This window comes from Dermochelys coriacea, chromosome 1, assembly GCF_009764565.3.
Source record: "Dermochelys coriacea isolate rDerCor1 chromosome 1, rDerCor1.pri.v4, whole genome shotgun sequence".
In the NCBI taxonomy this organism is placed as follows: domain Eukaryota; kingdom Metazoa; phylum Chordata; order Testudines; family Dermochelyidae; genus Dermochelys; species Dermochelys coriacea.
In genome coordinates, this window is record NC_050068.2 from 108,791,199 (window position 1) to 108,935,377 (window position 144,179).

The 144,179-nt window shown below is 43.2% G+C and overlaps 1 protein-coding gene and 1 long non-coding RNA gene across 4 annotated transcripts; both read right to left on the reverse strand.

Moving 5' to 3' along the window:
- Window positions 1-42,734: 42,734 nt before the first annotated feature.
- Window positions 42,735-96,313, reverse strand: ANKRD10 (ankyrin repeat domain 10). 3 transcript variants are annotated; one of them, XM_038372406.2, is made up of 6 exons: window positions 95,988-96,313; window positions 89,173-89,325; window positions 81,942-82,033; window positions 64,324-64,544; window positions 48,818-48,913; window positions 42,735-45,933 (listed from the first exon to the last, which is right to left on the reverse strand). In XM_038372406.2, exons 1-6 carry the CDS (start codon window positions 96,186-96,188, stop codon window positions 45,467-45,469), a joined length of 1,230 nt encoding a protein of 409 aa, XP_038228334.1. In that variant the 5' UTR covers window positions 96,189-96,313; the 3' UTR covers window positions 42,735-45,466. The 3 variants fall into 3 exon arrangements, 2 of the variants coding, with proteins under 2 accessions (XP_038228334.1, XP_038228432.1); XM_038372504.2 differs by lacking the exon at window positions 95,988-96,313 and adding an exon at window positions 92,062-92,116; XR_006274863.1 differs by having other exon boundaries at window positions 45,856-45,933; window positions 47,890-48,913; window positions 95,988-96,285.
- A 43,616-nt stretch (window positions 96,314-139,929) lies between these two features.
- Window positions 139,930-141,016, reverse strand: LOC122457670. The gene is made up of 2 exons (XR_006277328.1): window positions 140,571-141,016; window positions 139,930-140,189 (listed from the first exon to the last, which is right to left on the reverse strand). It is a non-coding gene; the product is annotated as an uncharacterized LOC122457670 (long non-coding RNA).
- Between the last annotated feature and the right edge of the window lie 3,163 nt (window positions 141,017-144,179).

Below are 144,179 nucleotides of genomic sequence, written 5' to 3' on the forward strand. Positions count from 1 at the left end.
CATTGGACTGAATGGGCATGGAGGCTGAGTTAGCTACTCACCCCTAGAAGGTGGTTCCTCCAGGGCAGGTTGGCAGCATATAGGGAGAGACTGTAGGGAAACTTGCACTGCTGCTGCCTCTACTCTTTTCTTCTGTGGATAAGGAGAGGATTTCAAACTCTGGAGCTGCCATTTGGGCACCTTTCACAAGTGCTTAATTATATTTTCAAAATCTTAAATCTGGAAAAAAAATAAACTAGTTAATTACAATATAGGATTCACCTAAGCCAGCCGCACATTCATCAGGGGTTTAGAATGAGGGCAAGATTATAACAGGGGGCTTGGAGGGCTGGCCAGCCTAGTGGTTGGCACACCTGGTCTCCAGCCCCTAGTTTCCCTTGATGAGGTGCCTCCATCTTTTAGGCTGTGGAGGTAGGGGAGACCCAGGCTTTCCCACTCCATCAGGTCCCAGCCCCAGGGCTCTGTGTGAGTCAACCCTCCCCCACACCCTCCGGGCTACTTCCGACCACTGTCCCTTCAGTTTGGGGCATGGCCCCTATAATCCAATTCACTGGGGTGGCTTACCTTCCTTAGTGCCCTTCCATGGATCCTGGGCAGCCCCTTGCTGCAGTCACAGGCTCCTTCAGTAGGGTTGCCAATGTCTGGTTTTCGAAGGCAAGCTCCCTGCCTGCCGTTGCTCCATGCAGTTCTCAGAAGCAACGGCATGTCCCTCCTCCAGCTCCTACATGTAGGGGCAGCCAGAGGTTCTCCGCACGCTCCCCCGCCCCAAGTGCTGGCCCGGCAGCTCCCATTGGCCAGGAACTGTGGCTACCAGAAGCGGCGCCTGCGGACAGGGCAGCATGCAGGGCTGCCTGGCCACAGCTCCGTGTAGGAGCCAGAGGGGGGACATGCTACTACTTCTGGGAGCTGCCCAGAGCCTGCAACGCTGCTTTCCCACCCCCATGCTGCTCCAACCCCCTTCCCCAGCCCTGATCCCCCTCCTGCCTTCCGAACCCCTCAGTCCCAGCCTGCAGCATCCTCCTGCACCTCAAACCCCTCATCCCCCCCAGAGCCTGCATCCTCAGCCAGAGCCCTCACCCCCGCTGTGCCCCAACCCTCTGCCCCAGTGCTGATCCCCCCCACCCTCCGAAACCTTCAGTCCTAGCCCAGAGCACCCTCCTGTACTCCAAACCCCTCATCCCCAGCTCCACCCCAGAGCCCATACCCCCAGCCAGAGCCCTCAGCCCCCCAAACCCCACCCCCCTGCCCCAGCCCAGAGCCCCTTCCCACACCCTGAACCCCTCATTTCTGGCCCCACCCCAGAACCCACACCACCAGCCCAGAGCCCAGATGCCCTCCCACACCTCAACCCCCTGCCTCAGCCCAGAGCCACCTCCCATACACCAAACCCCTTGGCTCCACCTCCCCCCAGCCAGTAGCCCCTTCCTGTATCCCAAACCCCTCATCCCTGGCCCCACCACAGAGCCCACACCCCCAGCCGGAGCCCTCCCACACCCCAACCCCCTGAGCCAGCCCAGTGAAAATGAGTGAGTGAGGGTGGGGAGAGCGAGCGACAGAGGGAGGGGAGATGGAGTGAGTGGGGGGCAGGGCCTCTGATAAGGGGGGGGAAGAGGCAGAGCCTCCGAGGAGGAGTGGTGCAGGGCAAGGGTGTTCACTTTTGTGTGAGTAGAAAGTTGGCAACCCTCTTCTTCAGGCAGGGCAGTCCTAAATTTGGCAAGACCAAACCTCACAATGACAGGTTTCAGAGTAGCAGCCGTGTTAGTCTGTATTTGCAAAAAGAAAAGGAGTACTTGTGGCACCTTAGAGACTAACAAATTTATTAGAGCATAAGCTTTCGTGAGCTACAGCTCACAAATGCATCCGATGAAGTGAGCTGTAGCTCACGAAAGCTTATGCTCTAATAAATTTGTTAGTCTCTAAGGTGCCACAAGTACTCCTTTTCTTTTTGCAAACCTCACAATGTCTCCCTTGGCTGAGGAGACCATACTTACTCCCTAGTGGCTGTCTCAGCTGGCAGGTTAGCAACCCCCCTCCTCTCAGGTAGGGAGGCAGCTAGCTTCTACCTCTTTGCCAAACTCTCCTTTTCTTCCCCCTTCAGGCCTAGCATTGGCTGTAGATATAACAGGGCCCAAAGGCTCTCTTTAACCCCTACAGTGCTGGTGGGCAATTTCCCTGCTTCATCACATCACAACGATAAATAAATATGTTCCTGGGACTTGCGCATTTGCTTAGGTAGCTTGCTGAACTGGGGCCTAACTCCAGGCTTCATTGTAGCACTTTCCAGATGTTCCTGGTATTTTGATCCAGCCACACTACAGAGGAGAGAATAGCAATAAACACGTTTATTTGGATTCTAAATCAATTTTCTTTTTAGTATCTGACGAAGGTAGGTGTGATCCAGTGTGGATACACTCTGTGTTGGGGGCTTATCCCTTATGTCCATTTGCCATTACTGCCCAGTCCCAAGCCAGTGGCAGGTTACTGAGCAGTATGATGCCATCTCTGCCAACTCTCTCCTTTCTCACTGAGATAGATGTAGTTTTTCCTTAGTTCTTTTTGTTGAGACATCTTTTCTGCTTCCTGATGCCTTTAGGAAATACTCCCTCTAATTTTGGACATTAGAACAGAAAGCAACCCTCTGTTTCCATCACTCCTCTGTTATGTTAATTGCATAATCATGCCTCTCAGGGTTTTGACTGTAAGTTGTGCCTCCCAATTTCCACCTTGAGTTTGTAGTCTCTGATTCTACATTTGATGAGAAACTGCCTACTTGACTACATTTTACTATAATGAGGTAGTTTTCTAATGTGATAGCTTGGTGCAGGGATCTAACATATCTTATTTAGTTCATCTCCCTGCCAATACAAACTTATTTCCTTTTTTTACAGGAAGTTGTTACCCTCAAATCCAGATTGTGCGTATAGGGCCATATGTTCCAATAGACTGTGTGCTGGAAAGCATAGCAAATTACTATGAAAACTGCTTCACAATCATCATCATAAGCCAAAACTACCTCCTTGGCAAGATGCCATTCCAACTTACAACACCTAACAGTCTCAAGGAGAAGTTTCCCAAGACAGCATACTGTGGGGGAGGGAAATGTAAGAGGAATCAGAGAACAGTCAAAATACCGTATAATATTTGAAAAAATATCATTGTAATTTCTCACACTAGAGACATAAGGAACAGCAATAAAGAAAAGTTAACTTCGTATAGTAAGTGGAGTTCTTCAAGACATGTGGTCCCTATTAGTATTCCACTCTGGGTGCCCATGCGCTCCATGCTCCTCAGACCAGAAGATTTTTTGCTAGCAGTCTCTGTTAGTCTTTGCTTGTGTCCCTCATCTGCTCGTGCTATGAACCATGGGCATAAGGGGCAATGGAAACTGACTGCTTCTCCAGTTCTTTTCTACCATGAATGACTGAAGGATAAGGCTCCTTGCAGAGGAGAAGGAGAGGAAGGTTAAAAGAAGAAGGCCACCTAATGCTGCAGACACTGAAGGTGTTCTGTCTGGACCACGGGCACTATAAAGGAACTGGAGAGGCAGGCAGTTCACCCCACCCCTTATGCTCTCAGTTCAGAGGTCAAGGAGGTGCAGGGCTCAAGGATGGAAAAATCAACTCTGCTAGCAAAAATCTTCTGGTCTCAGACATCTGGAGCACATTCACACTCAGAGTGGAACCCACGTAAGGAACCATCATTCAAAGAAAAACTGACTGTCAGATGACATCCTCATCTTGATGTGGAATGTTTTAAACACTTCAATGGATTGCTAAATCTGCTGGAGTCTGCCTGCAAACAGTTGAGAATGCAGAGATCTTGCTTTCCCAGAGGTGGGTATTGAACCTTTATTGATAACCTTTCCCACTCCTATTATTCTGCCTTTGTTTGGCCTTATTTTTCTTGTGTCAAACCTCTTTCCCCATTTGTTGTTCTTATCTAGTTTCAGGAGGGTGACATTATGATATTTTCTGTTTTCATTGTACTTCAGCACAATGCCATGAGCACCTTTGATGTGGAGATTATGGGCCAGATTGTTGCTAGCTTCTGAGAGCAAAAGTAAGGCTCTTCCCCACGTCTCCTCTGTGCTCCCTGGGCAGACAATGACCACAATTGCAGTCCTTGTGTTCTCCAGAGCAGAGGGGACTGCTCCTTGCTAGCACCCCAAGGCTGGGAAGAACTGGGACAAAGAAAGCTATGTCTCCCACATAGGGTTGCCAGGCATCCGGTTTTTGACCAGAACGCCAGGTTGAAAAGGGACCCTGGCTGCTCTGGTCAGCATCGCCAACCGGGCCGCTAAAAGTCTGATTGGCTTCAGCTCCCATTGGCCAAGAACCATGGACAATTGGAGCTGCGGGGGCAGCGCCTGCGGGCAGGGGCAGTGCACAGAGCCTTCTGGACACCCCTCCACCTAGGAGCCAAAGGGACATGCTGCTGCTGTTTTCCAGGAGCCGTGCAGACTTCCTCTGTCCCCAGGAAATGCCGGGGCCACCTGAGATCAGTGCCCGCCTGAAGCCTGCACCTCGAACCCACTCCCACACCCCAATACTCCATCCCAGCTTGGAACCCTCTTCCACACCTAAACTCCCTCCCAGAGCCCGCACCCACTCCCACAACCCAACCCTCTGCCCCAGCCCGGAGCCTCCTCCCACACTCAACTCCTTGGCCCCACCTCCCAGCTCAAAGCCCCCTACTGCACTCCAAGCCCCTCATCCCAACCCCACCCCAGAGCTCACACCCCAAGCCAGAGCCCTCACCACCCAGCACACCAACCCCCTGTCCCAGCCTGGTGAAAATGAGTGAGGGTGAGAGAGAGTGAGTGACAGAAGGAGGGGGGATGGAGTGGGGGCTGTGCCTTGGGGCAGGGCAAGAGTGTTTGGTTTTCTGCAATTAGAAATTTGACAACCCTACTCCCACAAACAATAGGTAGCAGATCTGGCTGAGTGTGAAAGAGAAAGCATGCTGCATCTCTTTTGGGGGAGTAGCAGGAGGTCTGCTCCCCTGGGCAACTAGAAGTCCCAGGAAGCATTGTGCCTTACTGAAGCAGAATGTTTCCAGCACTCCCACTGGGCTGGGACAACTTCTCCTCACCCACTATACAGAGCTGTGACTAAAAGTCACAACAGAGCCCCGCCCTCCCTCTTTATAAATAAACTTAATATCCTCACCCTAACTCTCCCGTGCAGTATAATTGCATGGATTATGCCAGTGACATGTATTCTGCAGACAAGGAAGCCACCTCTTGTGGTAGAATCTTGCTCCAGAATTTCAGTTTTTGTGTAAAAAATGATTTCCTGTCCTTGTGAAGAAAAGCTTGTGATTTCTATTCTGTGGTTGCAGAATTTGGCATTTTTTCAAAGTGCCAGAGACTTCAGCACTTTGCCATTTTGCTGCACTCCGTACCCAACTTTTCTTTTTGTGTTGCCCTGTCTGCTGGGTGATATCTGCAGCTGTCTGTTCCTCAACAGATTCCTTCACAGCGTGGAAGTCAACTGGTTTACAGGGCCGCTCCCTGCACTGCTCCATTGGGCCAAGCAGTGGGAAATCAGGGAGCCTCTCACATGTGGGGTTTTGTGCTTCCGCACCGAGTTCACAGAGCCCTCTTCAAAGCCATGTCTGTTGGGGGATGCTTGAGCACCCGCTCATGGTGTTGAATGTTCAGTGCCCAAGGCTTTATAAGAGAATGCATCTGCTGGGCCACCAGCCACCTCAGTTTGTTCTCCTGAACCACAGGCTCCTGTTTACATAGAGAACTCAGGGTAGAGGGGAAGATAGGCAGGAAGTGTGAATTTTAGTGCAGGATTAAGGAGTTTGTTGTTGATTTAGATCAGTGTTTCCCAAACTTACAACAGTTGCGTACCCCTTTTGAGACATTCGTCTTACCGGCATACCCCTTCTCCGGTGAAGATAATTTTGGCAGGCGGTGGTGGTGGTAACCACATTTTTATAACACACTCCTAATTTGTTTCATTCTGGATTAAATGTTTATTAGAAATAAATACAAAATTATATTACATATAGTTGAAACAAAAATTTTAATAGAAATAATAATTACATATAGAAATAGTACTATAAATAATTAAAATAATAGAAGCGAATAACAGTCTGGCAGAACAGCGTGTATATATATATATATATATATAGTGAATTCGTATCTTTCTGAAATTAAAATATGCTGGTTTGGTTAGGTTAATGAAGAAAGCACTAATTTTAATACTTACTCTTTCGGTATTAAAAAATTTTCAGTACAAACCAAACTATTCAATGCGAGGGATGGAACTGCTTTTGATCAGACACTATCGCGGGGATATCTGGCTCGATATTTGTGATCTTAAAATGAAGATAGGGCTCCACATCAATAAGACAATTTCAGTTTTTTTGTTTTGATGCCCACCGGCGCAGAGAATCTGATCTCGCACAAATACAAGGTGGGAAAAGGGAGAAGATACTTGACAACTTTGTCCGATAGATCTGGATATTCAGAGCTAACCCCCAACCAAAACTACATTAGTGTATTTTGCTCAAATTTTTTTTTCAGGAAGCTATCTGAAGCCAGCTCCAAGAGCTCTTCTTCTTCTGAAGCAGAGAGGTTATTTGGCAATGTTTGAACATTGATGATAAAAGGGTTCCTTATCCATTCAAAGGTGCCGTCCGGTTCAGGGAAATACTTCCAGAGATCTTTCTGCACGCTTTCCAAATGCTGCTTCATAGTTTGCAAAACATCACTATCAAGTTCGTTAGTCAAGTTTATTACTAAGTCATGAAGAGATGGAAAGGAATCCAGTTCACAACGACTAAGATGTTTATGCCACAGTTTCAATTTTGCGCCCATGTTCACTTTGTCTTGAACATGGAATATGGATATAAGTTTCCCTTACAAAGATAGATTGAGGTTGTTTAAATGAGCAAAGATATCTGCAATATATGCTAGTTTGCATAGCCATTTCCAGTCATGTATATGGTCTCACAGGTTAAAGATTTCATCTAAAAAACTTGCAGTTCTTCTCGCAGCTCAAACAGGCAATTCAAAACTTTTCCACGCGAAAGCCAATGCACTTCAGTGTGAAATAGGAGGTGTGTGTAATCACTGCCCATCTCATCACAAAGCTGAGAAAACAGCCGGGTGTTCAGAAAGCGGCCTTTCGTAAAATTGATTATTTTCACAGCTTCATCCAGTACTTGCTTTATATCTGCCTGCATGTTCTGGGTGGTGAATGCTTCCCTGTGAATGCAACAATGAGTCGATTTTGCTTCTGGCGCAACAGCTTGAGTACGTGCAACAATTCCTTTCTTCAAATCAGTCATGGCTCTGGTGCCATCCGTGCTTATTCCAACACAATGACTCCAATCCAAGTCATTAGTTTTGATAAAGTCATCAATAACTTTAAAAATAACTTCTCCGGTTGCAGGTGTTGGCATAGGTTGGCAGAACAAAATATCATTGTGGACTTCATTATTCAGCTCGTATCTGACAAACAATAAAAGATTAGCTAAATTCACAATATCAGTGAATTCATCTGCTTGCAGTGCATAGTAGCGACTCTTTTGTACTCTTGACAATAATTGCTGCTTTATGTTTTAGGCCATATCTGTGATTCTACGATGAACAGTGTTATTTGAGAGGAGGACACAATCTATAGCTTTGCTAGCCTTGTCTCCAGTCATCACTTGCACCATTACTTACGTCTCGCCAATCACTTCAGCAGCTCCGGACTTTGCAATTAAGTACTCTACACTATATGAAGCTGCCAAAGCTTTCATATTTTCACCTCCCATCACATTACAAATTGTTTTCTGGGACTTTTGGAGATCTTTGTGCCTATTTTCGAAGAATTCTACAGGTTTTCCCTCATATTCTTTGTTTGCTATCAAAATGGTTGGATGGTTTCATACTTTCATTTGTGAGAGGCTCGTAACAAATCACACATAGTGGAACAGGCTCCACCTCATCACCAGTCCACGAAAATCCCAGTTTAAGATATTCTTCAACATTTTTGTGGGCTTTTTTCATATTCTTTGCTGCTGATACGTTCAATAAACTTACAGATGGTTCACATGGTTCACTACTTTTGTTATCACAATTGTCTGATGTAGCCAGATCTTTAGATTACTACCAGTAGTTATTCACTTTTATCTTTTATCCATCAGTATGACTTCTGTGCATGCCACAAAGGCAAGTGTATTGCCCGAGCCGAGGTAATGCGCACACGTGTTTTGCGTCGGCTCTGCTGTGCTATTAGATGTTATCGAACATGTTATCATATTAGTTACAATGTAAACCTGTGTGTATTTCTACTGTACAAGTGTACACCATTCTTATATATTAAATTTGAGTGAATTGTTTTCTGCTGCTAAAAAAAACTTTGATAAAGTAAAATAAAAAATTCTGCCGCGTACCCCTTGAAACCCTTTCATGTACCAGCAGGGGTACGCGTACCACACTTTGGGAAACACTGATCTAGATGGACAATCTCTTCTGAGGTTACCACTTTAGAAAGGACTTCAACAGCATAGTCTGAATGCACTGAGGAAATGAACAGATTACTGGCTACTGGTAAGTAACCTCTCTTTTAAAATCAATTATATGCTGAATGTCTCCTTTCCCCCTTGCACTTTGCGGTACTGAGTGTATAATTCTAAAATAAATGTAGAGGAGAAAGAGTGACATATGGAAATGGATAAGAAAAATTGACCTGTAACGAAGTGCTCAGAGCCAATTTACTGCAGCTTGAAAATCTAACTCAAAACAGATTAGGCTGCCTGCCCTGAGCAGGCCCCAAGGCAATGTATGTTAAAAGCTGGGACCTGAACAGGTTTGAAAACTGCTTGGATTAAAGAAAAGGAGTACTTGTGGCACCTTAGAGACTAACAAATTTATTAGAGCATAAGCTTTCGTGTATTCATGAGCTGTAGCTCATGAAAGCTTATGCTCTAATAAATTTGTTAGTCTCTAAGGTGCCACAAGTACTCCTTTTCTTTTTGCGAATACAGACTAACACGGCTGCTACTCTGAAACCTGCTTGGATTAAGTTAATCTGCCTTTTCTTTTCCACTAGATGAAGCTATAGAGCAAGGAGTGGCTTACTTTTCATGTCTCAATTCAGTGAGCTAATACTAAAATTACCTTTCGGATGTATTTAATTCTTATTTTCCTAACTCAACTTTTGTTTTCCATCAGTTCACAGCATTTAAGATTGGATCGTCAGGATTGATTATTCTGGGTTTGGCCCTGCAAAGTGCTCTTAGCACCTCCTTGGTAGGATGTTTAGTGTAAGTTTCATGTTAGTGATTTTGGCTTTATTTGGTTGCCTTTGTTTCTTTCTCACTGTGTGGTCAGTTTATTAATCCATTGTGATGTCAAAAGTGAGAATTATAGTTTCTCCTAACACTAAAACTGTATTACATTTTTAAAAATAAACTAGAATTCTGAGTTTGTTATTATCATTGTTTTATTGTAGTGCCTGGAGGCCCCAACTCAGATCAGGGCCCCATTGTGCTAGGCACTGTCCAAACATGTAACGAGTGACAGTCCGTGGCCCGAAAAACTTACCATTTAAACAGACAAGACAAAGGGTGGGAGCAAGCGGAGCTTCCCTGATTGCCCCTGCTTCCGGGAGCTGCGCAGAGCCGACTGGACTTTTAACGGCCCGGCAACCCTAGCTTCCTCCTGCAGTGGGATAAGCCAGTGTTTGTGGCTCCAGCCCCATGGGGGGCGGGGAGAGGGGGGGCACTGAAGCTCAGGGCTTCTGGCCCATGGTGCAGAGACTTGCTGTGGGCTGGATGAAATTAAGCAGCGGGCCGGATGCGGCCCATGAGCCATAGGTTCCCCATCCCTGCACTAAAGGCATTTGGAAACTGCTAGCAATGGCTTTTAAAGAATGCTTTCTAGTGGTTTCTGGTCACTATCTACTTGAATAATTTCCTGGTCTTGAGCATATTGGTTGAACTTTTCACATCCAAACACTATTGCAAGACATTCCTTTTCAACTGGGGCGTATCTCTAGTCCATTGTCCCTTTTTATAGGAGTGATAGCTCAAGCCCTGTCTCACTGGCATGACGTTGCATGGTTGCATTTCATCAGCTATGACACTGATCCTAGCAAGCCCTGATGGTACATCTTGCTGATGGTGTTGATAGTCTTTTGCCATAGGTTTGATCCCAGATGGTACTCAACCATCTGTACCTACCTGCGGTGTCTAAAATGTGGTGTGATAGCTGCTTTCTGTATCTAGTAGCACTTGCCAATATCATTCTCTGCGATCAAGTACTAAGAATATTGTTACTCTTGCCAAGTCAGGTAATATTTCTTCAGTCATAGACATTTGGAAGTGAGCTCTTTTAGCGCTTTGTTTATGCTAATGTACAGCTTGCCTGCTTCTCAATGGCTACCATGTTATTAAGCCAGCTTGTGGGCTCTTTCTTCATTTGCTTCATTGCTCCTGTTTTTTACTCCTAATGCAATGGTTGCTCTGTGAGGCAGGTGCTGTTCTGGCTCAGAATTGTTTTATCTATTTCCAGGTGTAACATGCCTGGAAAACTTCCTAGTCTTTCAAAATCATTGTGAAAAGAAAAGGAGTACTTGTGGCACCTTAGAGACTAACAAATTTATTAGAGCATAAGCTTTCGTGAGCTACAGCTCACTTCATCGGATGCATTTGGTGGAAAAAACAGAGGAGAGATTTATATACACACACACAGAGAACATGAAACAATGGGTTTATCATACACACTGTAAGGAGAGTGATCACTTAAGATAAGCCATCACCAACAGCAGGGGGGGGGGAAAGGAGGAAAACCTTTCATGGTGACAAGCAGGTAGGCTAATTCCAGCAGTTAACAAGAATATCAGAGGAACAGTGGGGGGTGGGGTGGGAGGGAGAAATACCATGGGGAAATAGTTTTACTTTGTGTAATGACTCATCCATTCCCAGTCTCTATTCAAGCCTAAGTTAATTGTATCCAGTTTGCAAATTAATTCCAATTCAGCAGTCTCTCCTTGGAGTCTGTTTTTGAAGCTTTTTTGTTGAAGTATAGCCACTCTTAGGTCTGTGATCGAGTGACCAGAGAGATTGAAGTGTTCTCCAACTGGTTTTTGAATGTTATAATTCTTGACGTCTGATTTGTGTCCATTCATTCTTTTACGTAGAGACTGTCCAGTTTGGCCAATGTACATGGCAGAGGGGCATTGCTGGCACATGATGGCATATATCACATTGGTAGATGCGCAGGTGAACGAGCCTCTGATAGTGTGGCTGATGTGATTAGGCCCTATGTTGGTATCCCCTGAATAGATATGTGGACAGAGTTGGCAACGGGCTTTGTTGCAAGGATAGGTTCCTGGGTTAGTGGTTCTGTTGTGTGGTGTGTGGTTGCTGGTGAGTATTTGCTTCAGATTGGGGGGCTGTCTGTAAGCAAGGACTGGTCTGTCTCCCAAGATCTGAGAGAGCGATGGCTCGTCCTTCAGGATAGGTTGTAGATCCTTGATGATGCGTTGGAGAGGTTTTAGTTGGGGGCTGAAGGTGATGGCTAGTGGCGTTCTGTTGTTTTCTTTGTTGGGCCTGTCCTGTAGTAGGTGACTTCTGGGTACTCTTCTGGCTCTGTCAATCACTAACCCAGGAACCTATCCTTGCAACAAAGCCCGTTGCCAACTCTGTCCACATATCTATTCAGGGGATACCATCATAGGGCCTAATCACATCAGCCACACTATCAGAGGCTCGTTCACCTGCGCATCTACCAATGTGATATATGCCATCATGTGCCAGCAATGCCCCTCTGCCATGTACATTGGCCAAACTGGACAGTCTCTACGTAAAAGAATGAATGGACACAAATCAGACGTCAAGAATTATAACATTCAAAAACCAGTTGGAGAACACTTCAATCTCTCTGGTCACTCGATCACAGACCTAAGAGTGGCTATACTTCAACAAAAAAGCTTCAAAAACAGACTCCAAGGAGAGACTGCTGAATTGGAATTAATTTGCAAACTGGATACAATTAACTTAGGCTTGAATAGAGACTGGGAATGGATGAGTCATTACACAAAGTAAAACTATTTCCCCATGTTTCAGAGTAGCAGCCGTGTTAGTCTGTATTCTCAAAAAGAAAAGGAGTACTTGTGGCACCTTAGAGACTAACAAATTTATTAGAGCATAAGCTTTCGTGAGCTACAGCTCACTTCATCGGATGCATCCGATGAAGTGAGCTGTAGCTCACGAAAGCTTATGCTCTAATAAATTTATTTCCCCATGGTATTTCTCCCTCCCACCCCACCCCCCACTGTTCCTCTGATATTCTTGTTAACTGCTGGAATTAGCCTACCTGCTTGTCACCATGAAAGGTTTTCCACCTTTCCCCCCCCTGCTGTTGGTGATGGCTTATCTTAAGTGATCACTCTCCTTACAGTGTGTATGATAAACCCATTGTTTCATGTTCTCTGTGTGTGTGTATATAAATCTCTCCTCTGTTTTTTCCACCAAATGCATCCGATGAAGTGAGCTGTAGCTCACGAAAGCTTATGCTCTAATAAATTTGTTAGTCTCTAAGGTGCCACAAGTACTCCTTTTCTTTTTGCGAATACAGACTAACACGGCTGCTACTCTGAAACCAAAATCATTGTGGTAATCATTTAGCAGCTTTGCTGTAGGGATGCCACAGCACACTGTCTGCTCTGGCTGTTTTTTGTTTTGCTTGTGCATCATTTTCCCCAGGTATAGAGCATTAGGTTCATGCATTTACTTGTTTTAGCTGAAAGCAGTGGCTTCTGTGTTGTCTGTACTACCTGAAATTTCAGCCTGTATATTTTTTCCTTGGCAGTCTGCTTGTAATTTACATTTGCCTCATGGTATTATGGTTGTGCCATTGTATAATTTTAATTTGGCTTTGCTTGGTTGTAATTTTGCTTCTATTTTTTTCTTTTGCGCATGATGCTGAAACTCTTTGTACATTTTCTTATGCCCCACAATGTGCCCCAGCACATTTTCTGATGCCCTTTTGTCTATTTGACATTCAATTTCCTCTTTCTTTGTATACTGCTCCCTGGCCTTTGCATTTGGTGCTAGTCTGAGCTTTGTAAACCGTATATTTTTGCTATTTTACACTGCATTAATGTAATGTGCATGCAATATCTCATTCTTTGAATCTCTGCATGCATCCTTGATATTTTTCTCTTTGTTTTTCTTGTCTGTAAGCTTTGGCATAATGAATTTCTCTTGCCACAGTTATTGCATATGACCCTACATATGGGGTATTTTCCATTTTCATGGTTTTCTCCACAGTATCCACACATCTTGCTTTGCATTTTGTCTCCGTGCATTTGTTTTTGCATAAATTTGTGTGTATATGTATTTTCATTCTTTTCCTATAGTTTTCCTATACTCCTTGGTGAATTATCTCTGTCTTCCCCACTTATTCTCTTCATTTGGCTGTGAGCTTGTCCAATAACTTTGCACACATCTATAGATTTTGGACATTTAGTGTTGTCTCTTTGAACATTCTAATTCGAGCATCTGCCTTTTTTATCCCTGTTACTAGTCTATCAAGAATTAGTTCATTGTTAAAGATTTGATAATTGCCGGCATAGCCTCATAGTGTAGACACAGCCTACATCAACAGAAGGGACTTTTTTGTCAGTGTAGGAAACCGCCTCCTTGAATGACGTTCCCTATATCAACAGAAGCACTCTTCCATTGACATATCTGCGGATTGGTCTACACTGGAAACTTACATTGGCACCCCTAAGAGATGTAGCTATCCCGACCTAACCCCTAGAGTAGAATGGAAGAATTCTTCTGTCGACCTAGCTACTGCCTCTTGGGGAGGTGGATTAACTTCAGCGATAGGAGAACCCTTTCTGTCAGTGTGCTGCTGTATTGTTTTAAGTGTAGATGTACCCTGTGTCTATACTGCGGGTTGTGTTGGCATAGCTACATCAGTCAGGATGCATTTTTTTCACACACCAACAGACCTAGTCAGTTGTACAAATGTAGCATTTTACCAGGGTCATCCCAGTCTGCTGCTGACATACCGAGGTGCTGATGGACTATGTGGCAGCCTTTGCCTTTTCGAAAAGGCTCTTTCACATGAACAGCTTGTAACAGGCAAGACTGTAAAGCACTGAATAGATTTGTAAAAGGCCTGGAACATGGAAGACGATCCGATTCCTTTAGCCAATCAAGCCACTTTCTGGTGGTGTTCGTAATGCTACCTTTAGGAACAGATCTGTCATAACCCCGAAGCAATCCGACTTCAGCTTCCAACTCATCCAAGGACACTTTAAATTTGTTGGCAATGATTCTCATATCATCCCTGCCAATGTCTAAGCTCAGCAGTTTTCCCATTGCAGTCACAATTTTATCAGTCCCCTGTTCAAATCGCTGGTCAATGCCTGTAATCACTGAGTCTAGGAGTGGGTAAAATGAAGTTATTCTCTCCTGCTCCTCTTTTGTATCAAAGTGATGCTGGGACTCAAACACGTCATCAATACAAGTGGACGTTTTTCTCTTCTTAACCGGAGGAATCGATATATCATTCTGTACACACATTTTCACACTGTCATTGAAAATAGATTGAAAATATTCTGGGCTACTTCTCATTGCAGCCAAAGAGTTACACAAGCTTTTCACCTGTGATTGCAGAAAGTAAGTTGAGATCTGGAGCTTGAAGAGCCTTACTCACTTTTACCACCATCTGGAAAATAGGGTGCATCATGTGAAGAGCAAAGATGAACTTGAATGAATTTAGTTCATGGATAAGGCACCTGGCTTTTATTTTAGCGTCAACAAGGAGAGTTGTTTCGATAATCTCTTGTAAAGCTTGTAAAATGATGGAGTAGTTTTGTTTTACAGCAGCCACTGTTTCTGCTCTGCATGCCCATCTTGTGTTTGACAGGGACTTCAAAGTCTTCAACTGGGATCCTACTTCTTGTGAAATCTTCTCCATTACTGCATGTCGCACAGGACTCCCCTCCATGAAGGCATAAAGAGTCTGAATAACACGAAAAAAATCAAAGACAGTTCTGTTTTGTTTACTTGCAGTGCATGCATCTTCTAGGACGAGGTTCAGACAATGCGCATAGCAGTATACATAGAGTATTTCACTGTTTCTTTCTTTACATTTTATTTGAACTCCCACAGTACATCCAGACATAGTAGATGCGCCATCAAAACAGACAGACATCACTTATGACCAGTCAATTTTAAGAATGCCAAGGACGTCTTTTAACTGGTCAAAAATAGACTGAGCTTCAACTGTTAATAGTCTCTGAACAGACATAAAATGTTCAACTGGACTATGTTTTTCATTGTCAAAATACCGCACCACAATGGACATCTGATCATGGTGTCCACAGTCAGTAGTGTCATCAGCAATTATTGAGACCATTTTTCCATTTAGCGAAGACACAATCTTTTGTTGCACAACATTTGCAAGGCTACAATTAAATCATTTTGGATGCGATTACTCAGATAGGTAGAGTTTCAAGGAGATTGTTGCACATGCTTTGCCATTACGGGATCATATTTTTGGAGCATATTGACAAGATTTAGAAATAAACCTTTCTCAAAACTGTGAGCTTTTTCATTGTGACCCCTGAATGGTCTCCCACCTTTCACCAAACACAGAACAATGTCAATCAGTCGCTCCATTACACTTCGGTTATGGCACCGTTCTTCTTCTTATTTAGACAGATAAGCCTGCTTGCCCTCATCCAACAATACATCAATAGGTTTCCCTTCATTAAAACTTGACCATGAAGAACAGCTCAACACATGAGGTTTTGACAGTTGGTGGTTTTTAAAACATTCGTTAGCCCTATGCCAGTTTCTGAATCCCTTATCAATAAATACTGGATCAGTGGGACCTTTGTTTGCTGCATCATTAGAGGAGACGAAACGGCAGTAAAAGCAAAATGCTGCGTTCTTTGTTGGGCTATATTCTAACCACTTATACTTTTCATACCAATCGGACTGAAAACGTTGTTGTTTATTCCCTATTTTACTTCTAGGAAACATACTCAATCTAGGCTGATAAGGACCTCTAGATAATTGAGACTGGCATTCTAATCTATTTTTTGGAATATCACAGACCAGGTCATCAGATAGAATGTTTGATGGCTTTGAATAGGAACTATGCTGACCTGAACTAAGAGACAAAGTTTGTTTCTGTTGGTCATTACTCAGTTTATTGTACACACTGGAACTGGTGGCAGCATTATCTTCATCTAAGTTCTTAACCGAGGAGTACGAGGTATTTGCACTACTATCAGCACATTCATTATAATTCAGTTTGTCTGCTTCTTTTCTTATATTAACAATGAACCAATCCGTATTTTAAAATTAAAAGGGGTATCATACGATTGAATTAAAACATAAAGCCAAGGGCTTATTATGCTGTTTCAGTAGAGTACACGCAACAAAGATTACAGACACTGTAGACGCTGAGCTGGGCATGCCTGATGCAGCCGCTTATATAGGTCAAAGAATTTTCTGGAATAGTAGTCGGAGGGGGAGGGGAGGACCAGTGGTAATGCAGCGCTGCAGTAGTGGGGAGGCATGCTGCGAGCGAACGCGGGCTTTCTGTACATTTCAACAACATCTATATTATGCAATTCGGCGCTTATTGCATAATACAACATAATACAACTGCAAAACTAAGCATTTCTGATGGTATCTTCTAGAATGAGCACTGAGTCCCTTGGGTAGAGAGAAAGATTAACCTAAATAATCTATACAGAAGCCCCTGGAACCCCATAAGATTGGGTCCCTAATCCAGGAACTATTAGAACTCATTTACAAAACTTTTCTTAAACATTACATTAATATATTGTCTCATACTATAGAATTAGAATTTATAATCCCTATTCCATGATGAGATATAATGCATCTTAATTAAAACTATCTTTAGATATGTTTTTCCTCAAAAATCCAATTTAAATAAAAAAATCCGATATTTTTGATTTTTTTTTTAAAGTCATTGATTTTTATCCACCCTAATAGCTGGGCATGGTGGGAACGGGAGGAGGATTGGTCCCCATCTGGAGCGAGGCAGGGGCCAAGGGCAAGATGAGCACAGTGGGGCATGGCAGGAGGATTAGTCCCTGCTGACTGGAGCAAGGCAGGGACCAGGGGCAAAAGCACAGCGGGGTGGGAGCTAGGGTTGGTCCCTGGAGCAAGGGAGGAGCTGGGGGTAAACTGCAAGTGCAGCAGGGCTGGGGAGGGGGTAAACAGGATCCCCCCCACTCCTGCCCACATAAAGCGGGTACCTATTTTCTCCCTAGTTCTAGCCCATTCTCTTTGTCTCTCTCTGCACCGAGCTGAGGGTGGGGGTGCACTGCGCACAGGGCTGGTGATGCAGGGTCTGGGAGGGAGTTAGGGTGCAGGAGCAGGCTGGGGGTTGGGGTGCAGGGTCTGGCCAGGAGCTAGAATGAGGGAAGGGGCTCAGGATTGGGGCAGGTGGTTGGGGTGTGGAGCGCTTACCTGGGGCAGCTCCCATTTGGTGCGAGGGGTGCAGGTGGATATGTGGGCAGGAGGGCACAGGAACTCCCTGTTTGGAGCTCATGGTGGGGGTGGGGGTGTGGGGGGATACAGGAGTCAGGGCATGGGGTGTGGGGGGAGGCTGGGTATGTGTGGGGGGTGCAGGAGTCAGGACATGAGGTATGTGGGGCTGAGTATGTGTGGAGGTGCAGGAGTCAGAGCAGGCTGTGGGAGGGGGTTGCAGGAGTCAGGGCAGGGGGCTGGGAGTGTGTGAGGGGAGTGCAGGGGTCAGGGCTAGGGAGGTGTGCTGGGGTTGTGGGGGGGCTCCCAGCCACCTGCCCTGAGCGGTTCACAGCAGGGGGCTGGAGGGAGTTTACCCCAATTCCACCCCCTTTCCCAAGGCCCTGCCCCCGCCTCTTCTCCACTTCCTCCTCTCTCTCCCCAGCACACAGGTGACCGGGGGAAGGGAGAGAGAGTGAGAGGAGAAGGGGTGAGTACGCAGCATGCTGGGGGAAGAGGTGGGGTCCAAAAAACTCAGTTCGACTTCAGTTCGTTATTTAGTTTACTTTATGAGGCATGTTACAGCTCTTTGCCCACACTGGCCAGGCCCAGATGGAGCGGGTGTAGGTACAGGGTGATACCACGATTCCAATTAATGTCACACACCACACCACTTATATAGATCTTTCCTAGCTACTAACATCTATACTTCTTGCATGTATAGTATAATCGCTTTGCATACCGTGAATGGACTAATTACTTTGTAGATTACGTATGGACCAATTGCTTTGCAGATTGCATAAGGCAAGTTTATGAGTTCAGGGTCTTTCTGCCTACTTTGTTTACTACAGACATACCCATAGTATTTAGTTTAGTTAGTTTCTGCCTCCCTTATTTACTATAAATATATTCACTATAGTTAATTGTTTCAGCAATTACATATTTGGGCTTGTTCAGCAGTTACTTGTTCAGACATGTCTTGTCTTAACTTGGGCCAGCTTATGTCAGCTAAACCAGTGGCTCTCAACCTTTCCAGATTACTGGACCCCTTTCAGGAGCCTGATATGACTTATGTACCCCCAAGTTTCACCTCACTTAAAAACTACTTGCTTACAAATCAGACATACAAATACGAAAGTGTCACAGCCACACTGTTACTGACCAATTACTTACGTTCTCATTTTTACCATATAATTATAAAATAAATCAGTTGGAATATAAATATTATGCTTACATTTCAGTGTATAGTATACAAAGCAGTATAAATAAGTCACTGTCTGTATGAAATTTTAGTTTGTACTGAGTTCACTAGTGCTTTTTATGTAGCCTATTGTAAAACGAGGCAAATCTCTAGATGAGTTGATGTACCCCCTGGAAGACTTCTGCATACCCCAAGGGATACACGTGCCTCTGGTTGAGCATCAGTGAGCTAAGCCAGCTTTACACCTGTTACTCCCCAGCCTGCACCATGAGGGAGACATGCTTGTGCTTAGCTGGATGTCAGCTCCCTGACACCCCCAGCATGTTAGCTACCCAAGCATGTTCTCCTGGGCAATGCCAGCCCTTACATTGCCTTGCAGTTTAACAACAGGTGTACCCCAGTCCCCGAGCCCCTTTGAAGCATTCCCCTGTAGTGTCCAGCCCCTTCTCCACCGAACACTCACAAGAAATACCATGTCTGCTGTCCCCAAGGGAACAGTGTGCATGCCAGCTTGTATGGTTCAACTCAGGATCAGCATTTTGCTTAATACCACAGCACTGAGACATATGTATAGTGAAAACAACAATACGGTTATCATCAACGATTCAAGAGATAGTGAGTAAGGATAATGGAAACAAAAGGGTTACATATAATACAAAACCATCATATGTCTTCTAGAGACTATACTTAACTTAAGCTAACCTCCTCTCCCCAATCAAGGTTGCTGAAGATCCTGTTTTCACAAAGGTAAATGCACTGCCTATTTACTTCTCAGGCGCAGCATAAAAAGATGTGTGCCTTGCCTTTTCCTTATATCCACAACGTTAATGTCTATTCTCAGAGACAGTATAACCCTCCCCCCACCCCATGGGCTGTTTTTCTGATATGCTGCTGCTCACATCCCTCTGGTAACATCCTATGTAGATGTGTAGCCATTGTGTTGGCTTACAGTGCTTAATTTACATGCTGACAGACAGGTGAATAAACATCTTTGACAGAAAACCTGTTTGTCAACTCTGCATATTTTCAATATACATACATAACTCCTTACCTAGTATCTGTACAGACGTTTTACAACAATATTAATGACCAGTGTGACCCTGGCTTTCATTTGAGATCTCATGTAACATTCTTTGGTGAACTGGAATGGACATAGCAAAATTAGGGCATTCCTATACTCCTTTGCCAGTTGGCATAGAGGGGTTCATGGGTCACACTTTCCCTCCCAGGGTCACCCTTGAATTCCCCTTTTTCTCAATTCCAGCTCCTCCTCTGCCTTTCCTTATTCCATCCACTGAGGGAAGGATGGTTCACTCTACTAAATGGAGGTGAATGAATGTCCCCTCCTTTCTTTGTCTCCTCATGGTAGCAACTGTGATGTTGCACTCCATATGATTTTATGAAAATATGCTAATAAGTGTGAATATAATGTAACTGGAATACGCTTCATGCAAAAGGTCTCTTGTAAGGTCTCATTACAAAGTTTATAATCTACTTGTATAAATGTATCATTCTTGTATCTGAAACTAGAAATACGAAATATAACTCTGAGGTCCTATTGTAATAATGCAAAGTGTGGGCCATTAACGGTGGTTTGGAATCTTGATGGCTCCCATCAACTAGGACAATTGGTTGTAAATGGCTCTGTTTACTTGCAAGCCTTCCTGTGGGTCAGGCCAGGAAGAGTGAAGGCTTGAGGTCTCACAGGACATGTGGCCATGTCACCTAGTACTGGAATCCATTTTAACCAGGGTTTTCCATTTAGAAGGAGGGGTGGGGACCTGGAGAGACAAAAGATTCCCGCCTTGTGCCAAAGCTATATAAGGGGATGGAACAGAACAAAGGAGGATGGAACAAAGGAGGTTCCAGCAAATAGAATTTTGGGACCATCCTTGGAAAAACCAGGGCAAGGTTGGTGCCATTGTGTGGACAACAAAAGAGCAGGGCCCCATATATTCTGCAGTCTCATGGCTGTACCATTTACTAAAGTATCTATCACCTCATAATTTTGTAACAGATTCTAAACTTTTCTTTTTAAGAAAATGTTTGGTCTTTATGGTTGCAAAGAAAATTTTTCCTGTTTTCTTCCAGGTCTGAGGGCAGCCTGAAACAATAGCTGTGAACTGTCCCACTTATTTCAATGGTGTGTTAAATCTGAAATTTAATGATCACAATTTCAGTGTCAACATTGATAATTATTTCACTGCTAACTCTTTAGTGAAAAATCTGCCCAACAAGCTTACCCTTTGTTGCTAGCTAGGGAAAATTCTGTTTTATCTGTGAATTTTCAGTTAAGGATGCTCCATCTCTGACAGGTGTCACAGTGGGGTGTTTTTCATTTCCATGGCAACTGAAAGCAGACCAGACCTTTCCTGTGATCCTGGGCTGAGAACCACTGCTCAGAAAGATGGCTCCAGAACAATAGCTTTCAAAGCAGAAACATACTAAGTGTATAAAAGTGCTCTTTAACTCAAACCATTTGCAGCAGAGCCTTGACAAAAAATTTAGAGATTTCCTGGAGAAACACTCTCTTCCTTTTCAAAAAGAAAAGGAGTACTTGTGGCACCTTAGAGACTAACAAATGTATTTGAGCTACAGCTAGCTCACGAAAGCTTATGCTCAAATACATTTGTTAGTCTCTAAGGTGCCACAAGTACTCCTTTTTCTTTTTGCGAATACAGACTAACACGGCTGCTACTCTGAAATCTTCCTTTTCAAACTTCTTAACAAATGAGGAGTAGCCAGGAAAAAAACCTGGACATAATACAATCCTCTGAAGGAGGTTCAGAATGTCTGGTGTGGAGAGTCCTAGAAAGAAAAGCAGTATTGCCAACTTTTGCAATTTTTTCCCTCCCAAGAGACAGGATTTTGGAGGGTTTTGCAGCCCGTCTCACAATGACGTGAGAAGCTCCAGAGTCCCGTGAGAAGTTCAGCCCTGCCAGAAGCCAGCTGAGTCTCCCCCCATCCACTCTGTTTTCAAAGGAGGAGACTGAGGAGGAGGGAGCAAAAAGCCCAGCACCCTATCCCCTCAACCTCACCCCTGTGAGAAACATAGACACTGACAGAATAGTACCTCTGCACCTCCCCTCTGCAGCACCCAGTCTGGGAAGGAGAAGAGGGGGGGTGAAGAGCCCCTGCAGCTGTCCCTCAGCCTGGGAAGGGAGAGATGGGACTGTACTGTAGCGCCTCCTCCACCCCCCCAGCTGTGGGAGAGGAGGGTGAAGAAAACTAGGAGGAGCAGAGATAAGATTGGAGTGAGCTGAACTTTGGGTTGGGAGTTGATGCGGGGGGGACTGAACTGAGTGGGCTGCGGGGGCCAATAGGGTGGGTTGAACTGAGGCAGGACGGAACTGATGGAAGGACTGGATGGGAGTAGGAAATGGGCAGATCTGGAGGTGAGAGTTCCTGCAGCATGGTCCAAAGTCATCTCATTCAGTACATTTTGCAGGACAGGCAGCACAAACTGACACACACAGGGGATGGGCAGAGGGAGCTCAAAAATCAAAAGAAAGACTGAAAAAATGCAATATAATCTTTCTTCAGATCTTGTGATTTTTTTGGCCGATCTCACAATTTTGGAGAGTCCAACTCATCATTTTGGATCTCTTGAAGTTGGCAATTCTGGAAAAGTCACCTGTAAGACAGAATGTTCCCTTTCTCAGTCCTCTCTTGGTCAAACAATCTTCGTGGTCAGATGTGGAGCACAATAAATCATCCAGAGGGCAGGAGAAAGAAGACTTCAATCTACCCACTGTGACGGGGTCCCTCGGGTGCAACCTGGACTGTGGGACTGCTGAGCCCTCCAAACACACCAGCCTAGTCTGAGAGACCTTATTCTCCTGTCTGTGACTATGGCAGAAATACTCCCTCAGCTAATATTATTTTCCCCTTCACTAATGAGGCCATAGCAGGCTTAACTTTATGCAGAGTAATGAAGACTTTAATCCTTAGGCACAAGAAGGACTTGCTAAGTAATTTCCACTCCACCTTAATTATGCCCTCATGAACCAGGTAAGGAAGAATTATACAGCTCTTCAGCTTTGCAAGGTTTTTGGTTTGTTTTTGGTTTGTTTGGGGTGTTTCATTTTTTAAAACCATAAGCACCTATGAAGTTAGGTCCCCATTTGTGCTTAATTCTGGGAAGTTTAGTTTAGAGATGGCAATGCCTTGCTCAAAGTACCCCAGCTTCAGAGAGTTCTCCTTTTCTATAGAGGATCTAGAGGGGAGACTCCCTCCTGAGATGTGTTGAGATTTTATGCTGCTCTTTTAAGAGCTGATTGAGAGCAATATCCTTCACCATCCCCTGGGCCAAACCCCTGAAAGGAAGCAGAGGGGCTGGTGAGAGGCAGAGTGAGTTACCAGGGAGATTGAAAGGACAGGGCAAGCATATGTCCTATATGTCTCCCTGGGGACAATACTAGCCACGTGATGGCCTCCTGTGGGACTCCAGGAGGCTGGAAGTGAAGAGGAGTTAGGCTCATCTCCCAGGGAAGAGGATCTGAATCACTTTACACTGTGCTCCCTGCTGCTGGGGCAGGGCTGAGTGGGGCCTGACTGCACAGAATGAGCGTGAGCTGGAGCCGCTGGACACAAAGGACTCACTGGTATCAGAGAGGTCATAGGAGATGGCACCTTCAAGGTAGCTGAAGCCTTGCAGGTAAAACAGCCTCTGGTGTAGCTACAATGCTGCAGTTGCCCCGGGGCCCATGAGATTATAAGGGCCCATCCAGCAGAGCAGCAGGAAGTGGCCCTGCTGTGTGGCTGGGGAAGCTCTTCATCCCTTCTCCAGCCACTCCTCATCCCCGGCTCAGGCACTGAGCAACTTGCGGCTGCTCCTAGCAGCATCTCCAGCGCTGGTGAGGCTTCAGCCCCCACAGGGCGAGGTAGCCCCTTGTCCTTTCCCTGGCCGGTGCCATTGCCACAAACTCATACTGTGGCTGCTACTTCAACAAGGAGAAGTTCATTCGAAAAGGCAGTAGGGGTGGACTGGGGGGTGCGGAAGTTACAGGGGCCAGGTAGGGGGTGCCCAGGTCCCATTGTGGTTGAACTGAGCAGCTCCAGGAGAAGGGTTGGGGGGACAGGGGTCTCTGGCCCCAGGGGTGAAGGATGAGGAGGCCAGGGGAGGGGGGACCTAACCTATTCTTGCACCAGGGCCTCACTACGCCACTGAAAAGAAGCTTGTGAGAAGGGGATGCTTTGTGATCTTCTCAACCATCTCAGCATGGCCCATGCCTGCAGGCTGGCTGGGAGCTGGTTTCTGCAGCCTGCTGTCTGCCTTTTCTGGGAGGAAAGGAGCTGTCCTTCAAACCCACTTCAGGATGGCAAAAGACTTTTTTATTTTTGAGGAGAAAATCATCAAAGCCAATGAAGAAACTGAGTGACATTTGGTTAAAAGTCTTTTCGAAACGCCCTGGAGTCTGCTGCATGTGGCAGAGTTCTGGAGAGCTCTTCCGGGGGACAGTCCTACCTCCAGGCTCAGAGCAAAGATCTCTAGTTGCCAGTTGGACAAACCCCGCTGTAAAGACTGCCTGACATGGGGAGGACTGAGAAACAATGGGCCATATTAGTACGGGGCAAGTGGGGTAGCTGTCTCAAGCATTCACCAGGTGCTCCTCTGACAGTACTTAAAAGGGAAGAAGTTGGAACATGAAAATGTGTCCCCTTCTTATCCAGTGACAGAAGGCTTAAGAATGTGGGTTCCAGATTCTTGACCTGTTCCTATGACTTTCTGGATATCAGAATCCCCAACCTGCTTCTATCCAATTGCCCAAATCTCTAGTTTATCCATTCCCTCCCCCAACCCTGCCCTGCTCCACTACAAAATGGCAATTGGTACAATACAATTGTGCATTTTCAATACAAAATATTGTGGCACACTGGAAATTGAAAAGCTGTGTTGGGATAGTGTCATATAAGTTTAATTTAATATCAAAATAAATAACAAAGAATACTGATTATTCATTTTCAAAGTAATTTAATAATAATAAAAATGCTAACTCGTGGAAGCATTTCCAGTTTGCTGCAGAAAGCAGCATTAGAATTTAGGTTCAGACCATATGGGGGCTTCTGGGAGACTCACATCAAGCGCTAACCAGACACAGCAGCACTTCAGGTAACACCGGGAAATTATGACTTGCCACATCATTTGATATTAAGCACATGCTGGAAGTCTACAACTTGTAAAAAAAAAAAATCTTTAGGGACCATTATTAAATTCTATCAGAAAATTTCTTCAATATTTTAAAACATAATTTTAAATTTAAAAAAGATGTTTTTCTGACTTTAGCTACTCTGGGAGTTGAAAATACTATGGGACACATGAAATTCACTGGGCTGCTCAGACTTGCAATGCTGTTGCCAAAATACATGGCAGAGGATTCAAGACACTAACTTTCAAAGGGTATCTGCTCAGACAAACTCTATTTTGGAAAGCCTTTACAAATATAATGTGTTGGAATATCATAAAAAAATACAAAATATTTTTCTCATTGCAGTTCTTACAATAGTGTCCATACTTACCATCTCAAAAATGGATAGAGAACTGAATCTACAATCTATTATATCTCCTATACAGTCATAGCACATCTGGGTACTATAAATGGAGTATATAAAAAACAACAATTTACTTCACCATGCAGCATCAAAGAAAATACCAATCCACCTACTGGCTTTGTATAGGTTCAGCTTCTTTAGTTTTGCTATGTGATATCCAGAAGTAGAAAATAGAGTTCACTGTATTAATGAAAGGCAAAAGCTTACTTTTAAATAAAACACATATTATAGTTATTCATGTATAGTTAAGCACTGGAGCAAATTACCTAGGCAGGTTGTGGAATCTGTCACTGGAAATTTTTAAGAGCAGGTTAGACAAACACCTGTCAGGGATGGTCTAGAAGATAATACCTAGTCCTGCCTCAGTGCTAGGAATAGATAACCTTTTGAGGTTTGACAAAGTGGGAATTTTTTGTAATATTTTTTAATGAAACCTGTGTGTGCCGGAGTTTCCCCTGTAAGCTGCATTATCTTGGAGTTGGAAAGGAGCTGTTTGCTCTCAAGGCAGGTGAAGACACAAAGATATATGAGTCACCACGCTGTCTGGCTCTTGGTTCCCCATTGATGAAACCTCTGAGAAGAAAATGGCAAATCCAGTTGCCTGAACAGTGAGACCTAGCACACAGCGACCCAGAGAACTATGGACTTGCTTGCCTCTCAGTAGCTCAATATCAATGGACTGTAGAGGTATGCGGTGGGGGGTAAGTGTTGGCTGCTAGAGGCAGTCAGGGCTCTAACTTGAGGTTCTTCTGACCATGGAAGTCTGACAGATGGAGAGACAGAGCTTGAACAGTGAAGATCACGAAGCTTAGCTTGTCTTGGTACTGAGCTACCCAGAATGGACTATGCTTTAACCTTTAGTTCTCTGTGCTAACCTATGCACTTCCTATGCTGTGTTCCAGATGACTAATAAACCCTACCACTCTGACAATGCTATGTGAGTGTCACTGAAAATGCGTGGTGAGGTGCATTCATCCCTGAAGAGTGTACAAAAGACAGTTACCTTTTCCATAACTGGTTTTCTTTGAGATATGTTGCTCATGTCTATTCCACAATAGGTGTGTGTACTCACCACATGCACTGGTGCCAGAAGTTTTCCCCCTAGCAGTACCCGCAGGGGGGGAGCGCCCCAGCAACCCCTAGAGTGGTGCCTCTATGGTACGGTATAAGGGGAGCTGCACTTTCCCCCCACCCTCAGTTCCTTCTTGCCAGACAACTCCAACAGAGGGGAAGGAGGGCGGGGTGTGGAATAGACAGGAGCAATGCAGCTCAAAGAACACCAGTTACGGAAAAGGTAACTGTCTTTTCTTCTTCGAGGGATTGCTCATGTGTATTCTATAATAGGTGATTCAAAGCTATATCTGTTGGAGGTGGCTAGGAGTTCACAAATTCTCGGTACGGAATACAGCCCTGCCGAACCCGACGTCATCCGTGGTTTGGGAGACGATCCCATAGTGTAAGGTGAACGTGTGAACCGAAGAGCACGTGGCAGCCGTACAAATGTCCTGGATGGAGACGTGGGCCAAGAAGGCAGCCAACGAGGCTTGCACTCGAGTCGAGTGCACCTTCACAATCGGTGGGGGGGGATACCCGCCAGATCATAACAGGTACAGATGCACAACATGATCCAGTTGGAGAGCCGCTGCGTGGAGATTGACCGACCTCTCATGCACTCAGCCGAGGTGATGAACAGTTGCAAGGACTTTCTGAACGGCTTGGTCTGCTGGAGGTAGAAAGCCAGAGCCCGTTGCACATCGAGCATGTGGAGACTGTGCATTGGACACATGGGGTTTGGGGCAGAGGACCGGTAGAAAAATGTCCTGACCCATGTGATAGGCGGAGACCACCTTCAGGAGGAACGCAGAGTGTGGGCTGAGCTGGACCTTATCTTTATGGAAAACCATGTATGGAGGCTCTGAGGTCAGGGCCCTGAGCTCCAAGACCCACCTGGCCAACGTGATTGAGACCAGGAAGGCCACCTTCCACGAGAGGTGGGACCAGGAGCACGTGGCTAATGGCTCAAACGGGGGCCCCGTGAAACGGGCCAACACCAGGTTTAGGTCCCACTGTGGGACCGGGGGCCTAGCATATGGGAAGAGACGGTCCAAACTCTTGAGGAACCGGCCACTCATAGCATGGGAGAGTACTGTGTGACCCTGCACCGGCAGATGGAAGGCCGATATGGCCGCCTGGTGCAGCTTGACTGACGAGGGTGCCAGGCCCTGGGCTCTAAGGTGGAGAAGGTAGTCCAGGACAAGCTGGATCGGGGCGGCCACCGGTGAAACGCCCCACTCATTCACCCATCTGAAGAACCAGGATCACTTTGCCAAGTAGGCATGGCATGTGGAGGGCCGCCTGCTTTCTAGGAGGACACGTTGAACCCCTTCTGAGCACATCCTTTCCTCCCTATCTAACCCTTGAGCAGCCGCACTGTGACATGGAGAGCCGTTAGGTTGGGGTGGAGGAGGCGGCCCTTGTCCTGGGAGAGCAGGTCCGGCCGGAACGGCAATGGCCATGGAGGAGCAACTGCCAGGTCCGTTAGGGTCCCGTACCAATGTTGCCTGGGCCATGCCGGGGCAATCAGAAGGACCTGGGCCTTGTCCGTCTTTATTTTTTCCAGGACCTTGCTGATCAGTGGGAACAGGGGAAAGGCATAGAGAAACTGGCCTGACCAGCACAGGAGGAAGGCATCGGAGATAGCGCCCCTTCCCAGTCCCGCCCTGGAGCAGAACTGGGGACCATGCTGGTTCTGTCACGTCATGAACAGGTCCACCTGGGGAGTCCCCCATACTCGGAAAAGCCTGTGAGCCACCTCCGGGTGGAGAGACCACTTGTGCTGAGAGGAGAAGTCCCTGCTCAAGTGATCTGCCCATGCATTTTGGGCACCCAGTAGATGGAAGGCCTTTTGGCAGATGTTGTGAGCTAAACAGAAATCCCACAGCTTGAGGGCTTCGCAGCAGAGGGCAGAGGATCCGGCCCCCTTGCCGCTGATATAGAACATAGAGGCTGCATTGTCTGTGAGGACTCTGACCACCCTGCCCCCCACCCTGTGAGCAGAAGGCCACGCACACCAGCCATACTGCCCTGAGCTCCTTGACATTTATGTGTAGGGTCAGATCCTGAGCCGACCACAGACCTTGGGTCTGAATATTCCCCACGTGGGCCCCCTCAACCCAGGTCTGATGCATTGGACACCAGTTCCAGCGATGGGGCCCTGTCCCCGAACTGGACCCCTTGGAGCATGTTGCTTGGGGCGGACCATCACCATAGGGAGGCAATCACCGAGTCGGGTACGGTGAGAACTTTGTCCATCCTGTCCCTGGCCTGGGAGAACTCTGAGGCCGACCAGAGCTGAAGGGGCCTCATCCTAAGTCTGGTGTGATGGACCATGTATGTGCATGCTGACATGTGACCCAAGAGCTGGAGGCACACTCTGGCTGTTGTCACCAGGAACCTTGTGACTGTGTCGATGAGCCCCTTCAGGGTCTCAAACCTGTGCGGTGGGAGGGAGGCTCTAGCCAATGAGGCATCCAGGAGCGCCCCAATAAACTCTATCCGTTGAACCAGGACTAACATGCACTTGCTGTTGTTTACCAACAGGCCCAAAGTGGTGCACATGGATAGGAGGAGCATCACATGATCCCTCACCTGCGACTGGGAGCTAGGCTTGACCAGCCAATCATCCAGATAGAGAAAAATCTGGACCCCCCCCACACCAGTGCCTGAGGTAGGCTGCTACCACCGACATACATTTTGTAAATATCCTGGGGGCAGTGGACAGGCCAAATGGGAGGACCATAAATTGGTAGTGATTCTGCCCCACCACAAAATGGAGGAAGCATCTGTGCCCCTCGAATATACGAATGTGGAAGTACGCATTCTGCGGATCGAGGGCAGCATACCAGTCCCCGGGATCCAGGGAGGGGATGATGGAGGCCAGGGAGACCATATGGAACTTGAGCTTCACCATGTACTGATTCAGACCTTGCAGGTCCAGGATGGGCCTGAGTCCCCCACTGGCATTCAGGATAAGGAAATAGCAGGAGTAGTACCCCTTGCCTTTGAACTCCATGGGCACCACTCCAACTGCTCCTACTCCCAGGAGCCGCCCCACCTCCTGCTCGAGCAGAGCTTCATGCAAGGGGTCCCCCAGGAAGGACGGGGGCAGGGGATGGTTGGCGGAGAGGAAGTAAACTGGAGGGTGTAGCCCCAGGAGATGGTGTTGAGGACCCATCGGTCCGAGGTCATCCGCAACCACTTTTGGAGAAAAGCCCACAACCAATTGGAAAAGGGAAGCTTTATTGAGGGTGGATCCCTGATGAGAACTGGCAGGGCTCCCCCGAGTGTCACGTCAAAAACACCTTTTCCCCGCCTGCTTGCCCTTGGAGGACCCAGGTTGGGGAGCAGGCAGAGACTGCCTCTGAGGGCGCCTCTTGTAGTCCCACGACTTCTTATAGGTGGCCTCGTATTTCAGGTGAGTGGCCTGAGCGGGAATCTGCTGCGGCTTGAATTTAGATTTATCCGGAGCTGGAACATAGAGACCAAGAGTCTGGAGAGTCATGCGGGAGTCTTTCATGCCATGCAGCCTTGTATCCATTTGTTCCACAAACAGAGCTTTGCCATCAAATGGGAGATCCTGCATGAATGTATTCGCCTCACTGGACAGCCCAGAGAGCAGGAGCCACGATGCCCTTCTTGTGGACACCGTGGAGGCCATGGACCGTGCAGCTGTGTCCGCCACATCCGAAGCTGCCTTCAGGGATGCAGTGGCAGCCACTGTACTCTCCTCCACCAGTGCTTTGAACTCCTTCCTATCATGCTCCTGGAGGAAGTCCTTGAACTTGGGCAGGGAGCCCCACAGATTGAACTCATACCAGCCCAGGAGAGCCTGGTGGTTAGTCACTAGTAACTGAAAGCTCGAGGATGAATAAATCTTTCTTCCAAAAGAGTCCAGGCCCCGTGAATCTTTATTTTTCGGGGTAGGGGCTGGCTGGCCCTGCCGTTCCCTGTAGTTGACTGACTTGACCACCAGGGAGTTGAGTGCCAGGTGGGCATATAAGTGTCCCTTGGTGTGCACAAAATACTTGTGTTCCGCCCTCTTGGAGATGGGGGCCAACGAGGCCGGTGTTTGCCACAGGGCATTTGAAATTTTTGCCACCCCTTCACGGCTACCCTGCCGGTGCCTAAGAGGACAGCACATTAAACAGGGAGTCCGAGGGCTCCTCCATCTCCTCTGTTTGGAGGTGGAGGCTTGATGCCACCCTTTTTAAGAGTTCTTGGTGGGCCCTAAAATCCTCCAGTGGGATGGAGGGAGGCAGGGCTGTAACTGCCTCATCCAGGGAGGGCAAGGAGGCCAGTGCAGTACTCTGGTTGTCCGCCGGCAGTCCATCACCTGGTCGGTCTCCAGGCATGGTGCCGAGGATGTACATCCCATCGACTCCTTCCTTGGAAGTCTGGAGAGGGAGGCCGATCATAGAATCATAGAATATCAGGCTTGGAAGGGACCTCAGGAGGTCATCTAGTCCATCCCCCTGCTCAAAGCAGGACCAATCCCCAATTTTTGCCCCAGATCCCTAAATGGCCCCCTCAAAGATTGAACTCACAACCCTGGGTTTAGCAGGCCAATGCTCAAACCACTAACTGTCTCTCCCCCAAAATTTTTGACACTCCTTTAGCTGATGGTGCTTCTGAGGCTTTGGCCACTGAGCGAGCCCTCACTGGGGGCTGTGTCAGGCGCCACAGTGCCCACTGGTACCATTGGGCTGGCCATGGGGTCCGGTGCCACTGCACCTGCTATGGCACTGGCGGAGCTGGTTGTTCGGCCTGGCTGGCCTGGCCCATCAATGGATGACTATGAATGGAGGCTGGCTGATGTACAACCTGCCACTGTACCTGGACCATGTGGCACGGCAGTGCCAGGAGTGATGCCAACCACGGGATCACGATCCCGACATGGAGGACCAGTACTATCGGTAACAGTTGCTCTCGATCGGCTCCGACAGGTGGACCTGCGACAACGAGACGCCAGCGATCGATGCCCTGGGCTGTGGAGGCGATGCCTTGGTGGGGTCTTGGAGCAGGATTCCAAGCAGGAACGGCGTCGACGTCTGTGCCATGACAGGCTGCCATAATCCCTCGAGACGAGGTCCTTTGGTGACGTCTGCCTCAGTCCCATCGGTATTCGCTCCTCGAGGTGGAGCGGTACCAATAGTCTCAGTTGGACAGAACCCAACCAGGTAGCCTGGTGGGAGTCGGGGGCAATCCACATGAACTTTGCCTTGAACGATCACTGGGCGGCAAACGGCATTGGGAATGTTCCCTCGACCAAGACCGGTACTGATCCAGGGGTGACTGCGAAGATCCCAGTGATGGCTTGCCTCTGGAGCATGGAGCTGACATTGGTGGTGCTTCTGATACGGGCACGGGCATAACATTCTGGGCTGCTTCAGGGCCTCTGGCATGGAGGGCATCTGGACATCCAGGGAGGCCTGCTCTGAATGGGCCGGGCTACTCCACTCCACTTGAGTCCGAGGCCTAGAGGCTGGTGGGGATCGACGACTGCCCGACATGTGTCTAGCCTCTGTCCCAGGTTTACTTCAGTGCTGCTGCAAAGAAGGCATCTTTCTAGCCTTCTTGGTAAGCACCATGGATGGGGAGCGGTGCCAACTGGTCGATGGCTCCAGAGGGTCACCACGCATCGACACTGTGATGTCCAGTGCCAACTCATAACAATGCGCTGGAGTCGGGGTCAGCAGAATAGCCCGGAACCTAATGTCCCTTTCTGTCTTGGTCCGAGGCTTAAACAATTTGCAAATTTTGCAACGATCGCTGATATGGCCTTCTCCCAAATAGCGGAGACAGTCCACGTGCGGGTCGCTCCTTGGCATAGATCGCCTACAAGTGTTGCACGACTTAAAACCCGGGGCATGCCCCGGCCCGGGTGCTCTAACTGACTGAACTAACTAAACAGCTAACTAACTACAGGTACTAACACTGAACGAACAAGCAGTTCTGGGGATGAGCTACAGCAAAGCTGGAGCAGAGCAGTTCCGACGCACCTTCACTAGCGGCAAGAAGGAACTGAGGGTGGGGAGAGCGTGCAGCTCCCCTTATACTGCGCCATGGAGGCGCTACTCCAGGGGTTGCTGAGGCGCTCCCCCCCTTTGGGTACTGCTAGGGGAAAAACTTCCGGCACCGGTGCACATGGTGAGCACACACACCTATTGTGGAATATACATGAGCAATCACTCGAAGAAGAAGTCTCCATCAAGGGTCTGTTTCTGTTGGACTTGCTGAACGGAGCTCATGGTGTGAAGTGGGGCTGCTGCAGGCCCAGAGGGCCAGGCTAAGGAAGTGGAGAAGCCACATGGCTTACCCTGGAGGAAGAGCAACAATCCTGGGGTGGGGACTAGCACACTGAAGAGTTTCCTCCTAGAAACTGTTCCAAAGCTGGAGCTATAGCATTGAGACTGTGGATCCGTGACAAAAGGTCCTTTACAGCCCTTCATTTCTATGATTCTCTACTTTGGTACTAGCAGTGGCCAATGAGAAATACAGTCAGCATGACAGGCAGTCGTCTCAGCACACTAGCAGTGTAGCCATTGTCAAGGTCTCCAGCCTCCTCCCACAACCCAAATTCTGCCTCTTGTGGCTCCAAAATGAGATGTCACTCACTGTAAATTGGGACCTTCATAGTATTATGATTAATTGGCTGATACATCTGCAGAGATCAACATGATGAATCTGCTGAGATGAATTTGCTACCGCTCTTCTCTTCCTAGGGGGTGGCTGGTGTGTGTGTGTATGTGAGAGAGCTTTCAGGGTAGTGGGTCACAGGGGCCGTGTTTCTGGAGGCCTGGACAGATATGGTGTTGAAGACAGTTGGAACCCATCAGGCCTGCAGGCCTAAGTCACGTTTGAAAATGGGATTTAGCAATCTAAGTCACTTAGGCCCTGCACCGTATAGCAGAGCAACTCTAAATATCTTATAAAATCTTGGCCGTAGAGCCTGTCATAAATATAAAGGGAAGGGTAACCACCTTTCTGTATACAGTGCTATGAAATCCCTGCTGGCCAGAGGCAACATCCTGTTACCTATAAAGGGTTAAGAAGTTCAGCTAACCTGGCTGGCACCTGACCCAAAGGACCAATAAGGAAACAAGATACTTTCAAATCTTGGGGGGTAAGGCTTTTGTTTGTGCTCTTTGTTTACGTGGTTGTTTTCTCCTGGGACTGAAAGAGGACAGACAGAAATCCATCTTCTCCAATCCATTCTAATCCAAGTCTCCAATATTACAACCAGTATAGGTAAGCCAGGCAAGGCGGATTAGTTTATCTTTTGTTTTATATGAATTTTCCCTGTGTTAAGAGGGAGGTTTATTCCTGTTTTCTGTAACTTTAAGGTTTTGCCCAGAGGGGGATCCTCTGTGTTTTGAATCTGAATACCCTGTAAAGTATTTTCCAACCTGATTTTACAGGGATGATTTTTACCTTTATTTTTTTTAATAAAATCCTTCTTTTAAGAACCTGACTAATTTTTCCATTGTTCCAAGATCCAGGGGTTTGGGTCTTTGATGATTTAGTAACCAATTGGTTAAGATATTATTCTCAGGCCTTCCCAGGAACGGCGGTGTGTAGGGCTTGGGGGAATATTTTGGGGGAAGACGGCTCCAAGTGGGCTCTTTCCCTGTTCTTTGTTTAAAACACTTGGTGGTGGCAGCATACCGTTCAAGGCCAAGGCAAAGTTTGTACCTTGGGGAAGTTTTTAACCTAAGCTGGTAAGAATAAGTTTAGGGGGCCTTTCATGTATGTCCCCACATCTGTACCCTAGAGTTCAGAGTGTGGAAGGAACTCTGACAGAGCCTTAGCAGTTGAAGTGCCTACAGCTGTGATACACCCAGCAAGATACCAGGGGCCCTGTCAAGGCAAGGCCTGTTGAACACAGCACTGTGTTGCCCTCCATGGAGTCTCTAATTATATAACCATTGTCTTTCTTCTTGCATGTTATAATCAGCAATGAAATAGTTTAAAATGTTGACATTAACTTTAAATTAGGTTTCCGAGTTAACCCAGTTACTGTTCACACCTCTTTTAGCACTACTGTTTCAGGCTATCTGCAGATGCAGGCAGACATCCCTCCATCAGTTTAATTCAGTTCACATTCCAAAGGTTGTTTTCATAGCCGTATTTGTTAGAGGTTTTGTTTGTTTGTTTGTTTGAAAGTTGAGTTTTTTGAGCATAAGATGCAGCCAAGAGGAAAAAGTCTCAGTTTTCACAAGCTGATGTCAGCCATTCTGTTCAATCCCTTTCATTAGCTGTCTCCAGAATTCTGAGGCAGGCCCAGTGCATTATTAGTGCAAACATGGCAGATTGGAGATAGTTACATTTGGGACAGGGTAAAACATTGTTTTGCAGGCCCATCCAAAAGCACTAAGGCAAGTGTGACTGTAAGAGCCCCTCAGAGGGCCCGTTGTTTTGTAAACCCCTACCAGGTCTGACGCACTCCCTACTCCTAAGACATTGCCATCATAGTATTTATCTGTAAAGAGCATTGTGTGTAGTAGCAAATGAAAACTGGTGACACACAGGTCATTAATAGCACTGTGTGATGTATGGCTGGACGACATGTAAAAGGTCGTGTGTGTGTGTATATGCTGGAAATATGTACCTAAAATACGTTTTCGGGGCAGACTTGATAAACAAGTTTGTCTTAGACAAAGCCTGTTGCATCGCCTCTTTGCCTGTGTCTATAATTAAATTGAGCAGGGGGATGCCAGAGTTAATGGGCAGTTCATTTGCATCTGAAGTAAACACCAGTTGTCAGGAGGAAGAGGAAGCAGCATGGTGTCGGCCCCCTGGAGCACAGACAGCAACGGAGAATAACTTTATCTGCAAAAAGAAAAGGAGTACTTGTGGCACCTTAGAGACTAACAAATTTATTTGAGCATAAGCTTTCGTGAGCTACAGCTCACTTCATTGGATGCATTTGGTGGAAAATACAGTGGGGAGACTTATATACACACAGAGAGAACATGAAACAATGGGTTTTATCATATACACTGTAAGGAGAAAGAAAAGGAGTACTTGTGGCACCTTAGAGACTAACAAATTTATTAGAGCATAAGCTTTCGTGAGCTACAGTTCACTTCATCGGATGCATCCGATGAAGTGAGCTGTAGCTCACGGAAGCTTATGCTCTAATAAATTTGTTAGTCTCTAAGGTGCCACAAGTACTCCTTTTCTTTTTGCGAATACAGACTAACACAGCTGCTACTCTGAAAACTGTAAGGAGAGTGATCACTTAAGATGAGCCATCACCAGCAGCGGGGGAGGGAAGGAGGAAAACCTTTCATGGTGACAGGCAAGGTAGGCCATTTCCAGCAGTTAACAAGAACATCTGATGAACAGTGGGGGGTGGGGTGGGGAATAACATGGGGAAATAGTTTTACTTTGTATAATGACTCATCCATTCCCAGTCTCTATTCAAGCCTAAGTTAATTTTGCAAATTAATTCCAATTCAGCAGTCTCTCGTTGGAGTCTGTTTTTGAAGTTTATTTGTTGAAGGATAGCCACTCTCAAGTCTGTAATTGAGTGACCGGAGAGATTGAAGTGTTCTCCGACTGGTTTTGAACATTAAAATTCTTGACGTCTGATTTGTGTCCATTTATTCTTTTACGTAGAGACTGTCCAGTTTGACCAATGTACATGGCACAGGGGCATTGCTGGCACATGATGGTATATATCACATTGGTAGATGCGCAGGTGAACGAGCCTCTGATAGTGTGGCTGATGTGATTAGGCCCTATGATGGTGTCCCCTGAATAGATATGTGGACAGAGTTGGCAACGGGCTTTGTTGCAAGGATAGGTTCCTGGGTTAGTGGTTCTGTTGTGTGGTGTGTGGCTGCTGGTGAGTATTTGCTTCAGGTTGGGGGGCTGTCTGTAAGCAAGGACTGGCCTGTCTCCCAAGATCTGTGAGAGTGATGGGTCATCCTTCAGGAAAGGTTATAGATCCTTGATGATGTGTTGGAGAGGTTTTAGTTGGGGGCTGAAGGTGATGGCTAGTGGCGTTCTGTTATTTTCTTTGTTGGGCCTGTCCCGTAGTAGGTGACTTCTGGGTACTCTTCTGGCTCTGTCAATCAGTTTCTTCACTTCAGCAGGTGCGTATTGTAGTTGTAAGAATGCATGATAGAGATCTTGTAGGTGTTTGTCTCTGTCTGAGGGGTTGGAGCAAATGCGGTTATATCGTAGAGCTTGGCTGTAGACAATGGATCGTGTGGTATGATCTGGATGAAAGCTAGGAGGCATGTAGGTAGGAATAGCGGTCAGTAGGTTTCCGATATAGGGTGGTGTTTATGTGACTATCACTTATTAGCACTGTAGTGTCCAGGAAGTGGATCTCTTGTGTGGACTGGTCCAGGCTGAGGTTGATGGTGGAATGGAAATTGTTGAAATCATGGTGGAATTCCTCAAGGGCTTCTTTTCCATGGGTCCAGATGATGAAGATGTCATCAATGTAGCGCAAGTAGAGTAGGGGCATTAGGGGACGAGAGCTGAGGAAGCGTTGTTCTAAGTCAGCCATAAAAATGTTGGCATACTGTGGGGCCATGCGGGTACCCATCGCAGTGCCGCTGATTTGAAGGTATACATTGTCCCCAAATGTGAAATAGTTATGGGTATGGACAAAGTCACGAAGTTCAGCCACCAGCTTAGCCGTTACATTATCGGGGATACTGTTCCTGATGGCTTGTAGTCCATCTTTGTGTGGAATGTTGGTGTAGAGGGCTTCTACATCCATAGTGGCTAGGATGGTGTTTTTAGGAAGATCACCAATGGATTGTAGTTTCCTCAGGAAGTCAGTGGTGTCTCGAAGATAGCTGGGAGTGCTGGTAATGTAGGGCCTGAGGATGGAGTCTACATAGGAATATTTCCAACACACCTCTGACCAACATATTAACCCACAGAGACCTTCCTACCAACACTACAATAAGAAGGATTCTGGGTGGACTCCTCCTGAAGGTCGAAACAGCAGACTGGACTTCTACATAGAGTGCTTCCACCGACATGCACGGGCTGAAATTGTGGAAAAGCAACATCACTTGCTCCATAACCTCAGCCATGCAGAACACAATGCCATCCACAGCCTCAGAAACAACTCTGACATCATAATCAAAAAGGCTGACAAAGGAGGTGCTGTCGTCATCATGAATAGGTCGAAATATGAACAAGAGGCTACTAGGCAGTTCGCCAAAACCACTTTCTACAAGCCATTACCCTCTGATCCCACTGAGAGTTACCAAAAGAAACTACAGCATTTGCTCAAGAAACTCCCTGAAAAAGCACAAGAACAAATCTGCACAGACACACCCCTAGAACCCCAACCTGGGGTATTCTATCTGCTACCCAAGATCCATAAACCTGGAAATCCTGAACACCCCATCATCTCGGGCATTGGCACCCTGACAGCAGGATTGTCTGGCTATGTAGACACAAAGATGGACTACAAGCCGTCAGGAACAGTATCCCTGATAATGTCACGGCTAACCTGGTGGCTGAACTTTGTGACTTTGTCCTCATCCATAACTATTTCACATTTGGGAACAATGTATGCCTTCAAATCAGCGGCACTGCGATGGGTACCCGCATGGCCCTACAGTATGCCAAGCTCCTTAAGTCTCCTTTCATAAGACAAATCAGTAGTTTAGATGTCTGTACACTAATGTGAGCAGTATGGGGAATAAGCAGGAAGAACTCGAAATGCTAATAAATAAACACAACTGTGACACAGTTGGCATCACAGAGACTTGGTGGGATAATACACATGACTGTAATATTGGTATAGATGGTACAGCTTGCTCAGGAAGGACTGGCAGGGAAAAAAGGGAGGAGGTATTGCCTTATATATTAAAAACGTATACAGTACACTTGGACTGAGGTTGAGATGGAAATAGGAGACAGACTTGTTGAAAATCTCTGGGTAAGGATAGAAGAGGTAAAAAACAAGGGTGATGTCATGGTAGGGGTCTACTACAGACCACCTAACCAGGAAGAAGAAGTGGATAAGGCTTTTTTTAAACAACTAAAAAAATCATCCAAAGCACAGCACTTGGTGGTGATGGGGGACTTCAACTACTCAGACATCTGTTGGGAAAATAACACAGTAGGGCACAGATTATCCAACAGGTTCTTGGAATGTATTGGAGACAATTTTTTATTTCAGAAGGTGGAGCAAGCTACTAGGGGAGATACTGTTCTAGATTTGATTTTGACAAATAGGGAGGAACTGGTTGAGAATTTGAAAATAGAAAGCAGCTTGGGTGAAAGTGATCATAAAATGATAGAGTTCATGATTCTAAGGAATGGTAGGAGGGAGAATAGCAAAATAAAGACAATGGATTTCAAGAAGGCAGACTTTAGTAAGTTGGTAGGTAAGATCCCATGGAAAGCAAGTCTAAGGGGAAAAACAACTGAAGACAGTTGGCAGTTTTTCAGAGACATTATTAAGGGCACAAGAGCAAACTATCCCACTGCGTAGGAAAGATAGGAAATATGGCAAGAGACCACCCTGGCTAAACCAGGAGATCTTCAATGATCTAAAAATCCAAAAAGAGTCCTACAAAAAGTGGAAACTAAGTCAAATTATAAAGGATGAATATAAACAATAACACAAGTATGTAGGGGCAAAATTAGAAAGGCCAAGGCACAAAACGAGATCAAACTTGCTAGGGACATAAAGGGTAACAAGAAAACATTCTACAAATACATTAAAAGCAAAAGGAAGTCCAAGGACAGGGTAGGCCCATTACTCAATTGGGGCAGGAGGGGGGAAGTAACAACAGAAAATGTGGAAATGGCAGAGGTGCTTAATGACTTGTTTCAATTTTCACCAAGAAGGTTTGGAGGTGTCTGGACGTCTAACATAGTGAATGTCAGTGAAAATGAGGTGGGATCAGAACTAAAATAGGAAAAGAACAAGTTAAAAATTATTTAGACAAGTTAGATGTCTTCAAGTCACCAAGGCCTGATGAAATGCATCCTAGAATACTCAAGGAACTGACTGAGGAGATATCTGAGCCACTAGGAACTATCTTTGAAAAGTCATGGAAGATGGGAAGAGATTCCAGAAGACTGGAAAAGAGAAAATATAATGCCAATCTATAAAAAGGGAAATAAGGACAACCCGGGGACTTACAGACCTGTCGGCTTAACTTCTGTATCCAGAAAGATAATGGAGCAAATAATTAAGCAATCAATTTGCAAACATCTAGAAGAAAATAAGGTGATAAGTAACAGTCAGCATGGATTTGTCAAGAACAAATCATGTCAAACTAATCTTATAGCTTTCTTCGACATGGTAACAAGCCTTGTGGATGGGGGAAAACAGTAGACATGGTATATCTTGACTTTAGTAAAGCTTTTGATACTGTCTCATATGACCTTCTCATAAACAAACTAGGAAAATGCAACCTAGGTGGAGCTACTATAAAGTGGATGCAAATCTGGTTGGAAAACCATTCCCAGAGAGTGGTTATCAGTGGATCACAGTCATGCTGGAAGGGCATAGTGAGTGGAGTCCTGCAGGGATAAGTTCTGGGTCCAGTTCTATTCAATATCTTCATCAATGATATAGATAATGGTATTGAGCAGTGGTGGGCAACCTGCAGCCCGCATGCAGCCCATCAGGGTAATCAGATTGTGAGTCGTGAGACATTTTGCTGACGTTGACCATCCGCAGGCACAGCCCCTGACAGCTCCCAGTGGCCACGGTTCACCATTCCTGGCCAATGGGAGCTGCGGGAACCGGTGGCCAGCACATCCCTGCGTCCCAATGCTTCCCGTAGCTCCGACTGGCCTGGGAGCTGAGCATGCGCGCAGAGCCCATGGCCACCCCGATCCTTGAAGCCAGAGGGACCTGCCGGGTGCGGGATCCGGGCGGCGCTTACCTGGTGCAGCTCCTGGGAAGCAGCCGGCAGGTCCTTTTGGCTCCTAGGGTCAGGGGTAGCCAGGGAGTTCTGTGCACTGCTTGTGCCTGCAGGCCCCGCCCCTGCAGCTCCCATTGGCCGCAGTTCCCAGCAATGGGAGCTGTGGAGCCAGCACTCCTGGTGGGCACAGCTCACAGAGACCCCCCTGGCTGCCCCTCTGCCTGGGGGCTTCAGGGTCCTGCCAGCCACTTCCCAGGAGCTGCGCAGAACCAGGTAGGGAGCCTGACAGCTACGGTGACCAGTCCAGCCCTGTGCCAAATATTGGGACAAATGGCATCCTGACTGTACATTGGTCAGGATGCAGGACATACAGCTAAATATTGGGATGTCTGGTCACCCTATTAGTTTCCCTCGTTGACCATAAGGAGTTTGTAGTGGAGGTCCCCTCAGTGCACCAGAGGTTGGTGACACCAGTCAGGACCAAAGTCAGAGACATCCTGGACTATTGTCAGCAAGAGTAGGTGGACCCCAACACCCTCATTCAGCAAATGGGGTTGCCCACCCCACATGTGCCACAGGAGGTAAAGGCAGCCCTGCTCCCAGCCTTTAGTGTTCCCTGCCCACCCATTTCCTCTGGCCTTTCTAAGCTTCACGTTACTGCTTTGAATTTCTCATATAAACCAACTCAGTAAGACCTGGCTGGTCTGATTCCAAGCCACGTCACAGGAACATCTATACAAGCTCATGCTCCATGCTATACATTTCTTCACCCTCATAATACATAATGGTGGGACATGTTGCCATCTAAGGAAGGTGAGAAGTCTTGGTGGGATAGCCTGTATTCCACCTTGGTGCCACAGCCTGTCAGGAATATAATTAGGCAGCTCCTTCACAGAGCCATGAACAGAGGCCTATTGTTGATGTTTTTTGGATTCCCATTACAGTTGTTTTTCTTGTGCTGAGAGGAAGACCCTGGCACATGCATATTGACAGTGTGCTGCTCCTTTTCTGCCTCTTCCAGAATGTCTTGCTAAGGTTCTATCTTCAGTTTTTCCCCACACCTTTTTATTTATGCACATCCTATCCACGCACCCACAAAGTTGCAGAACTTCCGTCAACCTCCTGGCTTTCAGCTAATGGGCCATATATCCAATCAAGAAGGAAGGAATTGGATGGAGGGCTCACCTGTGACCAAGACCGTGGGGGTTGATTTTGTGCACTTGTCTGTTCAAGTCTCTGGGAAGAGTTTCTCTGGGTGGTATCCACTAGCTCCCTGAACTTTTGAGGAGCAGTGGACATTGTCCAGGCATCTCGGCTTGGTGTCCCGCTCGGAAACACCGATTGTAAACCTATGACCCTCACTTCCATTTATGTTTTTTCATTTGTTGTCCCCCAGAATCGGTTGATAGATGTATTTCTTCTGCTCCTTTCCCTATAAAAAAGGGGGGGGAGGTCTTTTTTGGTTCACTAGATAAATTGCCTTCAGGGATCCATGAAGTATATAGGGACCATATAGGCCTAATGCTGGGCCTGAGACCCTACTTGCTCCAGACCTAAGCCTAGACTTTGGGTCCCTGCCTGTCCCAACCCTAAGCCTAGACTTTGGGTCCCTGCCTGCCCCAACCCTAACCCTGAGAGCACTATCTACCCCAGCCATAACCTGAGAAACTTTTTCAGCCTTAATGCTAAACCTAGGGAAGGAAGCCCTACCTGTTCCAACTCTAACCCTAGGGGACCGTATCTGCCCAAACCATAACTTGTGAAGGTTTATCTACTCCCAACACCTAACCCTAGAACATAGTGCCCTTCCTGCCCAAACCCTAGGCTGGGGGCCCCTACCTGACTTTCAATGTAACCCAAGCCTGAAGCACTTTTCCAGCCCAATTCTAACCCAAGCCCTCATTCTCATTGAGACACTTTGTGGTCTCACCCCAATCCTATACTGGGGTACCTCCATCCCTAACCCTGGACCAGGGGGACCCTACCTGCCTCATCCTAGCCCAGGCCAGAAGGGTGGAAAACTACTTCTAACCCTAACTTTAGGATGAGGTGCCCTATCTGCCCTACACCTAACTGTGGGCTGGGGAGACCCTACCTGCCCCAGCCCCAACTTTAGGACGGGGAGACCATACCTGGCACTACCTCAGCACCAACCTGAGACAACCTACATAATTTTGCAATAAAATGATGCATACTAGTTCCATCTTTAGGGTACGCATCCTCCCCTTTCCTTAGGCTGATTGGGTAGGAGCAAACCCCAATCACCTCATAACAAAATTACAGCTCTGTAATGTAAAAACTAATTTCCATCGTCTCAGCTCACAACCAGACCTCTACCAACTAGTCTCACCTATTGCATATACCATTCAATACAGCTACATTCCTGTGCATGTAGCTAATTCCTAGTGGGTATTGCCAGCGCCATGGGGGCAGAAGCGAGATTGGGTGCATGTTGACTGTAACAGTGTATTTCTTGGTTTTCAGTTTAAGCTAAACTCAACATTCTGGAAGGACATCAGCTGTCACTAGGAAACTGTGTAAATGTTTTTTGCCATTTGATTGTATACAGTTCAAATCCATCTACATTTTTTCTGCCAGAAGCAGCTTTTATTCCACTTGCTTTTCATTATACCATTAAAGTCAATGGAGTTACAAACATATACGATAGCAAAACTCATCCTCCTATTCAAAAACAGCAAATTTGAGACTAATAATTAAAAACAGTCAAATAGCTTTTAACTATTCATATCAGTATTCAATCTGAGACCAGGAGTATGCTCCACGTTTCTCCAATTCTCTGCCTCTGTACAGTAGTGAAAACAGGGCTATGGTAACAGCCTATATTTCTCACTTTCAATTCCAGTATATAAACTCAAAAGTTTCCTCATCTATCTCCTTCTGAACTCACATGCTGCACTCTTGCAACTTTGTTTTGCTTTGAAGACTTCAGTGGACCTTCCATAAACTAAAAATGTTCAGAAGACATCTTGAGAATTTACAACAGGCAGCAATCAAGAACCTCTAGTTTCAGTTTTGGAAATTTAGTCTTGAAAGCAATAAGCATTTGAATGAGAAGTGGGGTTTGAAGAAAATTTTTCACAGATAGAATAGAGATACTCAAGTTATTCAGTCAAATATTTTTGAAGAAAAATGTGTCTGAAATCTGTTTAAATAGTGAATGAAAGCCAAATATAGTATATATTTCCTTAAAAGCTTGTCTGGCAGGCAATTTAAGTCTTGAGTTATACTTCACTTGGGTACATAAAACCTCATTGAAAACTATAAAATGTAGCCAAGCAACATGTGCAAGATTAGTTGTAACCCGAGGAGGAAAATCCAGACAGCACACTGCTATAAATACTAAGGGCTTTGATTTGTCCAAATGAGTATAAACAAAAGCATATGTAAAACTCTAAAATAGCACTTGGAAAAAAATGTCTTAATCAAGCTTTAAGTTAATAAGTCTGAAGTGTTAGTTTGACTAAAATTATAGCATGCTAGAGGTGCCATGCTTCAGGTGAAATTTAGGTCCCACTGCACATCTCATCTGTCCCCAGAAATTAAGTGCTTGCATTATTCTGGCCAACTGCTCCATTTGCCTATACTGACATTGTAACTCAACTAGTGTCTAACTACCTACACTTTAATTTGCTTTGTGGTATTTTAGATCAGAATGGTGATATATGAAACAATATTGTAAGTTCTATTAGAAAGTATTGAGTTTTCAGACTTTTTCCTAATGAAATGTTTAAGGGAAAACTAAGTACTACACAATTTCAGGGTGAAACACAACACTAACATCTTTCTTTGGAGCTCAGGACTGATATAGTCTTTACACATAATGTAGAAAACATGCACTAGTATCTTTGAAAGAGCAAAGAAACTCAGTCAGTCAAAGATGACTTGCCAGCCTATTTACCTTCTTTTTTATAATTCCACATAATGAAAACAAAGATTCCACAGAGGGATTAAGAAAGATTAAATAGGTAAGTGAGATTTGACTTTAAATCTATTAAACACTTGTTCATATAATCAATGAATGTGTCACTTCTAAATAAAATAAATCCAGATACAATATGGAGTTATTTTTTTAAAATCCAATTTGTAACATCCCTTTTAAACAAAACAAAAAAATTGATACAGTTCAAAGGCCTTACTGGGTTTCTCTCTTGTTTAATATATTCTCCCACCATTCTTTTATCAAATCACAAAAGTAGTATCTTACATTATTAATGTGTGTAGAGAACACTTGTATGAATTTTTACTTGTGTAATAAGCTTTAAATACAATGTATTTTCAGTGAACATAGCCCTAAAAGTATCTTAACTGGCTAGATATACACGGCATTAGATTTTCAAAACAGCTGTAAAAAACACAAAGCAAACAAAATATATGTACAGTATATCAAAATCAGTCAACTATTTTGACCTGACTATTTCTGTAACAAGTAGCAGTAATTTTAAATTGCATAAAAAGTAAAAACAGTGCCAACATGCATCCAGGCTGTGAGCTATGGTAAAATATCAAACACAAGTAAAGTAGAGAAGCAAAATAAAAAAAGCCATAAATCAGAACCAATGCTGAAGCACGCCCTCACTAAAACTGAACATGGGTAATCTGCTTTTCCACTTCTATAATGCAAAGGGCCCTAACAATGAAGAAAAGAATTCCTATGCTACACTAAATAGAAACATTTTTCAAACTTTTGTCTTTGCATTTTTAACATTTCATTTGTCATAGAACGTAAAGATGAACTTCCAATTCTATTAAAGAAACGTATAACTTCGTAAATCAGAGAAGCTCCTTTAAGAACATCACTTTTCAAACCTTGCATAGTGACAGCTGGCATTGATATTGCTACCATAGCTTCAGCAGAAAATACAAAAAAGGAAAATATTTACTTCAAGATTGATACACAAACACAACTTGTTTTCTGCACAAAATTCAATACAGTTTGATCATATTAATAAGAAGGAAAACACTTAAGAAGTGGAAAGATAGTGTTCACTAGCTTGGAAATAAAATTAAAAAAAAAACAAAAAAACAAGTACAAAACCACAACATTCTATAGTAAAATGCAAAGAATAAACATTTCATTGTACCACCACCTACTTCCATCACTAGATAAGCCTCATACATGCAACAAATTAGAACTATAGTACAAGACTGTCAAATGAAAGGTTTACTTTTTATATAAACAAAGTGTAAAAATAGTAATAGTTGCATTTTTCAGATTTAATGCTAGATGAGGATTTTTTTGTCCCTCCCAAACATTTGCTAGCAATTTCAATATGAATTTGACAAACAAGATGTTGATTTAGGAACCATGATAAAGATGCATTGTGCCTAAGACAGTATTATCATATTTCTGTTCAACTTTAACAGAATTGGAATGCTCAACAACACTGTTAAGTTCAGGGATGCTTTCAGCAGTATCCCCAAAACCATGATAATGCCCATAGTGCAAAGTATCTCCAAGATCTTCAGCCCATGAGGGCCTGTTAGACACAAAGCTACTTGGGCTTCCATTCAGATGCAGTGAACCACACATATCGGCAGAAGTATTCATGGCTTTTTCTGGTTCTTCAGTGCCATTACTGGTGTGAATTCTGTGACTATTGGCAGAAGCTACTCCAGGAGTTATTCCATTAGGTATTAATGTTAAACATTCTTCATGCCTGGAATCCATTCCATTGAACTGTGTTATGGTAGTGAAGTCCAAATGTCCATTGATGGTACATCCATTTGTCAATGCATTCAAAACGGAGCTACTGCTATTCATATCTGCATTAAGAAATACATCTGTCACCAAAAATTGAGAATCAATGGAAATACATCAAAATGTCTCCACTGCACTCCACTTTGTTTTTCAAAACCTATGCATGGAAACTTGGGGGTGGGGGGGAGGGGGGAGACACTTGAGTGCAAACCTAATTTTTATATTCCATGTCAATATAGGTGGTTTAAAAGTAATGTAATCTGACTTTGACCAGTAAATTTGAAAGCTAATTTCAATTTCAAAAACATAACTGCTAACTAAATTAGAAATGTAAATATATATAGCTATGCTAATCTTTCTAAGACATTGTGAATTTTAGAAAAAAAATAAATTAAGTGACAAGCATAGAGTAACAAAGCAGACAACATTCCAAACAGTATTTTGGGAAACAGGACAAATTTAAACTCCACCCGGAACTAAAGAATCTGTGTGCAAGAACTGAAGTTTGAGAGGACTATAGTTTTTAGCAGTGGTGATTAAGTTTCTTGCCTCCTCTTTAGTGACAGATCTCAGGTAACAGTACACATTGAAGCAGGCAATATGAACAAGCTTGTGTCAATGGGAAAGCTAATATAAAATGTTTCCTAAGGTTGTATATTGAACAATTAATTTCAGTATAACTAGTTGTTTACTTGAGAATATATTAGGTGGGAAAAATGTGCGTTTTTTCTTAATGACAGATTTGTAACATCTGTACAATCCACATGGAAAATGCCAAACAGCAAAATGCACAGAAGACCATAAGATTACTAACAGAAAACAAAATATACTAAAAATATGCATGCAAAAAACAGACTGGTTTAAGCAATTTCTCATTTGAATTTTAGTAATTAGTACACTAATTACCTCTTCTGTAAAACTAAATTTCAGTCAAGTTTCAAATGTATGTTTTTGCAGTGCTACTGAAAGTACTAGCACAAAAATAGATTACTGGGTGTGCCCTAAAATTACCTATTGTGTGTGCATGTCTGTCTAACGATAGGCAGGGCAAACCTAGAAATTAGCTCTGTATTTTGATATTTGAGCATTTTACATTTTGTTTTCTAGGTCTCTCTGAACACATGCACATACATTTATGTACATATTAATGCATAAATCTTTGTGCATGAAAGTATCATTTGTTTTATTTCTAGCTCAGGGCAGTTAAGTATTCTCTTACTAAATTGCCAAATTTTAAAACATGGGGTCTTTGATTGAAGGAAAAGTAATGAGTATCACTGTTTTACACTGAAGAAGTGGAAAGTTGTGGTTCTCCACATAAATATAAACTAATATGACATTGGTATTTCACATATAATAAACACACAATGCCAAGGATGTGAATGAACTGAGAGTTATCTGTGACACTAAGTGGAGCAACTGACGTTTCCTGCTTTATCCCTACACTGCTTAAAATAATCACATTAATTAAACTTGTTAGCCACAGAATCCTGATGGAGGTCAAGTTAAAAAAAAAAGTCAACACATTATGTCTACTAATATTGTGACGAAGACACATTAAAAATTTGATAAAATATTTATTAACTGGAAAAAGTGCAGAGTCCTGTTTTAAAATTGGTAATTTAGGCTAGCTTTGTTAAAGTTAACAATGGCATTTCTGCTAGTGAATATTTAAAAGCATATCGTGAATAGTTCTAGTGATAATTACAGCATTTTTATATTTGTTGAAAATAAGCACCTAAAACAATACACAATATTTATGAAAGAGAAAGTCAACTACTTTTCAATAAATATAAACATTTGGCAACTATCACTGGAGCTTTTCATCTACTTTCAAACTAATGAAAAGGTGGTGGTTGTTTTTTAAAATCCCTACATATTTTAATGTCCATTTAATATAATTTAGTGAATCTGACTTATGGTATCAAGCAGAAACATTTTATTGTAGTATGACTTACAACATGAATATTCATTTAAAAATTTAATAATACACTAAAATAGTAACTCCTCCCTTTACCTACCAAGTGGATGGACAAGCTGACCCGAGACAATTTTTCTTAAGACAGTGTAACTCTATATACACTCTTGGGTTATTAAAAAGTATCTTGATCAAGCGGCCCCTGAAAAAATTAAAGTACTAATATGCACTACTACTAACAATATGGCTGATTTCATGAAGACTGATACAAAATCCAAAGAGTGGTTTCCAAGATTGTTCCAAATGGCAACTCAATGAAAGTCCCATGGCATCAATAGTCTCTTATCCACATAAAACAAAAGCAATAGCTGTTCACAATATGATTTCTACAGTCATATTGCTGTGTTTGAACAAATGTTGAACACAGTCATTAGGTTTAGACTATTATTTGCATATGTTGAGCAAGTCTGAAACTAGCTAAGAGGTACCACACTGTTTCAAGCACTATATAAACCATTAGGATATACTTTTCCTTGTACAATATTGGCAAATTAAGTCTATTTGGTACCAATGAAACCAATCATTTAAAATACCTCCAAATTTTCCTTTAAGCTGCAAACATAGTAACTAAAAACAAGGCACATGAAATGTAAGCCTTTAATAAAAGTGAAATAGCCATAGTGAACTTCTATTTAGATTAGATCTATCAATAAGGTTTCCCTTATACCCTTGCAGTGTGTTCTATGAAACAGCTAACCTTCGATATCTACTTAAAAACCCAAATATAATAGCTGTTACAGTAATACAATAGTTTTCAAGATTCTGGACAACAGTGTGCAAAAAATAAAAGGATGTTTTATATTTAAATTAGAAATAAAATGCATATTGATTCTTGCAACGACAGGGAGTTTGCATTGCAGAAACTGTGTAAATTTCAATCTCTTTTGGTCCAACAGAACCACTCTCCTGTTGTTTGGTGTCTTCGACCATTTGAATGTTGTTGTAGTTAACAGGAAACTGTCCACTCCCACCTGATACAACAGCAACCTCTTTATCAATGTGCATATTGTCAGCATCATCCTCATTTCCTCCATTCATCATTGGTATTAAGCCATCAAAGCTATGAGCTGGTAAAAAAAGGTTAGATTTAGTTTCCAGAGCACATTTGAAAACTTGTAGCCAAGCCAATACACTTAAGTATAAATATTTTCATTATTAAAATGAGAAAAAACCTGCTATATGGAAAGATTAATTGTATGGTCATAAAATAAGAATTCTGAGGGGTGTATGCATGGGACTCTAGATTAGAAGTGACCAACTATGGGAGAATTAACGATTTGGCAGGGGACAGGGCTTAGCAGCCCTGGGGATCCTTTCCAGTTTATATCTTGTGTTTTTAAAGCTCATACCTTTAGGGCTTCAGCTGGTCACCCACAGGGGTCAAGAAAGGATTCTCGCCCCCAGTGTATCATGGGGTGGGGTTTTTTTTGGTCACCCTCCTCTGAAGCATCAGAGATGGCCACAGATGGAGATCAGATCCATACGTGGGTTTGGCAAGAAATTTCCCCCCAGGTCAGATTGGCAGTGACCTTCGGGTTTTGGGTTTTTTGCCTTCTGAGCACAGGTCACTTGCCAGGATTATCTCACTTCATCAATTCCCTGCCATTGTAGGGACCTCAGGCATTGATGTAAACTCAGTTCCTCCTATTTTCTGTCAGTGACAACATAGTAGTTTTAGTCTCCTGTGTGCTGTAATACTCTAAAACCAACAACCAAAGTGTGTTGATGCTGTTTGTTGCCCATCATATACAGAAGATCAGTCTAGATGATCTGGTCATTCCTTCTAGCCTTGAACTCTGACTACGACCTCAACACAAACTAGATGCCCCATCACATTCAAGTACCTTAGATTGATTTTTCTGGTGAAGTGAAGAGAAGAGAAATAGTTGACATTTCAATTACCCATCATTAGGCTTCAGTTAGCACAATGATATCAAAGAGAGCAATTCATACTTCTCAGAGAACATTTGTAGCTTGGGATCAGACATCATTATATTGGATACAGATTATGAATGCTATCTTTGGAACCATGAAGACAACAGACAATTTTGCTTTTAAGTAAAAGTTTACATTCTGGAGCATAATTATGACTAATGCGTATGCATGCACCTGCTGCATCCTTGTACAGGCAGGGAACGTGCATGTCAAACTAATGTAGCTTAGCCATTTGAGTACAAGGGGAAAGATTAGCTTAATTTACCTTAAGTATCTTATTCTCAACAGTATTGCTTCCACAGAGCCACAATATAGGAGTCAGAGCCTTTCAGAAGGGGATTTTCATACTATCAGAGAACCTTTGGAAGTCAGTAGTGACAGTTGTAGTCTAGGACATCAAGCCTACCTGTTCCAGAGAGTATAGGTGGCCTTCCCTCACTAATGCTCTCCCTGTTTCCTTCTGCCTCCAGAAAACCTAAATGTAACTGGGCTCCAAAAACAGTAGAGGGAGAAAGAGAGGGTGACCCAGTGTGGCGCTCTATAGAGGCTATACAGTCACAGAACAGGAGTTATGTAAGACAAGCAATGCCCTTTTTTCCTTCCTGGCTTTGCCTCCATAGAGCCTTGCTAATTGGTCAGTGGAAGAAACACTGTGCTCCCCAAACTGCCTCTGTTCTTGCTATATTGCAGAGAGAAAAGACAGTTACCTTTTCCGTAGCTGGTGTTCTTCCAGATATGTTGTTCATGTCAATTCCATATTAATTGTGTGTGTGCTCGCCACATGCACCACTGCTGGAAGTTTTTCCCTCAGCAATATCCATAGGGGACTGGCTCTGGCGCCCTCTGGAGTGGCACCTGCATGGCACAGTATGAGAGGCACTGCCGGCTCTCCCCACCCCAGTTCCTTCTTGCCGGAAACTCCAACAGTGGGGAAGGAGGGTGGACTGTGGAATGGACATGAGCAACACATCTCAAAGAACACCAGTTTACTGTCTTTTCTTCAAGTGCTTGCTCATGTCCATTCCACATTAGGTGACTCCAAAGCAGTACCCCTGGAGGTGAGTAAGAGTTCACGGACACATAGATCGCAACACAGCTCTGCCGAACCCAGCATCATCTCTGCTGAGTGATGGCATAATAAGAGGTAAACGTGTGAACAGAGGACCACGTTGCAGCTCTACAGATGTCCTGGATAGGGATGTGTGCCAGGAAGGCCGCCGAAGATGCCTGCGCTCTCATTGAGTGGGCTCTGACAATCGGTGGCGGCTGAACCCCCGCCAGGTTGTAACAAGTCCTTATGCACGAGGTAATCCAACTGGAAATCCTCTGCAAGGGCACCAGGTGATCCTTCATCCTATCTGCTATAGCAATGAAGAGTTGAGTCGATTTTCGGAAAGGCCTGGTACATTCTAAGTAGAAAGTCAAGGCCCTCCGGACATCCAGGGAGTGAAGGCACCTCTCCTCACTGGTCTTATGTGGTTTGGGACAGAACACTGGAAGGAAGATGTCCTGGTTCATATGGAAGGTGGAGACTACCTTTGGCAGGAAGGCAGGGTGGGGCCGCAACTGAACCATATCTTTGTAGAAGACCGTGTATGGAGGTCCCGAGGTCAGGCTTTAATTTCAGAGACCCATCTTCCCAATGTCACCTCCACCAGCAACGTGACCTTCCATGACAGTGGGAAAGGGAGTAGGAACCCAGCAGCTCAAGGAGTGGGCAAGTAAGCCTAAAGAGGACCAAGTTAAGATCCCACTGCAGGACAGGAGTCCATACCTGCAGGAAGAGTCTCTTGATGCCTCTCAAGAATCTGACCGTTACGTCATGAGAAAACACTGTCTGGTCTCAGATTGGTGGATGAAAAGCGGAGATGGCCACGAGATGCACACTAATGAAAGAGCGTGCCAAGCCTTGGTTCCTCAGATGAAGCAGGTAGTTTAAGATAGTGCCTTGCCTCTCTATCTTTCCCAAGACCCTGCTGATGAGAGGAATCAGAGGAAACGGGTGCATCAGGTTCCCTGATCACAACAGGAGAAAGGCATCCGAGAGGGAGTCCTTGCCCAGGCCTTCACGTGAACAAAACCGTGGCATTTCCTGTTTAGTCTGGTGGCTAACAGGTCCACTTAGGGAGTTCTCCACCTCTAGAAGATCATGCAGACTACCTCTGGGTGGAGCAACCACAGTAAGAGAAGTCCCTGCTAAAGTGATCTGCTAGCGTGTTCTTGATGCCAGGAAGGTGACAAGCTTCCAGATGGATTTCATGGCTGATGCAGAAGTCCCAAAGATAGTGTGCCTCTTGGCAGAGAGTCGACAAACGTGCTCCCCCTTGCCTATTGATGTAGAACATTGAGGCCGTGTTGTCCATCAGAACTCTCACCACCTTGTCTGACAGGTGAGATAGGAAGACTCCGCATGCCAAGCGGACGGCCCTGAGTTCTTTAACATTTATGGGTAACGTCGTCTCTAGGGACCACATACCCTGGGGTCTGGAGGTCACGGAGGTGCGCACCCCAGCCGAAGTCTGAGGCGTCCGATACCAACTCGATGGAGTGATGGGGGGTGTCAAATGGAACCCTCTCTAGGACAATCATGCGATTGCAGTGAGGCAAGTACCCTCGGGGGAATGGTAATGACCTTGTTCAGGTGATCTCTGGACTGGGAATAGATCGCCAGCCATTGTTGCAGGGGTCACATTCAGAGCCTGGCATGATGGACAACGTAGGCCATGTGATCCAGCAGGCGCAGGCAAACGCTGGCCGTAGGCGGGGGAACGTGGAGACCTCCGTGATGAAGTCTGTCAACATCTGGAATCTTTCTAGCAGCAGGAATGCTCTGGCATAGGTCAAGTCGCGCACCATTCCAATGAATTCTATCCTTTGCACCGGAACTAACGTCTACTTTTTATCGTTCACCAGTAGGCCCAGGGAGTGGCACGTGGCTTGTAGCACCACGACATCCTCTTGGAATTGAGACCTGGAGTTGCTCTTGACTAGCCAGTTGTCAAGGTGCGGGTAGATCTGGATGCCTGGACACCTGAGATGCCTGGACACCACCAACATGCACTCTGTAAAAACCCTAGGTGCTTGTCACCAGGCCCAACGGGAGGACTGCAAACTGGTAGTGGTGGGGCCGCACGGTAAACCGTGGGAAGCATCTGTGACCTTGAAAGACTGCTATGTGGAAGTATGCATCCTTCAATTTGAGGGTGGCATACTAGTCTCCCAGATCCAGTGAGGGGATGATAGAAGTCAAGGAGACCATGCAGAACTTTAGCTCCTTTAGATACTTGTTGAGGTCCATCAGGTCCGGGACGGGCTGCAAACCGCCCTTGGTCTTTGGGATTAAGTACTGGGAATATAAGAACCCCTTGCTCCTGTACTCGAGAGGAACTTCTTCCATCGCACCCAACTGTAACAACCCCTTTACCTCCTGTGCGAGGAGACTCATGAGAAGGATCCCTGAAGAGGGACGGGAAACAGGGTGGGTGGGAGTAAACTATAGGGTATAACCCTCCGCCAAAGTATTGAGGACCCAGCGGTCTGAAGTTATAATTGCCCATGTGGGGAGAAAAAAAAGAAAGGCGATTGGAAAACAGCAGGACAGACGAATCCAGGGTAAAAAGTCTGGCACGTCACCCTCGAGCGCACTCTCGAGGGAAGAGGTGGGTGGCTCGGGTGGTGCTTGTAGCCCATACTTTTCTTATGGGGGGGGGGGCGGCTCCAGGTGGGTTTGACTCCCTTGACCCTGAGATTGCTGCAGTTTGAATTGCTTACAGGCTGGACTGGAACATACAGCCGCAGAGTTTTCAGGTTAGTGCGGGAGTCCTTAAGGCCACGCAGGTTACCGTCCGTCTGTTCTACAAACAGGGCCTGGCCGTCAAAGGGGAGTTCTTGCATCAATAGCTAAGCCTCCGTTGACAGACCCGAGAGGAGCAGCCAGGACACCCTTTGGATGGAGATGAGCCATGGAGTCTGCTGCTTCCAAGGCTGCTTGGAGGGCCGCTCTCATTGAGGCCGTGCCCTCTTTGAGGATGGCCCGGAATTCTTTCTTGGACCCTTCATGTAGCGAGACCTCGAATTTGGACAGACTGCCACATATTGTAGTCATAGTGGCCAAGGAGAGCTTGGAGTTTGGCCACTCAACTAAAGGCTGGAAGACAAATTTTTCGCCCAAACAGATCCAGTCTCTGAGTCTTTATTTTTGGGCATAGCCCCAGGTTGACCCTGCCTCTCCCTCTTTTTTAACAGCCTCAACTACAAGGGAGTTTGGGGCCAGGTGGGTATAGAGATACTCATGGCCTTTAGCTGGCACAAAATATTTGCGCTCAGCCCTTTTTGAGATGGGTGACAGGGAGGAGAGGGTTTGTCATAGGGCATTAATTATTTTTGATACTCCTTGTGTAGGGGTAAAGCCACTCTAGCGGGTACTATGGAGCAAAGGATGCTGAACAGCGAGTCTGACGGCTCCTCAAGTTCCTCTGCCTGGAGCCCCAGGGTAGAGGCGACCCTCTTCAAAAACTCCTGATGAGCCGTGACATCATCTTGCAGAACTGGGTGAGGGGGACCCGTAAAAGCATCTGGCGATGAGGAAGACAAAGCTAGTGCTGAGAGCTCCAACACATTCCCTGGTAGTCCAACTGGCTGCTCCCCTAGGTCCTCATGGGCCTGGGGCGGGTCTTCCCCTGTGGAGCCTTCACCTCCGGAGGAGGGTGGGATGCTGCAGCCGATGTCCTATCTGAGGCCCCTACCACTGATCGGGCAGCCTGGGAAGACTGGGTGAACCCCCATGGATTCCAGGCATACACACTGCCAACCATTAGCCCAGAAGCCATAAGGTCGATTGCAGTGCCTATGAGGTCGATGGTACCACTGGTGCCGGCGCCTGTCCTGCTACCAGGGCTTTCTGATCAGCATAGAATCATAGAATATCAGGGTTGGAAGGGACCCCAGAAGGTCATCTAGTCCAACCCCCTGCTCAAAGCAGGACCAAGTCCCAGTTAAATCATCCTAGCCAGGGCTTTGTCAAGCCTGACCTTAAAAACCTCTAAGGAAGGAGATTCTACCACCTCCCTAGGTAACGCATTCCAGTGTTTCACCACCCTCTTAGTGAAAAAGTTTTTCCTAATATCCAATCTAAACCTCCCCCATTGCAATTTGAGACCATTACTCCTCGTTCTGTCATCTGCTACCATTGAGAACAGTCTAGAGCCATCCTTTTTGAAACCCCCTTTCAGGTAGTTGAAAGCAGCTATCAAATCCCCCCTCATTCTTCTCTTCTGCAGACTAAACAATCCCAGCTCCCTCAGCCTCTCCTCATAAGTCATGTGCTCTAGACCCCTAATCATTTTTGTTGCCCTTCGCTGTACTCTTTCCAATTTATCCACATCCTTCTTGTAGTGTGGGGCCCAAAACTGGACACAGTACTCCAGATGAGGCCTCACCAGTGTCGAATAGAGGGGAACGATCACGTCCCTCGATCTGCTCGCTATGCCCCTACTTATACATCCCAAAATACCATTGGCCTTCTTGGCAACAAGGGCACACTGCTGACTCATATCCAGCTTCTCGTCCACTGTCACCCCTAGGTCCTTTTCCGCAGAACTGCTGCCGAGCCATTCGGTCCCTAGTCTGTAGCGGTGCATTGGATTCTTCCATCCTAAGTGCAGGACCCTGCACTTATCCTTACTGAACCTCATTAGATTTCTTTTGGCCCAATCCTCCAATTTGTCTAGGTCCTTCTGTATCCTATCCCTCCCCTCCAGCGTATCTACCACTCCTCCCAGTTTAGTATCATCCGCAAATTTGCTGAGAGTGCAATCCACACCATCCTCCAGATCATTTATGAAGATATTGAACAAAACGGGCCCCAGGACCGACCCCTGGGGCACTCCACTTGACACCGGCTGCCAACTAGACATGGAGCCATTGATCACTACCCGTTGAGCCCGACAATCTAGCCAGCTTTCTACCCACCTTATAGTGCATTCATCCGGCCCATACTTCCTTAACTTGCTGACAAGAATGCTGTGGGAGACCGTGTCAAAAGCTTTGCTAAAGTCAAGAAACAATACATCCACTGCTTTCCCTTCATCCACAGAACCAGTAATCTCATCATAAAAGGCGATTAGATTAGTCAGGCATGACCTTCCCTTGGTGAATCCATGCTGACTGGAGTTGTAAACAGAACGGACGCTGTGGAACGACCATGACTCCTCACCACAGTGCCTTGACGCCGACCTCTCTGATCGGGATGAGTTCCTCCTGCGGGTCCCCAGGGATCTTCGTTGTTTGGCAGATCTGTGTTGGTAAATCTACACTTCACACTGCTTGACCTGTACCAAGATCTAGAGTGGGACCGCGGGCCGGTTGTTGATAGAATCTCCCTGATCAAAGGGATTCGTGTCTTGGTGATGGGTACCGTTGGGTGGGTGACCAGTGACCCTGTTCCTCCAATCAATCACAGGACCGGTGCCGAGACATTGGAAACCCGATGAGTCGGTGTCGACACTCATGATGGGGGACGTGTGCCTCCACAGGTCTGTGCCATGTCACCAGCGAGCCACGCCTTGAATCCCACTGTCAGTGCCAAGGGTCCAGAGACCAAAAAGAGGGCTTCTCTGAGCCTGCCTCCCAAGGCCTGACAGCTCCATGCAGCAAAGCGCTGGCGGGATGTCCCCTGCAATGGGGAGCAACGGTGCTGAGGCGGGGACACTCTGAATGGTCCCAAGATGGGTTTACCCCTGGGCTTGGTTACCGCGAGAGCCGGTGTGGGCGGCACCAGTAGCATCAGGATAACCTGCACTGCCTGCAGGGCCTCAGGCGTCGACAGGACTTCAACTTGATGGAGGCCCTTATCACTGTCCGATGTGGCAGGCACAGTAGAGGAGGGGCTTGACTGCTTGATACGAGATAGAACCCGACTCCCAGATGGAGGCGTCGAGCCACCCACCACGGGTCTTGGCTCTCCTTCAGCCCTCTTCTTTCCCTTACAGGAAGTGGGAGATCTTCCCCTTGTGGACCTCTTGGGCTTCTTTGCTGGGGGGTGGGGGGAAGAAACGGTGCCAGCTCGTAGACAGCACCAGCAGGGTGTTCTGTACCAACACTGCGGTGCTTGGGGCTAAGTCGGACCTCTGCTCTGGTGCCAGGGTCGGTGCTAACTCCATCAGAAGTGTTTGTGTCCTTCTCCTAGACACCTTAAACAGCTAAACTGTGGGTCGCTGATTGGCATGGGCCACTTACAACCATTGCCTGGTTTAAAGTCTGGGTATCAGGGCATGGCCCGTCCCAAGGTGGAGTCCCATCTGGGACCAACTAACTAGAACTAATACTAAGGGTAAATACTGAACTATATACAACTATTTTATAAAGAAATGTTCGTGAGACACACTGAACTAAGCGAAAGCTAGCCGAAGCAGCAGCAGAAGTTCCAGCACTATCACTCTCGGCAAGAAGGAACTGAGGGTAGGGGAGCTGGCAGCGTCACTTATACTGCACCATGCAGGCACCACCCCCCGTATCCTACGGATACGGCTAACGGAAAAAATTCCGGCACCAGTACATGTGGCACGCACCTAATATGGAATGGATATTAACAAGCACTCAAAGAATTGAGATTTATGCAGTGGCAAACCAAGTGCCAAAAGACTTCTGACATGGCTACAATATAGACACGGCTTGTTGAAGAGTATTCTCTAGGGTGCTCCAGCAGAACATCATTGTCTAATTCTTAACAAGACTAGATGCATCACTTAAGTCATTTAAACACTTTTGAATAGAGATGTCTTGACCTTGGATTTCTCTCCAAAGGCCACAGAGAGGTCCAACCTTTGTCAGAAATGTTGGGTGAGGTCCAAGAACCATCTTGTCTGCCTGATAGATTCTCGGTGGTTGACATCTCCAGAGAATATATCACCAATTTAGGAGGTCAAATTAACAAACCTGAACAGCTTATACTTGTTTTGTACACTTGATTTAACCCACTCTTGTAATGGTTTAATTTGCAGACATGCAAATAGAGTGACAAGTCTGCAGACTGCCATTGAGCCCAACTTCTTCAGAAAACTGCCTTAGTAAGTTCTGTCAACTTACCTTGAGGTAGACAAAGCTAAATCCCTTGTGAAATTTAGGATAGATATTATGAAAGTCAAAATCTTAACTGGAATAAAGTCTGATTTTTTTCTTCACTCAGACCAAGAGTGTCTTGAAGACTGAACACTTCTTTAGGGCGTAACTTAACCCATGTTAAAATTAAATTCCTATAAACCAGTCATCTAGGTATGGAAAGTCTGTAAGCCCTGATGATGCATGCGAGTTATGATCACAACCAAGGACTTGGTGAACACCTTAGGAGATGCCACTCTCCCAAAGGATAGTGCCATCTATTGGTAATGATCATTGCACATCATGAACTTGTGATACTATTTGTGCTTTCACCTTATCAAGTTGCATAAGTAAGTAAACAAGGGACCCAAACCAATGCAGGACCAAAAAGGGGTTATGTTCCCCAGAAGAAACCATGTGGAATCCCATTTTCTCTTGGGCATTTGTTTTTGGGGAAATCTAGAATAGTTTGCAGGTCATTCTTCCTTTTATGAAAGGAAGAATACTGGGAATAAAATCCCTTTCTCCTGTAAGGGTCTGACATTTTCTTTTCTCATAAATTTTACTAAAGCCAAAACCTTGTCCTAGAAGTTTCTTATGAGAAGTATCCTTGGAGAAAAGAGAGACGGAGTCACACACACACACACCCTGGAACTGAAAGTCAGACCCCGGTTTGATAAATTTCCTGGATCCAACAGCCCAAGAAAATGGTTTACTATGTCAAAGAAAAAAAAAAAACGCTAAGGACAAACTGACAAAAAAGGGAGGCACATAAAGGATCTGTTTCCTTAAAGCATGGAACAGGGTCATATCTCTCATCTTCAAATTGCTGCTTGACAACAATGCTACCTGAAGCAGAAGTGAAGTTCCTTCATCTATCCTATCAAAGGCATAAGGCACTTTCTAGTTTGGATTTCTATGCAGAACTGAACCATAAGTAGATGGCTGAGGCCTGAAGCAGTTGATTTAGTCACTTTCAGCTTCTCCAGGATCTCATTTGTTTTGATTAAGGAGGTCCATCCACCTACAACAGAGGTCCAAAATCTGTGTCTAAGTCTCAAAGGAAATGCTCAATTCCTAAACCATACCCGTCTTCCTAAAGACGGTACTGAAGTTAAAGATCTCTCAGCAATGTCCGAGACAAAGGGGATCTTTGCCAGCCCCTGTGCCAGAATCTGGCTTTCCTAAGGAAATGGGAACTGAGCAAGGAGGAGAAGTCAGTCTTCTCAATTCCAACCCTTCACATCACCAAACTCATAAAACTTTAGCACCTGCCTTCTCTAGAACTAGTGCATTAAGGATGCACTATTATCACAGATCCACAAAGTCCAGTGCTCTGGAACAGCTCTGGAATAGTACCTGGGAGGACCCCTTCATCTGCCAATTGACTCGCACTGTGCAAATCCTTGGGCTTCCTATTCACTAATCACATTGTCAGCCTATCAGAACACATCTCATAGCCTTGCTCCAACCCAATCAGGATATACAAACCCTCTAGCATGGAGACCCCGGCATTCTTACCCCATCTGTCAAAATACTCTCCCATCAGGATGGTGGCTTCCAAGTAGGTCACATTCTAAGTCTTTTGCACACTCTGAAACCTTTTCCTAAATGCCTCAGGAGTCAATTCAAACTTGAGCAGCAAAGCTTTTTTGAATAGTTCATAGTCCCCAGTATCAATGCCATCCATCTGGCTATAAGCCTATATGGGTTGGGACAGAGTAAAGGGGTGAGACAGCGAAGCCAGTCCACAGGGTTAACCTGGTTCAAATTACAAGCCTTTTCAAAGGCAGTGTGGTAGGCATCTACATCCCCGTCTCCTTAAACTGGGGCAGCAATTTGGTATCTAGATTCCTTGTGGACTTGGCATCCCATGGCCTCTCCTCACTTACCCCTCTGTGGGTCCTCTTGCTCCTCTGCTTCTTCATCTCCCATTCATGCTTTCATTGCTTCTTGCAGTCTTCCAGCAACTTCGCTCTCAGCTCCAGCTCCCATTGCTTCAAATCTATTTATGACCTTGCTCCCCATGAAGACCCCTGGGCTGGATGGTGGAACTGGGTCTTGTGGACACCCTGCTGCTGCCCTGGCTGCTCTCTCTGGTGCTGTCCCTGGACCCTGTTGGACACACATTTGGGACTGGAATCTGCCTCTTACACTGATCATTCTTCTCCAGCCATGCAATCAGCTGCATCTTAAGTTTCCAATGCCTAATCCTCTCTTTATGCACAGGTTTGCAGTGTCCTTCTTAGGGAGATGATAGCCAGAAAATGCTGTATTATTTCCTTTGACTGCCTTTGTTTTATTGCTGCTAGTCACGTACTGCAACATACTCTTGGTGCATTCAGCAACCAACCATCCTCTTGGTGCATTCAGAAGCCATCCTCTGCTACCACCTGTCATGGAGCCAAAGGTCCAGTGCTCTAGAACAGTCCTGGGAGGACCCCTCTCAGGGTGCCAGACCTCCTTAGGATCTCACTCTTTCACTAGGGTAAGACATTTGGCTTCCCTGTCTCCTTGAACTGAACCTCCAAACCTCCAGCACCCCTGCTTCACACCATGAGCTCTCTTCAGTGAGTGCATCTGAGTTGGAGATCTCAGAGAGATTTGTACACCCAAAGGGGGTAATGCACTCCCACAGTCAGCATCTGTAGTGACTCTTGGCAGGCACTGCAAGAACAGCAGGGTTTATTAGATGTCTGGAACATAGCAAAGAAAGTCCTTGGTTAGCGTAAAGAAAACAAAATTTAGAGCATGCTCCACTCTGGTTACCCAAAGCCCAGCAAAGCAGTGTCCATCCTTGGCTCCCTCTCTCTCTCTCTCCCCATCCTCTTTGTTCAAGTTCCCAGGCCAGTTCTACTAGGCCCCTCCTCAGTCATTTGTTGTCCAGCTGGTCAAATACAGCTAGCTTCCTGCAGAGGCAGTGGACCATTCATAGTCATTAGCTGCTAGGTACCAAAAATCTTGGTGATTGGATTTGCCATTGTCTTCACAGACCCTCCATTGACCTAGGTGCTATCACATGCCTGCCCAAGAATAAACAGCCTTTTCCCAACCACCTAGTTATCCATACAGCATATAGGGGAAACTGAAGTGTACACAGTATTAATAAAAATATATTAGTGAAAATTCCCCACTTCATCAAAACTACCTTGGCAACAATGGTAGGGTAATCAAAAGCTAGCAACTCCAATAAGGAATCACAGCTGGGCACAGAGGATGGTGTAGAATCTTCAGAAAGCCCTCTTCTTTGACACCTTTAGACACATCCAGCATGATCTCCAAGAAATGCATCAGATGAGTGCCTTAATGCAGGAGATTGCATAAGATAAACCAAATGGCCCAGATACAAGGAAGTTCTCTCCTTCAGGACAACTAAGATCTGGGAAGGCCAACTGCAACAAGGTCTGGCTGAACCTCTTGGAGCCTCACCTTAGCACAAAGCAATTTTTGAAGCCAACAGAACCCAGAGAAGTGCTACCTCTAGTTTCCACCAAAATCTCAGACATTGCAGCCTCTGAAACTTCTTGAAGGGTTCCTACAAGGCTATCTTCTGCACAGACTGACTTCTCTGTCTGAGAATCTAGGAAAATATGGTGCAGAAGTAGTTTTCAGACACACCACTCACGCCAAAAAGATTTTTTGCAAAGGCTTTTGCAACTTCAGGGCTGAAGGAAGCGATTTTGGAATACCACTTGCTGGTCTGGCTTGTCTTTTGGGGCTCTTTTAAAGAAGGGCCAGCAGGTGTTCCAGGATTTTTGCAAAACTATCTTCTCTGAAGTACGTAAAGACATTGCTCATGCCCAGTTCAGTTATTTGAAAGGGAAAGAATCACATCTTGTGAATCTCTGCTTTTTTGTAATGCTACAAAAGGAATCCTGTTGGATCACTAATATCTGTGACTTCTGAAAATAAACAAAACCGTGTCTCATCATCGGAAATCCCGCTAGTCGAGGATGATCTCTACCATAGATTTACATATGGGTCCTGAGATGACTCAGGAGTCTGATCCTGGAACCACAGATCTGCCCACAGTAGCTACAGAGATTTCCTGGTGGGTCAGCTGCCTGCCGACAAAAGTTCTTTTTTCCTTCTCTCTCTCTTGCTCTCTTTGCAGTGCTGAGGGCAAGGTGCTTCTCCTCAAAGTGGACCACTGCCTGATGGAGGTTGGTTGGTGACTTGCTCCTCCCAGCTTGTGATGTCCACATCAGTTTTCTTCAGATATACTTTCAGTGTGTCCTTGTAGCGTTTCCTCTGACCACCACGGGATCTCTGACAATGAGAGAGTTGAAAGCAGAGGTCTTGTTTTGAGTCACAATGTCCAGCCCAGCGGAGTTGGACCATGAGGATCATTGCTTCAATGCTGGCGACGCTGGCTTCAGTGATGATGCTGGTGTTAATGCAGCAATCCTCCCACTTGATGTGAGGATCTTTCAGAGGCATCGTTGGTGGTACCTCTCCAGACTCTTGAGGTGCTGTTGATAGGTCACCCAGGTTTCACAACCATAAAAGGAGTGTAGGAATAACAATAGTCTTATAAACCTTGGTATCCTGCCATAGGTCACGGTCTGTGAAAACATGTCGAAGCACTTTCCCAAAGAAAGCACTTGCAAACTGGATCCTGTGCTGGATCTTACTGTCAATATTTGCATTTTGAGAAAGTTGGCTACCGAGGTAGCTGAAGTGCTCGACTGTCTCCAAAGTTTGTCCCTCGATGGTGATTTGTGGTGGATTGTGTGCAAGGCCTGAAGCAGGCTGATGGAGCACTTTAGTCTTCTCAATATTGAGGGGGAGTCCCAAGCTTCAGTAAGCTTGTGCAAAAAAAAAAAAAAAATCCAGTGCAAGGATGGCACAGTCAGCCTATTGAAGATCAGTAATAGATGCCCTGAGGACTTTAATCTTTGAAGTCTCCGCTTGAAGTCTAAAAAGTCGCCCATCCGTTCTGTATTGAATGTCAACTCTATTGGGGAGGCGGCCTTTAAAGAGGGCCAAAATGACTGCTAAATAGATGGAGATCACAGCTGGGGCAATAACACATCCCTGCTTAACCCCAATTTTGATGATGAAAGCATGCATCTCCAGGCCATTACAGAGAACGGTGGCAGTCATGGAGAAGCCTTAGGACCTTAATACATTTTTGGAGTGCAGCCAAATCTAGCCAGTACCTTCCACAGGGTTTTGCCTGTGGAAAACCTTGTCTAACAAACCATTAAACTATTTATGTAGGATTTTTTGGGAAGTTTTTAACTACTGCATAATGCTGAAGGGAAAGGAAAATGTCCCCAACTATGGCATATGGCAGACAGAAAAACAGTGGGATTGTTTGTGAGGGCAGCTATTTATATTCTGGGTCCTTTAAGAAGGCCTTATGGCTAAGCACACAACTCCTATTGAGAAGGCAGTCAACATTACATATATTATATTAAGCAAGAACTAGGCAATGGCAAACAGCTGAAGAAACAACAAATGCTGGTTATGGATTAATGGTTATGAATTGGACATAGTACTCCAACTAAGGCCTCACCAGTGCCAAGCAGGACTGGACAATTACCTCCCGCGTTGTAAGACAAGCGAAGCAGATGTTCTGCTCTACTGGCACTGGTGAGGCTACAGCTGAAGTACTATGTCCATTCTAGATGTCACACTTTAGGAAAATGATGTAGACAAACTGGAAACTGCCCAGATGAGAGTAACAAAATGATAAAAAGGTTTAGAAAACGTGATCCATGAGTAAAGGTTAAAATACTGGGTTAACCTGATAATAGTGTTCAAATATGTTAAGGGTTGTTATAAAGAAGATGGTGATCAATTGTTCTCCATGTCCACTGGGGTAGGATAAATAATAATGGGCTTAAACTGCTCCAACAGAGATATAGGTTAGATATTAGGAAGGGGGAAAAAAAAAAAAAAACACTGATTCCAAGGTTAGTTAAGCACTAGAATAGACTTCCAAGCGAGGTTGTGGAACCCACATCATTAGAGGTTTTTAAGAACAGGTTAGACAATAATCAGTCAGGGATGGTCTACATTTACTTGGTCCTGCAAAAGCATAGGGGTCTGGATCTGATGACTTCTACAAGTCCCTTCTAGCCCTATATTTCTGTGATTATATAATCTTTATGACAGAAAGACACCACAAGATGCTCCACAGTCCTTTTATGAATCAACTTCTCCGTCAGAAGAGAGTGCACATATTCCTTCCAAGTTACTTCCTGTCCATTTACCTCTGGGACTTGCAGAAGTGAGGCATGTACTCATTAAGAGGAGAATGTACAAAGGTAATTCTTTAAGGAGGCCACCAGTCTTGTTTTCATAATTGTTTTATTCATATTTGATTCATGTATCCCTTTTTAGGGATGTCAAAAATAAACTTTCTAGCCCGGAGTACCTTCTCTTATTCTCACAGTCAGTGATATTGCCCCTCCCACTTTTACCTCTGAAGTCTCACCTTCAACCCTAGCTTTCTTTACTCCAGCAGAATCCACATCTTCAAAGGATCTCTTTCGACTTTGACCACCATTGACTGGATTGGGACCTCCATTTAACGTGCCATTGCTAAAGAAACGGTTCAGGTGACAGTTCTGGAGGTTCAAGAGAAACTGGGTACACTCTTGGAAACCCTGGGTATGTGCAAGATCTGCTGCTGTCAGTCCACTGGCATTTCTCAAGCTGCACAATACAAAGAAACTGAATTACACTCATTCATCAACCCACCTTGACTGCTGCTGCTGCTCTTACTGACTAACTATCTGCAGGTGATGAGAGAGAAAGAACATAAACTTAGCAAATTTCCATTAAGGAATTATTTATCAATCTTAGTTATAAAACTAACTTAGCTCTTTGCACATATCTGGCTTCTAAGCAAAATTTGGGAGACAATATACTTTTCAATAAAATCAATATACTATGTGCCTTTAAAAAAGCATCTTCCTATTTAAACATCTCAAAATGCTTAATTTCTAAATTACAGTCTGAAGCATCTGACCTTTAAACAGACTTCAGACTCCTAAATCTAAATCTTGAAATCTATCACCTTCTGCAGTTTATTTTGACAATCTATTTCTTTATCTTGAGTAAAACCACCCTCAAAACAAACTTAACATGACTTAGCAATTGTCCATGGCATTCGGGTATCTAAGATAACAATAATTAACATCACTCATCTTCCTAACAATAAAATATAAAAGCTATGCTTAGTTAGGCTTTCCTTAGGATTTGTTTTTTGCTCGTTTCTTATTTCAAAGTGTGTGACATTATAAATGCTGGGGACTTCTTCTGTTATTTGGCTCAAGATTGGTCCAAGATGGAACACAGGCATTGAATTTTCTAATTTAGCAAGATTATGAATTAAATAAAGCCAGCTGGGACACCCACAGTTACAGACGAAAGTTTCAATTTGAAAGAGTTCTCCCTTTGCCCTTCCCCACTGATAAGCATTTACATGAACAGCCTCTAACAACAGTAAGCCTGTCTTTAGAAATATGAACATTAAAGTGTAATAAGAAAATGTTGCTACAAAAAAGTGTAGACAAAGGGGGTTGGCAGTAGCAGAATTAGAAGGAGGAACAGAGACTGCTGATGAACCTTTCCTAACTAGATACACCGTGAAACAAAACTTCCCACCCAGAAAACTGGATCTTTACTTCTTAGATTTTGTAGTTTGGGCAAGAAGCTTATTACTTTAAGTTCCTGAAAATAAGTAGATGGACCAACAGAGGGATAATTTAGGAGATTAACATAGCCAATCCACTGAACTGTCTCCTTTGTTGAAATTCCCGTGAAGTATAATAAATTGCTCTTGTCAAATACATGAAAATAAAGGAACTGAGCAAGTTACAGACAGGCTCTAAATTATACCAATGTGACATACGTAGAATAATGTTTAATAATGATAAATAACAACGTTGACATTTAAAAACATTAAACTATTTCACTGCTCTAAGCAGTAAAGAAAGGAGGGTAAAAGAGCTATACCAGCATTTCCCAAAGTGGTAGGAGGGGGCAAGAAAAGACTATCCAAGTGGAAGATGTATAAATTAAGATACTTAGGCCTTTACCACCACATGGCAAGGCTGCAGAAGGGCATAACTACTTTCATTTTCCTGAAAGAGGTGTTAAGTTACTAATTCCCGAACTATTTAAGTTAATGGGGGAGAAGAGAAAGTGAAGACAGAACTAGTCAGAATTTTTTTTTTTTTTTTTTTTTTTTTTTAAAAGAATGGTTTCTCCCTAACTTGAAGGTCCAGGCACTTTGCCTTCTATGAAAGAGCTATCAGACTACTACTAGTAGTAGTATTGCAGTAGCACCTAGGGGCTCTGATGTGCTAGGTACTATAAAAAAAAATCCAACATAAATCAGGTACCTGCACCAAAGAGCTCATAAATACATAGGGGGCAGGAGGGGGTGGGAGGGAGGGGTGTTGAAAACTTCCAGTTAGATCTTAACTAAATAAAGCAAATGGGAATTCCCTACTTAAGGAGGCTAGTAATGGGAAGAAAGAAGAGGACACAAACTGGAATTGACTGAGGGGGTTCCAAGAATCCAAAAAGAGACCATCAAAGAATAAAAAAACCTAGTCAAAAATAAACCTAAACAGGCCTACCAAGTTTGGGTATCCTTTTCTTAGACACATCTAGAAGGGAAGTTTATTGACAAGAGCACAAAGTGACAAAGAAGCCACAGCACTCTGAAATACTAATGGAAGCTAACTCATGGAAAGACTTAAAATACTCAATTAGCAATCTGCATGGAACAGACAGGAAAGAACCATAGGGATTATTATAGTTATAGGATTTGGATAGAGGTCACACACCTTACAGGTGCAAAATTAACCTTCATCAAGCAAGCAAATGGGTTTTCCAAGTAATGTAATGGAAAAGACTGGTGAAAGCTGCTGCCATCCACCACTGAAAGGAATCTGGGTAGACAATGAATTGCAATATTCTCACAGAATCTTCTAAAGGCCCTGAGTCAGAGCATGACTATGTATTAAAAAAAACTAAGAGCTCCACTGTGCCTTTAAAAGCACTGGCTTGGATGGGGGCTGGTGCCGACCTGGTCTATACCACCTTAGTAGCAAGCACATCCTATTACTATACCCCTTCAGGAGCTGCAGTAGGTATTCCCTTCCGTGGCTAGCCAGTGGTGCTGCAGATTTTCAGAGATGTTAGTAGCTAGCTCTGCCCATCACTTGTGCTAACATGAACATAAAACACTAACTATGTCCAGATCCTGTAGAGGGATGGGAGTGACTCACTGCAGCACACCCTACCCTTTCCTTACACTGTGTGTCCAAGGGTCTGGCTACAACTTGCTTCTCAAGTCATTATGATCCGAGCTCCTATATTAAGTCTCCAAAAGACATTTCCAGATGAGAGTCAGAGTTCTAAGCTTCCTCTAACAGGAAGGGAAAAAGGGGTGGAGTGGCAAGCTGAATACTCCATTGACTATTAAGTGAGGTGGACTGTGCCTCTTACCACTGAACAGTAACTAAATGACTTGTATCAATTTCTGAATTAGTATAGATGACTGGGAAATAGAAGGCAAATCCAAGACTGTGGAATGTGATTGTATACCAGGGTTCACTGAAAAACAGAAAAGAGGCTAAACTTTTTCCAACTAGAAGACTTACTGGAGGCTAGTACTAAGGAATACAAGGTAGATTATTTCTCTAAAATGACTCAGATTCTCGGCCATGATGCAATCAGAGGTGCCTGGTCAACTGACGAAGAGAATACTTCACACTCTCTCATACCTACTTGAAAAAGCAGTAAGTCTTCATAAACAACACAGATTCTAACAAGGCCTTAAGAACACAACAATGGCCATATGGGGTCAGACCAAAGGTCCATCTAGCCCAGTATCCTATCTTCTGACAGTGGCCAATGCCAGGTGCCAGAGAGGGAATCAACAGAACAGGTAATCATTGAGTGATCCATCCCCTGTCACCCATTCCCACCTTCTGACAAGCAGAGGCTAGGGACACCATCCCTGACTTCATGGATCAAACCTGAAGGGCAAAGAAATTTAAGAATACATGCCACTCTATGGACAACAGGGAAGGGAGTTCTATCAGACTTCAGGTTTCCCGTAATCTACTGTCCCAAACTTTTAGAACACTACAGAACACTCTGAAACCAAATTTTAGACATGGCTCTGACCAAACCCAGATAGGCCTGAACCTTGGGCTCCGACATCTCTTTCAAAAGAGCCCAAAGGCATTGGATAAAGATTCCTGCTAGTGATGGCAGTGTGATGGGACGGTTGTACTTATAATTTTACAACACAGAATATGGAACCCAATCTGACAAGTGTCTCAAAAGGCTGTAGAGAAGATGAACTAAACTTCTAGAACAAACTACAGAAATATCCAGAAGGTAATAAGGGGGGGGGGGGACTTTAATCATGTAGACACCTGTTGGAAAAGTAATGCAGCAAAACACAAAATGCCAAATAAATTCTTGGAATATACTGGGGCCAACTTCTTGTTTCACAACCTGAAGTAACCAACCAGGGAGACAGCCCTTTAGAATTGATTCAGATTAACAAGAAGGAATTAGTTATAAATCTGAAGAAGTCAGAAGGCAATTTGGGAAAAAGTGATCATGAAATGACAGCTTTCACAATTCTAAGGAAGGAAGGAGTGGCAAGAGCAGAATAAGGACAATGGATTTTAAAATAAGAGCAGACTAAAATTCAGAGAACTGGTAGGTTAGGTCCCATCCCATAGGAAAACAATCTAAGGGGGAAAAAATGCTCAGGAGAGCTAGTGGTTTCTCAGAGACAATATCAGAAGCACAACAGCAAACTATCCTGATGCAAAGAAAAGATAAGAAGAATAGTAAGAAGCCAATATTGCTCCAACCAAGAGCTCTTTAATTACCTGAAAAATGAAAGGAATCCTACAGAAAGTGGAAACATGGACAAATTTCTTAGGAGGAGTAAAAAAGAACAGCAAGCATGTACATGCACAATCAGAAAGGCACAAAAGGAGTTACATCCAGCAACAGACATAAAAATCAGTAAGAGAATATTCTATAAATACATTTGGAGTAAGTGAGAAACAGAAAAGTGTAAGTCCACTACTTGACGGGGAAAAAGAACTAACAGATGACATTAAGAAGGCTAAGCTGTTTAATGCTTATTTTGCTTCAGTCTGCCAAAAAGATTAATGGTGACCAGACACTCAACACAATTAATATTAGCAACAAGAGGGAACCAATACAAGTCAAAATAGGACCTTTGAGAGCTCATGGAAGATAGGGGAGTCAGATCCCAGGCTACTGGAAAAGGGCAAACATAGTACCTACCTTTAAAAAAGGTGAATAAAGAGGACCTGATGAATTATAGACCTGTCAGCCTAACTTCAATACCTGAAAAAATATTGGAACAAAATGATTAAACATCAATTTTTAAGCACCTAGATGATAAAAAGATAATAGCCAACATGAATTTGTCAAGAACAAATCATGCCAAACCAATCCAATTTGCTTTTGACAAAGCTACTGGCCTAGAGGATGGGGGTGTAGCTATTGATCTGGTATCTTGGTTTTAATATGGCTTTTGACATAATCCCACATGAGAGTTTCATAACCAACTAGAGAAAGGTGGTCTAGATGAAATTACTATAAAGTGGGTACACAACAGGTTGAAAGACCGTACTCAGCGTAGTTATCAATGGCTCGCTGTCAGACTGGGAAAAATGTATCTGACGGAGTCCAGCAGGGATCCATCACTATGATATCTTCATTAATGATTTGGATAATGGAATGAGGAGTTTGCTTATGAAATCTACAGATGGGAAGGGTTTCAAGCACTTTAGAGGCCAGAATTAGAATTCAAAACAATCTTGACAAACTGGAGAACTGGCCTGAAATCAACAAGATGAAATTCAATAAAGAGAAGTACAAAATACTATTTTTAAGGAAGGAAAAAAAAATAAAAAAATCAAATGCTCAACTACAACGTAGGGGACTAACTGGCTGGATAGTAATACTGCTGAAAAAGATCTGGGGGTTATAGTGGATCACAAATTGAATAAGAGTCAACAGTGTGATGAAGTTGGAAAAAAAAAAAGGCTAATATTCTGGGGTGTATTAACAGAAGTGTCATATGTAAGACACAGGATGTAACTGTCCATGTCTACTCAGCTACAACACTGTGTTCAGTTGTGAAAATCACACTTTAAGGAAGATGCGGAGAGAGTCCAGAGGAGAGCATCAAAAATGATGAAGGCAAAGAAAACTAGGCATGTTAAGTTTGGACTAAAGAAGATTGAGGGGAATCCTGATAACAGTCTTCAAATATGTTAAGGACTGTTATAAAGAAAATAGTGACCAATTGTTAACCATACCCACTGAAGGTAGAAAAAGTAGTAATGAGCTTAATCTGCAGCAAAAGACATTAGGTTAGATACTAGGAAAAACTTTCTAAATACATGGATAGTTAAGCATTGGAACAGGCTTCCAAGGGAGGTTATGGAATCCCTGTCCCTGGAGGTTTCTAAGGGACAGTTTAGGTTTACTTCATCCTGCCCCAAGCCAGGGGGTTGGACTAGATGACCTCTCAAGGTCCTTCCAATCCTATATTTCTCTGATTCTATGAACTTGGGCTTGTAGACAAGGACATGCTTTCCCTTCAGAGCAATTTGTTACCCAACTGACAAAGTTTTGAGGAGGGTGAGAAACAACACAAAATACTTTCCTTAGAAGGGATCCAAAACAGAAGGGGTGGGGGGGAGGAAGAATAGTGAAGCAGAAAGACTGGGACTAATTTAGCCTTGAAAAACTACTGTAAGTTGGCCAGCCCAGTCATAAGTTATATTCCTCAAACTTTTACTGTATTAAATATGATAAAAATTTCTTCATTAAGTTGCCTATCAAAAGGTTTACTTGCTCTAGGCAAGAACTTTCCAAGACTGGCCTAATTATTCTCTCTCACACACACACACACACAACCCTTTTTCTATTCAAGAAATGGAGAACTTCTCTGAAGGAGCTCAGTCCATCTTTAGGAGCAGAATGGAAACTTCACTACAAAGGCAGCTCTAATGACATGAACGTTCTGATTCCTTTTTGGCCCATCTATCCTACTGAGAGACGCATAGAGCTGAACTGGCAAATATGACAAGGAACTTTTAGTTAACTTTAGATGTGCCTCTTCATTAAATCAGAAGGTCAATTCACTCTGTATTTAAAGAACAGTTATGTCTGGTGTCAATTTAAAAGCAACTCCTTAATTCCTGCAAACAGATGAGCAACATTTAGGTTCTTTCTTGTGGAAATGTTTCAAGTTTGACATGGATTTTCCTGAAGACTTTACTCCAAAATTCTTGGATTAATGTAAAGACAGATATTTCCATTTTGCTCTGGAAAGTAAGGATGAATACAATGGAGAGAGAAATCTCAAAGAGGCTATACAAGATGGAGAAACCAAACGAAAAATTTAATTACATGAGAGGTATAGTCTAAATATGACAAACTGGATGACTGCAATGTTTGCTTGTTTACATGTTACATTTCTTGAGCTATTTGGCAACACAGGAATTTTATACATAAACTGTGCAGGTGTTTGAATTTAAATGCTTAAATCCTCTGACTTGAGAAATACATTTATTTGTATACCTTCTCCTGAAGAGTTACGGAGAACACATTCAGCAACAGAGTTCTTCCCTTTCACCTGATCATTTTGCTTCATGCAACACGAGGTGTCTTCAGAACTATAACTTCTCTTGGTATGAAAGAGGTTTGTGGTGTTCACTCATATGTTTTGAGTTTCCATTTTTCTCCTACAGTAAAAACACTTTACTTTTTGAAGACTTCATGCTGCAACTGAATTTACTAAAAAGAAACCTGTGATCAAATTCTTTCCTGCAAGTGATCAGATTTTTGCTGTCTTAGGGAAAAGAGTGAGTTTAATTGTTGTAAGAAGTCTTAAAAGATGTACCTCAAGGAATCTTCCACTTATAATGTCACATCCTTTAGAAAATAGAGCAAGTATTTGCTACAAAAATAATCAACTTTTTTTATATAAAAAAATATATAAAATTCCCTGAAACTACCATTTTAAAAAGAGTGATTATCACATCACCTATTCTTTGTTAATGCCATGTGACAATCTAGGAAAATAAACCACAGTTTTTGTATATCAATGTAATACTTCTGTTAAAAAATACTGATCTCAACTTACTTATTGTTAGTTTACAAATAAAAATGTAGATATTGTAAATTAGGGTAAGCAAAAGCATGCAAATCTATAGATTCTATATCTGAATTCCTAGATTAGCATTAAAACCAATCACCGCAACAAATACCTCAACAGTATGCCTTGTGTGCAGAAAGGAAGCGATACTGAACATTCAATGCCACAACTGTAAGGTTTTCGGAGAAGCACCTGTGGCAGTTTCAGCAGTTTCTATATGGAATGCTCCCCCTTTCTAGGATTACTTGAAAAAATCAAGTCAATTCGAATTACGTAGCTGTAAAACATTGACATGTGTAGTTTTTACAGTTTCAGAATCTTCTGTTTGATTTAAACGGGCAATGGTGCATAAACAGGAAACTTATATCATAAGGGATCACATATTTGCAGGCAACATTAAGATTAAAAGTTACATTAACATACATAGAGTGCAGTAGCACGTTAGTCATTGTGTTTAAGCCATCACCATGTGACCACCTTAACAATGAGACACAGAGCCTTTCTGGCTTTTAAACATTACTACTTTCATGCTGAAGCCAATTTAATTGTGAAGTGCTTTGATGAAATTTAAATAGTATGGGCTAAAAACTACTGATCAACTCATGGCTTCAGTTACTTTAAATTTAATATGCTGTATCTCAAATGAATTAGTACTATGCTTATACAAAAGTTAGCAGAGACAAGGATTAAAAAAGGATCAGAACACTAATATGTCCATAGTGAGAAAAATCTTTTCCTACAGACATCAGTATACTAATCTAAAGTTTCTAAAGCAAAATATTTAAAATACTAAACTTAAAATGTTTTAACCCTTTGGTGTCCAAGTACAGAAGTTGCAAAATAATTTTTTTAAAATGCATGTTCTTCAGATAGTGATTGTAGAAAAGGATGAAGTGAGCTGTAGCTCACGAAAGCTTATGCTCTAATAAATTTGTTAGTCTCTAAGGTGCCACAAGTACTCCTTTTCTTTTTTTAGAAAAGGAAAAACACTCTTAATTAATGGCATTTGAGATTTGCCGGAGAAGTTGTGCAATGTTTTGGTGGAAATACATACTGGCTTCTACACTCAGACAGGAGAAGTTGGTGCCAAGTTTTCATTTCACATCCAGTGTTAAGGTTGAATTTTAATGAAAATTATTTTAAAACTTTTAAAATCATTGGCCAGATTCTCAGTCTCCACTCACATCTCCACACAGAGTGTGTTAAGAGGAGGAGTGGAGTGCCATTCTACTAAGGCAATTCTCATACATTAATTTATGTCAGGACCACGGTAGCTTGGGAACCATGAAGCTGTTCGGAAGTAATTGACAGATTTTCCACATATGCTGTATTACACAATAAGTGTTTCCTAAACACTGTTCAAAGATAAGATAAAAGGGACTGCAATAGTTTTCAAAGTGGTAATCTGTTCACCTAAGCACTGCACCATAATGGAAAAGATTTTCTCCTCTAAAAAAGAAAAAGATCACAGAGACTTCTCAGATTGTCAGCAGCAATGCTCAACGATGCTTTACAGCATCACCACAGTACTTTGCCAAACTGACCCCAAGGAACATTCATGGGCGAATACTAGAAGTTATAGAGTAAAAGAGAAACCCAGGCTCCAACAGAATACCCACTTGTTACAAACGCAACTGATGAAGTACCAACATTTCTGCTATGTCAAATACATGTACCAAGGTCAAACTGGATCATCTACATTAGCAAGTCAGAAGAGAGTAAATATTATTGCTGCAGCTATTTAGTGACTAGAGACAGATTAGAAATTCAAGTTAGACTTATTTCTATAATGGAAGTGTGTTAAGGAGGTGTCAAAGTAGAAATTGCAAGGGGTGTGTGTTTGTTTGTTTGTATCTATCAAAAGGCAAGGTTGTATTTTAAGTCTCAAACCTACTCAGGAAAGACCACCAACCACATAGTTTTCAAAAATCAAGACAACCCACAAACCTGAGAAACTTAGTAGTAAAAATGCTGCTGCAAAAGAAGCAGAGCTTTTACATGCCACAAAAGGACAGGCTGTGCATGGTTTTCAACAACCATCACCTCAACACTGCTCAATATACACAGAGAAGACCAACAGCAAAACATAGACAGACAGTTTAACCAAGAAAATTTCTCATGTCAGAAAGCCTGAATCATGTGGTGTGGGAACCCCCTCGGACAATAACCTATATGAAAACAAGTTATACTTGAGGGGAGTATTTAATATAAAAATTGGAGGACATAAAGTAGAACAAATGATATGATTGATGTAGGTCATCTTCTTAGAGAAACTTTTCTTAAATGTCAAGTGAAAGTGAAGAAATAGACATACAATGCAAAATTGGACCAATGGCAGTTAATTACAGACCAAATGATAGATCCACTAGTTTCTACTAGCGGTGATAGATCTTTCGATTCAGAGAGCACTGGAATACCTTCTGCAATAAGATGACTGGATGTGATTATGTACAGTTAATCTGACAAAAGACCTTCTGGGTTGAAAACTAGCAAGGTTTATGAGCAAGATTTAGATGAGCAAGAACTCTCTCATGACAAACTCAAAGAAAACTAAACCAAAAAACCCCAAACTCTGCCACATACTACCATACATAAAACAGGACAGCAAAAACAAACTTCTAAAATATGAGTATTAATATACTAAAGCAATGGTTCTCAAAACAGTGGTCGGTGACGTACTTCTAGGCAGTTAGCAGATATGCTTTTGTCAGAGATAAAGCATCTGTCAGGCTTTTATGCAAGTCACAAACACAAGCTTTAGTGAAGTCACAGAAAAGGTTTTTCAGAGCCTTTTTTCACCAATTAAACTTAAAATTTCTGTGTTTGTGGGACTGCTTCATGTTTTTCTTTGCCAGTTGTTTCTTTGGAGCAAGTTCAGTCATTATCAGATCTGTTGAGAACACCAGAATTAGAACTGCAGACAAAAATATGACAAAACCAAACCTGGCAAAAACTACTTGTAGAGATTAAAGCAACAGAGGCTGCAGTGAAATATGGTAAGAGTTTAAAGTCATACACTCAGGCAGAGGGTATCAGCAGAACAAATACAGCAAATTCTACCCCTTCTCTTATTGTCACAGGCCTACAAACAGCTAGTCAGAACCCGATTTTCGTGGCCAACAGTGTATTTCCCCACCACAGCAGCTGCTAAAATAACGCCCTACTGAACATTTTCAAATCACCATTCTCTTGGTCATCCTGAGGTCTCTCCACTTGATTCCAGAAACTATCACTTTCTATTGTAAGTAACTATCAACTTATTTTACAGAAAAGTTCCCCTATATCTGGATTAGTCTATCTGAAGAAGAACTGCATGTTGAGAACAAGCCCAATATGCTCCATCTCGGAGTCCATTTCCACAACAAGGAATCCTAAAAACACTGCAAGAAGCCAGAGCCATGATCAACAACATCCTTTGAAGACAAAAACCTATTGTCTGTGCTTTCAAGTAATCAACTGAGCAAGTACTTAAACCTCACTTGAGAAAAAAAAATGTAGCAAATTACCACACAGCAGCATCTAAACTCCCTTTTCTAAGCAAAAGAATCAAGAAGTTTATGAGAAACTAGTTAACAATTCAATTAGGCTTATGCCACTATACTACATCCTTTCCAGTGGAGTTCCAGGCAGGGGCATGGAAAAAGATTTCTGTTGTTGCTTGGATGGAGGACTTCCTTTCCTCTATGGCAGGGGTTCTCAAACTTCATTGCACCATAACACCTTTCTGACAACAAAAATTACTATACGATCCGAGGAAGCGGGGCGGGTGGTGGGGAATCAAAACCGAAGCCCAAGGGTTTCAGCCCCAGGACGGGGGCCTGTAACCTGAGCCTTGCCACCCAGGGCTGAAGCCCTTGGGCTTTGGCTTCGACCCCAGGTGGTGGGACTCGGCCCCCAGCAAGTCTAACTCCAGCCCTGGCGACCCCATTAAAATGGGGTTGGGACCCACTTTGGGGTCCTGACTCAGTTTGAGAACCGCTGCTCTATGGACTTTAGGCATGCTCTCTCAAATGGCAGCATCTCTCGTTTGTATCTGATAATATTGATATCTATGGCTGTCCCGCCTCATATTTAAGAGCATGCCGCCACCAGAAAAGACACCCAATTCTTATCTTAATAGAATCTGAAGGCAAGTGTTTTCCTGGATTTTTTTCTATTACTGAATATCCAAATAACTACAGCTGTGAAAAAAGATCCTCTGTCACTTTGGGCTTAGCCTCCTTGCCAGCCAAATCACATTCAGTTTCTGACTTGACTATAGCTATCCATGTGTGCAACTCTCCAGCCTTAATGGACTGTGATGTAAGGAAGCTTCCAAGCTTAAAGCACCCATTACTCCAAAATGAAACAGCCCCCACTTACCAAAAGAGGCCTCCAAGAGCACATTAACCTGGTGATCTGGTCTCTCTACCGAATAGTCAGGCTTAAGGTTTTGGTATTTTCAAAAACCTCTTTGAAATTGGCCCTAACAAGATCTGTGTAACAAAACAGTCTAATTTCGATTGCATCTTCTTGATAATGTCCTAAATTACTTTAAGTAACCCAGAGGTATAGATGCCACAGGGAAGGTGAGGAATTGAGTTTGGAAAGGAGGTACCTACAAGATGGTCTTAAGTTTGCAAAGGTCTATGTAGTGGTTTACCATAAATATGAAACACTGTGCTAAGAAGCATTTAAATGACAGTAAGATGAAAAATAAGCAATAAGAATGAGAAGTATTTGGGCATAACAAAATTACTAGGATGATTCTTCCATACTGAGTGCCAGTACTGCCACGTATACGCTACTGGAGAAGAAGTGGTGTAAGAGAAGCATTTCACATCAAGAATACTTAATGATAGCAAGCTCCCATTCAACAATGAATGCATAGTAGTTAAATTATTTGGGTAATGAAAAAAATAACGTTAAAAAATGCAACTGTGGGCACATGCTACGGAGTCTAAGAGACCAAGAATAAACAACTTCACGTACTTGAAACTCCATATATGTAATAGAAGCATTAATCATGTTATAACAAAGGGCCTACAGGCCTGTAAAATATTTAGTTTAGACAGACAAGGCTGTAGGCCTAAAGAAACACCTGATATAAGCAAGTAACATTTATATCTAGTAACTGACCCCAGATCAGAAGATGTCATAAGATAGAATGCTGCATCAAATATGTGTATCACATTACAATTCCTAAACATCAGCAATGTACAAGTTAAAACTGGTTAGTGTGTTTTTGGAATTTTGCAGACAAAGGGTGTCAACAACATGCTAGCCACAAGTTATTATGGTGACTAGTGATGTAAATCTTAATGAGGGGAATGAACAAGTTAGCCTATTATAAATGGGGCACCTTAGAAGAAGGATGTGGAAGTTCAAATAAGGAAAAGAGACTAAAGCACAGTGGGCATCAGCATAACACATCAAGAAAGATAATGACTGATGCTTTGGGTTTCTCTGCAAAGGATGGAGTGAGTATATGAATGCTTTGATGCCAGAAGTCTTGACCATTCTGAATTATCACTAACACTCCAACTTAACCAGTAAAGTAGGCAGAGATCTTGCTAACTGTATTGATAAAAATATTACGAAGTCAAAAGGCCCTTCCTAGGTGTAAGTATTTTTCCTGTACACATCTAGGCTCTCGTCATATTGAGAACTCTTTTCAAGCTCAAGGCTGAGCCCTGGCAAACCACAGAATGCTAACTGGGAATTAATACATAATCAATAGATCAGGCAACAGTTCTGGTGAGAAAGTAGCTGAAATCTTTGTGTCAGCTAGAGCTGAATGCATAAAGTATCATCGTGATGTAGGTCATTCACCCAACAGAAGCAGATGTACTACTGTTTTCACAGTTTCAAATGCCACTGGTCTCATTTTGACTTTGGCCATTGACATGTCTATCTCAGCACTTCAGTATCTTCCCTTGGAGACCAAATTAAGTTATCACAAACCAGGAAGGAAAACACTTCTTCCTCTGTAACTTTTCTCTAATAGCCATAGACAGTGGTACTGGTGCATCACTACCAGGCTTTGACAGCTTGACAGCATGACAAACTATTTTTCTACAATATTTTACAGAACTCTTCCTCAAACAAATGAAGCTTTCACTTGTATTTTGGTATTGAAGAACCCTGAACAATATATCTGAATATTTCAAGAACATAGTATGGAAAGAACATGTGGAATTTCTTCTTTTTTATCAATTTAAGCAAAACAACTGCCCGTAGCAAGATTTATCGTGTTCATCTGAATGAACACATATCAAACTATCCCACGATCTCAAGTCAACAGTTCTCTTGCCACCATAGCAGGATTCAGATGAATCAACAATTGGCCATTGGCGGGAGGGGGAGGGGGGTCTCTTCCATCAATCCAACTCAAGACTGAGTCATTGAAGTAGTACAGTGTGGCTGCTCAAATGACAGTTGCAGAAGCCTGAACTGTTCATACAAACAGGAAAAAGAATGATGTGATCAGAAATGAGTGATATGATGCACAGATGCAAAGTGCCAGAAACCGTTTTAAATGATCACGGTCATTAATAACAGCAGATATACTGATGGGCATTTCTTTCCCCTTTATCCAACAATGCGTGTTCAGCATTTATATTTGGGTACTTTTTTTTAAAAGAGTGAAATGTTATAAAAGTGTATTTTTAGAAGTTATAAAATAATTTGGGTCTGGAAAAGATATATTAAAAGGTCAAAAGAAAACCTGGCACCAAGAAGTCTTTTCTTTGCAGAGTTTTGTGAATACTTGTTTCATCATTATTTTTAACGTGCACAGTTTTGACAAATATATAAATTGTGCTATTATGCCATTTTAATAAAAATCCAGCAATTATGGATTACTTTAAAAGGCATTATCCATATTAATAAGTCAGTTAAACAGCAAACCTTTTCACTCATATGAGGACATTGTGACCACCTGCTTCCCTTCTTCAAGAATCCATGAAAACCATAGTTAGAAGCAATCATTTCTATGGATGCAGGACATCCTGTGCACAGAGTATGATTCAGCTAATACGAGAAGGCAAATACCACCAAAAAAAGTCAAAGTATTTTAAATTGGGTACATTTAATATTGTTTTACAATTAAAAATTTACACAGGAATGGAGACCCATATTTTCTTTCATCAATTAGGGAAATAATACAAATCTTAGTCCAGTTTAGACTGCAACATATTGTATTTATTTTATAGGAGTGGTGAACTACCAAGCTGGAAATAAAGTAATCTTGAAGAACTTAAAGAAAGTAAATTTATTCAAACTAATGTTATCATTATGTGTCCAGCAAGGATAAAATTAAATACTATCAACATTAGTTTCTTTCCAATTTAACTTAATGAGTAACAAGAATACTGTAAAAATTTATCAAACGTTGTGGTAGCCCAAGTTAGCTTTTGTACTCAATTTTAAAAGAGCATTATTTCAATTATCAGGCTTTAATAAGAGATACCCTGATGAAAATATTATACTACTACTAGTAGTAGTAAGTCCATAGTGAAACAATGGAGTCTTAGTATCCTTGTGTTACTTCCCATACAACACAAGTAAATGATGTGAAATTCAGCATACATTGTATACCTGTTTATATCAGGTGTCTTTATATTTGCCTATCTGCAGTCATAGTTGTATTCTCTGCATCTTCATGCAACTACAGTTTTTAGTAACAAAAACACTGTATAAAGAAATAAACAAGAATTTATTTATAGAAAACAGAATAAGAAGTGCAAATTACTATGAACCAAGGGCCAAGTTCACCACCAGTACCTGTGGGCACAGTTAACTAAAATCAGAGACATTATAATTGCTTTACATCATCAGTGTATTTGGTTCAATGTGTACAATTCTGTATTTAAAAATAAAACTTCTTTTGATCCCATATAGTCAATCATTTCATTTACTATATCCATGGTTGAATTAATTAGTATAGCTAGTGGGAAGAGTCCATTTTTTTTCTTTAAGACATAGAATAGATAAGAATAAAAATGTAATACTTAAGGTACTCTGCATTTTATTACATAATCAACGAGACCATTAACTGTGGGTCCAGTTTCAAACCTGGAGGCTTAAAAATCAATACCCTTTTCAGATGTTTAAATATGGATGGGGCTAAATTTTAGGCATTTAAATTTGAAAAACTACAGGTGAAATCCTGGCCCCACTGAAGTTAATGGCAAAACTCTCATTGAGTTTACTGGGCCCAGGATTTCACTCCATATGAAACTGATGAATCAAATTAAGGTACTGATCCTGCAAACTGATCTACAAACACAGACATGAGGGTTTACACAGAGTCCTATTGCATTCACTTCGGGTCCATGCAGACTAACTGTCCACAGAAGCAAATCAGATTGAAAAACTGAGGCCTCAGACAATAATCCCCTCAGGGCAGGGCCTGTTACTTTACTTGTCTATAAAGCCCCATGGAACACTGAAGGCACTGTATAAATAATGAAATACCAAATAGACAAAATTGGTAATCTATTACATAAAATTGTCATAAATCTGCACTATTTCTGTTGCACTTTAGATTACATTAGAAAGACCAACAATAGTTTTGGGCAAAGTTAGATATCCTCTACAAAAGTTTATAACAATATTTTGCCTACAAAGCACAATGACATGTCAACATCAGGAAAGATTATTGCAATGATTTAAATTTAGAGCAGTCTTTCTTAATTGTACTGTTTGCATAAGGAAAACCCTATTAGTGCTAACCATTAGTTTATTTTACTTCTAGAATCTTATTTCAAGTAATTTATTATAAATTTCTATACCACTTAACATTATCCTTTCTGCCAATTTCAAAATCAACTGGTCACACACTAATTGATGATGATAATTAAGGTTTCCTCAATTCCACAGTAAATTTTAATTCCAGTTTGCCTCAAACATTCACTTTCAGATGTATTCAGTTCAAAACGGGAATTTATAAAGTTAAACTTGATTTCAAGTAACATATCAAGATTCTACTCAGAGTTTGCATAACAATTTTTAATTGAACACCATTATACTAGCAAGATAGTTGTGTTTAATATTATTAACCTGTACATTATGTTTTCTGGACACTATATAGTACTGTAACAAAAAATGAATTATGGCAGATCTCACTGATGCAGCATTACAAAAAACAGTAATATGGAAACCAAAGGGTTAAACAAGAAATTAACTCGGATTCTTATTTCACTTATAACTCAGATTCACATTGCAGGTTAAAATACAAAACACACTAATTATCATTAAATAATAAAGCTAGTTCTAATTATAAACAAAGTGCTAAAGTATTTACAGTATTATAAGCCGTAGAGCTTATACTCAACATGTCTAGGTGAAAACTGCATCCATTTTGTCCATGCTGTAAGTTGCAAAAGTTTGTGAAATTTTCTGAATGTTTTTGCAGTACATAAACCTTTAAAGAAAAAAGTTAACAGTGCAAATACACAATATATACTAACAAAAATTATTACACTAATAGCTAAGTGAAAGTTTTTTTGGCAAATAACTCTGCTCTAGCTCTTTTGTAAATTTATTCATTAATATGATGTATAAAGTGTTGTAATAGATAACTACATAACAGACAAGATGTAAAATTTTGGGGCATTTTACAGAGGTGTGATAAATATGGTTTTAATAACTTAAATATACACTGTTTCATATATTGCACTGATTGATATCACTGCAAGTACAATATTTTTTATTACAAGACATGTTAAAAACCTTATGTTTTACAATAAATGGACATGTCTAACTGAAATTTTCTTAATAAGATGTTTGCTGTTCTGATTTTTTTCAGTTTTATTAGTATCTATGTTTGCTATCCTATGTTAATTAGTTAGACACACAACAACCAAGCAAAAAACCTCACTTACTCTATTTGAGCTCCATGAGCTACAAGGGCACTTAAGGAATCCATACTACCAGAACGTGCTGCTTTATGAATAGGGGTTTCACCAACATAATCCTGCAAAGACAGAGCACATTTTGTCAGGTATAACTGCTCCAAAATAAATAAATAAAGTTACATTATTTCTAAACATTCAGTGGCTTTTTCCTGACATGAATTAAAGAAATGGATTAGTAAAGATAGCCAGTATCCATTTGTGAATGTGACCACTACTTTAACAGCATTGTAAAGGTTTTTCTGGGTTTCTCTATTTTGAATGCCTCATATGGAAATTAATACCATGTGATTATGGAATGATCCTTCTTTGAGGCTATCATCATCCATTAGTATTACAATAGTGCTCAGAGATCCAAATCAGGATTGGAGCCCCTTTGTAATTGTTGCTATATAAACAGTCCAGAAAAAATGCGAATTCTCTTTCATTCAATTCTCCCTCCTCTCCCGGCCCAAAAAGCCTTTACAGGTTTGACAGACAATCTACAGCAGGGGTGTCAGGTTCATTTGTAGGAGAGGGCTGAATTCTGTGTGTGATTATGATCCATGGGCTCACTATAAATTCAGAACTACATGCTTCCCACAATGTGCCACGGATCTCCCACTGACATCAGTTAATGTACCCAGATATCATGAGGAGAATGTGGGCTTGAAGTAAATGTTCAGTTGGTTTTTCAGTGCTGTACTGTTGCAGTCATTGCTCAGTGAGAAAACATGCTTCCCTTAAAGCCACCACTATTCCTGCCCTGTGTTTCTTTTCCCCTTCCCAATCTTTGCAAGTCTCTTCTTCTCTCTGCATGTCCTGCACTGCAGCAATTCCCAATTCCTACCCCAGGTGCTTCATTCCTACCCACCATTCTATCCATTAAGATGATAAATGTCAGAATTAACTATTTAACTGATAAGGATCATCACTGGGTTTTAGAATTGATGATCCAATGCAATTAATAAAGGATGGGGGGTTCACAGCTCTTAGTCATTGATTCAGGGCATCTGCAGAATAAGACAGACATCATTGCATTGGTTACATTCTGTTCACATTTGGAATCTTATCTCTGCAGCTGTGAGAACTAAATTTTTTTAAAAATGAAAACCAAGATTCTGCACATTCTGGTTATGCCTTGTGGGCCACACAAAGACAGCTTACAGGTTAGTTCCGGATTGTGGGATATATGTTTTATATCCCTGATTTAGGGTCTGTCAATAGTTTGTTTCATGGCAAGGATAATTTTACAAGGGTCACATCCATGCTCAGCTGACATTAAGCATGGTTTGTTTTTAATTCCATTCTCAATTTTAAGTAAATCTTTTTGTTAAGGTTACTGTTATATGCATAGCGTCACACCGACCTTTTCAAAGAGAAGACAATCCTATAACTTCTAAAAGAAGAGTTGCTGAAGGACAAAGTTTCTCTGGAACCTCCATCCCCCTCAGTCTTGGGCAAGGGCACAGACAAAGATGTCCTATCTCCGTGAGTTGTGTCCCCATCAGACAGAGACAGGAGGAGTGGCCAAAAGATCAAGGAGAAAACAAGAGCTGACAGAGGTATTGGTCAGAACAGGATTTCAGCTTATGTTTTCAGCTTGCTGCTTTGCATCATTTTCAAAACCAATGAAATAAAATATATGTTATTGATTAGAAAAGCAGAAAAGCTGGTCAGTTACACCGATAAAAACTCTGTTCTATCTGCTACACATCAATTGTCCCAGACACTGCAGAAAAACAGACAAGACACCAAGAATGTGGTTGAGCTAGGCTACTATCCAGCAATAGCTTGTCTAGTGCAGGCCACCAACCCTAGTGTAATCCGTTCCACACCCAGTGGAGGGCTGTCATCAGCCTCCAAGGTCATTAACCAGCACTGGTGCTGAGAACCCATTGCCCTCTCTCATCTGAGAGTCAAGGGAGTAGGGAAAAGTGGGCCTCATTGTACTGATATTAAGAGCTCCTATCTCATTTCCCATCCTCTTTAGGAGACGCCTTCTCCTAATCTGCTTCCAATTCTGGTTTACCAGGAAACTAGACATACCCCTCCCCCCCCCACGCTGCATGCTTACCTGCAGTAAGCACCTGCCAACCTGGAACAAAAATGAATTTTACAACATAACCAACCCACCAGCTCCCTGGGCCGCTGAGAGGAAGGCAAAAAACTCCACGCTGACCTGCTCAGGCAAATCTGGCAGAAAGAGAAAATTCCTTCCTTTTCATAAGACATAACTAGCATCCGTGCACAGCAAACCCCAGGAGACGTGGTCCAACTCTCATCCCAAGAAGTGGAGGTGGGGAGCTTTTCTTCCACTGCAGAATAGCACCCAAGACTAGGAAGAAACTTATAAACCAGGAGTTCTCAAACCAGGGGTCGGGACCCCTCAGGGGGTCGTGAGGTTATTACATGGGGGGGGGCACGAGCCGCCAGCCTCCAGCTCAAATCTCACTTTGCCTCTAGCATTTATGGTAGTGTTAAATAAATTAAAAACACTTTTTTTTAATATAAGGGGGGATTGCACTCAGAGGCTTGCTGTGTGAAAGGGGTCACCAGTACAAAAGTTTGAGAACTGCTGTTATAAACCCTTAAGTGCACAGGAGCCAATAGGTTTTGCAATTGCCTTATGACCTACCATTCAGCCCAGAGTCCCCTTATAGATCATGAGAGTGCTGAATGTCTTATTAAGAGGAGTAGACAGAGGTGTGCTCGTTAGATGGCTCAAGGAGTTTTTCCCCCTACTGTCCCAGAAAAAATCCCTCCAACACCTGTGAGACCATGGAGTGGGGTGGTAATGCCACTCTAATTACAGGCATTTAGTGGATTAAGGGAACTACTGAAAATATGATCATTGTGCTTATTTACAGCATTTGTTTAATAGGAAATCCTGTACCTAAGGTGGTAAAATTTAAATTATAACTACTATTCACTTGCTACATCTCTACCCCGATATAACACGGTCCTCGGGAGACAAAAATCTCAAGGTGCTATAGGTGAGACTGTGTAATATTGAACTTGCTTTGCCCCCCCCCTTCCTTGTTCTCTGACCGCCCCCTCCAGAGACCCCCGTCCCCACCCCCTACCCAACCCCCCTGCTCCCTAACTACTCCGACCCCATCCACACGCCCCGCCCGGCACTCATCAGCCGCAGCGAGAAGCGGAGCAACGTGGCCCCAGCCCGCTGCCCTCCGCCAGCTCCCAGCCGTGGCACTCTGCTTACCACTGCAGGCGAGTATGGGGGGGGGGGGTGTCCTTTCCCCAACCTCCCCGCACTCACCAGCAGTGGGAAGCTGAGTGCCACGGCTGGGAGCTGGCAGGGTGGGGCGGGCTGGGCTGCTCCGCTTCCCACTGCCAGTGAGTGCAGGGAGATTGGGGAAAGGACGCCCCCCCTTAGTCACCGGCAGCGGAAAGCAGAGCGACGCGACCCTAGCTGCCTCCGCTTTCCTTGCCCTGGCACCAGCCGTGTCGCTTGGGGAGTTGGGGAAAGGTCCTGCACTCACCTGCGGCAGGAAGCGGAGCACCACGGCTGGGAGCTGGCGGAGTGGAATGGGCTGGGGCTGGGGCTGGGCTGCTCCGCGTCCGCTGCTGCCGGTGAGTGTGGGGGGGATCCCTTCCTCCAAGCCCCCTCCCCCGAGCAACATGGCTGGGGCAGCGAAGTGGGCTGCTCCTGGCCCCTCGCTAATTCCTGGGCCACTCTGGGACCGCGTGGCCCCCAAAAGTGCCCCCTCACAGCTCCTGCCTCCCAGACCCTGTGCGGGGAAGGGGAGGAAGAGAGCCCCTGAGAACCTCTGCCCCTTATCCAATCCCTCGGCCTGGCCTGCTTAACACGCTGCTCAGAGCAGCATGTCAGAGCTTTTACCACGTTGTATGCGAACCCGCATTATATTGGGGTAGAAGTGTACTTTTGAAACACTCTTCCGGAGCGATGAAATTATTTACAATTATTTTTAACTAGAAGATGATTGGTTTGTTCTGTTAGATTATGAGGTAAATATCAACATGCTTGAGTTTTTTCATCGGACTGGAAAACACAACCCACTTACCACTGAAAAGAGTTATTCCCCATTCCTGAATTTAAAAAAAAAACCCTGAATTTTGAAAACTAGCAAGTAAATTTTATTCTTTTGGAAGAACATCTGAGATCAAGTTTATGAGAAAATTAATTAAATTCTCCCTACCTCCAAAATTACTCTTTTTATTAGGTACAATACCCTGGATAGATTACCAGATAGAATGGGTCAACAAGAAGAACCAATCTCTCTTTTTCAGTGGCCAATAGGCTGCACAGAGTACAGTTCAATGGCAAGAAAAGCACTTCTCATCCAGACCGTTCTATGCGTCTGTTGATATACAAGGGAAGGCTCATCACACTAGACTGAGACAAGCAAAGAAGCTAGTTGGATAATGAAGTTATAAATCTGGAAATTCACTTCCTAGTTTGAGGACGCTCAGTTACAACAGATCCTAATTAAGCCCCTTTTGTGGCAACAAAAATGCACCTTTCTGAACAACAGCTCCAGAGGTTGATGATGGGGTAACTTTTGTGTGGGAAGTTGTTCATGTCTCATTGAAACAATCATAGCACAGGTTTCAGAGTAGCAGCCGTGTTAGTCTGTATTCGCAAAAAGAAAAGCAGGACTTGTGGCACCTTAGAGACTAACAAATTTATTAGAGCATAAGCTTTCGTGAGCTACAGCTCACTTCATCGGATGCATCCGATGAAGTGAGCTGTAGCTCACGAAAGCTTATGCTCTAATAAATTTGTTAATCATAGCACAGTCCTTCCTCAAGGCAAAATCTAACCTCTTTCCCTCATACAAGCCTCTATTAAGACACAGTAAAATGTGACCTTGGTAAATGCTCTCCTATCCCATTCATCTTAACAATCGAGACCATTTGGATATTAAAATTGTCACATAAAATCTAAAAATGAAAGTTATATTTTAATTGTGCAACTTTTTCTTAAAAAAATTACATTAGAAGTTAATGTTACTACAGCAGAGTTAACTTGGAAATATTGCACATCCTATTTGTTTTATAGTAAATATTTTACAGCATAAACAGAGTTTAAGTAACTCCTTTATTTATTTATTTATTTTAAAGTGAAGTATTACCTGGGTAACTGGAAAATTTCTGATCCACCACTGTAGATTTCTTTTTTTAAATCTATATATCAGTTTATATTAATTGCCACTCCATAGCATTATAATAAATGTTTTCACTGCAGTGGGGACTGAAGCCTGAGCACACCCGAGCCCCACTGACCCTGGGACCTGTAGTCCGAGTCCCAACACGTAGGGCTGAAACCCTCAGGCTTCAGGTGGTCGGGGTTAGCCTTCAGCCTTGGGCCCCAGCAAGTCTAAGCCAGACTTGGTGACCCCATTAAAATAGAGTTGTGATCCACTTTGGGGTCCTGACCCACAATTTGAGAACCACTGTGCTAGAATATATATGGCACATTGAACAGCACTGAAGGGATTTATGGTCATGCTAGCTGTGCATTAATAACCACATTTTTTGCAAAGTCACAACAGTACAAATCTGTAATTATTACGGCTTGTCTCTATTACTGTTAAGAAAGTTCCAGAGTAGAAACGTCACCCACACAATTTCATTGCCTATTATACTAATCCATTCTCAATCCACAAATAAATCTTAGTCCGGCCTCACAATATAGTAATGAAGATTAAGTAGCTCAGTTAAAAATCTATTCATCCACTCATATTATGATGCTGAAAAATGTGTGTCTTTTAAAAACAGTTTAAAGAAGTCACTTGTTGAATTTTATAAGACCTTTAGCCTCAGAAGAGAAATATTATGAAAACAAGTACATCCTAAAATAATTTCAGTCAGCTCCTATTAATACCAGTTAGAATTTTGATTGAATCATGTTGCATTGACTAGTGGTTTCCATTATTTAATTAGATATGGTGGCTTGACTTACAGTTGTATTTTTTACATTCTTATCTGTTTAAGAGATGCATTGTAACAACAGAATTGTGGTCATGCTGCTAATACCACAGCAACTTGATAAAAAAAGTTTTACTGAAAACAGCAGCCACACCTCAAACCTTGGAGCAGAAAAACGGGTTATTTTCAAATCTTCAGTTGAGTTAAAAACCCATTTACTACAACTGTCATTATAACTTCTTTATAAATCTCATTTTATAAAGACACTTATGCTTTCTAAAGTTAATGCATGAGATACAAATAATTAAAACTTTTTCCAGATTATCCTTCATTAAGGACTATGGCGCAGAGCCACAAAGGTACTTAGATTCTTCAGTCCCATTTTCAGGCCTCCATTGCAACTCAAAACTCCTGCTCAGCTGCTGCCTAACCCTGTAGGGACCCGAACTCACTCAGTGCCTAAGTTTTCAGCTTAAATATTTCCTAGGTGCCTATGATTCTGCCCATGGAAAGTGCACTGCTACCTCACTCCCACCTAAGCCCAAGAGCAATCCACAAACTGGCAAGAGAAAAGACAAGTAAATGCCTATTTTGTGTTCAGGGCCCAACCCAGTAGGTGTGTGGTATCATTCAAAATCCACTCACGTTATAACATTCAGCCCAATGACGGGAGCACCCAACATGGGATGTGGGAGAACCAAGTTCAATTCCCCACTCTGCTTGATGGGGAGAAAGGATTTGAATAGGTGTCTCCTACTTCTAAGCAGTGTGCTCTAACTCCAGAGCTATGGGATATTACAATATGAGACTACTTCAATCTCTGCTGTTGAAGCTTTGGCTGAGTCACGGGAGCAGTGGGGCTGGAACCTGGATCTCCCACCTAAGTGATGCACTAACCATGAGGCTTTAGAGTCTCTCTCTCTCCATCTTCCCATGGTGGGTTCCTAGCAGAGCTAGGCACCTCTCTGCAGCCTGGATGTAGGTTACTATCTCCATGAAAAGGGCAGAGCTTAAGAAACCTCTCCCATCCACATCTGCCACTGGCTAGTTTAGGCTGCTCCTCGCCTAGCCAGCTAGCTTTTGGGAATCACATTCTAAGACGTCTCTCTCTCCCCATTCATTGTGTACCAGGTTCGGGCACCTAACTCAGGCTTTGTGGATTGCAACACTGTTCCTGTGACTTTTTAGGTGCCTAGAAGTTAGGCACCGCAACACTCAGCATCACAACACAAGTTCCTTTGTGGATCCAGACCTATGTGAGCATTTTTTAAAAAACTAAACAAATATCAAACCCAACATTAATCCATACCTGCTTGTTTATGTTGGCCCCTGCTTGAACCAACCAGATCAGGCACTGAGGATGTCCTCCAAAAGCAGCAATATGGGCTGGTGTTTGGGCAAAACGTGTTGTACAGGCATTTACAGTAGCGCCAGCTCTCACTAATTGCACTAGACACTCCAGCTTAAATAGACAAGGGGAAAATAATTCAGAAATATTACCCATCAAATATACCCTGACACTTTATAGATCACGGATTAAATTAAAGGAGAAAGTGGAACAATATCAGTTTAAATTGACCATTAGTGGAAGCAGGCTGAACAACATGACTAACAAAATAATAACCTGGGCCTTCACCACCTCTTCCAGGTTTCTCAGGGTACGTCTACACTAACCGCTGGATCAGTGGGCAGCGATTGATCCAGTGGGGATCGATTTATCGCATCTAGTCTAGACACGATAAATCAAACCTGAGCGCTCCCCTGTTGACTCCTGTACTCCACCATCGCAAAAGGCGCAGGCAGAGTCGATGAGGGAACGGCAGCCGTCGACTCACCGCGGTGAAGACACCACGGTAAGTCAATCCAAGTACATCAACTTCAGCTACGTCATTCACATAGCTGAAGTTGCGTAACTTAGATCGATTCCCCTCCTCTTCCCCACTGTAGACCAGGGCTCAGTCATTAAAAAAGTAGCCAAGAGAAATTTAATTCTTGCCAAAAAATTTTTAACAAGCCCAACACCATTAATTTGATAAGGAAAAAACTGATACTTTAGAGATTATTATAGTAGGGACTTATATAATGTTTGCTTCTGTCAGAAAACGTGCTAAGTTTCTGATCTGGAAAGTTGAGAATGCGACTTTAAATAGACATGGTCAAGTAGCATTTGCTAGAACTTTAGTTTTTTGAACAAACAAAACCTACTGTGAACTTAAATGTTTTCAGGAAAGTTTAAAAGGAAGGGAGCATGAAGAGTATGCAATAAAGAATTACAACTAAAAATTCTACTTTAATATTTCCCTGCAGCTTTGGAAACCCAAACTCTAAAAAGAAAGTAAAATGCCTATTAACTTTTCAATGCCCTTGCTGAGTTAAATGAAAAAAATAACACAAAAACGCTGAAGAGCATGTGCATTACAATTCTTTCCATTTCAAATTTCTGTAGTGCAGTCAGTGGTAACATAGCAAAAGAATCTGTTTGGGTTTTTTGGTTGTCTTTTCAAATATGATCACTTTGGCAGTTTCTCTTTATAGTAACTCCTAACTTAACGTTGTCACATTGCTGATCTATTAGGGAACAAGCTCGTTTAAAGTTGCGCAATGCTCCCTTATAACGAAGTTTGGCAGCTGCCTGCTTTATCCACTGCTTGCAGGATTCTCTGAAAGAACAGCCCCTCCTTGTGGGGTTTAGAACCATGGGGGGCCAGCAGCCCCCCCATCAGCTCCCCTAAATTCCCTGTAAGGTATGTGGCTTGGCAGCTGCCCAGCAGCAGTTCAGGTGGCCCTCCACCCACTGCCGTGCTGATCCTTCCCTCTGCCTTGGATCCTGCCCTCTGCCCAGAGAGTGGTGGAGGCAAAGGTTCTGATATCAGGATGTCCTCCTGCTCCTTCTCCCCCGCCCCGCATATCCCTCTCTACCAAGCGGAGGAGGGGGACAGGGATCAGGGACAGAAGAAAGGGAGCTTGCTGGAAGCTGTTGCTTCCTGTCTGATCTGCTTAAAAGGGCAACATACTTGAAGTGGGATCAGAGTACTTAAAGGGGCAATGCACATCTCTCTCTCTCTCTCTCTCTCTCTCATGCATGCACCCCTCAGCACTTTGGAAAGTTAGCACCTGCACAGCCGTGCATATGCTGTCAGGAGGAGGGAGCTCCAGCTGGCTAGCACGGGCTCATCATCACGTTCAGTTTTTGCAGGGAAGTGTTTGCAGCTACTGCCCTGCATCTATTGTGTTTCCTCCCTCCTGCCTCAGTCCATGCTGCCTTGTAGAGTGTGAGGCTACATTAACAGCAGTGTATTAACCCTTGAGGGCTCAGCCGAGTACTAGTTCATCGTTTAGCAGCAAGGCACTCCGGGGGAAATATTCCACCCTCTTACTCCACCACTTCAACCAAGCTTCACAATCATTCATTGCTGTATACAATATTAAACTGTGTTTAAAATTTATATTGTACATGTATATAATGTCTTTCGTCTGGAAAAAATAATTTCACTGTAACCTAACCCCCCCCACACCATTTACATTAATTCTTATGGGGAAACTGGATTCGCTTAACATCGTTTTGCATAAAGCTGCATTTTTCAGGAACATAACTACAACATTAAGTGAGGAGTTACTGTATTCTGACATATCTACTATGCTGAAATTTTTAATATTTCAACATTAAAATAATTATGAAAATGCTTTGAAAAGATGTCAATGACTTAGAGAAAAGTGGCTGGAAAATTGTGTCAGACAATAGCACCAACTTTTGGCCTTCAGGAAGAGGAATCACTAGGAAATTAGTTTATGTAAAAACATACATGTGTTTTATACTAGGCATCACTGTAGTATGCTTAATTTTACTCTAAAGAGTAAAGAGCATGTAGATCAAAGTTTTCAAGTCAAATAACTAAAATCAGGCATCTTGGTTTGAAAATTTTAACAAATACATGATCACTTAATATATTTTCTAAACTTCAACTGTAATTGGGCAAATGTGTTGTGGCATTAGCGACTGTCCCTACCAGTTTAACAAAAAAAGTTAAAATTCAATTTGTAATTTACGAATTTATAGATTTAGTTTTAAGAGAACTTTGATTACAACTGTACTTCTCTGCTGAGAAAACAGGATGTATAAACAACATACAGGAAATAAAATGCATTAAAAACTCTCAGTAGATTTAAGATTGGGTATAAAGGTAATACGGTAACTCACCATGCAACAGAGAGGATTCAGAGAAGAGCCATGAGAATGATTAAGGATTAGAAAACATGCCTTATAATGACAGACTCAAACAGCTCAATCTATTTAGCTTAACAAGGAGAAGGTTTAGAGGAGAATTGATTATAGTCTATAAGTATCTACATGAGGAGCAAATATTTAATAATGGACTCTCAATCTAGCAGAGATGGGTATAACACGATCCAATGGCTGGAAGTTGAAGCTAAACAATTTCAAGTGGAAATAACATATACATTTTTAAGTGAAGGTAATTAATCATTGGGACAATTTACCAAGGGTTGTGGTGGATTCTCCATCACGGACAAATTTTTAAATCAAGAATGGATGTTTTTCTAAAACATATGCTCTAGGAATTATTTGGGGAAGTTCTATGACCTGTGTTTTATGGGAGGTCAGGCTAGGAGATCACAATGGTTCCTTCTGGCCTTGGAATCGATGAATAAAAGTATCTTGGGTGAGCAAAGAAGTATAGTGCTAATGAGCCTAGCTCCCACCCTAACATTCAACATGGGAGAAGGTATTCTTTGAAAAGAAATAAATAGATGCTAAAACAACTGCAGTAATAATTGAGTTATATCAAGGGGTAACGAACTTAAAGATGCTGTAATAGAGATACAGTTGTAGTAGTGGTGTGAACTCTGCAAAATTTGACCACCATTACCAACACTGGTTAGCCTCCACTGGTGTTTACACACCAAGGCCCCCAATGTTGTTGATAGGTTACCATAATCAAGCAGGGGTAAATAATTTGTTTAAAGACATCAATTACAGCCAGCGGCCCATCTACCAACGTTACAAACAAAGGCGAAGTTGAACCAGCATTAGCAATTGTAGGAGATTTTGCAACATAAAGACTAAGATGTCTAAAGGTTCCAGTGAAAGTGTTAATCTTTCACTCTGCCAAGAGCAAAGGGTTTTTCTTTTTTTGTCATATAAATCCAGATTACTGGCCTGAAGAGAGGCAGGGAAACCTTAATGACCACTTATTGTGAGCTACATGAAGGTCGCAGTCTGTCAACTCCAGAGAAAAGAAATGCAACTGCAGAACCAGTGCCCTTCTTCTAGCATGCAAGGTTGATTTATAACCCACACTAACATGGTTTCAAAGCCTGAAACTAAACAAAGTTATTTTTAAAATGCTGCTTTTTTTTTTTACTTCTTTTCTAATTTTAAGAAATCTAATAATAGAGAGGATGAGTTGCTGCACTTCATTAAAAGTCAGAACATGTGGCCTTTTGCCTCATGGACTGAGAGACCTGCTTCTCGGAGTCCCAACTCCAGAAAATGGAAGTAGCTGCTAGTCAGGAAGAGGCCAGAATCCCTTATTCTTGTCCCATAGACTCGAACATTGAGCACTGGTTTTGGTCATCATCTTTTTGGTTTCTTTAATAAAAAAAAATATTTTTCAAGTTCATGATATAGCTACAATGGGGATTGGGAATCAGGGTTAATCAGAGGAAGACGGGGAGGATTCCAGGGATTTACACTCAGAAGATGGGGAAGGGGGACAGTGGATTATGTTTTGTTTTTGTTTTTTTTTTTTTAAGTTGCAGCCCAAAGAGGAATAGAATTTACTTACCTTACATTATATACAAGAAAAGTAAAAATAGTCCATCAACAACAGTCAGTCAAAGATCACAAAACAATCAAGTATTACAAAAGTAAGAGGCAAGCTGATATGGTCATAGAAAAAATATGGCCAATTAGACAAGGATTTAAAAAAAACAAAAACAAAAAAACAAACCACCACATAAATATAGAAGGAAAGCATTAAAAAAACCAAAACAAACAAAAGAAAAAAAACCACACTATCTTGGTGTGGCAAGATATCTTGTGGCACCTCAGAGACTATCAAATTTATTAGAGCATAAGCTTTCGTGAGCTACAGCTCACTTCATCGGATGGTGGAAAAAACAGAGGGGAGATTTATATACACACACACAGAGAACATGAAACATGGGTTTATCATACACACTGTAAGGAGAAAAGGAGTACTTGTGGCACCTTAGAGACTAACAAATTTATTAGAGCATAAGCTTTCGTGAGCTACAGATCACTTCACGAAAGCTTATGCTCTAATAAATTTGTTAGTCTCTAAGGTGCCACAAGTACTCCTTTTCTTTTTGCGAATACAGACTAACACGGCTGCTACTCTGAAAACTGTAAGGAGAGTGATCGCTTAAGATGAGCCATCACCAGCGCAGGGGGGGGAGGGGGGGAAGGAGGAAAACCTTTCATGATGACAAGCAAGGTAGGCTATTTCCAGCAGTTAACAAGAACATCTGAGGAACGGTGGGGGGGAGAAATAACATGGAGAAATAGTTTTACTTTGTGTAATGACTCATCCATTCCCAGTCTCTATTCAAGCCTAAGTTAATTGTATCCAGTTTGCAAATTAATTCCAATTCAGCAGTCTCAGTTGGAGAACACTTCAATCTCTCTGGTCACTCGATTACAGACCTAAGAGTGGCTATCCTTCAACAAAAAAGCTTCAAAAACGGACTCCAAGGAGAGACTGCTGAATTGGAATTAATTTGCAAACTGGAGACAATTAACTTAGGCTTGAATAGAGACTGGGAATGGATGAGTCATTACACAAAGTAAAACTATTTCCCTATGGTATTTCTCCCTCCCACCCCACCCCCCACTGTTCCTCTGATATTCTTGTTAACTGCTGGAATTAGCCTACCTTGCTTGTCACCATGAAAGGTCCCCCCCCCCCCCCCCCGGCTGCTTGGTGATGGCTCATCTTAAGTGATCACTCTCCTTACAGTGTGTATGATAAACCCATTGTTTCATGTTCTCTGTGTGTGTGTATATCAATCTCTCCTCTGTTTTTTCCACCAAATGCATCCGATGAAGTGAGCTGTAGCTCACGAAAGCTTATGCTCTAATAAGCTTGTTAGTCTCTAAGGTGCCACAAGTCCTCCTTTTCTTATTACAGGGACTGGGGGAAATAAGGGAGTTAACGTTCAGATGTTTTGGGGCCACCCCACTTCCTTCACACGGGGCCACGTCCCGCCCGCAATTATAATACAAAACTGTCTCAGGGGACCCAGACACGACACAACGGCTGTGGCGCGACCCATCGCGTCCTTTCACCTCCCAGGCTCTGCAGCGAGGGAGCCGCCAGGGCACAGATCCCCCGCGCGCCGCTCACACGCGGGGGCCCCCGGGCCGCGCTCCGCCCAGCGATCGCCTCCTTCCCAACGCGCGCGCGCCGCTCGTCATAGCAGGGGCACCAAAACAGAGCCAAGTCTCCAGGTGGAGCCTGCGCGCGCAAGCAGGACCGTTACTGGACCGGGGGGCGGGGGGGGGGGTTTCCTCAGGTAACCCAATACCCCACCCCGCCCCCGCGCGCTGGGGGAGGAGCACCTGCCCCCTCCTCCTCCCCATTGGCTCCCGCAGCAGCTGCCAGTGACCCCGGCACCTTTCGAAAGCTTGGCCGGGGGCCACGGATCTGTCCCTGTCAATAAAGCTCCGGGGAGGGGGGCGGCGGCGGCGAGCCGCCCCAGGTGCCGGCCGGGCCCATTCGGGCCCTCTGAGCTGCGGCGCTTCCTAGTCCCATCAGCACGAGCCGGCTGGCGGGGCCCGAGTCGCCGTCCCTCCTCCGGGCCCGATGCCGAGGCGGCCCCTGGCTCTCTCCCGGGACGTGGACAGGCCCCCAGGAGAGCCCGAACCGTCCCACGTCCCGTCCCGTCCCCCGCGCGGGGCCCATAAGCGCGTCCCCTACAGCCCGCTCCCTTGCGCTCCCCGGGGGGTGCGGCCGGTACCGAGACTCCCGCTGAGCCGGATGGCGATTCCCGGGCCGCCCACCCGCGGCGGCGAGCCCGGCAAGATGGCGGCGTGTGAGCCGGGGGTCCCGCGGGGCAGCGCCCCCTCCCCGGGCCGGGCCGCACCTTGCCGAAGTGCGCGGCCCAGTGGATGGGCGTCCAGCCGTAGAAGGAGTCCTCGACGGCCAGGTCGGAGCGGGGCGAGCCCTGCAGCAGCGCGCACAGGGTGGGCAGGTCCCCGTCGCGGCAGGCGCGGTGCAGGGGGAAGCGCAGGGTCAGCAGCTCCTCGCTGGAGAATCCCGCCTCCGGGCCGGCTCCCAGCGACATGGTGACGGGGGGGGGGGGGGCGACGGAGGCTCAAGGCTGCTGCCGAGTCCCGACCGACTCCGAGCACAAAGAACCAGGTGGGGCGGGCGCGTAGCTCCTCCCCGAGCGGCGTGGGCGGAGCGGCCCGCGCGCGGGGCGGCGGGGGAGGGGAGCGGTTGGACGGGGGCCGCGCGCGCGCCGAGTGTTCCTGCGGCCCCTCCCCCCGTCACCGCCTGCAGGCCGCCCGCCCGCCGTTGGTGGCGCTTTGGCCGCGAGCTTGACCGGGGACTGGAGGGAGCGCGCGCAGCATCGGAGCGTTGGCCCTGTGATGACGCAAGTCCGAGCCCGCGCGCTCCGGCCACCCCGCCCGGCGCCGCGCAGGGCCTCGCCGATCAGGGGGTCCCGGGGACTAAAGTGGGGGCTGCAACGAGCAGCCCAGAGAAGCGTCCCAGGGGCCGCTCCGGGGCGGGCGTGCAACGGTGCCGCAGAGCGATCGTGGGCAGCCTCGCCTTAGTTTCAGGCGTTCCTGGAGAGTCGATTTTTGTCGCCCCAACCAAATATTTCCGTCCATAATGCAACTTTACATCCAGGCACTGGGGGGGCGGGAATAATTTGTACTGTGGGGTGCCAAGAGCTACTGAAGCAAACTGTAAATCCTGTATATAATGGAAACCACTTCAAGCCCTAGGGAGCAGCGCTAGCTCCAGCATCTATGCTCCGCCCAGGAAGAAAAATGCTGCTGGAGACCTTATCACAATTAGTTTTCAGGCTGTTTAGTTTGTATCAATTGATGTGATATTGAGAATTTGTGTTTTTGAGTCATAAAGTTCTAACTTTTTGACTCTCAGTGTCCACAGCCGTCAGTTCCATTGTTGGATCTTTCCCTTTTCCACAGCTGTGAAGTTACATTGTTAAATAGGAAAAAAAGCTTAAAAATAAATGGTTATAATTAAACTGAATTCTGCCAAGGCTACTTATAGTCCAGCTGGTGTTTGAAGTGGTGAGAAAATGTTCACTTGTCATCTCTCCTCCATCCAATGGTTGTATTGCTGCTGCAACTTACATTATGTAGCTACCATAAAATCAATGCGCTCTCACAGCACCCAAACATAATTCTGGAGCCTGAGGAAGAACAGAATTTTGCACTTTCAAAAGGAAGAGATCCATTTTTCAAAATAGATGATAGGGTGGTTGCAGCTCTTCAAAACATCCTGCTTCCAAGATATTGTGAAAAGAAAAGAGGACTATTGTACTTAAACTGATGAGTGGTGTAAGGACTCTGGGTATAAAAATTGCCTTTGCAAAACTGATGAATTTATGGCTTAGTGTACTTTGTGTCATCAAGCATTTTCAATTAAATATGAAAAGAGAAGAGCTCTTGCCATTCATGTGGCCTGTATAAAACACAAAGATGCTGTGAAAAATCAGAAATGAACTCTTTTTTAAAAATCAAAGAGGACATACTTCAGGAAAGTCTAGTGACAGCACAGAAATACAAGAAATTTACCATGGAGTGATTAATCATTTAAGTTATTTTAATCAAGATTGGGGCAATAAATCGCTTCCAAAACATCTATCAGATTCAGAAATGGGGGGGGGGGGGGGGAACCACCCACCAACCCAGTCTTCTGGACCTACAAAAGCACCTAGAATTACTGAGAGTGGCACTGAAATTACAGCAACTTTTAGTTAATGATCTCAGATTAACACATTTTTCTCCTCAGTCAGAACAGATCCTCCCATAGGGGAAATAAGTGTTTCTTGATTTCTGTTGGTTATTTTTCAAAGATGGAAGGGATTTAAAAATGGCTTACTTGATTTTTACCACAATAATGAGGAGATACAAGTAATGCTATTGTTGTAGGTATTTCAAACATAGAAGTGACCTTAGTATAAAGTGGGTGTGGTCTTGTGTAGCTAATAACGTATTGACTTTGGAAAAAACAAGTCAGTTTACCAGAAACTAAAACAAATGAATGACAGAATGGTTCAGATTGGATGCAAGTGCAATGTAATTCATAACTGTTAAAAATGGCATGAAAGCTTTGAGTTTTGACATTGAATGTCTGATTCTGAAAGTGCATAGTGAGTTCTCTTCCTCCACTAAAAAAAAAAAAAAAAGTATTTTCTGAGTTCATTTTTGACTGTGTACAAATTGAATAAATGATGTGCCGATAGAAAAGTTTTTAGAACAAACTGACAAACAGTTAAAAAGTCACCAGGATCAGATGGTATTCACCCAAGAGTTCTGAAGGAATTTCAGTCTGAAATTGCAGAACTGTAGTATGTAATCTATTGCTGAAACAACCCTCTGTACCAGATGGCTGGAAGGTAGCTAATATAGCACTAACTTTTTAAAAGGGTTCCACAGCCTATCCTGGCAATTACAAGCTGGTGCACCTAATGTCAGTACCAGTCAAATTGTTAGAAACTATAACAAGCAACTGAATTATCAGACACAAAGATAAACACAATTTGTTGGGAAAACAATGACTTTTTTTTGAAGGAAAATCATCCCTCACCAATCTATTAAAATTCTTTGAGTACGTCAACAGCATGTGGCTAAGGGTGATGCAGTCGATACAGTTTACTCCTGGGGGAATTCTGTGCCTAAAGCTTCTGTGCACAATATTGTTAAATTCTGCATATTTATTTGTCAAAATAACACAATATAATCACACCAGTTTCAATTATTTTTGGTCATTTGTTTCAAAATACCTGTCAGCAAGTATATCTGTAACAATACAGACAACAAAAAGATTCAGGAAATGTTTGACAAATAGATTCCTTACTAGGCATATTAATACAGAACTCTAAATGAATTATTAACTCAAACTACAATACAGAACCAAAATTTCCCACACGCTGCAGAAGCAGTGCAAAGGCTTGGGGAGTCAGGGATAACGGAGGAGCTGAGGGAGAGGGAAGTAGATTGCTGGGAAGGAGGCCTGGATGTGAACTTGGAGGGTTGTTGGGTATGGGTGGGAAAAGTATGGAACAGGTATTTTAGGGGGCTGGGGAAGGATTGTTAGGGAGCTTCCCCCATGCAGACCCTAGCCTCTCCCATTCAGTCAGGCACATCTGCCCCTGTCCCCATGTGTCCTGTACCCCACTCAGACACCCCCCTCCCCATATGGCTCTGTACCTCCTCCCCATCCCCATGTATCTCTGTGCCCCCACCCAGCCACTCCCCTTTGTAGCTCTGCACTCCCTTTGCCATCACCATGTGGCCCTGCACCTCCCTCCCCCCTGTGGTTCTGTGCTTCCACTCCCATTCAGCCCCTTCCCCAGTCTGTCCTCCCCTTTCTGACCCCTCCCCCCAGCACCCCATAGCCCCTCTCTCCTGACCTGGCCTTACAGGTGCTGTGAAGAAGGCAGGCTCTTTCCCTCGCTGGCTGGGAGCTGCTGCTTTGTTCTATCTTCACACCGCCCTCTGGTGGACAAAAGGCAGAACTGCAGACGTTATTTTCTGTTGGGAGTTGCTGCTGTTCTTGCACCACAGCGTCCTCTGGTGAGCAAAAACTGGAACTGCGCAACATTTTGGCAGAAGCTTTTTTCTGTACAAAAATTAAAAATATGCACAGCTCATTAATTATGCACGTACAACAGTATTCTCCCAGGAGTAATATAGTGGTGCTTTTTTTCCAGAAAGCATTTGACAAGTTCCCTCACCACTTTTAAGTAAGCAGTCATGGGACAACAGGGAAGGTCCTCTTATGGATCAATAACTTGTTAAAAGATAGGACAGAAACAGTAGTAATAAATGGTAAGTTTTCACAATGGAATGGGGTCCCCTAAGCATCTGTTCTGGGACATGTGCAGTTCTACATATTCATTTGTGATCTGGAAAAGGGAGTTACAATGAAGTGGCAAAGTTTGCAGATGATACAAATTATTCAAGATAATTAATTATAAAGCACACTGTGAAGAGTTACAAAGGAATCTCACAAAACTGAGTGACTGGACAACAAAATGGCAGAGGAAATTCAACATTGATAAATTCCAAGTAATGCATGTTGAAAAAAATAATCTCAACCTATACATATATAATGATGGGTTCTAAATTACCACTCAAGAAAGAGATCTTGGAGTGATTGTGGATAGTTTTCTGAAAACGTCAGGTCAATATACAGCAGTGGTCCAAAAAGCTAAACAATGTTAGGAACTATTATGAAAGGGATAGAAAATAAGACAGAAAATATCATAATGCCAACTATATAAGTTCATGGTGTGCCCACACCTTGAATAGTGTGTCCAATTATGGCTGCCTTATCTCAAAAAGGATATACTGGAACTGGAAAATGTTCAGAAAAAGGCAACAAAGATGATCAAGGCTATGGCTGAACATCCATAAGAGGACAGGACTAAAAAGGATTAGGGCTGTTCTTAGAAAGGAGATGATTGGGGGTATTGATAGAGGTCTATAAACCCTTGACTAATGTGGGAAAAAAGTGTTTTTACCCTTCCCACAATACAAAAACCAGAGGACACCCAAATAAATTAATAGGCAGCAGGTTTAATATAAACAAGAGGAACTACTTTTTCCACACAAAATGAACAATTAACCTGTGGAACTCATTGCCATGGGATTTGTGAAGGCCAAAAGCATAACTGGGTTCAAAAAGAACCAGATAAGTTATGGAGGATAGGTCCAATGCCTAGTAGTCCAGCTGATTAGGGATCAACCCCATGCTCTGGATGACCCAAGCCTCTGATTGCCAGACACCAGAGGGGGAAGACAGGGTGGATCTCTACAAAAACTGCCCTCCCCTGGATCTCTGGTATTAGCCACTCGGGACATAGGATACTAGGCTAGATGGACTATTGATCTGACCCAATATGGTAGTTCTTATGCGTATAAGAAACTTCTTCATAATGTGCCAATGAGGTATCTGTCCTTCCGCCTGCAATGGAATGAGTCCTACCACACTGGCCTGCATTAAGCAGCGTGGATAAAATACAGGATGCTTTGAATTTATTTTTTTAATCAGGTTTTTAATTGTTTTTTAAAAAATAAGCCTGTTATAATGAAATCTGAATTTAATACAAAATTTGTTAAGGCCTAAATTAATTATAGTTTCTTAAAATATTTAAATCAAAAATAAATATGCTGAATCCATGAAAATTCCTGTCCCCAGACTTTGTCTCCTGAACCCCAGCTGGAGAGGATTCTCAAAGAAGAGGAAAAAGATAAAAATGAGTAACCGAAGCTCCAAATCACCTCTCCCCTTTTCTCTACTCACAGCATCAACACCACTTGAAAGAAGAGGAAACATCATTGAACTGGGGGTGGGGTCCTGGCTGAAAAGAATGCAACTAGACTGCTATAAGCATGTGGTGAGATAAATCCTTTTGCTTTAAATTCACTTAGTTTGTGTTTTAGCTTTTATTTCTTTGTAACCAATTCTGACTTGTATGCCTCATTACTTGTAATCACTTAAAAATCTAAAAATTTCCGTAGTTAATAAACTTGTTTTACCTACACCAGTGTGGGTTTGGACTGAAGTGTTTGGGAAACTTCATTTGGGATAACAAGATTTGTGCATATCATTTTCTGTTAATGAAACAACGGACTTTCTACGAGTTTGTATATTCCGTGAGGGTACTGGGCAGTACAAGACACATTTCTGGGGACAAGTCTGGGACTTGAATTTGATGATGTGGCTCTAATATAATTCAGGTGTGGCTAACTGTATCACTCTTACGATAGCTGGGAGTAATTTACGTGCTGGAGGCTCTGAGTGAGTAGGTCAGGAGAGGCTGCTCTCACACTAAAGCAGTGTAAAAGGTTCCCCAGGTTGGAGTACTGAGGGGACACAGCTGTTCAACAGTCCAGATTGTACCCTAGGTAATGTCACGGTAGCAAAAAGATGCACCAAATCTAGTATAAAGGCTTTTTAGTTATAAATCAATAAGTCGTAATGGTTATATCAACCAATGAGAATGCACCTTTCTTTATAAAACAAATAAAATAGGAAATATTAAAATCAATTATTTAAATCAAGGCTTTTAAATCCATGTGTTGATTTAAATAGCTGATTTAAATTGCCTTGATTTAAAATCAATCCACTCTGTATTAAAAGCATATTTATTTCAGAGGGGTAAAATTGTGCCAAGATTATTTGGGAAGCATTCATTGAGGATTATCAGGAATCTCTCTTTATTAAATTTACTTCCTACATAACCTGATGGGAGTATTTTTGAAGCACTCAAAAAGATAGAATGCAACAATACCAACTGTATAGAATTAAACAGTCATTCTAAACTAAAGAGAAGGAAAGAGGACCATCAGTGCAGGCTATTTTGTGCAATCTCTATAGAACAGGTAAAATCTGAGGAGGAAGCAGATAAGGGATTGTCAAGATGCAGTGCATATCTTTAGAAATGGTATGATTTCAAGACATCTATTTCCAAATGTGTCAGTCCTCTTACTGGACAATGAAGTGGAATGGTTTGATACTGAGAAGCGGGCTGAAGTTCTTAACCTTGAGATTGATTTTGATAAGCTATGTGATGATTACAGCAAATTAGAAAGATAATTTCAAAGGAGCAAAAAGCTGATCAAAGATGCTGGAAGTTTTCAAATAAATACCACACATTTTTAAACTTGCATCTGTCATGCTTTCAATTCCAGTCTCAAAAATCCTTTTGCAGTATGCAGGTTACTGACTCAGCTTGGGAAGAAAGAAAGGAACTGATTAAGTGAATGTATTGTGAAAGCAAAGCTAGGTATAGGTGCACTAAAGTATGTCTTGTGATGACATTTATGAATGTCAGAAAGTCTCCAGATTTGCTGAAAACAGCAAGAAATTACAGGTTTAAGAAGAAAAAAAAACCCATGAGTAAAGACACTCAACTACAGGAGAACCAACTTATATAAGGTAAATGAAATAAAATGTGTTTATTTATCAAGTCTAATGAATGCCTTTTGGCTGTATCAGTCATTTGGTGATGGTATACTATTTTCGCAGCTCTGATAAATCTTGTTTTGTTTTGGTGTTGTATTTTGATGATTTCCAGACGGTATTTAAGCTCCTGAAGGTGTTCCTGGCTTTATTGATTTTTTTTTCCCCCCCGGATGTCCTGGCTTGTTCCACCATCCTGGCTGATGGTGCTGCCCAAGTATGTGAATGTTTCTACATTGGTGAGAACATAATCCTCTATCCATACTGGTGATGATGAGGCAATATTAAAGATCATGATATCTGTCTTACTGTGGTTGAGTTGAGTTGTTTTTTCTTGTATATGGTGTTGAGTATGTGATAGGAGAGCGACATCTGCGAAGTCCAGGTCTTCAAGGAATGAGAAGAGTGTCCATTTAATGCCTCTTCGCATGTGTTCTGTTGTACGCCCCGTTACCCAGTCGATCTTTTGGCCTAGAACAATCTCAAACCAAGATCTATGGACACAGTGCAGCCAAGAGGATCTGAGCATCATCATTGCCAGGAGGCATGGAGATGGATCGTTCAGGTGCTTAGGATGGAAACTGATTCCATCACCAGAGTAGCAATAAGATGGACACCTGAAGGCAAGTGAAAACAACATGGCGAAGAGCTATGGAAGCCGAGCTGAAAAACCTGGGGTACAGCTGGGGAACCATTGAAAGACTTGTCAGAAACAGACAGGAGTGGAGGAGCTTTGTCATTGTCCTAAATGGCAGAGTCATAATAGGAACATGATGATACCGTTTTCTTTTGGTTATTTTAAAATAAAATTAAACACACAAAACATTTAAACAAGCGTTAAAATAAAGTAGCCTATACCCTATCAAACTTTTAAAAATAAGAGTCACAATACAACTGGTAATTTTCCATATTGTTTATTTATGTCATGAGCATGAACTTTGCATGCACATGAAACATCTGACACACATGCTGGTCCTTATTTTCCACTGGGGACAAACTGCTCACTCCACAAAACAGTAAATGAGTTTCAACATAGCCCAGTCCTTAGCTATTATGTTATGTGATGAAACCTCCTGGAATATGCCTGTGATGGGTTGCCCCCCCTTCCTGGGTGCCACCTGATGTACTGGGGTACCACTGAGCCCACCTGTTCCACCAGCCTGGACTCCCTCACCTTGTCCTGCTAAGCCAGGCCCTCAAGCCTCCTCTGGCACACACACAGGTAGGGGCACACCCAGCTGCAGAAAAACACTGAAATCAGTTGTGCAGGGGAAGGCTTTCAGCTAAGGAATTGCTCAGCACTCAAGGGGATGGGGAAGAGAAAGGGATATGGGAATGGGCAGGGGTACAGGGGAAGCAGGATCGCAGCATGGGGCATTCCCTAGGTGGCAGCAGCCCCAGCAGGGAGGCAACTGCAGCAGCACCAGAGCAGTCCTGTCCCCCGCAGCTCTGTCAGCCCAGGCACCACTATACTTGGGGGAGAGAGCCAGTGAACCTGGTGGATTGGCTTCAACGTGCACGTGTGTGAGAATGCATGTGCATGGGCATACTTTGTCCCCACAAATATAGCAGTCGAACTACACCTGTGGCCTGGGACTGGAGGAGCTCTAGCTCCCTGCTGAGGCTTCCGGGCTGGAGGAGCTCTCACTCCCTGCTGCGGCCCAGTGTTATGGCAGGGGAGCAAGACAGAACTTCTCCGGTCTTGGGACTGTAGTTGGGGGGGGGTCAGAAAGGAGCAACATGGCAGGGCCACAGTGGGGTGGCAGAATGGGGCTGACAGTGTGTTGAACGGAGCAGGGCGGTGGGGGGGGGAGAAAGAGGCAGAACATGGTGCGGCCATGGACAGGGCCACAGGTGGAAGGGGCAGAACAAGGGCATGACTGCAGGCAGAAAGGGTAGGGTAGCCCTCACTTGCTCTGGCACAGGGACCCACAAAACCTTAATCCACCTCTGCCTCTGACAGTGACACTGCCTTCAGAGCTGGGCAGCTGGAGCGTGGCAGCTGTTGGCCAGGAGCCCAGCTCTGAAGGCAGAGCTGCCACCAGCAGCAGTGCAGAAGTAAGGATGGCATGGTATGGTATTACCACCCTTACTTCTGTACAGCTGCCATTCTCCAGCCACCCAGTTCTGCAGACAGCAGTGCAGAAGTAAGGGTTGCATGGTATTGCCACCCTTACTTCTGCACTGCTGCTAGTGGGGTGCTGCCTTCAGAAGTGGTTGTCTGGCCAACAGCCACCGCTCTCTGGCTGCCTGAAGTCAGCACAGAAGTAAGGGTGGCAATAGTGTGACACCCTAAAACAACCTTGCGACCCCCCCCGCAACTCCCTTTTGGGCCAGGATCCCCAATTTGAGATACTCTGTTCACCCCTGTGAAATCCGTATAGTATAGGGTAAAAGCACACAAAAGACCAGATTTCACCATTTGTGATGCTTTTTTCATAGCCATGAATTTGGTAGGTCCTAATCATGCCCCTCTCCTTGCCCCTAGGCTCCTGGAGCCTGCCAGTCACAAAGCTGAGCCTACACTGGCAGCAAGGGGACCTGTAATTCTCTATGGGTGCAGCTCCACCTGTGGGAGTTTAGTGTAGACAGGACTGGGTGGTGGGTGTGATGGGTTTCCCTTGGGGTGCCACCTGGAACTGGGGTACCACTGAGCCCCCTGACTCACCAGCCTGGGCTCCCTCTCACACTGCACTGCCGTGATAAGCTGCAAAGCCCTCCAGCCTGCACTTTCACCAGCATTCATACAGGTAGGGACACACCCAGCAGCAGTTGCATGTAGGGCAGACTCTCTAACCAGTTTCCAAGCCTTGGATCCCAGAGTAGTACAGTCCTGCCCCCGTCAAATCTGGCCAGCATATGGGTTTAATACTTGGTCTGTCTCTCCCTCAATGTGAAGAAAACAATGCACACTTGTGGTAATCAAACAAAGATTTTTCCCCAAGTACTCTAGTCCAAGCTCACTGGTTTAGATTAAAACCAAAACAAGTTTATTAACTACAAAAGATAGATTTTAAGTGATCATAAGTGATAGCAAACAGATCAAGGCGGATTACTAGATAGATTGGATATGAATAGAAGACTCTCATCCTAACTGATGGTGCAGGCAGACTGCAGATTCTTAAGGGGCAAACTGCAATTGCTTTTTAGCTTGGAATCCCCAGCTATTTTATACACAGGCTAGAAATCCCTTTAGCCTGGGTCCAGCACTTCCCCCAGTTCAGTATTTGTTCCTCAGGTGTTTTCAGGAGTCTTCTTGTGTGGGGAATGAAGAACCCTAGATGATGTCACTCCCTGCCTTATGTAGCTTTTTGCATATGGCAGGAACCCTTTGTTCCAAAGCTTGGTTCCCAGACCATTCTGTGGAAGAATACTGACATCCCAAGATGAAGTCCAGCATTATGTGGCCTGGTCATATGTCCTTATAGAGTCATAGCAGCCATTACTTACAGGCTGTTTGTAATGTTCTCAAGAAGGCTTACCAGGTGGGAGATAAGCTTCTTCTAGGGCCTATTGTTTTCCCTAATGGCTCATTGCCCTGAATAGGCCCTTCCCAGCCAGCTATCTAGACTGAAAGCATCTTGTCTAGTGGACGTTACCCAGGTGTAACTCCTTTTGAAATACAGATACGCAAGTCAATATTCATAACTTTAGATACAAAAATGATACATGCATACAAATAGGATAATCATATTCAGCAAATCATAACTTTTCCAATGACACCTCACGTTACTTATCTTGCATAAAATACATCATAATTACGCTATAATCATATCATAACAATATCCCTATGAAGAATATGGGGTGCAGTGTCACAGCAGGGCTCTACGGTCTAAAAACAGTTATAAAAACACCTGAGCATTGCTATGCTACAGCCTCCACCTTTGCAAGCACAGTGCAGTTGCATTAGTGGAAAATTATAGGTCTCCTTTTTATACTGTGGTCAAGGCCTGACAATTTAGGCTAAAACCCAGGTGCCTCATTAGTTTATTAACTCCTCAGGGTAGGTATTGTCTCAGACTCTGTTTGTATGGTGGCCAGTACAGTGTGGCTTTGTTCTTATGGGAGACTATGGCAATACATAAAATAGCTAGTGTTGTTTCTCAGTGTGCATTCTCTTCTGCTAATGGGGTACTATACCTTCATGCTTAGAGGAATACAAACACAGCAATATTCTCTTCCTACTGCCCCAGAGGAGAGATGCTAACTTTTAGAAAATATTCTCTTTTACCAGAGGAAAATGCTGTAATGCACAGTACCTTAATAATAATTCCCACTTAGGGACCATTCCTAGTCTAGACAAAGTGTGCTGCTTGCACTTTCACACTTTGAGCAGTGATACTTCAGGTTGTCCTCAGGGGAGAATGGTTGCGATTATAAAGAAAAAATGTTAACATTTAGCTTTCTTAAAAATTATTTTAATTCAATGTAATATTAATCTGGGATTGTAAAATAGGATTCTCAAAAGTGCTTAAGTGATTTAAAAGTCAATAGAACAATCTTTTAGATTATTTTGAAAGTCACAAATAGAAAATTTAGAGTTACAGTTCCCATAATCTAAGAAAATAAGAACGGCCATACTGGGTCAGACCAAAAGTCCATCAAGTCCAGAATCCTGTTCACTGACAGTGGCCAAGGGCAGGTGTCCTGAAGGGAATGAACAGACAGGTTATCATCAAGTGATCCATGCCCTGTCACCCAATCCCAGCTTCTGGCAAACAGAGGCTAGGGACACCATTCCTGCTCATCCTGGCTAATCGCCATTGATGAACCCATCTTCCATGAATCTATCTAGCTCCCTTTTGAACTCTGTTATCATATTGGCCTTCACAACACCCTCTGGCAAGGAGTTCTAGAGGTTGACAGTGCATTGCATGAAAAAAATACTTTCTTGTGTTTGTTTTAAACCTGCTATCTATTAATTTCATTTGGTGGCCCCTTGTTCTTGTATTATGAAAAGGAGTAAGTATTATTAGAAGGAGTAAATACAAAACTATTCATTCTTGTCAACAACATAGTTCGGCACAGGCAGCAAGCAATGGACTCAGAGGAGACAGGAAGATGGTGTTTAAACCATCTCCTAAAAGGATACAAAAGCAAATTTGACAAACTAAAGAAATTCATTAAGCCTTGGTCCTGCAGACAATTATGGAAGTGAATAATTTTATTCCAACTGAAATGAGTGGGATTATTCCTCTGCATAAATGTCTGCAGGACTGGGGTCTGGACCTGGAATCCGAATAGTAGCTGTATTCTTCCCTTGACATGCATTATCACCACTAGTAAAAAGACCGCTGGCTAAATCCTACACTTGACACCAGTGTAACCCCACTGCTGACAATGGATTTACACTGATGTAAGTCACTGGAACCTACTGAACAATTCTGTTGATACCCAATAAAATACAAATAATACACAACATTTATGTGAAAAAGGAATAGAATCCAGACCACTGTCTTGGATTCATTGATTCCACAGAAACTTTTAGAAACTGTTGTGATTGATGTTTGTTGCTTTATACACAAGGGGCAGTCACTTTTACGAATATCTTAATGTCATTCAGATAAATTAGTGATGAATTGCATTTAGCTTCAGCCAAAATGATCTAACAACTGCTTTAGATTTTTAAACTTTGGAAAAAGACTAGATCTCTATTAATATCCTTTAATACTATTTTTAGGTTGAGGAGTGTTTTAGATAATTGCAGCTTTTATTAACCTACAAAGGATGTGTTGACAAAAACAATTTATTTTTTGGCTAATAGCTGCCTGAAATAGCAGATCTAAACATTGTTGGTGTTCTGTAACTTGGTTATACAAGTATAACTATTTTAGTAATTCCATACCAAGTGGACCAGAATTTTCTTTGTCTTTGGGGTTAGCAGCCTAAAGTTTCAATATAGAAGCAACTATTTTCAAAAGTCCTGGCAGAGCCAAGCATCTTATTTTTAGATTTCCTTCCAGCATCAAAGAGCGTGAACTACCTTGTGGATCTGATAAGAGATCCTGATTTCTCAATTTGTGACTCTTATCTCTAAACAAATCAGGAATAGGGCTAGTCAAACAATTTCCCATCAAAACAGTTTTTCAGTGAAAAATTGGGTTGTCAACTAAACAACATTTTTCATGAAAACCACCTGATTTCTACAGCAAATTTCAACTTTTCAAAAAGATGAACACTCAAAATCTGAAAAATGTCAGCCAAAACCTGCAGAATTTCAATTCTGAAATGGTGCCATGGTGCGTTATAGAATTTTAGCTCGGGCACTTCATGCCTCCATTCTGTATTGGCTAGGTTTCCCAGCTGGACTTCAGATGCAGTCCATTACACTGATGCTCATGATAGTAATACTGCAAAGCACTAACATTCATCATATAATTGTTGCCCCCCTTGTGGGGTCTCTGGAGTGCTGAGCTACATAAACATTTGTCCTGAACACTCTTTGGTGGTATTCTCTGTGCATCATTAGTCAGACAAACATTTAACCAACTCACTATAGCCTCCACACTGCTCCCCAAGATCCCACAATACACCCTGCTTCAGCGGCCAATTGCCATGGAACCTTCCTCTCATTTTGACCTATGTACCTCCTGAGCAGAAGGAAATTAGCAGCAGCATATTTACCCTTAGACCAGGAGTTCCCAAACTTGGTTCATGGCTTGTTCAGGGTAAGCCCTTGGCAAGCTGCGAGACTCTGTTTACCTGAGCGTCCGCAGGTATGCCGCTCTGGCTGCTGTTTGCCATTCCCAGCCAATGAAAGCTGCCGCTTCCCGCAGCTACCATTGGCCAGGAACGACGAACCGTAGCCATTGGGAGCTGGGAGTGGCCGTACCTGTGGACACTCAGGTAAACAAAGCATCTCGTGGCCCGCCAAGGGCTTACCCTGAACAAGCTGCGAACCAAGTTTGGGAACCCCTGCCTTAGGCTATCCATCATACTGCCCTCTGCTGACCTATTAGTGCTCATCCAATTCCTCGCAAGAGATACCCCCTCTCATGCTAGATCAGAGTTTCTCAATGACCAGTCTGTGGACTGTTGCTGGTCCCTGAGATCTCCCTGACACAGTTCAGAAAGGCAGCAAGCTGGTCCCTGGTATCAAAAAGGTTGAGAAACACTGTGCTAGGTAAAAAGAAAAGCAGTACTTGTGGCACCTTAGAGACTAACAAATTTATTAGAGCATAAGCTTTCGTGAGCTACAGCTCACTTCATCGGATGCATCCGATGAAGTGAGCTGTAGCTCACGAAAGCTTATGCTCTAATAAATTTGTTAGTCTCTAAGGTGCCACAAGTACTGCTTTTCTTTTGTGAATACAGACTAACATGGCTGCTACTCTGAAAACTGTGCTAGGTAATTTAATATTAAAAGATACATCCTTTTTGGAGATATGCGAGGTTGACTTGGATTAGCTTTGCCAGATCTGTGTTACTGTATCCCTCAAATTCCCAAAGATAAAGCTCAGGTACAAACCAGAATAAAACACAACCCTGAAAACTGACCATAGTAAATAAGCTGAGAAAGTCACATCCTCACACACATTCTCCACCTCAATTCCTCTTTGCATGGAAATAATTTTAGTGATAAAGGGAAAACAGAAGTGAATTGATACTTAGAACTATTGCTTAATGGAGATTTTTTCAAATTCTCCCTGAGACATCAGTGGCATTGAGGAAATTTAGTCCCTCTGGAAAGGTTCCAAACACCAAGAAGTAGGGTGACCAGATATCCCAATTTTATAGGGACAGTCCAGATATTCAGTGCTTTGTCTTATATAGGTTCCTATTACCTCCCACCCCCCGTCCCGACTTCACATTTGCTATCTGATCACCCTATCAAGAAGGTTTTTTCTGGATTACAACTTCCCTGAATCTGATTAGATACTGAAAGTAACTGAGGGGAGATGGTGTTTTCCAGGGTACTGGTTCAGCATAAGCAGCAGCTTTAACTGACAATATGTGCTTAAAATATCATAGGGATTGCTCAAGAATGGAGAAAACAGATTTAAATTAATTTTAAAAAAGCCAAAACACTGATTCTCATTGTGCTGTCAAAATATTGTATTGATCTTGGCAAATAAACAAAGTCATAAGAGGCCTTCAGAAAATGAAGAATATTATTAAAAGATAGTTCTGCCTTAGACTGGAAACTATAAGGGGAGCACTGTCATTATTGGTGTCTTGTACATTATTGGGCTCATCACTGACAAGTAATCAAATAAAACCTTTTTAATACTGTTTACATTTATAGCTATATTAATGTGCAGCAAATATTAGAAGCAATTTTGGTCATAATAAGAATGAATCTAAACTAAAACCTCATGTCCACTTGAACTTTAGGTTTTTAAGAATAGGGTAGACAAATATTGTATATCTGTATATTGTCTGAACAGTCCCATTCTTTTCACACAGAAGTCTTTCCATTCCATAGTTCAGAGGTGTTGGAAATGAATCCACATTCTGTGGTAGGCTTCTCTCTATATTATATATTTGGTTTCCCAGACAAATAACCATGTATAGTTATTCATTTAGTCTGCGTGCATTGTATGTTATAAAGCAGGAAAAATTAAAAGCGAAGGCTAACCTGTAATCGACACTCTTGTATGACAAAAGAAAAAAAAAGCATCAGCCTTTTGGTTTGAATTTCCTGGCTTGCATGAGTTTCATCAGATTAGTACAATATGTTTCAGTATTTAATTTATTAAAAAAAATCAAAAAGATTCAATGAATGCTATAAATATGTATTGTGTTACACACACACACACACACACACACACACACACACACACACACACCACACAACACACACACACACACACACCAGAATCTATTCCTGATTTTTCATGATCAAGTAGACTCAATCTCACTGATTCAGTAGGTCACAGTTACGTGTGTGTGTGTAAAATGTAGTAACCAGATCTGCTGGTGGCTGGTGTTTCAGGGTGAACCTTCTCTGCTCCAGAATTCTGCTTCTATTGTTTCTTTAAGGGAAAACTCCACCAATTGTGGAAATGAGACAGAGCTGTGCCTCAATCTGAATCAGTCAGAGCAGGTAGACTTTGTTACTCTGCTGGGGGCTATAACAGTATTAAAAGCCCAGATCCTCAAAAAGGTATTGTGGTGCCTAACTCCCATAGTATGCTGTAGGCTGTGTGGCCGTCCCTCTCCGTCACTCTCTGGGGGAGGCCATGCCTCCTCGCTACCACATCCCTCTAAAGGTGAGCTCAAAAGGGGGAAATTAGCTGCACTTTCCAGCTGGGCAGAACAGAATGTCCATCTATGAGCCCCAGGTTTTCAGTCAGGGTGGTGCAGCAAACAGTGAGTAGGCTATGGCCTCAAGTCCGGGCAGAGCAATTAAGCAGTCTATAAATCCCAGATAAGATTGAGCACCAGCACAGTTTAGGGGCTCAGATAAGGGTGAGCACCAGCAGAGGCTAGGGTCATAGCTCGGCAGACAGTAAACTAACACAGGCCTCCTGGCCTAATATGGGGAGGCTGCCACCCCAGGGGTGGGGTAGCAGGGGGTAGGAGGACACGGGCTGACCTGACTCCATCGCATGCCAGCCCAGGGCCCTAACAGTGGCAGAGTGGTCTACCACTGGGTCAGCGGGAATCTGCCAGCAACACACTGACCTAGAATCAGGCCAGCTCTTAACCAGACAGTTGTCTAGTTCCCCATGGCTACATCCTCCATACTTGGGTTTTGATACCTCTATAACATGGAGGTCCTCTGTCTTCTTGGGAAGCTCTGGCCAGTCCCCAGGCAGCAGCCCCAAAAGCTCCTCATTATCTCGGTTGGCTGGCAGCCCAGGGAGATCTGGCCAGTCCTCAGCATGGCGGGGTTCCTCTAGAGGTTCCAGCAGCTGGTAGGATGTGTCTATCACCCTTGGCAGCACCAACCCAGCTTAGCTGTAGGGCCTGCTTTTTGTGCTTAAGCTTCCCGTTCCACTCTTCCGCTTCCAGCAGGGCGGACATGGCTCTCCTTGTTCTGCCCACCAGTGGGCATGTTGTGGTCCCTCCCTGTCACTCTGTGAAGGAAGCCACACCTTCTCGCTACAGATGCCCTCTAAGAAGGATGAAGAAGGAACAGAAGAATTTATAGACAGTAATGATGGTGGTTAGTTTTCTTTTAATTGCGTTTGCTTTCCCTTGATTTATTATATATTGGTTAGCTATTGAGGAAGAATAGAGTCTGACTCTGGAGACAGATAACTTGTGTTGTGTCCCTAACAGAGCCTAACAAATGTAACCTCAGAAAGGGGAAATAAAAGTTTGGTTTTAAAAAAAATTGTGAAAAAAACCCCACAATTCTTCAGGCGAGATAGTAGTGTGATTTACCTGTATAATTCTATGCCCCATTTTTTGTATGTATGAACATTGTGTGTCTTTTTTTTTTTTTAAACTGTGCCAGAACACAGGTTGTGAAAATCCTTTCCTCTTTCTGCAATGCTGCCTAGGTCTTTTTGCTGAGAGGTTACAATTATGTTAAAACCTAGCCATATGTATAAATAGTTTAAATTATTCCTTCTAACACGTTACCTGGAATTGGTTGTTGCTGAGTTATCTGCTCTCATGTTGCCTATTCACCTAAGTTTCTGGAGTTCCTCATGTTTTATCGAATCTTAAATTTCCTAAATCATTTTGTCATCTGCAAATTTTGCTTCCTTTCCTAGATCATAATAAATACATTATAGTAAAGTCATAGTATGGATCCAGTATCCACTCTGGTTACCTTTGTTCTATTTTGAAAATTGACTATTTATTCGTAGTCTGTTAGCCAGTTCTTACTCCATCACAGTACCTTTACCTCCCAACTCCATGCCTGCTTACTGTTGTTTCCCTATTAGCATCTTGGGAGGGACTCTGACAAAGGATTTGTGAAAGTCCAGATAAACTAGGTCAATCAATCTCCATCGTCCACTATTTGTTGATACCATCAAAGAACTGCCTTAGAAACACTGCCTTCCTTTAGATACCAGGATGTGGTGTTAGCAACAGTTGGAAACTCTCCAGAAATGGTTTCTAGCGTAGAGTTTGACTCACCAACTTCAGAGACTAGTTCAAAGATTAGGGCTATTACCTCTCTCTGGAAACACTTTGAACCACATGAGTGGGTGGTTTACTGTATCACTTAGTGTATAATCTGGTTTTCATGCGGGTTTTATGTAGTATTCTCTTTACTCAAAAAGCTTCTTTGCTGAAGATAAAACTGTTTTTGTGAATCATCCTAAAATAGGATAGGAAATAAACATGTAGCTCAAAACATTGTACTTCACTAATTTATACATAAATAGGGCCCTATCAAATTCATGGTCCATTTTGGTCAATTTCAACAGTCATAGGATTTTAAAAATTGTAAATTTCATGATGTCAGTTATTTAAATCTGAAATTTCATGGTATTGTAATTGTAAGGGTCCTGACCCAAAAAGGAGTTGCAATCGCAAGGTTATTGTAGGGGAGGTTGCAGTACTGCTACCCTTACCTCTGCTCTGGTAGTGGCAGCACTGCCTTCAGAGCTGGGCAGCTCGAGGGCAGAAGCTGCTGGCTCGGAGCCCAGCTCTGAAGGTAGAGTTGCCACCAGCAGCAGTGCAGAAGTAAGGATGGCATGGTATTTCTGCGCTGCTGCTGGTGGGGCACTGCCATCAGAAGTGGTCACCCGGCTAAGGACCGCCGCTTTCCAGCCGCCCAGCTCTGAAGTCAGCACAGAAGTAACGGTGGCAATAGTGTGACCACCCCCAAAAACAACCCTGCAACTCCCTTTTGAATCAGTATTCCCAATTTGAGAAACTCTGGTCACCCCTGTGAAATCTGTATAGTATAGGCTAAAAGCACACTAAAGACCAGATTTCATGGGGGGAGACCAGATTTCACAGTCCATGATGCATTTTTCATGGCCATGAATTTGGTAGGGCCCTATGCATAGAAGTTATGATGAAAACAGATAAACTACTAGAAATAATCAAATGGTTAATTTATTTCACACGGAAGCATTGACAATGGAGTCCTAAGGCAAAGTGTGATTGTTTTTTCAGTCCACTCATGGCAAAGACCAGTAAATTAAAAGTAAGAGTAGCTGCACGCATGAAAAAGAAGGAGTGAATGGAAAAGCAGCAAACTGAAAGCCGTTTATCCTCCTTCCCAGTCCTCAGTTCTCATAGTTTTGTCTGGCAAGGAAAGCAGGGAATCTGTCTGACATTCAGATAATTACTGATGTATTGCTCTCTTGCAGGAAAGTAGCAAGAGCAGCTGCATGTTATAGCCAGAGCCAATTCCTCCCTGCATCTTTTCCCATGCCTGATTGCCTCATGTGGAGTTATGATTGCAGAACGTCTAAACTATTGACTAAACTAGGGTTGGGTTACAAGACAACCCCTGGTTTTATTAGAAAAATGTTTACTGTTCATGAAAAAGCCTTTAAAAATCCCCACTATTTAGCAAGTCATTTGATTAGGTGTATAATAAATAAAAATAGATGTGTATACTACAGTTCTTAAAGTGCTGTCTTTTACGAGTTTGGGAAGAGTGACCCATCCCCTCATCTATCAGGCTTGTAAATTCTGCCTCCAGTCATCTGGTTAACACCTGTGATTCAGTTGGCCCATGCTCAGCTGGGAACAAGAATCCAGGGCCTAGACAGTAAGAGGGAGTATGTTTTATTGTGCTGCTTTTTGACAGGTCGCATTTCTTTCCCCCTCCCACTTTACCTGGCTAAACTGGAGATTAGTTTTACCTGAGACACACAATACTGGCATTATGATATAAAGCAATCTCTGTCACGAATCAATACTGTCACCATTTGTCCCTGGATCAGGCCTGAATCTCCACAACAATGAACTAGGCCCTGCTAAGAGCAATATTTCTAACTCAGATCAGCTTACGGTTGCCAGGCATCCCTGGATAGGAAAAGGGACCCTGGCAACTCCGGTCAGCACAGCTGACTGGGCCGCAAAAAGTCCAGTTGGCTGCAGTGGGGCAGGTAGGCTCCATGCCCGACTCCATGCAGCTTGTGGGAAGTGCTCGGCATGTTCCTTCGGTTTTTAGGTGGAGGGGTGGCCAGAGGTTATTTGCACACTGCCTCCACCCCGAGTGCCGGCTCCACAGCTCCCATTGGCCAGGAGATCAGCAGTGCCCAAAGCCCAAACCCCCTCCCATCCCCCAACCTCCTGTCCCAGCCCTGAGTCCCCTCCAGCACTCCAAACCCCTAATCCCCTGGGACCTCGGAGAAGGGGCAGGGCAAGGGTGTTCATTTTTTTGCAATTAGTCAGTTGGCAACCCTAGATCAGCTTGTAGGGGCCATTGTGATAGACCCCTACTGAAATACAGTAATGCCAAATTCATGTTCCCATTTATCTTTACCTTCTAGATGGAATGTAAATCAGAGGTCCTGACCACATGTGTTCACTAAAGATCCTATTAGTGAAAGAAGGGGTATATGCATATGGTCCTGTCCAATTTCAAGTTTGAGTAGTCGCTGAATTCCTCCTGAAAATGCACTAGATATGTGAATCTATGTAGTCATCGTCACTTTGTAAATTGCTGTGTAGTATTAAATATTTGTCGCGTTCCACCCCATAGTTGGCTGCATTTCAGTGATGGGTGAAATGACTCCTGTATATACTATTTGCACAGTGCTTTGGAATCCTTCAAGATTTAACGTGTATGCATTTCCCATGAGCCAATGGAAATTGCAGGGGTTTTTTTAAGCAGACATTAAAAAGGAGACATGAGGCACTGTATAATGCACATTTTGACTCATCTGATTGGAACGCACAGCTACTGTTGGGGAGCTATGTAACTAATCATACTTAACTTAAAAAGACAGCAAATAAGCACTCACATATTAAGGATCAAGTATAAAGTTACTGTTTATATATTTTGGTTACTGTTTAGATGGAAAGTTAAAGCAGGACGTTTGTGTAACACATTTATTTGAATATGAAACAGCAACAAAACATGCATCTTGATTCATTAGAGAGAGATCTGAAGATAATAATCCAACAATCTTTCTTTAGAAAGGGAAGATATTTAAAAAAGAAAAAGGACATGAACATTTCCTACAAACAAAAAAATGATAAAAGGTGAAGTGACCTAATTCATGCCATTACTGATGCCCTCAAATCCTTTGACATGTCCAAATGTATTAAGTTGTTTGAGGGGTTTTCAGTTCCTCCAGTATGACACTTCTTATTGGGCCTTATCTTTCTAAGGGATTGTGTGATTCTTCCTTCAGAGTTGTTTGATGAAGTACCTCCAGTAACATACATCTCACAATGGTTGTGGTCCACATTTCTCAAGTTTGTCTGAAATGTTGGTGTGAGTGAGCAAAGGTTAAGTCAGTCTGCATCATCAAGTTACATTTTTGTTCTAGAGAAAGACCATATGACAGGAGCCATCTTGTGGTAGTTTCTGTTGCAAAAAAAATGTCGGGAGTTTGGGGTGGTTTTTGTTGTTGTTTTTTTTGTGTATTCTTTTGTTTTTTTAAAGTCTGTTGATCTTGGAAAGCTGTAGTTAAAGTTGAAGCAACATTTCCATTATAATTTCTTCTGTTCATTTACAAACATTTTATTTTGGGTCAAATTTGACATCTTTTAGCTGGCTAACTCATGGGAATGTTGTAGTTCTGTCAAGTCTCTTGCACTGAGCAAGTGAAAACCAGAATCAAAATAACTCAACTGCTTAGTCACAGAGAATTAAGATTTGATATGGGCATAACTATTCAGTCATCAACTAGATAAAAGCTAGCTTGGATATGTCTACTCATACTGAAAATTACAGTCCCCAATTATTGGGCAGCAATACCTTTAGAGGATAGATCAGTTCCGATGACCATTCACTTCTTGGGCTCTCTGCTGAGCTCAGGTGCCAGTTATGAAGTATTTTGGGATATGGACACTTATTCATAAAGCTGGGCAGAGACCAACATGCTGTTATGGACTGGGATGTAGGCGGTCAGGTCTAGTGGGCAGAGCAGTCATACAGGTTGGGGAATAAAGTCAATGGTCAGCACTGCCAGTTACCAAAGTCAGGGGTCAAGCCAGAGTCAGGGTCAGAAGTCAGAGATCAGGGTTGGGGCCAGGACTAGGAGGACTGGAGACGAGACATAAGGGCAGAAGGAGAGGCAAGGATCAAGCTCAGTGGGAACAGAAGCAAAAACAGGGTTGTGTGCAGGAGGCAGGCACAAGCAAGGTGCAATGCAGCCACAACAGGAAACCACCTTGTTGCTCAGACAAACTTCCTTCTCCTGGCTTAAATAGCATAGTAGGGCCAATCAGTGGAGTCAAGCGAGCCTCCAATCATAGGTCCAGTTGGTGGTGCCTTGGCTGGGGCTATAGCCCTGACAGCTTCCCAGCCCACCTGGTTTTAGTAGCCATTGGATGGAGGCCAGGATGTGACAGCTGTCTGGGGACTCCTAGGGCTGGGTACACAGCCTCGGACATCACACAAACTCATTTCACAGAGACTATTGACCAGCTGTCAGATACGTGCACTGGTTAAATTAAATCAATTAAACAACTTTAGTTAAACCAATTCAAGTTTTATTTATCAGCTAGTCCTTAGTCATCATTTTAAAGTGATAACATCTTTAAATAATGCCAAATTAGATCAAGTCTGATTTCTCTTGGATGGTTTCTGTCCATTGCAATGACTTTATAACTAAAGATATGATGATTTGAACATATAGGACAATTACACACAGAAAGCTACATATGCGGCCCACAGTGGTAAATAGGTTGAGAACCACTGGGAGTGATAGACTGACCTGAGTTAAGATGCTCTTTAAATCTGTTAACTATGTAACTAATTAAGACTGTTGTTAAATTACTAGCAGTGAATTATTATTAAGACTAGGGGATTACTTGAATATAAAAACAAGACAGGTTGGAGGCACTGGATGAAAAGTAGAGCTGGTTAGAAATTTTTTGACACAATATTTTTTCCAACAGAAAATGCCGATTTGTTAAAAGTGAAACTTGGTAGAAACTTTTGATGAATTTCCCATTTTGAATTTTTTTTTTTTAAAACAAAAGGTTTTAAAATTTTCAAAATGTTTTGTTTCAACCTTTTTGAAATGAAGAGTTCTGATGTTTAATTTGAAACTTTAACAACTTTGTTTCAAAATTTTAGTTTTATTTTTTTAAAACAAATTTAAAGGTCAAAATCAACATGAAATGTTTCAACCCTATAAAAAAAAAAGTCAGATTTTTAGTTCTCAAAAGTTTAAGATTCTGACTTTATTCCAATTCGAGATGAGAAAATTCTTTCAAAAATTCTCATGGGATGGGAAAACTGTTTCCCACTGAGCTCTCATAAAGTGAGAGAATGAAGAGATCCTTTCCCAAAAAGTGGGTCTGGTGTGATAGTCGTGAATACTAGGTGTAGGGGTAGAGCATAAAGACTAAAATTTAGGTTATATGTATGTACAAAAGGTTATACTGCTTACAGAGGAAAACATTTTTAAATGCACAGGTCTCTGAAAAATAAATGATCAAACCTAATAAGAGTTATAACAGTTTGTATGAGCTATTCCCATTTCCATACCTAATATCTCATCAATAGCTCCTTTAAGAAAACCAGCTTCTGTGAATCTAGCGCTCTTCAAAGACACCCATGCTGTATTCTAAGGATTATCATAGACTCATAGAATATCAGGGTTGGAAGGGACCTCAGGAGGTCATCTAGTCCAACCCTCTGCTCAAAGCAGGACCAGTCCCCAACACCCCAGATCCCTAAATGGTCCCCTCAAGGATTGAACGCACAACCCTAGGTTTAGCAGGCCAATGCTCAAACCACTGAGCTATCCCTCCCCCCAAAAAGAAAGAAGGCTCCAGTGAGATTATAGTATGGCCTGTATCTATACATATGTGATTAAGACTCAAAAGTGCCAGTTTCTGATTTGAAATATCTTGGTACTTCCACCATTGTCATTGCATTGATTTCGATGCAATTTTCCAGATTTATCGGATGTAACAGTGATTGATTAATTTTGCAGATTCTTTGCTATTAAGAACTAAATCATCACGAAATGATGGGAATTTCAATCCTTCTTGGAAAGAAGCTGTGTCACATGAGAAATTTGAAAAGCAGAGAAATTGCTAGGATACAGTCTGAATATCGTCTGTTTTCATGAGAGTTCAGTTGTAAAATGTTGTACTACTCTGCCTCTCATCAACTCAACTCTTTAAAAATGATCATCATTTAAAAACTGTCTTAAAAAAAGACATTTAATCTCATAATTTTTTTCTTCTAGTTTCTTTGCACATCCTGCAAAAAGAAAAGGAGTACTTGTGGCACCTTAGAGACTAACAAATTTATTTGAGCATAAGCTTTCGTGAGCTACAGCTCACTGCATCGGATGCATTTGGTGGAAAATACAGTGGGGAGATTTATATACACACAGAGAGAACATGAAACAATGGGTTTTATCATACACACTGTAAGAAGAATGATCACTTAAGATGAGCCATCACCAGCAGCGGGGGGGGGGGGGGGGTGGAGAGGAGGAAAACCTTTCATGGTGACAAGCAAGGTAAGCCATTTCCAGCAGTTAACAAGAACATCTGAGGAACAGTGGGGGTGGGGTAGGGGGGAGAAATAACATGGGGAAATAGTTTTACTTTGTGTAATGACTCATCCATTCCCAGTCTCTATTCAAGCCTAAATTAATTGTATCCAGTTTGCAAATTAATTCCAATTCAGCAGTCTCTCGTTGGAGTCTGTATTTGAAGTTTTTTTTTGTTGAAGGATAGCCACCCTCAGGCCTGTAATCGAGTGATCAGAGAGAATGAAGTGTTCTCCAACTGGTTTTTGAATGTTATAATTCTTGACGTCTGATTTGTGTCCATTTATTCTTTTACGTAGAGACTGTCCAGTTTGATCAATGTACCTGGCAGAGCGGCATTGCTGGCACATGATGGCATATATCACATTGGTAGATGCGCAGGTGAACGAGCCTCTGATAGTGTGGCTGATGTGATTAGGCCCTATGATGGTGTCCCCTGAATAAATATGTGGACAGAGTTGGCAACAGGCTTTGTTGCAAGGATAGGTTTCTGGGTTAGTGGTTCTGTTGTGTGGTTGCTGGTGAGTATTTGCTTCAGGTTGGGGGGCTGTCTGTAAGCAAGGTCTGGCCTGTCTCCCAAGATCTGTGAGAGTGATGGGTCGTCCTTCAGGATAGGTTGTAGATCCTTGATGATGCATTGGAGAGGTTTTAGTTGGGGGCTGAAGGTGATGGCTAGTGGCGTTCTGTTATTTCTTTGTTGGGCCTGTCCCGTAGTAGGTGACTTCTGGGTACTCTTCTGGCTCTGTCAATCTGTTTCTTCACTTCAGCAGGTGGGTATTGTAGTTGTAAGAATGCATGATAGAGATCTTGTAGGTGTTTGTCTCTGTCTGAGGGGTTGGAGCAAATGCGGTTATATCGTAGAGCTTGGTTGTAGACTATGGATCGTGTGGTATGATCTGGATGAAAGCTAGAGGCATGTAGGTAGGAATAGCGGTCAGTAGGTTTCCGATATAGGGTGGTGTTTATGTGACCGTCGCGTATTAGCACCGTAGTGTCCAGGAAGAGGATCTCTTGTGTGGACTGGTCCAGGCTGAGGTTGATGGTGGGATGGAAATTGTTGAAATCATGGTGGAATTTCTCAAGGGCTTCTTTTCCATGAGTCCAGATGATGAAGATGTCATCAATGTAGCACAAGTAGAGTAGGGGCATTAGGAGACGAGAGCTGAGGAAGCGTTGTTCTAAGTCAGCCATAAAAATGTTGGCATACTGTGGGGCCATGCGGGTACCCATCACAGTGCCGCTGATTTGAAGGTATACATTGTCCCCAAATGTTTCATCCAGGTCATACCACACGATCCATTGTAATTGCACAAAGTAAAACTATTTCCCCATGTTATTTCTCCCCCCCACCCCACCCCCACTGTTCCTGAGATGTTCTTGTTAACTGCTGGAAATGGCCCACCTTGCTTGTCACCATGAAAGGTTTTCCTCCTCCCTCCCCCCCCCCCCCCGCTGCTGGTGATGGCTCATCTTAAGTGATCATTCTCCTTACAGTGTGTATGATAAAACCCATTGTTTCATGTTCTCGTGTGTGTATATAAATCTCCCCACTGTATTTTCCACCAAATGCATCCGATGCAGTGAGCTGTAGCTCACGAAAGCTTATGCTCAATAAATTTGTTAGTCTCTAAGGTGCCACAAGTACTCCTTTTCTTTTTGCAAATACAGACTAACACAGCTGCTACTCTGAAACCTTTGCACATCCTGGTTTCACTTCCCTCTAATAATCTGGTGATGGGCGATTTTATAAACCTGCATAGATTTCAGACACAGCCCCCCATGGATGTCAGGAACAAAACATATAGGGCCAGATTCTCAGTTGGTGTAAATCAACATAGTTCCACTTAAGTAAATGGAGCTATTGTGATTTACACTGGCTGATGCTCCGGCCCATAAAACCTAATTCTGACCTGGCAACTCCCATTGACCAAGATTACATTAGCCCTACCTCCACAGGTTTTATTCAAATGTACCAGGACAACATTTTGAAGTGGATTAGGAAATATTTAAATTAGAGAATATGGATGAAAACTGTCTTTTGGAAATTTATTGGAACAGCAGACTGTCTCTCTCTGCCCCTTTTTCCACTTTGATGCATTAAGTTAATGTCGAATTTGCTTGAATGAAAACTTTTGCTTCTATTTTATGGTAAACTATTTGTTCTCAAAAATATTTTCCTTTGCTACAGACAAATGAGACATTCCCTGAATGTGTGGGGAAATGTGAACTCACTTTTCACTCAGAAAAGCCCGAAGATGTAATACCCATAGGGAGTGTATATGGGGGCAGAGCCTGATCAACATTAATCAGTGACATTTCTTGTGAATTCATGCACTAATGAATGTTAGCCCACTCCATCATTTCCATTGGCTTCCAGGCTTTCATTTGCTGCTCCTTCTATGTAAGCAGACTTAGATTTCATCTGGAGCAGCATATTTTACAATGCCCAGCAGATACAATTAAACTAGACAAGATAAACTTTAAAAGCATATGCACTAGCTTCAACTCTTCACATTCACCATCTTGTTTTTCACTCGTCTTACCTCCTCTAGCTCTCTCCAGTGCATAGGGCCAAACTCTGATCTCATTACACTGGTATAAATCTTCAATAACTCCGTGACAGAGTTCACTCACCAGCTCAGTACCTCCTTTGGTTTTCTCAGGGATTAATTCTCTCAGCCAGTGCACCCCGCCTGGTGGTGCCTCTCTTGTGACCTTCTTTGCCTGCAGACCTGTCTCAGCCCAGGAACCGCATTGTCCTTTTCATGACTCAGCCCTCAGGCAGTGTCACCATCCATCTGTTCCCCACTTCTGGGTGGAGAAGGGGGGAGTATCCCAGTTCAACAGTCCAACCACTTCCCCAGTGGCAAGTGGTGGTGGGACCCAGGCCCATCCACTACTCTGGGTCCCGACCCAGGGATTCTGTAGATAGCAGCCTCCTGTTCCCCTGGTCCCTACCAGTAACTGCTCTGTCCAGGGTGGAACACAGTTCTCTCTCCTTGGGCTCCCTGCAGCAACTGACTCTCTCTGGCCCTGCAGTTCCTTTTTGTAAGTCCACTGGGTCCTGATTGGCTGCTGTGTGCATCCTTTCTCCAATGGACTGCTCCTTGCGCTGCCTCCCAGGCTGCTTTAACACCTTTCTTTCTGGTGTGGGGTGAACACCTTATCACAAATCCCACTAAAACCCGTGGAATTGTAACAGCTTTACACCAGACTAATGGAGATCAGAATCTGGTCCAACATGTTTTATTAAGGGAATTATTTAAGATACTGTACTTTGCACCATGTTGACTGAATTCATCTGGTTCTCTTCAGTAGACAAGTTCATGCAAAAACATTAACTTTGGGTAGGTGGACTGAGAATGGATCATTGCCTGATTCAGCTGAAAACACATTGTAGTCTATTAACTTGGAGGCCTAGCCTCATGCCATCCGAACCTTCACTACATTTTTCAGTGTGCAGCTGTTTTTGTTCTGCTTTCTGAAGCAGTTCACCTTTGAGCAGAGAGTACCTGTGCAAAATGCAAGCCCTAAAAGCAAACATTTTAAGTGACAAGAGCAGGAGTTTACAGTGTAGCTGGAGATTAGACGTGAAACTTCTATGTGTTCTTTACTGTATCAGTTACTTCCACGCCTGCTCATATTAGTATTGATAGTTTATCAAAGCCATTAATTCTAATGTGCAAACTGTTCTCGTATTTGAATATATTTCTTCTGAAACTGAAGCTGACATTTTGAAGAAAATATATTTGATTTAATTTCGTTGCTTCCGTTCCTAAATTGTTTACAAGAGTAGACTTTAAAAGCTACATAGAATATTTTTACAGGGAGGCTAAAACCACAGCCATTATTTATATCAACATACAATAATTACATAACTCCAAAGGAATGGCACTGTGATATTTTAAGCATTAAGGCAGGACATGAAAGACGCTGTCTAATATGTTTAGGCAAGACACTTAATGTCTAATATCTTCAGCTGCTTCAGATATTAAGATGATCACTTGATGTTTAAAAATATATTCTTGAAATTTCTGCAAGTTCTTTCTATAGGAAGGGATTAATTTCACAATTTAGTGTTTTCGTTGAAAGCCCTTATGCTCTTTTTTCTGTCCATTATAGTAACTCTGAAAGCATCCTGTAAGTTCCAGTCACCACAGAGTATGTTGTTGCTATTAAAATAATGATCTGTTTAAACAAAAAGTAAAAACTACAACCATTTTGTGTGTGCACTTTGATTTTTCTCACCGTAATGCTATATGCACACAAAATACACATAGGAGAAGTTTGGCTCAAGATGGCATGGAAATTTGGTGCCATATGCAAAATGGTAATAGAAAGATTTCCAAATAGCTATGCCCCATATGGTTATATGAATGGAGGAAGGGAAATAATAGATTACTTCTTTCCATCAGTAAAGTTTAGTGAAATGTTAGCAACATAATTTGACATTTAACAGTGGTTTTCAGTGGATTTTTCTTTATCTAATGCAGTTTATGCTAATTGTAGTACAGAACTACAGCTTCACAGACCTTAGCCTAAACAACTATCGGCTTAGTATATTTGTTCCTTATGTCACTGTCTAGCTAAGACATTTTTGCCTTTTTTAAAATTTAGTTTCAAACTCTTTTAGTGCTTGTGAAAGTTGCCAGTTTGACTGACATCCTTGGAGTCTAAAGCCCTCTCTTAACAGTTACAGCAAGGACACTAGCAGCAGTGCAATCTTCACCTTGCTGCCTTGTCAGTATGTCTCTATCTTGATCCAGAACTAAACTGGAATCTTTGTGGTAGGAGTCTCCATACTCAGCCAGTTCTTGATCTTTGTTGAGACTGCTAGAAAGGGAACCAGTTCATGTTGCGGTTTGGGTTTTCTGGTAACATTCTCGGGTCAAATTCATTGAGGGCTAATAGCTCAATTGAAGTACAGGTCATTTGGGTGACCATAAACAATGCATTTACAGAATTTCAAATATTTGGGGTTAGTTTAGCAAGTGGAAGAGTTCTAAAGTTTGTGGGGTTTGGGTGGGGAAAAAAAAGGTTATTTAAACCCTTAACTTCATGGTAAAAGCTCTTACTTTGTAGGAATAAGTACTCAGAAATTCACTGGGGAGCCCTAGGGATTTAATCTGATATAGACAATCTCCTCATTTGGGGCACGGGGAAGAATTAAACAAAGGCCAAATTAAAAGGATCAGCCAAGATCTATATTGTATGCCCTGGCCCACACTAGGGTGCAGTGCAACAAAGCCTATTTGCACCTCACCAGTTGTAAATTCTGGACTTTAGGCCATTGTAGTTGTCTATTGGAAGATCACCCCAGTGTTGGGATTCCTCTGGTAGTCTAGAGCCAGCAGAGTGGCTCCTATGCCACCCATTCCCAACAACTCCTGGATACTGGTGTGGAGGGTATAGCTGTGAAGGAGCATAGCTAGGGTTTCCATACACTCATTGATTCTCACCTGCCATAATGGCTCCTTAGGGCTATTGGCAGATGGTGTAAAATAGAGCAGCCTAAGTTACATCAGAGGACTTGCTCAGCATATAGCATGGGGATGGGTACAGTTTAAGAACTGGGACAGAACAAAATATAATGGAATAGAACCGTGCTTCCCAAACTTGTTCCGCCGCTTGTGAGGGAAAGCCCCTGGCGGGCCGGGCCGATTTGTTTACCTGCCGCATCCGCAGGTTCGCAGTTTGCTGCTCTAGGCCAATGGGGGCTGCTGGAAGCATTGGCTGCTCCATTGGCCTGGAGCAGCGAACCGTGGCCAGTAGGAGCTGCGATCGGCCGAACCTGCGGATGTGGCAGGTAAACAAACTGGCCTGGCCCGCCTGGGGCTTTCCCTGCACAAGCAGCGGAACAAGTTTGGGAACCACAGGAATAGCGAATCAGAGCAGGGCAAAGGCCCATCCCTATTTTGGGCATAACTATGTGCTCCTCAGCTGTAGCCAAGGATCTTGGCCATTCTGTCCAACCAGTAAAGAGTTCTGCCATTTCAGATCTTTACAATTAATTCCATTATTCAAATTCAATTCAATAGTTTCAAGCCTGGTCTTGGGACATATTTATATTTTTACATATAAATATGGGTGTTTGGTCAGTTTTAGTCAGGATTTCATGGCATTTTTGCCAGGCATTTTAACAGTGAGAGGAATCTAACGTTCCCCTGTTCCATAGATTATTGGAAGGAATCAATAACTGTCAGGGATCTGTGGCTGTGAATTGCCATAGGATGTGGGGAATTTAGCCTGAGATTCTTTGGGATGTTGCAGTGAGTAATCTATTCTGTAGGGGAAAGGAGAGCTAGGGTTCAAGAGTTGGGGATAGTCAGAGTATTTTAGTGAGGGATGAGAAACTGAAGGAACTAGCTTATTTTCAGTTCCCCATTGCAGTTCATTGAGGTTGAAGAGCTGAATTGATAACACTGAAAAATGAATTGATACATTTTAGGCAATGGCATATTCACGTGTCCCTGCTCTGTCTCACTAATGTACTTAACCATCTGCTGAAGGGATTGCCTTTACTGGTGCAACGGGAGGTTAATCTCTAGGCCCATACAATCTTTAACCTCTGCTGCTATTGGAAGGAACACTACCAATTGCAATGATTATTTCTGTTTATGTACACACTTTCCTGCTAAGAAATGGATGGAGAGAGCTAGCTTGTTTCATGTCCTAGTAGTAATAAACAGCTACCAGGTGACAATGGCTTTCATTCACTATTGAATATGCATAAGTGAAAAAATGCATAAGTGAAAAGCCATATATCCCATTGGCTGTGACCTAAACTTTCCAGTCCTTAGTCTATTCTATATAGGTTCTTATATCGTACTTATCTCCATAGTATCTGAGAACCTTGACTTCAGCTTTATTACTCTGACAATTCCAGCATATTGTACAGTGGTAGAAATCATGTGATGTAATTCTTTCTGTGTAATTGTAATTTGTGATGAAGTGGGAATTTTCTGTAATTTTTTTATGAATCCTAGGCATTCCTCAGTTTCCCTATGTGTGTTGCATTGCTACCCAGTGGTACAAAAGGTTAACATTATTTCTGGAACTATGCAGGAGACAGGAGAGGTGTAGGTGTAATAACTAGGTCATTAAGGAATGCTTGAAACTGACCCAGATCAACAGAAGATCCAGCAAGACAAAAAGACCCCCCCCCCCACTGAATAATCAACACCTAATCCCAGGAAAAAGAGGTGACCCTAAGCACTCTGTATTCACACCCTATACACTATTGTAATAATCTTTGTACTAAATATGCCTTATGACTTGAAAATTCACTGATCATCAATATTCTTGCATGATGTATGTACATGATGTGTATGAAGAGTTATGAATATATACTGGAATTATATTTAATGTATGTGTCTCATCAAAAACAGCAGGGGGAGGAGATGGCAGGAAACACAAATACCAGTGGGGGAAGAAAGAGAACAGAGTTTCCGTCACCACCAGACTCCATGTTGTCTTCTGCGCAGCTTGAACGAACTTTACTTTGAGGGGTAACCTTCAGAAGACTCCATTTGTAAGGTTCACTGGACTATAAAATAAAGGGCTAGAGAACTCCAGTTACCTCTTTCACCTAGAAAGACAAAGGAACCAGCATGTTTGGGCCCCTGGAAGAGATCCTGACTGAGGAGGGAGTCAGCCACCATCTTGTTTGAACACGGTGGGTGAGAAAAACCTTCTTGAACAAAACCTGTACCTTGCTAGGTTACATTTTAGACATCTAGATGTATGTTTCACTTTTATTTGCTTGTAATCTCTTATACTTGAACTCACTTAAAATCCTATCTCCTTTTGTTAATAAATTTGGTTTTTACTATTAATCAAAACCAACCGTGCTGTGTTTGAATTAAAATGAATGTTAACTCCAGTTAGTGTGGCAAGCTGGTGGGTTCTCTCTCTTTAAAGGAGCAAATGGGTCTTCTTTAAGTGGCCCAGCAGAAAGTTGGACATCTCAGGACACACGGTTTGGGGAAATTTGGGATTGGGAATATGTTGGGGTCATCCTGCTTGCTGTAACCAAGGCTGGTGGAAGCTAGAGTGGAACTGTGGGGCTGTAGACAAGCTGCTTGGGTCAGACTTGCGGAACCAGGGCTGGCTACATAGCACACAGACACTCAGGCTGTGACCTGCATACATGTTGCTGACTATAAGTGTCCCTGGCAGAGAGCTACAGTGTCAAAGCATCAATGAGGCACTCAGAGTTACAGGATAAGAGGTGGTAACCCCACATTGGTCTGGATTACATCCTAGACCATTACAGTGATGCAGGGACTACACTTGCTTCTATATTTGGTTTAAGCTCCTTATTCTAATACCCAAAACACTCTGTGGCATCTCTCCTGCCTACATCTCTGCCCTGATCTCCATCACTATATCCTCTGCTCAAGATTCTCTCCTGACCACTGTCTTCCTGTCACAGGCTTCTTTCACAAAACCTTGTACATCTGGAACAACCTCCCAGATAATCCAATATTCCTTTCTCCTTTAAGAAATGTATGAAAACTCAGAGGTTGTATGAAGCAATCCAGCAGCTGTGACCACGTTCTTTTCTGTTTTGAATTGTGCCTTTAGGTTCAAATCCTGAAGTCTGTGCTAGGCAAAGCTCCCAAAGAAATCAATGGGAGCTTTACCTGAGTGAGGACTGTGTGATTTATGCCTTAAGACCAGGAAATTTTGTTTTATACACAGGGAATCAACGGTTACACAATGATCTATATGCTGCTATCAATGTTTATTTTAAAATGTCTGTCTAGACTAGTGGTGGGCAACCTGCAGCCCACAGGCCACCAGACAGTTTGTTTACATTGACCATCCTCAGGCATGGCCACCCACAGCCCCCAGTGGCCACATTTTGCTATTCCCGGCCAATGAGAGCTGCGGGTTTCAGTTCCCGTTGGCAGCGAACTGCAGCCACTGGGAGCTGCGAGTGGCCATGCCTGTGGACAGTCACCGTAAACCTTCAGGCTGCAGGTTGCCTACCACTGCTCTATACTCAAAGATAGAGTTAAATTTTGATTCTTACATACTGAATAAGAAAACAAGAGTTTTCATCTCTACGTGTAATGACATGTATCAAACATTGCCTTATATAACTACTAATGAATCAATTCAATTTCCACAAATAATAACGTGGCAGTGAGCCTACTCGTTCAAAAATTGTACAGCCACCACAAACTTAGGCAAGAGAGGGAGAAAGACAGAATTTTGGCCACAAAAATAAATCGAAAAGTCCACTATGCAGACATAGCATGCCCTTAGGCTCAAAAGTAGTAAGCTGGCAGTATGTTAATAGGAAAGAAGGCATAGTCTCTGTCCCTTATAGGCCCCACAAACTTCATGGCAAGCTTGACCCATATTCTTCAGCAAGACACCTGGCCGATGTGACACTCAGTGTAGCAAATTAGAAATGCTGCTGCAGCAATTTCAGATATTTTTAAAAAATTAGGTTTTTATTGAATTAAATATGGAAATTAGTAATACAATCAGTTCCATATTCCTTGTGTTTAATTTTATGTTGCCCATAATTTTCAATATGCTGCCAAATTCTGTGCTGAAAAACATAACTACATTGTAGAAGGGTTTTTTTTTGGGGGGGGGGGGGAGGAGAGGGAGGGAGAAAGCGGAGACAAAGCTTTGGTAACTGGTAGGATGTTGTTGGGGCTAATGGCCCCAGGGACAGTTTGCTTAACCCACAATCCCAAACCACTTTCCCATAGTAGCTGGATGTTTCTATTAAAATAATCTGTAGTAAAAAGTGAAAGACAAGATCCCAACAGAGACTATTTAATATTCATATACAATAGTTTCCAAAAACATTGCACTATGACTAGATCAAATATCATGCAACTCCTGTACTGTTCTCCATCAGGAGATGTGTATTGCCACCAAAAGGTTAAGTTCCAGAATAAAGCAATAAGGATTGCAGCATTTTATGGCATGTTTGTTTTTAAAGCAGTTACATTATATGTTTGCTTTGGGGCATGGGATGACATCAAATTGTGTATGTTTTACTAACTTTATGGCATGCGTTGGGAAAAGATAAGTGTGACACATGATTTAATTTCACAGCCATGAATGCTACACTTTGGTCAAATTCTGGTCTTAGCTACAATGGTGAAAATCCAGAGTGGCTCCACTAAAGGAGATTGGTGAATAATTTTGTAATTAATAACTTATCTAGGTCCTGATTCTCCACTACAGTCAAGCACAGCTCAGACATGAGGAGGTACGGTGGCTGCAGGGAGTCAGTTGCAGATCCCTGATCTTTGAAGTTAGAGTGAGTAAATTCTTCCATAGATCTTACACTATGGGAGAATCAAGCATTATGGATCTTTTTATAGCCCCACCCCTTCTTCCCCTTTTGCTGGGGGACAGTGGGATGACTAGTGCCAGAGGCAGCACAGCTGTCAGGGTTCCACTCCTGGGGATTTCTCCTATGTAAGTTTGTGGAGAATTCCCCTAACTCCTAGCATATTTAGACCCCTTTGCCACAGTTATATGGTGCAAACTGGCCTCAGTGGACCAGAGAATCTGGCCCTCCATGAATTGCCTGTCTTTGTTTGTGAAATACCTGTGACTAACTTGATTTTTTCCCCCACAGTTCTTCACCATAGGATTTCTATGAATAAAATTTGCATTTGTAAGTTATTTGTGGGCAGTTTGTTTTGAATTTGAAACTTAAGAGGATATTTGTTTTGATTAGTCACATCATACGATTTCTGTTTTCTGGCTCAGGACCCTGCAAAACACTTAAACATAAGTCAATTTGACTTCTTTGGGACTACATATGTAAGTAAAGTTATTCACATGTGTTTTCGGGGTTGGGCCTGGATGAGTGTCATGCTGTCTAGAGTGGCTCACAAACAGTGAGTGCCACTCTTGATCAGAAAACAGGGTAGACACCCCAAACTGGTGGTATGTTCTATAATTAGATTTCACCAAGCCAATAACAAATGTAAACTCTTGGATCACTACATTAATCTTACCATGTAATCAGAGTCCCCTTAGGCACTCCAGCCTATCCTGCCACCCAGACAAACTGGACTTCGTGATAATGGTTACATAAACCAAAAAAAAAAAAAAAAAAAAATCACAGCAGATTATTCCCAACCCCAAAGGATCAGTTGCTTACTCCAGATCAATTGGTGCTTTGGATCTCACACCAAAGAATGCTCACAGCCGACTCTATAGTAAACTAAGAGGTTTACTAGCTAAGAAAGGAATGAGAGTTAGAGAAATTATATTTTATCTGCTTTAACAGATGAGTCAAAGTTTATAAGTCCAAAATTATAGCAGTTGATGTAATAAACTGCTAGTTTCCAGTCTTTTCAGGGAACCCAGATGTTTCTGGGGATCTCAACTTCTCATCTAGTATCTTCCCTGCAAGGTCTAAACAGTCAGAGATTCAGGACTATTCTTTGATTCCATATTTATATCTTCTTCTCCAGAAGAGAAGCTGACAGTCTATCTAAGCATGTGCTTTTTCTTTTGATGTCAATGAGGAGGAAATGCAGACTGAATCTGTGAATTCCCATGGTTGACCGCAATAGCCCTTGCTCTGAAATTAGCACTCTTTACATTTCCAAGGCTCCAATTGCATTTGATGAGTAATTTAATTCAAGGTATACACAATGTATAAGCAAACATTCCTTCATTAAAAGAAGAGTACTTGTGGCACCTTAGAGACTAACAAATTTATTTGAGCATAAGCTTTCGTGAGCTACAGCTCACTTCATCGGATGCATTCAGTGGAGTCCACTGAATGCATCCAATGAAGTTAGCTGTAGCTCATGAAAGCTTATGCTCAAATAAATTTTAGTCTAAGGTGCCACAAGTACTCCTTTTCTTTTTGCGAATACAGACTAACACGGCTGCTACTCTGAAACCTACCATTCCTTCATTAGTTTTCATGAAGTTTACACATCAAGTACATTCTCATTTTAACACAACCATTTTTGATTAGGGTTAACTAGTTACAGGGATGTACATAAAATGCGATAGAAATCAACAGGTTATAGATAAGTGAAGACAATATCATTAAAATTTCCTTTGAACTAATCACAAATGAATTGGCCTGATTACACTAACCTTTTGACACTCCTTTGATTTCTATTAGTATATGAATGAACTAGCCTGCAGCCCTGTCCTGAGCTGGCACCAGGATAGACAGCATCACAGAGTGAGATTCTCAGGATTTGTCTACATGAACAGTCAGTACATGGCAAGCTGGGGTGTAAATCTACAGGGCACTAGCATGCCATACACTGTCTGTGTGGATCCATTTCAAAGCAGAGTAGATCAAAGCATACTAGGAACTGATAGTGTATGGAAGCAGCAGAGTCCACATGCAGAATTTAGTGCGTGCCACATGATTGCACTGTAGATTTACACCCTGGCTTGTTATGTACTAACTGTTCATGTAGACAAGCCTTTGTCTGGTACAAATGTTCACTTTTAGGATTTAAAAACGTTCTGAAAAAGATTCTTAATTCCCTTCCCCCCCCCCATGAACATCCAAGCCAGCAAACTTGTTCGCTAGAGTATTCTCAGAAAGGGAACTCAGAGTTGCAAACCCCACCCTCCCACCGGCCCCAAATTAACTTCCTATTTTTGTTTCAGTATCCACCTGACTGAGAATAGTATTTGGCCAAATGTCTTCAAACCAACCTTCTCTCATTTTGTGTGACCAATTAATATTCTATTTTATTCAGTTTGTGTCATAGTCATAAAGTATTTGGAAAAAAATTGAACTAATTTGATCAACCTTTAGAAGTCTGGAATTTCCAAAGACAGTGCTAATGTAGAGTCCATTCTTGGGTATCTTTTGATATTTTACAGTTCTGAATGTAAACTACTTCTAGCAAATTATTTGTTTCTCTTCTGACACCAGGTAATAGTGGAAACAAATGCAAGAACTTAATCACTTAATAAGTTGCCTTATCTATCATTGCCAATAGGTGCCAGTATAGCAACTCTCAGATGATATAGATACATGCAAGCTGCAAAATTTCTGGTGACAAACTGGATCAACTAAGATATTTTGAAGGGTGATATTAAATTGTTCCTTGAATAGCATTTACTGCATTTTCAAGGACACACTGAATGGTTACAAGAGAAGGGTATAGTTTTGGAAAACTGCTCTGAGCAGCAAAAGGGGGGGGGGGGAGACTTACTCTTAAGGAAGCAGGAAATTTCCATGTCATTCAGAGTGAATGTCAGAGCTCATAGGAGTTTTCTGTAAACAGAAGACAACCATTTGACTTCAGTAGATCTAGTCAATATGCAGCAGAACATTTAGAAGAGAGACAGCTTTCACAGTAAAATGCTTAAGCTTAAGGAGGGTAGGGAGACTACATAGCACAGGGCAGTAGTAAGAGGCTATGCAATCCCCCACTTTTAGGCAAGGCCTTGTGCACCATGTACTTATACTCACAGCTACATAATTTACCTTTTTTGTCCAGGATGTCACATAAATCTGCACCGCATACATCTTAAAAACATATCAGTTTTCCTACCATTTTATAGCTTTGCAACTTGCCCACATACCATTTTAGGTGCACCACAGGTGGGGAAGAGGAGCAGAGGCTGGCAAGGTGTGTGAAGGACCAGGAAGTGTATAGTGGCATGAGGATCAGAAGGTGTTTACATACCTTGGGGAGGATTGGGCGGGGGAGTCTTGCAGGAGAAGGCTGTTATCATCCCACAGTTCCTGACTGGCACAGAATAGAAGTGGAGAACTCCACTACTGCAGAGCTTGGAACCCAGACGCCAGATGCTTCCTCCTGCAAGCCTCCACTGCTCCCCTCAGGACACTGCTTTACCCTCTGCTGCTGCCTTTTCTCTGTTCTTCCAAATGAGAAGCTTACAGTTAATCAAATGATTTTGTAGGTCTTCAGTTAATGAAGGAATCACTGCTAATAAGTCAATATTAACAAACTAATTGTTCAGTTCCTATTGCCATGTTCATATGAATGCTGCATACTTACTGCAGAAATGCCACATAAATTTAGGGCTTGGATGGAGGGCTTAGCATATACAATGTGCTTCATGGTACATGGAGCCTTGCCTCTTGGTACTAGGCAGAATGGGTGAGAACCAGCAGGTCAGAGTAGGCCAGCACAAGTTGCCATCCGATGACTGTTTTGTGGCCTATGTGAATTAGTTTGGTCTCAGTCCATGTTCATGGTAGCCAGTAGCCAGGGGAAGCATGAACATTGGCAGTACTTTTGCTATGATATCTGGCATTTTTTATAAAGCCTCAGCACCTGGAATCATGTGATTGTGTGAAACTCTCAGCCGTCATTAAAAGGCTTGCAGAAGAAAGCTTGAAAAATCTTAACAGGAAAGTTTAAAGAACTAGAAGGCAAACACCCACCACCTCAACATTTGTTATTTTTAAATCAATATCCTGACTGGGGTCGGGGGTTGACTCATGATTTTTGAAGACTTAGGGTTGGCAATGGTTTAAACACATAATAAAACGACCACCTCTGCAGTTGGTCGTTAGCAGTGTCTCCGTGGAGGATAAATTTATTTAACTTATAGCGAGTGAACTCGCCCACAGAGGCGGCCTATTGCAGATTAGAATTGACACTCATTGGCAAGGTGGCACAGGAAAGCTAGTTCTGTCCTATATCTGGACACAGATATAGGACTTCAGTTTTCATTGCCATCAATCTGGTAGTTTCACCTCTACTCCATTTGTAATATAATGGAGTGTTGCTGATTCTAGTGCTTTTATGGAAGACTTGCAATATCTAGTTTTTCCTCTAAAGGTCCCAGCTGATGTGAAGTGATTACAAGGGAATCCAAGCTTTCATTTAAAAAAAAAAGGGGGGGGGGGAAGTGTCTAGCCCCTAGTAAGTTTCATGGTTGCAGAGAAAACCTTGAAAATGTGACCTAGTGGCTCAAAACCCCAAATAAAAACACCCCCAAATTAGTATTTTTAAATCTCATGATTTTGGAAGCTTGATTTATGATTTGAGTGCTTGACTAATCAACATAGCAGGTATGACATGTATATAAGCAATACATATTTGTTTACCTGTTGTTCGTCAGGAAATACATCTTAATTCTTGTTGCCTGCTGAGAGTGGGCGTGGAGTTATACAGACATGAGACACTCTTCCTGGCTCCTAAGAATTATAATCTAATTCAGACAAAGACAAATCAGTGCAAACACATGGAGGTACTGTTATTACTTCAAGTTGGTTTTGGAATCTTGCAGTGGTTATTTTTGGAAGGCTTTATGGAAGAAATGCGTCTTGAGAAGGGAGTGGAAAATGGAATGTGGTATATTAATTCATTCTGAGGAGCAAAATTTAAAACAAAAAATGTAACTAAAAATCGTGAACTGTTTCTTAACACGGCAACTTTGTAATTTCAGTGCTCCCTTCAAGAAGGGGTTCCAACTTGAATTTATGCTAAATATATTGCACCATATTACTATCACATGACCACGGAAATTGCATGGACAACAGGAAGTACAGCTGTGACATGAATTCTGATTAATATTCTACTTCAAATCCCTACAGTTGAACCATGTGTCTCCCCAGGTAAAAATCTGTATGTATACGTTTAGAATGTCACATTAAAACGTGAGGATTCTTCAGTGTATTAAAATGAATAGTTAATCTCTGGATCAGTAGTGCTAATGCTTTTGGATAATGTTTAGTAATTAGTTCATATTACTCCTTTGAAGGACACAAGGGTTAAATGTCTGAGTGACCCAAACAGCTGCATGTTGTCAGATGGTTTAGCTGTGCAGTGACTTTGTAAAATCATTCAAGTGGTTTATAGGTTCGTTTATCAACATTGCTGTTGAGTGTTTTTCCATTATCTATTAAACATGCTTTTGCACTGCTTTGACTTCTGTTGATTATATGTTGCTTTATCTTGGCATTGTAGGTCCTTAAAGAGGAATCAAATTAAGGTTTCTGTGTCTGGGTGTGTAACATGCATCCTGCAGTCACAAGAGCTTTCTCTTTTTAAACTGCAGTTGCTGCTCCCATTCCCACTTCTTTAGCTTCTCATCCTTTCATTATGCTACAGAATCCATCTGCCAATCTTACATCCACCATTGATTAATTGAGACGGCAATATTACACACTTGGGGCAATTATGGACAGATTAAGCATCTGTATCAGCTTTTACTGGTGCAGACTCTGATGGACAGTCTGCCTGGAGAGGAGCTGAAGTGACATGAAATGTTCCTTTCAGGGACCCTGCAGCTGGTTAGTACATTTCAAGAAACTGAAGGGTGGCCCACTGTGGGATATGCTGATTCAGCATATTCATTAGAATATAGACTGGTGATCTGCTCTGAAACAAAAGCTGCCCACCTCCAGCGGAAACTCCAGAGCTGGAAATTGTGTGGGTAAGAAAGTCTTAGGGACAAATACCACCCAACTGGCAAAAAGCAGGGGCCACTCAACCTCTTAAGATTTAGACCAGTCTCAGACACCAACACTTGATATCTTGAGACACTACCATGAGTTAGAGCCCTAACAACCATCATGGGTGGGGAAAAACTTATCAAAACATGAGTGACCAAAGTCAGGAATGCCTTCTCTGAAAACAGAAATCTGCTCACACCTCTCAAGTGTGTGATAGATTGTCCAGTAGATCAGCTTTGAATCCCCTCCTCCCCCAGGGAACATTTGATATGGCCATCAAAAACTGAAAATTTATGGTCAAAAATAACAAGAACCAAAACATTTTGGCTTGGGTGGTTTTGCTCTTTGATCAATCAGAAAACCAGATTCTTAAAAAAAAAAATATAGAAAATTTTTGCTGAAAGAAAAAAAACCCTATTCCTCCCCCGAAGGTTTTACAGAAAAGTTTCCACAGCCTTACTGGTTAGTTTTCCAGCAAATAGATTGAATACTAATGATGACTGCCCCATCCCTAATGTCCCATTCCTAGTCCAAAAAACCCCCAAAAACACACAAACACACACCCACACACACCATCCACTAGAAGTGGCAAAGACAGTACTTCATTAGTATCTATCCTCTGTCAACATTCTGTATCCCTCTCAGCCAAGAATGAGGCCAAGCTAAGGGACAGAGGTGGCAGCAGGAATAGACATCTTCCATACAGATGTGGTCAAATCTCTGGTTTGGAGAACTTTTTCCACACAGAAGCCTACTTGCAATAAGAGAAGCTAAGAACAAAGAGGATGAGGGACTCAGAAGGAAGGGACACACTGAGGAAAAAGAAGATTATGAAGGGAGAGAGAGCAGTGAAAGAGAGAGGGAAAATAAAAATGCCAGACAAAAAACACATGACTGAAATCTAGGAGAGCAGGAGTGGAGCGCACTTTGGCTTTGATTCTATTGCTACTCTCAATTTACTGCATTTTGGTGCCTAGCTATCACAATTACTGTTGCTGTATAACATACCACTTCACTTTTAAACTAGAAGGGTAAATAACTATATATAAGCAGGGATATTCTTAAGGAATTCATCATTCATATTTCAGTGCTTTTATGCAATGACTCATCAGCTGGCAATTAAAAAGTTTGCCTCTAATTGTGTACGTGGAAATAAGTGTGTGCAGGAGTGTGTGTGCAAAAAGGCTTTTGTATTTGCAAACAGTGTGTCTGTGCACACAGTTGGAGACTAGGGAAAGGCCAACTGGACATACAGTCCAAAGGGCTAATCTCAAACCTGAGATCTTAAAGATATTTGTTTAAATACATCTGATGGGGGAAGGAGGTTTTGTTTGTTTTTTAAAACTTGGTTTCTTTGGCCTTTTTTATCACTCTTTAATACAGTTAACCTGTTTTGTGGTATTATCTGGAATTAGGTTAAACTGGTTTGGATCCTTTCTGTGCCAGAGATCGGTGCCACTGGATTCCATTTGGGGTTTTTACTTTTTCATAGTTTTTTTTTTTTTTTGTTAGACCTTCAGGGCTTGAAGCTGTAAGATGGAGTGGCAAGGAAACCACAGGGAGCCGGTTGAGGCTGCCCAGTCCCCATTTAGTTTAGGGCTACACTTGGGCAACCCTAACCTATGTCACCGGTGCAAAGTCCCTCAGGACCTTACACCAGTGGAGGACCTGCTATAGTGGATCTTTGCTCTGCTGCACATCCTCCTCATCCCACACATGCCCCTCCTTCTCCTTATGCTGGGGATGGAAGGCAGTGGTGCAGGCATTGCCAAGTGGCTTTAGTGGAGCAGGATTTGACTATTCTTTTTTGGTGTGTTTTGACTTTTACATTTTGGATTCACTGTTATACCAATTACATAGATTTACTGAGTCTTTTGTTTACTGCTGTCAGTTTTAACTAAATTTGTTAGTCTCTAAGGTGCCACAAGTACTCCTTTTCTTTAATTTTAACTGAGATATTCAAGTCAAATATCTGTAAAGTTAAATCCTATTAAGAATGGAATGTTATTGGTATATCCTAGAATTGTTTCAGGCATTTGCCCCTTTCTGGTCATTTATTATGTATGACTATTGTGATAGTAGGTGTCACTGTTAAACAGTCTTCCAAGTTGTTTTCCTTAGTGTACAAGTGTTCAGTCTTAGACAGACATGCCATTTTGTTGTTAGTAATTTTAGTTATGCAAAGCTCTATGCAGAAGAGGTGGCCCTTGGAAAAGGAGCTGTGGGAGCAAGCCAAGGAGTTTGCTGTCTGCCTGGGTCTCTGGCTGCCTCAAGAATTGGTGCCAGAGTTGCTCCCTGAAAACCAGGCACAAGGCTGCCACTCCTGAAAGAAGGGATCACCTGCATGCTATTTGACCAGCTCTGCTTCAGGACTGGTGTATGTGCAAATAAAAAAAAGTTACATTTACCCAGACTCTATTGTGATGGGTGTCCCCCTGGGGTGCCACCTGGAATTGGGGTACCTCTGAGCCCTCTGACTCACCAGGCTGGGTTCCCTGTCAGCACTATGCTGCTGTGACAAGCTGTGGCCCACTCCCACCAGCATACGTACAGGGACACACCCAGCTGCAGTTGCATGCAGGCTTTGACCAGCCACTGCATGAAACAACAATAGAGAGGCTGCAGCCAAAATAACCCCCAGCTTAAGACCCCAGAGCTGTGCCATCCTGCCCTGGTCAAAATCCTGGCCAGTATGAATTTGTTACTCAGTTCGCCTCTCCCTCAATGTGGGGAGGAATATGCACAATACACTTGTGTTAAACCAAGCTGAGATTTTCCCCAGACATTTCAAAGGCACACTGGTTTAGATTAAAACATAAAATCTCTTTTGTAGTTTAATTTAAGTGATAGCAAACAGATCAAAGCAGATTATCTAGTAAAAAAAAAAACAGCAAACTAAGTTTAGATACTAGAAAGACTGGATATGAATTAGCTATTTCTCACCCTGACTGATGATACACGCAGGCTTGCAGGTTGTCAAGGCACAAGCTGCACTTGCTTTGCAGCTTGGGCTCCCGAACTCCACTCCAAGTCCTTTTCTTCCAGAGCTTCTCTCAGGTGTTGAGTTGTGGGGGAGTGAAGAACAACTCCCTGCCTTATACAGCTTTTCCATATAGCAGGAACCCTTTGTTTTAAACTTGGTTCCCAGACCAGTCTGTGGGAAACTACAGGTACCTAAGATGGAGTTCAGAGTCATGTAGTCTGGTCACATGCCCTTGCAGAGTCATAGCCGCCATTACTTACAGGCTGGCCGAAACAGGTACAGGAAGGCTAAGCTATTCCACAGCCCATTGTTTTTGATGAACCATTAACTCTGTCTGGCTTCTTCACAGTTGTACCTGAAAGACTGGCTGTGGGTGTTTTCCAGAGTAAGCCCATCTGAAATACAGATTCATAGTCAATATTTATAACTTCAGGTAAATAATGATACATGCATACAAATAGGATAATCATATTCAGCAAATCATAACTTTTCCAATGACACCTTACATGATCCATTTGTACAAAATGAGTCTGCAACCTGTTACAGATCCACCACCATAGCACTCCTGCTCGTTGCTCCAGGAATTCTCTGTCCTAGCCACGGAGCACCATTGTCTGCTCTGCTGTCTGGGACCCGCATTGCTCCCTGGCTTGCGGCATCCTCTTCTGGACACAGCCCTCCAGCTATGCTTCACTTGGAGCTCTCCCCTTCCAGGGGGTATACACAGTCCTCAGTCTGCACCTGCCTTCATGGCCAACTGCAGCCCCAAAGTCTAGCCCCTTGCCTCAGGAAAAGCCACAGTCTGTATCAGGCCAGGCTCTCCACAGCCAAGTACAGTGTAAGGGGCAGACCTAGGCCCACCCACCCACTACTCTGGGTCCTGGCCCAGGGACCCTCTGGCCGCAGCCATGTCCTGCCCCACTTCTCTCCCCTCTACTGCTCATGCTCCCTGGCCCACTTCCCCTTTAGCCCTTGCCCCTTCTCAGCCCTTTCTTTCAGGGGCCACAGCACCAAATCCTCCTCCCTTGCTTGTCAGGGAAAGACAGATGTCTGCTGCTTTGCAGCCTTTATATTGGGCCCAGCCTGGCCCTGATTGGCTGCCTTTCTACCCTTTTCTGATTGGCTGGGTTATACTCAGCCGCTCCAAGGGCTGCTATTAACCCTTTGTCTGCCAAAGTGGGGCAACTGTCCCACTACAGCATCATAATTATGCCATAATTGTATCAATAATATTATTATGACGAATATGGGATATAATGTCACATCCACATCATTGATTTCTCTTGCACTGGGAAGCTAACCTGCAAGTCACTGGAATCTGCTTCTCTTGGGCAGATGGGTAATGCTGGTATTGGAATGGGACACAGGTGTCAGAAGAAGATAATATCCTGGGATATTACCCACATTTTAGATTTATCCTGCAAGCATTTTGTTTTTGTCTTTTTTTACTGTCTTTATAATACTCTCAGATTACCAAGAGAAAGTCAGACCAATGGATTTGTGATATCTAGGAGAGATTATCATTGAGCGTACACCACTATTGCCTGAGTTTACAGACAGGGCTAAGAGACTGAAGCTGACATGCAGCAACTAGAGCTCCTATTGCAGTGGTCCCCAAACTTTTTACTTTGCACCCCTCCTAAGCTCTGTCCACACACATACACACGCACCTAGTGATGTTTGGGAGTCAGGACCAGGCCATGGTCGGGGTCGGGGCTGCAACTAGGAGCAGGGCCATGGTTGGGGACGGAGGCTGGAGCTGAAGTCATGGTTGAGCTGGGATCCAGGGACTGAGGCTGGGGCCACAGCTGGGGATGGATCTGTGGCTGGGAGCAGGGCTGGGCCAGGAGCAGAGCTGTGGCTGGGCCGTGGGGGTTGCAGGCTAGGGGCAAGGCTGGGGCTGGGAGCTGAGCTGCAGCCAGGCTGGCAGCCAGGGCTGTGGACAGGTGTGGAGCCACAGCTGGGCCGGGAGCTGGGAGGCCGGGGCCGTAGCTGGGGGGTGGGGCTGGAAGTGGAACCATGTCTGGGAGCTGGGTCCGGAGCAGAGCTGGCGGCAGAGCAGGGCTGGGGTGGTGCTTCCTCCCCACTCCCTGTGGGGGACTGGCCTGTGCCCCACCGCACCCCCCTGAATGTTCCTCCGTGCTCTACTGGGAGGTGCACCCCACAGTTTGGGGACCACTGTCCTATTGTACCTGGGGTACCTAATTGTGTAGTACTCTGGTCAGTCTATGAATTTGTTGGCTAGTCTTAAATATAACTCATTGTGTGGGGCTTGTGCTTTTTAATGTTTATACAACAAAGTTGAGATAAGTTCCTTGATATTTGAGGAAATGAATCTGTTTTAATTTTTAAAAAAAAATGAAGTGGAGTGTATGTTAGAGGCAGCTTTTGTGTCTGAACGGCTAGTTACCTGGGGCCATTTTATAAAGGCAGCTGTATTTTTAGTTTATTATTTTATTATTACTTCACTCTTGGCTAGCTCCCAAAATGACTTTTTAGTACTTATACAGCTCCTTCTCTTCTGTGCTTTGCTAAGTGTCTCAGTCAGAGACAGAAGTATGCTAGAATGTATTGAAGCCAAGAAAGCTGAGATAACAAAAGCTGTTTCAGTTTTCTGCAGAAAAGAGAGTGAAGATAGCTCGGCCATGTCTACACTGGGTTTTAGCCATCAATATTGATACACTGTTGCAAACCCCTACTGTTTGTCCAGTGGGGAAAATTGCACTCTGTGGGTGTAAATAATGTCTTCTCTAGGGGCTTGCACTCATGCAGCTATGCCAGTGGCTAAAATCCTGGGGTAGACAAGGCCTTATTTCAGCAAAACTCCAATGAATGTGTGACAGAGAACAGGAGCATTTCCTGGCACTTGATGTGCAATTGGGGTTAACTTCCAGGGGCATCCAAACTGGCTCGCAAACAGCATGTGGCTCTTTTGAAGTTGCCCCCCTATTCTCTGTCTACTATACTAGGGGGAGGAGGGGGCTTGGGCCTTTTGCCCTATGGCGGTGTGGTGGGGCTAGGGGGCTTCTGCACTGTGGGGAGTGGGGTCTCACAGCTTCGGCCCCGCGGGAGTCAGCTGCCGGTGTTTGGGGCTTCAGCTGAACTCATCTTGCTCCTCTCCTTGCACGGGGCCTACGGGGCAGGACCAGAAAAGTGATTGTTGGGGGACAGAAGAAAAAGAATGCCCTGTGGGATAAATCCAATCCTTATTTAGGCAAAACTCTCATTGAGCTCAGGATGGCGTAAGGACTGCACCCTGCATACTAGTGTTGTTTAATCGAATTGCACATTGCAATAGAAAATACCACTGGGTCCCATTCTGCCCTGTGCATGGGAGCAAAAGAGACTAAGAAAAGCCATTTTGCAGCAGGGTTTTTTAAATCTATAGACTTAACTGAGTGGTTGGTTAATTAATTAGCTAACTGAGTGATTTCACCCAAGGAGGCAAAAGAGTCTGCATGGATTTCTAGAAGCAAGTGAAGGGAAGATGTTGTTGCAGTACTTTTGACTCAGCACACTGTATAGATTTTGGTGATCAAAGACTGTAACTGAGACTTGAGTGAACTCCTCCTAAGCTTTGGGGACGTCTGAGTTACTTCACACTATGTTTCTGTGGGAACTGACCTGTTTAGATTTAATTGTGTTTTCTTTATGTTTATGTATAACTGTGAAAATAATGAGGAGTCCTTGTGGCACCTTAGAGACTAACAAATTTATCTGGGCATAAGCTTTTGTGAGCTAGAACCCACTTCATCAGATGCATGGAGTGAAAATACAGGAGCAGGTATAAATACATGAAAGGATGGGAGGTTGCTTTACCAAGTGTGAGGTCAGTCTAATGAGTTAAAGCAATTAGCAGCAGGATATCAAGGGAGGAAAAATAACTTTTGCAGTGGTAAGAGAGTGGCCCATTACAGACAGTTGACAAGAAGGTGTGATTAATACTAGGGAGAAATTAGTATTGGGGAAATTAAGTTTAGGTTTTCTAATGACCCAAGCACTCCCAGTCTCTATTCAGGCCTAATCTGATGGTATCCAATTTGCAAATTAATTCCAGTTCTGCAGCTTCACATTGGAGTCTGTTTTTGAAGTTTTTTTGTTGAAGAATTGCCACTTTTAGGTCTGTTATTGAGTGACCAGAGAGATTGAAGTGTTGTCCTA

Excerpts from the sequence above, each read along its gene's own strand:
- ANKRD10 (XM_038372406.2), bottom strand. The coding sequence starts at position 96,188 with ATGTCGCTGGGAGCCGGCCCGGAGGCGGGATTCTCCAGCGAGGAGCTG. Across the intron at positions 64,545-81,941 it reads GCTCATGGAGCTCAAATAGA|CTTGAGAAATGCCAGTGGAC; the intron begins GTAAGTGAGGTT and ends TGTATTGTGCAG. Across the intron at positions 45,934-48,817 it reads AGAGGTTGCTGTTGTATCAG|ATATGAATAGCAGTAGCTCC; the intron begins GTGGGAGTGGAC and ends TTCTTAATGCAG.